This window comes from Phaenicophaeus curvirostris, chromosome 5 (genome assembly GCF_032191515.1).
Source record: "Phaenicophaeus curvirostris isolate KB17595 chromosome 5, BPBGC_Pcur_1.0, whole genome shotgun sequence".
Classification (NCBI taxonomy): domain Eukaryota; kingdom Metazoa; phylum Chordata; class Aves; order Cuculiformes; family Cuculidae; genus Phaenicophaeus; species Phaenicophaeus curvirostris.
Window position 1 is genome coordinate 52,661,937 of NC_091396.1, and position 144,179 is coordinate 52,806,115.

The following is a 144,179-nucleotide window of genomic DNA, read 5'->3' on the forward strand; positions in this document are numbered from 1 at the left end:
AGAACTCATAAACAATAAATTGCTTTCCATATACCTGAATTACATGCTGCACTATATAAGGTCTTCTTCAGTAAATGCAGGCATCACTGCAATTTTCAGGAATCGAAGAAGAAGAAATTTTACATTAGAAATGAAATTTGTATTTTCTCAGTGTATTCCTGCTTTATTGACCTGACTGTTTTTAGTAGGCTTACCACTGCAGTATGTGAACACTTGGTATATTTTAAAGGATATCTACAGGAACTCAGTTCCTCTCTGTCCTCTCCCTGTTGTTCTGTAACGAGCAACAGAGCAGTTCCGATTGATTTGTTGCATCCACAAACAGAAATTCCAAATAATGATGAGACCTGCCTTCAACAGCTAATTTCAGTGAGGTCTGAAAGCCATTTGTCTATATTTTCATCACTTATGTTCTGTGTTGTGAGTCCTAGGATTGGGGGTAGTAGGGCTTGAGCGCCCTGTGACCTCCTTGGGCACTTCATTAAATAAACAGAAAAACACTTGCCGATTTCAGTATGATTGGATATCACAGAATCCCTAGGCTGGAAAAGACCTTTGAGAACATCAAGTCCAACCATAAAACCATAAAAAAAACCCCTTAAATGTTTACTCTTAAAAGTTTAAATGTAACAGTGTAAACTTAAATATTCAGGTAAAAACCTATGGGATCTTGCAACACACCCTGCAAGAAGAAGGAGCAAACCACATATGGGAATGGGCCAGTGTTCTTTGCTTTTGGGAGGTGCTGCTCAAGGAAATGGAGACGATGCTCTCCTGGTTAACTCATGCCTTTCATTTGCTGATCAGTCCCACTACAGGCATTGCAGCTTGTTCATAGCAGCCACTGGTAGTGGTTTAAGTTGGCTCCTCTCTTTCTTTGGGGCTCGCAAGTAGCAGGGAGTGTGGAAAGAACTACGGCTTCAAGGGAAGGCAATGAGAGCTCTATTTTGGATTGAATTAGGTGGTGTTGAAAAAACATGGCACATGCAGTATTTTTCAAATGCAGTATTGTTCAAAGCCAGTGAATGGCACCTGCCCCTTCCCTGCAGTTCCTGGCACAGAATGTGCATCGTACCCAAATCAGGGCAGCAGTAATTTGGAGGCACTGCTTTGCACGATGAATAATAAAACAAACCTATTTTCCTCCAGCCCCACAGCACAGTTCTCCCTGGCTGCCGCAGCGCTGCTCACCTCCCAGTGTTTTGGAGGAGAGGATGCTGTGACTGGCTTTTTATCTCTACGCACCACGGCTCCCATGCCCTGGCTGATGAAATATTGCTGCTTCCACAGATCTTTCTCAGAGGTGTGAGGATCACAAAGACTGTTTTGGGAAGTTTCAGAGAAGGAAACCACAACTAGCTATTAATTTCTGAGGCCTAGGAAGGCCAAGTCAGGATGCTGGGGAAACTGACGTGACACACGCTCTTGAAATCATAGAATCATAGAATCACCAGGTTGGAAGAGACCCACCAGATCATCGAGTCCAACCATTCCTATCAAACACTAAACCATGCCCCTTAGCACCTCGCCCACCCGTGCCTTAAACACCTCCAGGGAAGGTGACTCAACCACCTCCCTGGGCAGCCTGTTCCGGTGCCCAATGACCCTTTCTGTGAAGAATTTTTTCCTAATGTCCAGCCTAAACCTCCCCTGGTGGAGCTTGAGGCCATTCCCTCTTGTCCTGTCCCCTGTCACTTGGGAGAAGAGGCCAGCACCCTCCTCTCTACACCCTCCTTTCAGGTAGTTGTAGAGAGCAATGAGGTCTCCCCTCAGCCAACTCTTCTCCAGGCTAAACAACCCCAGCTCTCTCAGCCGCTCCTCGTAAGACCTGCTCTCCAGCCCCCTCACCAGCTTCGTTGCTTTTCTCTGGACTCGCTCCAGAGCCTCAACATCCTTCTTGTGGTGAGGGGCCCAGAACTGAACACAGGATTCAAGGAGCGGTCTCACCAGTGCTGAGTGAGGCGCGCGGCCCCTTTAAGAAGCGCGCGGCCCCTTTAAGAAGCGCGCGGCCCCTTTAAGAGGCGCGCGGCCCGCCCCGCCCCGCGGCTCCGGCGGCCCGGGTAGCGCCATGTCCACCAAGGCGGAGCAGTGTGAGTGGGGCCGGGGGTGCGCGGGGGGCATCCCTGGGGATGGGGGGTAGGGAAAAGTCGGGAGGGGGAAGAGTTAGATGAGACGCACGGAAGGAATTTGTTGGCGCTGAGGGCGGGGAGGCGCTGGCAGAGGCGGCCCGGGGCGCTGTGGCTGCCCCCTCCCCGCGGTGCCCGGGGCCGGGCTGGATGGGGCTGTTACCCGCCTGCCCCGGCGGGAGGTGCCCCTGCCCGTCGCCGCGGGGTGGGAGCTCCATGGGTTTTAAGGCCCCTTCCAGCTCAAACCCTTCTGTGATGCTGTATGTGCTAGTGCTGTACTGATCTGAGGAAAAGAACGTTACTGGGTTTGCTGCTTATTAACCGTGATGAATGATGTTGCTGTTAAAATATTACGTGGATGCTAATTTATTGCTGCAGGGATGTGCTTCTGCACTCGCCAGTACAGACACAATGTTTTGACTGCACGACAGCCCTGAAGTGTGCAATGTTTGGATTTGTCCTCTTCTGTTACTTCTGCCTTCCCCACCTGAGCTGTGTAATCGTTTCTTCTTTCATGTGATACCTATACAATAATTATGGATCTTTCCCAGTGACGTATGGAAGAATTTCTGCCGCTTTTTGTCCCCACGCTACCTTTGGCATTTTTGTTCTTTTCTCTTCTGCCTTCTCTGTTCCTTCATTCCTAATGCTTTTGGTCTGCTCTGTTTGAGCTTCTCTTTCGTATTTTCTCCTTGGCTGTTTTTAGCTTTATATCCCCTTATACTGTTCAAGACACTGCAACTTGCCCTGCCGTCTCCTTGTTGCTGTCTATTTTAAGGTGTACTTGGGGTCCAGGTTTCAGATCTTTCTGCCTCCCATGTTCTTTCTCACGGTGCTCCAGGTAGAGTGTTTGCTTAATGGACGTATCGTCTGCATTCTAACCTGCTGAATGTATTTTATTTACCAAGGCTGCTTCCCCTACTAGTTCTTAGAGCATTACCAAATGTCTTTGTCTTTACGTAACAAGATTCTCTCACCTGCAATTTTTTACAAATGGAGATGGATTTCATCAAGGACTAAATTGATGTACATACATCACTATCAGGCAAACCTTCAGACCCGAGCTGTTGCTGTTGTTGCTGCTGCCCTCACTGACTGGCGGGCAGGAACCAGAATGTCTTGGTAAGGAGTCAAGTCGCAAGTTAGGATGAATCTCAGTTTACCAAGAACAGCAGCAAAACACTAAAAGCAAGGAAACAGACCAACCAGAACAGAAGAGGAGCTGCTCAAAACAAGAATCTGTGGCCACCTCACAGCTCTTTGACAGGTTGTATGAACAACAGGTAAAATGGCAACAATCTGGGAAATGGTCTTGAGAAGCCTCCCAAGCATGTGACTACATGCATCTCGGATCTTGTACCAGCAGTATTGACACAGATTTTCGTCACTTGACTCATCACGGCATGTATGAGGTGTTCATTCTATTGTATTCAAGGAAAATGTGTTCTTTTTCACTTGAAATAGCAGTAACTAGTGTTTAGTTGTGGTAAGTAATGCCCTGGAAATGCCTACTGCCCATTCTGTTCTTCTCCAGGGCACTGCAGAAACCAAGACCTTCTTTGAAGATTCCTAATGGTTTCATTTTTGATTCAGTCAATGCTTACAAGGGGGCTGTCGAGTTCAGTTATGTGTATGTAGGTCCTAGAGAGATACCCAGCAAAGTATACTGGAATAACTTTTTTCCCTTTAATTTTTTTTTTTTTTTTAATGTGATGACCCTATGACAATGGTTATGTACTTCCACAGAGTGGTGTTGCTTGTTGAAGAGTATCTCTGGGTATTCAGAAACCCGTGTCATTCACACACTTATATATGTCTTGAAAGCTGACAAAGGTTTGCTCTTGGCCTTCCCTTCAGAAGGTTCCTTGTGTTCTGGGAGGCTGTGCTGAAATTGCAGTGTTCTGGGAAACAGAACAGAGAGGTGATGTTAAAACCTTTAGCCTAAAGCTGATGTTAATATTTAGGCTTTATAAAGAAGTTTTCTGCTTTGGTATTTTGCCTGGTAAAGTTATGTAACAATGCTGATAAATAGAAATAAATAGATTTCCTTCTTTATTAAAAAGAAAATCAGAATAGTATTCTACATACCCTATACCCTTTGAATCTAAGTGGTCCCGGGGAAGCAGACAGTTCTCTGCAATACATCTAGACCTGAGTTCTGAAATCATCTGTGGCATTTTGTTAATCTGATTCACTTGCAGATATCTGACAGCAAACCATGGCAGCCACAGTAAAGCGTGCGTCTTGCTGTGAGTTGTTCTTTATTGGGCACAGTGAAATGTGGTTGATTTTCTTTGCAAATATGCCTGGCTTCATGCTCACTGTTTTTCCCAACTAGAGAAATTAGCATAGCAAAATACACGTATGAAATAATTCCTTTCTTCATCTAACCTAGTCTTGGTTGGTTTTTACAGGGGTCTTCACTTCAGCTAAAAAAAAAGATTAAAAAAGTGTCTATCTTTAAATAATCTGGTAAATTGACATGTGAATGTGGGAGTAAGACTGCGATACTGGGTAGAAAGAATGAGGCATGACCCAGGGAGGGGAAAACAGGTGTTGGACTGCTAAAATAAGTTTCTGTAACCTGGAGTGAATCGCATCATGCCCAAATGTTACTGCCTTGGTGGTTCAGAATGCTCCTGAAACAGCTGCAGTGAGAGGCACGGAGGCAGGAAGATAGTGGTCTTCGGTTCAGCAGGGGAATTAATTGTGTTTATTCTTTAATAAATGCCATTTGACAACAAGAATACAACAAAATACTGACTAGTTGTTCGTTTAGGAAGCATGGTTTATCTTACACGCTGAAGGAGCCCTGTAGGGGAACAAATATACCTTAGTGTAGTGAAAGACTGTCACAATCCATATGCTGAAGGACTGAAGTCATTCAGCAGCATCTCCACTTTTAACCGCTGCTTACACAGTCTTGGTGCACTTAAAACATGATTAAAGAGTTGTCAGCCAGCTCTGCTTTCATTGAGGCTGTTTCTGTGCAGAGTGATGCCGTGAACAACTGCTGAGCAGTGTAGCTGGAAGCGCAGTTGCGCTGATGCAGCCTTCTGCCACAGCCAGCGCACGCAGTTTCTCAGCAGAGTTGATTAGCCTGAGCAGAGCAAAAAAAGAGCTGAGTGTGCTCAGGTGTCTCTGCATGAGACTGCATTGTGCCATACAGGCACTGTAAGGCATTGCAGCTATGGTTGAGTAATAACCTTTTTTTCCAATACTGGACAAGGATCTCTGTTAGAAAATAAACCTGCTGTTTTTCTAAAACAACAACAAGAAAATGGTTTTAGAAAAGATCTAGTGCTCTTACTACTCCTTGAAATCCCCTCACCTCCTTGATCAGATTTCCTCAGACACTTAAATAAACAGCACAGGTCCTTTCATATCTGTAGTTCATTGAATAAAGTAAATGTATGGCCTAGAGTAAATCATATAAGCTCTCTCTGTCTTCGCTTATATCTCTGCTTTGGCTGTAGGAATATTTATCAGTCTCACATGAACCTCCTGTGATCCAATGACTCATTCATTTTAAATGAATCTTGAGACCCTTGCAGACATAGTAGTAGTGCAGGGTGGTTTGGGGTTGGTTTTTTTTTTTTGTTTGTTAATCGGTGTGTTGTTTTTACAATTTGCTAGCACTGAGTCAGTCTAGTAGAGATGCAGGCATTCACTTCTGTTCCTTCCCCTTGGCACTCTTGTACTGGTGTGAGATTTATTCACTTAAAATAGGAAGAACGTAGGGACTTCTATGATTTTTACAGTTTAGTTCTTAAATAAGAAAAAAAGTCAGAAGTGGTAGGAACAGATGTTATTCTGTCAAAGTCTCCAACAAAACCTAAATGAAAGTTTTTGTGTTTGTTTTTTGTCTTCTATGTAGTTGCTTCCAAAATCCGTTACCTTCAGGAATACCACAACCGGGTTCTCCACAACATTTACCCTGTGCCCTCTGGAACTGACATTGCCAATACTCTGAAATATTTTTCTCAGACGTTATTGAGGTAAGATTTAACTAATGCTCTTGAAGAAAAAAGAGCTAAAGAACTGTAAGGGGTATTGATTGACTTTGAATTGGTTACAATGTTTAATGGGTCAATGCTCAATCAAAAAGAGTCAGAGCATAATTTAAGAAAAGAATGGTATGAATTAATCTCTTCAGTGGCTGTTGCCCAATTTGCCCAGTTGAGCTGCTTATTAAGGAGCTGATTCTAAAATAAACTTGATTACACATTTGCTTGGCCCTCCTAAGACTTAGCTGACTGTGTAAATATGTTGAACTTGTGAAGAAAGGAGTTTGTGACCTGTAGGTATATGTATACATGACCTCTTTGACAGTCCTGGTGCCTCAGGATCCTAAAGTGATGAGCCAGACGACCAGAACTAGGTTCTCACTGTGCCATGGTTCAGCTGGTTCAGATGTCACATTTGGGTTCTGGTTCAGTCCCTTGTAACAATACAAGTAGACATGAAGTTTGTCTACAGATTTGGGTTTGGAAGGCAACAGTAGGTCAGGATTGTCATGACATGGGGGTTTGATTTAGTCCAATATTTAGTAATTATCACAGAATGATTGGGGTTAGAAGGGACCTCTGAAGATCTGCCAGTCCAACTGCTCTGCTAAAGCAGGTTCACCTACAGCAGGTTGCACAGGAATGCATGAGGTGGATTTTGAATGTCACCGGAGAAGGAGACTCCACAACCTCTTTGGGCAGCCTGTTCCAATGCTTCATTGCTCTCGCAGTAAGGGAGTTTTCCCTTATGTTCAAGTGGAACTTCCTGTGTTCCAGTTTGCCCGTTGCCCCTTGTCCTGTTGCTGTGCACCACTGAAAAGTGTCTGGCCCCATCCTCTTGATACCAGTCCTTTGGATAGCATTGATAAGATCCCCTCTCAGTCTTCTCTTATCCAGGCTAAACAGACCGAGCTCACTCAGCCTCTCCTCATAAAAAAGATGCTCCAGTCCCCTCATCATGCTTGTGGCATTCTGCTGGACTCTTACTAGTGGTTGCATGCATTTCTTGAACTGGGAAGCCTAGACCTGAACAGTACTCCAGATGGGGCCTCAGTAGGGCGGATTAGAGGGGGAGGAGAACCTCCCTTGACCTGCTAGCCACGCTGTTCTTCATGCACCCCAGGATACACTTGGCTTTCTTGGCCACGAGGGCTCATGGCTGGCTCATGGTTAACTTGTTGTCTACCAAGGCTCCTGGTTGCTTCTGCAGAGAGCAGCTTTCCATCAGGTTGGCCCCTAACCTGTACAGGTGCGTGGGGTTGCTCCTCCTGAGTTGCAGGGCTCTACACTTGCCTTTGCTGAACTCACCACCCAACTTTCCAGCCTGTCCACGTCTTGCCAAATGACAGCACAACCTTTCAGTGTATCAGCCGCTCCTCCCAGTTTTGTGTCATCAGCAAAGTTGCTGAGGATACACTCTGTCCCCTCATTCAGGTCATTGATGAATATGTTGAACAAGACTGGGCCCAGTACTGACCCCTGGGAAGTGCTGCTGGCTACAGGCTTCCAACTAGACTCTGCACCACCGATAACCCTCTGGGCTCTGCCAGCCAGTCCTCCATCCATCTCACTGCCTGCTCATTTAACCCACACTTCCTAAGCTGACCTATGAGGATGTTGTGGGAGACAGCATCTAAAGCCCTGCTGAAGTCAAGGTAGACAATATCCACCACTATAGTATAGTATATAGTACCTAAATACCATATCATTACAGAATACATTTTGAATAAGAAATAGTACCTCTTGTCCTGCTAAAACAATATGAAAAATTGTGAGGCTTGATTAGGAATGACATGCATTCCACAGTGCTACCTGGTGGATTAATATTTTCAAACACTTTTTAAAATGGCTTTCAACATTGAAAAGGTGGTTTTTGTCTACCTAGGTTTTGGCTAGTGCTAGTTTTCACATCCAGCAAAATGCAGTTAAAGGTTGCATTTCTATGGATAGCTTCCTGATTTATACTTGGAAAGACTCCCTGCTGTCAGAAGCTAGTTTGGAAATAGAGCTATTTTCCTTATTTGGTGAGGAAACATTTACAAAATATAATTAACACAAATATTTCTACTCATGCCCCTATGATGTGCACAAGTTGAGAAGCAAGAGTTTAAACCTTAAAGAATTCATGTTCATTCTAACATGAATTTAGAGCACATGGGATGTATCAAAAATCTGTTTATGAAGAAAGATATGTAGGCAGAAATAGTTATTAGTGGAACACTTGTTCACTGACAACTGGTTCACTCTTTTCACTGAAAAGCCTCCTTTCAACTTCTGAAAATTTCAAGAGTAGAATGGCTTAACCACTATGAAATTTCGGAATGTTAAACTTACGGCAACCAGTAGGGCTACCTATTTATTTATTTATTTATTATACAGCTGATGTGTCCTGTATGGCAAGTTCTTCGCACTCCATGAGCAGTGATGTTTCAAGGCTTACTAGTAAAGCTTCGTAATTAGGAACTTTGAGAGCAGATCAGAAATCAGGGCAGCAATTGAACAATTGAGCAACTCCATTTCCTTATTTCACCTTCAGAATGGGACTGAACCAAAATCCTGCTGTTGATAATCTTGAACCTCATGGGACAGAACTGATAGTCATATCTGATAAGCAGGTCTATGCAAATGGCTTTGTCCATCTGGGATGTGATCAGCCTCAGAGCTAAAAGGGCACCAGAAACTGAAGCCAGGGATTGGACCTAAATTTAGGTGAGCTTTTCATACTTGGCAAGGACAAATCCACATTCTAAATCCATATAAACGGGGAATTTGAAATGTGGGTCAAAGCCCAAGTGCTTTGGTTGAACCAATGTAAGTTTATATACTTGCTGATACTAAGAAAGAAGCTGGATAAAAAAGCAAAACAAAACACACTCTGTTTTTAGTGTGGCAGATGGGAAGAAGGAAACTCCCACCCACGGTGAGCTGATCTCTGCATGATTTACCCTGAAACTGAACAAACTGGTTAGGAACCTTTCTGAAGAGCATGTTCAGAAAATTCTTTGAATATTCTGCATGCTGAGCCTTTTTTCTGCCTCCTACACTGAGACTCCGTTGTGCAAGGTTTAAGCATCAATGGTAGCAGTACATGGTTAAGAATAATCTTTCTAGCTTGAGACAGAGCATATGCAATGAGTTTAGGCTGCTAAGAGAATACTTATCAAACGATAATAAAACTGCCCATTGATTTCTGGATATTTTGGGTCTGGTCTTCAGATTGTTTGTGATCATCCACTGTTTTAGAATAAATTTGAAAAATATTTCCCAGTTTGATGTGTACTCTCTTTGCAGCTGATTATTTTTTAGGACAAACATTTCTTGATGAAGATAGGAAGAAATAATGGAGGAATAGTTATTAGTCAGAGAAATTGGGTTTTACAGGTGTAACTTTTACTGCTTATTATACTTCTTATTGTCTATGTTACGGACACATTGTGTTCTTTTCAGTGAGGCATGCCCACTGGTTCGGATCACGTTCATATCTGGTGTCATTCTCCTAGCTATAGTTGGATTGCACAAGGGGTTAACTCGCTCCTTTACTCTGTACATACAAGTCCAGGGTTGGGGGGGAACAGACGTGGAATGGCTGAAAAAAATTAAATTCCTTATTTCTATGAACAAGCATCACATAAAATCACCATACACAATGCATAGCACATTGATTCATTTAGTTCTTCCTTAGTTTTCTCTTTGGGCAAAAGCATTTCTTTACATTACAGCATGAATTTGTTTCATGCCCTGCTCATTTTCAGTGTTTTCTCCCTCATTTGAGGAATGATCTAAGGCTTAATAAACATCTTACAGAACAGTTCATTCTTTTACATCTTCTTAGTGAAAATTCTCCCTATGTATTTCTAAGTGAAGTGTTTTATATAAGGAGTAGTTCTAAATGCCCAGTGGCTAATTAACAGCCAAGCTTGGTTTGCTGCCTTGGCAAGATGCCATCCTCTTGTAAGCATTTTAGGAAACCTTTCCTGGAAGGCTGTAATTTTGCAATAGATTTGCAACAAAGATGTACAAATCATGAAACGTGTCCCAGAAGCTTTGTCAGTTGTCATGGAACAAGTTCAGTATAGAGTTGTGATCTGCAGACACACCAAGTTCACAGAATATAAAGAGGAGCAAACTGCAATTGTATCTTAGTCTTAGGGGACTTCCTAGATTTTCAGTTTTGAGTCTTCTGTTTATTGCTTTTAAAACCTATGGGTCAGGCAAAAGTCTGGGTCTGAAAGTTTATTTTTTCCCTAAATTTGGCATAGTTGCAGCTGGAATTTAAACGCTGTTCTGTTGCTGTTCCTGAAGTGAATAGAAGGTATGCTTTGGCCTCTAATCGATAGATGGACCACAGCTACGTGTTAAAAGGAAGGGAAGTCTGTAGTATAAGCTCTCCATCACTACCTTACACTTTCTAAAGCAAGGATTGATTAATACAGTAATACACTTTCTGGAAATAAATGTGCTTGAGGTGATGTGTTGCAAGGAAAGGGATGGGTAATTGGTGTCATCCTTTTGTAGACAGGGAAGGAACATAATTTAGTACCTTCTTATCTGTAAACAGCTGCAAAGTTCAGCAAATGAACATCAAGCAAATTAAAAGGAATCAGCACTCTGATCATCTGTTTTTGAAGTCATACTTAGACCATAGGTGATTTTCTGATATTTCATAAACAGTGTCGTGACAGTCACCACGTTTCTTGTACTGGACATTGGGTAACAGAAGCCAAAATAATCTGCCAAATACGTAAGGCACAATAAAAATGGAAAAAAGAATATCTACTTTCTTAAAATATATAATGTGTCTGTCATCTCTGACTGCAAGTGTGGTGTGGTAGTAGCTACTTGGCATAGGAATATACTTGTAAAAGTGTTTTATGTATGTGAGAAATGAATGACACCTTCTCTTATAAGCACCTTAGCAAGAGTATAGCATCTGTAAATTGTTGAATTGCCTTGTGAGATAAGATACATCCTTGCTAAGGTGTTTATATGATAGGGGTCTTGGTACTGTTAAAGAGGACTGAGGTTTCCAGAAGTGTTCCCTCTTGATATAACTCTGCTTTTCATTAGTCAGTGGAAACTTTATTGCCACTGGCTTGTCTCTTTTATCACTGACCTTGGTAACAGAGTTAAACCAACAGCAACTGCTTTTGGAAATTCCAACCACTGAGAGGTGCAAAACGTGCTTTTTTTTTAAAAAAAAAAAAAGTAGGTTTTTTTTTAAAAAAAAAGCATTGTGTGTGGTTTACTGTATTTTAAAGTTGTATTACATTTTTATAGGCACATATGGAGATTATGAACCCTATAGTTGCTTGATAACTAAAACATTACGCTGTTTAAAGTGACAATTATTTTTATTTAAAATAGTGGGGTTTGTTTCTTTTTAAATAGAATTAGATTAGCATGTTTACAGTATTCTTAAAATGACATAAAAAGCTGGTTGACGTATAGCTTCTATTTTGACTCCCACTAAATCCTTTTCATTTTTTGAAATTATCTCTCCTTTAGTTTATAGTGAGTTTTGTTGAATAATAACGTAAGTAACGGCAGGAATGTATGGTAACATACTGTCTGATCTGCAGTTACATAATTGGTTTTGCTTGCTTAGCCCTTAGATTTTTTTAAGGTAACTATTTACCCAAGGAGTGTTTGTATTCATGAAGTAAAATGTTTCTTCCCTAAACATGGGCAAAATTAAAAACACACATAAACAACCATTATCATTAGCTCACAAACATATGCTAAAGACCATCTACTATATCTTATTTTATAACTTTTCCAGATGTAGTTTAGTTAACATTTTAGAAATATTATATTATTTCTAAATCCATGTGCCTGTTTAAACTTCATTATCTCAAATGATACTGAATGAGTGGTCATGAAACAGTATCATAAAATACATACAGACATTATTTTAATGCAATAAACATGTGATTTTTAAGACTATCTTAACAAACACACATGTTTATTCTTTGCTAAACATGTTTCTGCAAGTGCCACACCTATATTTTGCATGTTTTCAGTCAGTTGGTTGAAACGATAATGGAGAGGGGAGGGAATCTCTGAAAACCCTCAAAATCTTGGAGCAAAATGCCAGCCTATTTTGACACAGCTGTTTCTCCATAGCAAACATCTTTAATTCTCAGAATTTTTCTTAACTGTGAAACATGGGTAGGGCACTGAAACATGCATTTTTATATTTTTGCTCCTTATGAACCAGATAACACATGAGATGCAATGAAATTTTCCTAGATGTCAATTTTTAATTCTCCTGTCTTGAGGCATGACAGTGAATTGTTGCTAGATTTGTAGACACACTGATTTTGGTAGTGATTGCATCTTATGTGGGATGTATCTGGTGTTTTATTATTTGTTTTATAGTGTCATTTCAATGTAATGTGCTGTTCTTTGTGTCTTTGTTGTCTCTTTTTTTTCTTTGTCCCCCCCACAGCATTTTGTCCCGCACAGGGAAGAAGGAGAATCAAGATGCCTCCAATTTGACAGTGCCCATGACCATGTGTCTTTTTCCTGTGCCATTCCCACTCACCCCATCTCTAAGACCACAGGTCAGTTCCATCAACCCTACTGTTACTCGCTCCCTCCTTTACAGCGTCCTGCGAGATGCTCCATCTGAACGTGGCCAGCAAAGTCGTGATGCTCAGTTATCAGACTACCCATCTTTGGACTATCAAGGACTTTACGTGACACTGGTGACACTGCTGGATCTAGTTCCCTTACTGCAACATGGTCAACATGGTAAGCAGGCCCTTGAACCCTTCCAGTGCGCTTAACTTCAGTGCTGTGAATCCATGAGTGATGCATAAATGCAGTAGAAGAGATGGGCCTAAACTGACCTGGATCTGGATTTCAAATCTACTGCGATGTGTTGATATCAAGTGTTTGGTTTGACTTTCTTAAATAAAAGATTTTTTTCGCTAACTGTGGATTTGGGTTTCAATTATTAGGTTGTCTGATTTTTAGTTGATACACTGGTGATATGTAACTAAATACCATTATATGTAACAAAAGTAATGCAAGTGGGAGTAAAAAACCCCTGGATTTTGAATTTGAATCTGCTGAGGTATCTTCACACTGGTCTTTTTGAGGTGGCTCTCTTAAAAAGGCACAAATTACCTGCAAATGTATATCTGGCCTATAATGAATATGCAGATTGAGTGTTTTGGTGAAGGTCCATCTCTAAACAGAACTTTGTGTACATTTAATTGAAGAAAAATCATGGTAATGGTGATGTTTCTGGGTAAAAGACAGCAATATCTCTATCTGACTTATGGCAAAGCTCTATTTTCTTATGGTCTGAATTAGTTAATCATAAGTTAATCACAATAATTTTTTGTAACTATGTATGTATATTATTTTCCCTCTAGTTCTGCATGTCTGGCTTGTGTGTCTGTGGCTTTCCATACTGGGGTTCAGGAGCCCAGGATTCTCTCTATGTTACATAAGCTAAATATTAATTTTCACCATGGTATCAGTATGGGAAGAGTGTTGTCATTTCTGATATATTGCTGACTTTCTATAGGTGGAAAGTTACATCTGTTAAATACTGAATTCTTTTGAGTTGTCCACAGCATGTTTTGAATCAAAGACTACTGCACTAGGAGGGTGGTACAATCTTGCAAGAAGTGGGACTCCTGGCAAAGTGTAGACTTATCAGCTTAACTTCAGTTTCTAGAAAGTGTGCAGTTAATTATCAGAACAGTCTTTTTCCTAAACAGATGACATGGTGATAATTAATGACCAATGGAGACCTGTGAAAAATAAATAACATTGAGCAAACATAATTTCTGTTTATGGCAACACTATGGCTCTCCTGGTGGAGTTTTCCTGTCCTTAGTCAGGCTGTTGCTGTGTCACTTGACATCCTGATAGACAGTCTGGGACACATGATGCCCGTTTGAGTAGCATCACTTCAGGAGTAATTACTGGTGCCTTTTGTCAGCTGGAGGGGTATACCAAGGGGGAATCTTACAACAGTCTGTGCTGGGTCTCGTGTCGCTAGTGACTTGTCTGATAGAAATTTTTTTTATTTGTCTGATAGAAATGAGAGAGCGCTTTGGTTTGCAGGGGTTATCAAGATGGCAAATAGCATGTCCTTTGTGTGAAAAATATCCAAATCAAAACAATCTTGGCAAATGACCTTCTGTTTTGATGCATCTTCAAAGGAGAAATGTGAATACTATATTTAAAAAGGAGAAATCAAAGGCGGAAATGAAATGGAGGAAATACTAGCTTGAAAGACATACTGAAGAGCTCCGAGTGTTATAGTAGATCAGAGGCAGACCACAGCTCACCAATATATTAATAATATTCTAGCAATATTTAAATAGGTATGAAACACCCAAAGCCTCTTGTTTATCATTCTAACATCTCTAGCAATGCCTTAACTACGGTAAAATTTTCAGATTTGTCCATCTGACTTCAAAGAAGACATAGACCATTTGGGAGGAGAAACAAAAATGATTTGAGGTCTAGAAAATGTGAACAGTGAGGAAAAATTGAAAGAACTTGCTTTGTCTAGCTTAGAAAAGTGGAAGGGAGACATAATTACAGTATACAAATAAGTAAAGGTTTCTGCAAGTAGGAATAAATTGAACCAAATTATTAGTGGTTAATGTTGATCAGGGTAACAGAATCAGGATCAGCTTAAGTTATAGGCTTAAACTGCAGCAATGGAAATATGTTTTAAAAAAGGCCTTTTTAATGATGAAGATGGTTAAGCACTAGGCTGACTTGCCAGGAGGAGTGAACTGTCCTACAGATTTTTAAGAACAGTTTAGATAAATATCTGCCAGGAATATTTTGGTTGACTCATGCTTGAAGCAAGGAGATGTCATTTGCTATTTTCTATGGTTTTATGTGTGGGAAATTAAATTTTGCAGTATGATTTGTTATTTATTTCTCTATCAGCTTAGCATTTGCCTTAAAGAAATATGTATTTTTTTTAAACAGAACAATCAGTGCTGTTTGGGTAAGTACAACTGGTGCACTAGGTAGTCCTGAACTTGAGTCCAGTCAAGTTATAAGGACTCTTAATGCTTAGATAGTAAATACGTATTGCAAGAGAGAAACTCTCTAGTATTAAGGGTCTCAGTAGACCCTTGCATAGAAGATTTGCCAGAACCGCTGAAATGGAGTGCTAATTTTAATTCTTACTATAACTCACAATGTTTACAGCTACAGGTCTCTGGGCACTTTACAGAGGTGTTTCAAATGATCCTAGTTGTACGGATGAGATTGAAGGCCTGTGTATGATATTTAAGGTTACAGAGTGAGTTACAAAAGGAATCACACATCAAAAGGCCTTATGATGTATTGAAATCATCATACAGGTTCGAACTTGGAGTTCATTGAGTTCTGTAACCTTTCTCTGACTGTTATTGTCCCCAGTTCAATTTCTCATTTGAGTGAGGGTTAAAGATGCCACAGTGCCCAGATGCATAATAACCTCTTCCTTCCCTTTGGATCTTGAAATGTTGCGCATTTCTTAAGTATCCCATTCAAAGAGACATAGTATAATTAATAAGAATAAATATGGAAATTCTTGATCAGTATTCCTTTCCTTTTAAGCCTTTGTCATTTTCGGCCTCAGTGCCTTCCCAAGAAACAAGATCCATAGTTTATTCACACGGTGTTTGAAAAATACAGTGATGCTTCCTGTAGTCTCTGTGAGGGGGTACTTTGCACCTCTCTTGAGGATCATTGTGATAGAGATCTTAATTTTCTATGGCTGATAAATACTAGAATGGTTTTTGCAAAAGAAGGCCTTTCAATTCCAAAGTACATATCAAATTTGGATTCTGATAACATCTCTGCTTAAATGCAGGCTATTGTATGTTTATCACTGTATGATCAAAATCAGCACTAATTTTAATCATGATTTTACTAGTTGTAGTATTCATATTCCCTCCAAACTCTAAATAACATTGAACTGCTATTTCTTTCAGCTTTATGAGGGGCTTAAAAATGGTGGTTAAAGACTCCTGTCTACAGCAATTTAACTTTCAAAATTACTTTGAGAGGAAAACCTCAATTTAAATCTAATTGTTTTGTGGTTTTGTAAACTAAAATGTATATAGTCATAATTATTTTTCCATTGTAATGATTCTGTATTTATTTCATTTTATTCAACAGATCTTGGGCAATCAATTTTTTACACTACTACATGCTTACTTCCTTTTCTCAATGATGATATTTTGAGTACTTTACCCTATACAATGATTTCAACACTAGCCACCTTTCCTCCATTTCTGCACAAGGATATTATAGAGTATCTCAGCACATCTTTTCTGCCTATGGCTATATGTAAGTAGAACTCATTCTAGTATTGTTATGTCTTGGAAAATATGCAGTGCTATAATAACATCAGACTGTAGGAGTCAAAGTTTGATCTATTGCAGAATTGTAATGGGACATAATCTACTGTATGTAATATAATTCATGTGGCTATTTTTTAAAACAAAATAATTCCATAATTTTTATTTATTTATTTTGCTCTGTTACTGTGTGAATTCTTCCTTCATTTAAAGGGTGAAATTTACCTTATTTAAGAAATATGTTGTTTTCAGAACTCTAGAACTTTCAGAGCCAGCAGTGGGAGTGCTCCTGAAATGTTAGATGCAATAACAACTTCTGTTAATATTTGCGTCTGGACTAAAGCTGGCAGTACAGGATGACTCTTACCAATGTAATGATGTTGTGATGAATTCTGGTTTTTCTTCCTCCCTCTCTTCTTGGCATTTTCTGTTCTAAGTTCTGTACTAAATGCTGTGCCTGTAATGTCTCCTATCCGTCAGTGTTAAGACTGAATCTGACAGTGTCTACCTTTTTTTCTTCTCTCTTTCTTTTGTTTTCTTCCCCTCCCTGAGGGTGTCATATCATCACATAATTTCATAATCCCTGCGGAGTGTGGATCCTGAGGTGTGCTCTGAATGCTTGTCTATGTACCTGATAAAACGCTTGACGTGATTTCAGTAGTAGTGAGAAATTTAATCAGGTACTGCAGGTGGAAGCATTAGGATCAATATTAAAAGTAATTTTTTACCAACAAGCCTTTTAATGTGTGGGTGAGCAAACAGTAGAATAGTTTGATTGAGAGGTTGCAGATTCTCAGTCCTAGCAGATGCTCGAAACACAACTGCACAAGCTCCTGAGTACCTGCTGTAGTTGGCCTTTCTTTGAGTAGGGCGGGTGGACAAAATGACCTCTAGAGGTCCCTTCTAACAGCAACCATCATGTAATTCTGTGAAACTATCTCCTTATCTGTATTCCAGACCTTTATGGAAAAACACAAACAACTTCTGTATGGAGATTAACACTAATGTCATTTAAGCATGTAGAAGATGCTGTTGGAGCACAGAAAAAAAGCATGGTCTAGTGTTTGGAGATTTTAAGATTTTATGGAAATTTATCACCTACATTTTCTGGCTCTACCACTCAGTGATGTTGGAGAAATCCCTTAACTCTTCTGTACCTCATTTTTTCCATGTAAAATAGCCTTTTGTAAGACATTGCGATTATGTTTTCTCTGTTGCCTTTGACAGGTCTAATAACAGTATTAAAATGAAAACTACTAAGATATATTTGGTACATATGTGCAATGGGTCCTCTTTAAGAACAGGATGTTGCATTAAACTCCCTTTTTCCCGCATTGCTGTTACCTGCTAAAGAATAGCTGATGTAGGTGACTTACTGTGTTCTGTATATCTTCAGATCTGTAAAACTATTTTACAGATCAACTGATTGAGCCAAATCCCTGATTTCCTTAACAGATACTCTTCACCAGCTGCGCTTGGCAGAGGTTGTATCCATTTAGATCAGGGAGCAACCTTTGTTGTACTGCCTTTTTCCTCAGTTTTGGTCAGATCTCTGGATGAAACCAGTCTGCTGCTTTTTAACTTCGGCTTATAGCACTGTGTCCTGCTTTTCTGCTGATGACCGTGTTTTAATTGTCAGGTTAGAGCTGAGTATTTTGCATGCAGATAGATGTTGCTGTAATCATTTGGGGCCTCTTATGTATCTGTGGATGAGATTCAAAAAAGTGTGAATCAAGTGCGCTAAGGAGAGCCGTAGTGATGTTGGGTCATGAGAAGTACCAGACAAAAGAGAGAAATTCTCAATTTTCCCTTCCCTTCTTTTCCGATTGAGTGCTCTTTCAGTGTGTCCTACTCTTTCCCCATTGGGAATGATCTGTCCCTTTACAAGGCAAATACAGAATCTTTCCTTCTGCTAGTGTTCAGATCTGAATTGAATCGGAAAGGAGAATGTGGGAGATTGGAGGGATGAAAGCATCTCACTGGACTGATAGATACAGTTCTGCCTTTCTGTCCCAGGTGCTTAGTTTTTGGGTCCTGGCAGCCAGGCTTGGGAAAGTCCTGTGAATAAGGATGGGGAAGATACATGCCGTATCTCTGTGTAGGACACAGCCTTCAAAGCCATATTGCCATGTTATAGTTTGGCAAATAAACACCTACACCCTGCAAGGTTTTTCCAAATATACTACTTAATAGTAACCACTTGTTAGGAGACCAGAAGGAACTCTAGCCACTTTGTGGGAGGTCAAAGTTACAACAACTTAGCTATACTTTAGTGCTGCTGTTTATCATTATCTTAGCACACAGTTCATGTAACAAGGGGAACTAATTTTTCTGGTGCGTAGTTATTACTTGAATTTATACCATGTGTTCCCTGAGAGGTAATCTGTGCCATGTGCCAACAGCCAGGAGCTGCTACCAGCTCCAGCCCTTCATTGGTATACCTCAAATGAAGACTTTCCATTTTTTTTTTTGCCCTTTACTTCATCCTTACATTTCCTACAATACCAGCCCTCAGTGCATTTGACTATGAAAGTGACATTGTTTTGACCAGTCTCTGGGTTCTGAAGGTAAAGGTCTGAGAATATCACTGCCTGGTTAATGCAGCTCTTAGAATGAGATCTTACCGATCTGGGAAACCTGGTGTGTGTGTTGTGAAGCAATATCATATTCTTAGTCGTCTTTCTTTTCCACTAAGAAAGGACTTTGACCTCCTCCAATATGGAATATTTCTAGTTTTTTAGTTTGTGGTTATTTTTTGTTAAGTTACATGGTACCTTAGGGATTTTATTTGCATCAATTGGAATCAGTTATATGCTTTTCTTATCTACTTTTCCTTGTTATACAATAGTATTTTTTTCCCCCTTTCTTTTAAGTGGGATCCTCAAAAAGAGAAGGTGTTCCAGCACATGTCAATCTGTCTGCATCATCAATGCTAATGATTGCAATGCAGTACACATCAAACCCGGGTATGTGTAAACATGCAACATGGTATCATTCTCTTTTAAACTATAAGTCATGAAATACTGTGTCAGATACAATCAGAAAAGTTCAGATGATGGGGAAAAAACATCTCACCATCCAATACAGGATGAAAAATATGTGGTTTTAGTCAATACTAGAATTTATAAGCATCATGCTTGAAATAATCGTGTAGATAAGGGGTCACATTGTGATGAAGAAATAGGATTTGGCCCGGGGTTGGCGACTCTGATCTACTCTTGTTTGACGTCAGCAAGTAACATCACCGTTGGAGAGAAATCACCACTAACTTTGACCGTAGAAATGCATACTAGTGGTTTGTCCCAACAAGTTCACAACTGATACTACTTTTTAAAGAAGACAAGTAATACTGCCTGCAGGCTCAAGAGAGCTATAGCGAGTTTAAATGTAATTAGAAGTATCTAAATACAAGGCCATTTTCTCTCACTGTGGCACGGTCCCAGTTAAATCTGTGGGATCGCATAACCAAATCAACCCAAAATTTAACCTGAGGCAGCTGTTTCATTTGATGATACTCATCTATCTCCTGTCTTATGTAGATGGGTGGATGGGGGTTGTGTGTAGGAGCCCCATGCTGCAGTATCTGCGTGAGAAGTGTTACATCATGCTGACACAGTTTGCAGTGGGAAATAAAAGCGGCACACTGTTTTTAAAAGCTACTCACACAAGTTTGGTTTTTTCATGAAATGTGCTATTATTTTTTTTTGTGAGTTCCATCTTCCAGCCATCTGCGGAACATGTTGCCCTGTGGTTTTTGGGAAGTCAAGCGTGTAAAGTAGTTCATACAGCACATTTGTTTGATGCAGAGTGGTTCCTATTGCCTTTGTTGATATACATGGGAATAGCGTATTGTTAGATGTGACTTCCAATACTGTCTCAAGATGAATGACAACATACCCACTTACAGCTTTACATTGTGCCAGAGGGACAAAATTTAAGTGAATTAGCAGGTATTCTTAAGCTAGATGGGTTTGAAAAAGATCTCCATTGCTGTGCAAAAAGCTATACTCATAGTAGTTCTTATCTTACTGCATTCCTTGACAGAAACAGGTTACTAATATTTAATTTCTAATCTTTTGTGATGACTCTCAGGGCAGTGATTCTTCAGCAAACCCTTTAAAATAAAAAGCAATTAAATGAGGTATAGAGTTTGGGATGGGCAAAGCAAAGCCAATAAGCTAATTACATCACTTCTGTAACTTGTGTTTCCATTTCAGTATTATGTATATACTTTCTTTTCTCTCTCAGTGTATCACTGCCAATTATTGGAATGCCTCATGAAATATAAGCAAGAAGTGTGGAAAGTAAGTTTATGATCATTTATACTTCATGGAAATGACTGTATGTAGATAGTAACGAGAATTGGCTTCAGAATTGAACTGACCGTGTGCCAAGAGCTTATAAATTATCTTTATATTCAATCTTCCCTCTGGATTATGGAGAGGAAGGTCCCTCTGATTTTTAGTTTACAGAAGCAGCCTTGTGTTTTGTAGAACAGAGCTCCATTTCCTAAATACTATATGGTTGTGGCTCTGATTGACAGGAATTGTAATAACCACTGATCTTCTTATTTCATGTGTTGAACTTTTACCAGGACTGTTTGTTACTGTTGTTTTAGCCTGAATCTGATCTGGATCCATTTTTTTATCTGTATCATGACTCTTCGCTCCATGGCTAGACAGAAGCTTCATTCACTCTGTATGGGGTGGAGTGGTAGCTGTTGGATGCTCTGATCAAACTCAGAAGCCAATTGTGAACATGTTGAAGTTAGTCATCTAATCTACTTGTAAGAGCATGCAAAGGATGTTTGATAGGACATGAAATGTGTATATTTTGTGCGTTCAGGTATCTTTGAACACAAGTGGTATGTATTGGATTGTGTTTTGTTACCTTGCAAAATAAACATTTTGTATGTGTCTTTCCTTAGGATTTGCTGTATGTGATAGCCTATGGACCATCTCAAGTTAAACCTCCAGCAGTACAAATGTTGTTTCACTACTGGCCAAATTTAAAACCCCCTGGGGCCATCAGTGAGTACAGAGGACTGCAGTACACAGGTTTGTGCAGCTGGTTTTGTCTAAGCCAAAATAACTATAAAGGAAATAATCAATAATGTGTTTATGTCACAATTTTACAGTTCTATGATGTATTGAGAATTCTTTTGTTTGATAAATTGGTACTTTCATCAGTATATACAACAACCGTTTCTCTCTATTTTTCAAAAACTATTATGAAAAATAAAAACTGTCATAGTGACTAGTAAATATATTGTGTTGCTCCCAATGCTAACTAATCTAGAACTGGAGAAGAAATAAATACAGTGTTGCAAATGGTCTGTGAAAGGGCCTTCTTAGCCTCACAAGTATTCTGATTTATGTTCCATTCAATTTTTGCTTTGGTTGCTTTTGTTGTGCCAGCTGCTATCACTGCTGCTGTTGCTAAGGCTCCTTATCTAGCTCTTACTGTCAAAAAAAGTCAGGTAATGTCAGGTTTAGTTGGGATAGTGGATAAGTTCTCAAGGTTGTCTGTAGGGTGATAATGAAGGACACAGTCAGCAGTGCAGCTGGAGTTGAGTAGGCGGGTGGTACAAAATGCTTTGTCCACTAAACTCCTCAATGATACTGATGGGATTGTGCTTCTATTGTGGGGGCTATCCAGCAGCAATTCATGACTTGCTTTTCCTGCCAGAATGATATGTTTTAAATAATAAAAACAAAGGATTGGAAGAGACCTTAGAAGAACTCTAAACCAGCACAAGTACATCCTAAATGTTCCTGAGATGTGTTTGTCTGTATTTCCCTTGAAGGCTGATAGATTTTCTTGACTTCTTAAAATATTGTCCTTGTACTGCTTTATTACTTCCTTCATGCAAGCAGGTCTGTAAACTAAGCATGGTATTCTATCTCGAACCATTACTAGCATTGAGTAACCTGGAACAATTTTCCTATATATGTATTTTTTCTGTTAATATGTCCCAGAATGGGATGAGTATTGTCTGCAGTTGCATAGCATTTTGACCTGGGGGACATCCCATATAGCATCCAAGTGATGCCAATTGAACATACCTTTGTTGTTTACTTCTCATCATTATAAACCTAAGGCTCCTTCTTTGGCTGGGTTATTTTTACTTTATCATAGCTGTGCTTTCATTTTGCCTGGAGGTGTTCCTGAATTTACTCAGCTACTCCTATGACCCTGCTTTTGGACTGGTAGGATAATTAATTAATTCATAGTATTGATGATATCAGGAGGGGTCTACAACAGGCATGTCAGCATCTTAGTTTTTCTTTGCTGAGTTCATGGTTCATTTCATAATTATATCCCAAACAGGTCTGTAGACATGTATATTCTAAGTTGTTTATTGTAGTTATTAGGCTTCCTGAGGAATGTTTAGTTCTTCCCTCATATTTGTTTACTACTTAGTACAAGAAAATCTTGTTCTCAGTTGATACCGCTAGGCACAAAGAATACAAATGTATTTTTTCCATTTATTAATCAGCTGCGTGTTTGATTTTGCAGCTTGGAATCCTATTCATTGCCAGCACATTGAATGCCATAATGCGATTAACAAACCAGCTGTGAAGGTACTGCTATTTCTTCAGTGGTCAAACCCAACTGTCATGGGATGGGAAGTTGCACTTTGACTCCAGTCTTATGCTCTAGTTGTGTGCAGGTGACCAAGGGCAGGAGCTAAGGGAACAGCAAAGCCTGCTGAGACGAAGCAGGCCAGAACTTTGTAAATGTTGAGGTATTTCCTCCAGCTACTGTGGGCCAAATTTTGATATTGAACATGAGGATGGTTGCAGAGCACATTATAAAACTCTAAGCAGGGTCCTGGCTAATCCATGTAAATATTTTCATGAGTGGTTATGAGTATAAATATGTGCATAAATATTACTGTATACTTGGGAAATATTATGTCAATTACATAGGTGCATGTTTACCTTGGTATCTTGACTGAGATTATACAATGCACCTACTCTGGTTGTGATCCTTTGCTTGGAGTGTGTCTCAAAGGAAATAGCAACAAAGCTTTATTTACCTCCCTTAAAATTGGGCTGTAGAAGAGGTAGGTATTAACTTTCCTGTTTGCAAGCAAGAAAACAAAAATTAGAATTGCTTGACCAGGATCATAGTGCAATTTGATGGCAGAGGCAAGAACAGCATCCCAAGTCCAGAGCATACTACAGTTAACGGTACTAATTAATTAATCTGTATCTAGTAAAACATGTACATCCAACCAATTTTCCTGGCATCATGTCATATACTAACAAAATTACATTAATTAAAAAGTTCTTCAGTGACCCTTTTCTACAGGCTACGATACTTATAGGGCATAATGGTGACACTTATCTCACTAGTTTTACGAGGGACTGCATTCACACCGACTCCAATTATTCTCTACAATCCTCCTTCATAGGAAAAAAAGCTGGAAGGTGTCACTTCATGTTCTTGTGATCACTGATTTCAGACTAATCACTGAACAGAGTGAAATAGCAATGCAATTTACACTTCCAATCTTTGCAGATGAAATACCTGAATATTTTTGAATGATCTCTTAGCTTAACTTTGACAGAACTAGTCTTGATCAGACATAATTCAGAAAAATGCAGCCTGCTGTCTCTCGGATAGATGAATGTAAATTAACAAAGATGAGAAACAGTTGAAAAGGCATTTGCCTTTATTAGTAAGATCTTGCTCTGGAATAAGAAACATTTTGATGCAAGTGCTTAGATGTTGTGTATACGTACTGCTGTTCAGCTTTTCCTGCAATAGTACAAAATGCTTGTACAAATTTGCATGTAACTGGCTAATGTGAAAGGATAAAAGATAATGCGAGACAAAGTTTGGATCAATGCTGCCAAGGGAACTGTGAGTTCCTAGTCTTCATTCAGTCACTGGAATTTTGTGCCGTATAGTTAGTAACTATGATGACTGAAAATGCAGTTTTGCTGAAAGAGGTGTTATTGAGAGAGGAAAAAGCTAGACTTCAACACTACCTTGACCTAAGCAATAGGTTATCTACATGACTGTCTCTTTGGAAAAAATACAGTCTGTGATGACTATGCGATGTAAATGTGTGACAAAAAATATACTTGTCTTTCCGAGAATAATACTGGTACTGAAATGTATCCTGTTCTCTTCCCACAGGCTCTCATTTTCAGTTGCACACCTCTCTTTGTCAGAAATAATTTGACATCCTATACTGCCAGCTGCTCTGTACCTTCTTTCAGAATACTAAATGCTCTAAACACATACCAAAGCTGTGTTGTACGCTATGTCCTAGCATTGATGTGTTGAACTTTCTGGGTGAACTTCAGTGAAAAGATGTGTTAATTCTTTTCCTTCTTTGTGTTTCAGATGTGCATTGACCCATCCTTGTCTGTGGCTTTGGGTGATAAGCCACCTCCTCTATATCTTTGTGAAGAATGCAGCCAAAGAATTGCAGGGTAGGTAAACTAAGAGCTGGAAAATTACCTAGTATAGTCAGACTCCAGAGTTCAGAACTCTGAAATTATGCTTGATTTCAATATGATTAGCATATAATTTATATAGATAACCCTATTGAAATATATGGAGCACACTGACACTCAGTATGAATAGGGATTACAGAATCTTGCCCCACACGATCAGCATTTGCATCTAGCTTCAACAGTAGTGAGTTTTAAAGTTAAAATCTCTGAATACACACATAGGGATGTTTTGACTTTTGATAGGGGAACCTTTGTTAATGTACAAACTTTTGCTTATGAACCATTTTCTCCTCATCCTCTAGTTGTCAATAAAAGCAGGAAATTACAATGAAGATCTTTTACAGAGACTTCCTTACTTTTATGTAACAAGTATTTCAGATTATTCTCTAGGTCATACTGTGAAACAGCAGAGTAAGGAATTGATATTGAACCAGGCTTATCCCAGTACCTGGAAGAAATACAGCCTGAGATGAACTAACCTTATTTGTTCTTTTTATGATGATGGTAATGTGAGGGTTTTTTTAAGTTGCTAATTTGGTTTGCGTTTCTTTACAAGATCTAGTAATGATTTATGGGGAGTTCCAATCATAAGTTCAAATGAGCAAGGTTACAGGTTGTTCAGAAGCTATGTGGTCTTTTTTGTCCCCTGTTCAAGACACCTTTATATCACGCCAGTTGTAGGAAAAGCAATTACATCTTGCCTTAGGTTTTTAGTCATCATTGATTTAAAGCTGCAGGAAGAGGTAATTGAATTTGGTAGAAGCATAGCTCCCAAGGAGACGATAAAAAAACAGATACAAGTACCTTTTTGTTTCCTGTGTTTGTCCATTGTACTCCACGATCTTTTCTTAAGCCCTTAGACTTTCAGAGCACACAGTGCTTTAATTTGATAAATTTTATGCCTTAAAAGTAATTTTTTGAAAGCCATGAAACCTGGTGGATCAACATTGGCAAAGTGGTAATTTGCAATAAAATAGGAACAACAAAGAGAGGTAGTACAAAGCAGCCTGAAATTTATAGAACTACATCTGTAAAAAATAAATTAAAAGTAAATGCGTGTATAAAAAAATGAAAAGCTAATCAGATATGCAATTTTTATAGGGATCACAGTGAATGGTTGATTGATGTTCTTCTACCACAAGGTAAGAGATATTTTATGGGTAGGTACAAATTAATCGTAGTTGAAAAACACTGTGCTTGCTGATATTTCTGCATATTATGTTGCTTCAAATGATGTATTCTATTCTAAAGGATTTTTTTAGAATTTTTAAGTAGCTTGTACATAATACTGTTTCATGTCTTTAAAATACTATGAAAAAATTAGTAATCCTCTACCTGAGATAGAATGCAACTCTTCACGTGTGAGGAAATAGAGACAATTGGACAGATTTTCAAATCTTGAAGGATCTACAATTGGGGCCAAATTTTTTAAAAGTTCTTCTGGTAACTAGGGTCTTTATTTGAAAGCTTGTAAAGCTTCTGAAAATCTCTTCTGGGAACAGATGACTGTGCAGGATATTAGAAAAAACAAAATATTTTTCAGCGATCTGGTCATTGATCCGGTCATTGCCCTTTGGCCAGTGAGAGAGCCTGATATTCTACTATCTATCAGAATGCAGACAAAGCTTGTTGACACGATAATCAGGCTTTCCTGTATTTACAAGAGCAGTCATATGTTCTCTAAAGTAACCCTTTCAAGGATAGAACACACTTCCTCTCTCTTTGTTCTACAAACTGAAAATTCTGAAGCAGTGGAGATCTTTTTTTCTGTCTCCTCCTAAAAATCTAACTCAGATTAAGAATATTTTGTTTACTTAGGAGAAGTACTTCTTTTTACTTAGCCACCTGAATCAGATGTTGCCAGTGCAACAGACAGAAAAGCTACTGCTTACAGGTTGAGTCTGCAAGCATTTTGCTATGAGGTTGTGGGTCAAACACGGTGGCTGCTTCTACACTGTTCATCCATATTCAGTCATCTTTCATCCTGTGAGCTTTCACGGGCAGTGCAGGCCCATCGTGTGCCACAGTAGCGTGCCAGCAGGTGCACTGTTACAAGCCTGTCTGTGAGGCAGAAGCACAGAGAGAAGGATGGAGTGCAGAGCACACCACACAATGCACCAAGGCTCTTTTTCGTTTCAGTACAGAAGTAGCCCTTGAGCCTAAGTGTACAGTGTCCTACCTCATGCAATCCAACAGGGCTTAGAGGTTTCAATAATATCTGGAAACACAAGTTTAGCCTCAGAGACTTCCTTGCAGCGAGTCCATTTTCCCGTGGCTTCCATAGTAAATCAGAAGGATCGTCATTCTGTGTTGATGTTTTGTATGCCTTCCCCTTACAGCTGAAATTTCTGCTATATGCCAGAAGAAGGTAAGATTCAGTCATTTGTGTGATGGGGCATGATTTGATGTTGTGTGTAACATCATTCCATTACTATGTGGCGTGTTCTTTTTTGTATCATCCCAAATTTTCACAATTTGTCCATAAATGCATTTGTTGGTGGCTGTGAATGATTCAACAGTGAGATTTCTTTTTGTTAAAACTGCTGATGCTTCATTCCAGTAGTAGGGTTTTCTTAAGTGGCAATTAGTAAAGCAATTCAATTATGCAGTTGAGCTCAGTTTTTATTCTATAACTCTGCTTATGAAGAGAATAGAGCAAGAGATTAATTTTAAATCTAAGTGTCTTATATTTTCACATCTCCTTGAAGTCTTGGATTAATTCTAAATTGGACAAAAATCCTACTAAAAATCGTATTTTTTTAAAAATCTATGAACTGAAAGTCTTCAGTGCTTGGCTCCAAAAAGATTGCTGACAAAAAGAATCTGCTTGCAACACATAGCGTATTTTAAGAACAAGGAATATAATCCATTGCATATTTTAGATCTTATATGGTAAAGAAAGCTTTAAAATTGGATCAGATGGCAAAAATAAAGGGAGTGCATATTTGAGAATGCTTTCATGGTTACTTGTGGTACAGTAGATCCTTACATAGCATAAACTGATGTGGCATCATTGATTACATTCCTAGGGATCTGCCTGTTGCTACATGTAACTTAAAAAGATGTTCTGAAGTGTAAGCAAGGATTAAGAGAACTGCTGTAAATTCTAGAGATGTCTCTAAGCCAGAAAATTGAGGTTGATGATTTAAAATTTTGGTTTGGCTGTGACAAGAGCAACCATGCCATTTAAATCCAAGCCCAGCATTTAGAGCTGAGCTCATCTTCTGGAAGTTCAGTGACAGTTGGCATCTGGAGTTTGCACACAGCTGTGCTTATAGTGATTTTGGAAATGACCAACACTGGAACCAGTTCCCCAGTGCTGACTCTCATTCCTGCTTGCAGTTCCACTTCCTGATACTTGGGGCCTAATAAAATCTTTTTTCTTTTCCAGAACTGTAGTTCACATGTCAGAAGAGCTGTTGTTACATGCTTCTCAGCAGGCTGCTGTGGACGCCATGGCAACAGGCCGGTTCGCTACTGCAAAAGGTGCCATTCGAATCATCACAGCAGTGAGGTTGGGGCAGCTGCAGAAACCCATCTTTATCAGACCTCACCACCTCCTATCAATACGCGGGAGTGTGGGGCAGAGGAACTTGTGTGTACTGTGGAAGCTGTCATCAGGTAACATAACAGTTTATAAGCATCAGGATGTAAAGCTTGATCAGACTTTCATGTAAATATTGCCTGCAAATCTTGTGCAAGCTGATTTTAGTTTTACCAGGATAAATTCAGAGCGGGGGCACTGAACTCCTGCTGCTTTAGCAGAGTACGAATCAGCTGTGAGTGTTGTTCTTATGGCAGAAATCAGCCTTGAGACTTAGAATTTGGTGTGGTGTTGCTGTTCTCAGGAAAATAATGCCTTAACTTATTCTTGATAAGATACCTGTATTCAGTGCAGAAAAGCTGCATTCGCTGACCACAAATTTGTCTTACAGCTTGCTGAAGGAAGCAGAGTTTCATGCAGAGCAGAGGGAGCATGAACTCAACCGCAGGAGGCAGATGGGCCTCTCCTCTTCCCATCACTCTCTGGACAACACAGACTTTGATAATAAAGATGATGACAAGCATGACCAGCGCCTCCTGAGCCAGTTCGGAATCTGGTTCTTGGTAAGAAGTTCCTTCTGTCTTCTCTCACTCCTCTTGCTTCCCTGTCCTGTATTTTCTGAAGCCTCAATTTTATCTCTTCCTGCCCCCACCCTTACTGGCTTCTTGGCTTTAGTTGGTGCTCTTCTGATTTGTAAGCAAAAAGGAGTTCTGTAAGGCTGTTAGATTTGGAGATTTCAGAACTAGTTTGAGTGGAGCTGCTCACTGCCTTCCAATGCTGTATGGTGTGTAACAGGTTTATTCACCCTCTCAGTGTTTTTTTATTGACTTTTTGTGGGCTGTCATCTTCTGCTCACAAATTCCCTCTGTAGAGTGCCGTTATTTTAATCTTAAAAGGCCACCCCTTAAGGATCTATCTTTCACCTTACAACTTTCAACATTTCTCTTTGGAAGGCCAGCTTTCTCTTTTACCTCTGAATAGGCTGGAAGACACTCAGTGGGCTGCTTTTCCTTCTTGGCTTCAGATTGGTCTAGCTGGATCTGTCACACTTGTACTCCAGCTAATTCACTTGGTGTGAGCTGACAGAGTGAAGCCCTGCTTGTTCTGCCCCTTATAGTAGCTAGCAGAGATTATTCCAGAACAGAAGGGCTGTTGCTGGCTTGTTTATGATAGGCCAGGCTGGGGCCTGATAGATACTCAGAAACTGGTTTCTGCAGTTCTTAAGGACAGTTCTTTTCCTCAGTCTCTTTCCAATTCACCTTGAGCTCTCAGACTCTCTCCTTGGTCACCCAGTGGCAAGTGGGGAACAGTTGGACCCCTCATCCATCATCTAAACAAAGATAGGACCGGCAGGGCGGCATGTCTAGAATCTCATAATGCCAACAATGCTGCTCTGCTGTTTTGAGTGACTACAGGAGTAAACTTGTATTCTAGTGGTGTCTTGTAAGTTTTGTTGTTTGATGTAATTTTAGCCTTAAAGCCTTTTCTTTTTTTTCTAATTGTTCCATATTTATCTATTCTGTCTAACCCTTTTGAAATAAAAAGTAATTTTAAAGTTCAAGCCAAAATGTTTCAGTTTGTCGAAGCATTCTGTATTGATATTTTCAGTGTTTAAACTAAAAAAGAAAAAATTAAGTGCTTGTTTTTTTCCCCTCTGATTATTTTCTATTTGGAAGTGTTTTGTCAGTTGTTCTGTGCCAAACTCTACTTAAAACAGATCAGCCTATTTGTCTTCTAGGTAATCTGCATCCTCATATCTTGTAAGACTATGCAAACTAAGGTAGACAAACAATTTGCCACCTTTAATTCTAGAAATGACACTTGATTTGTGTTTCTGTCTTCCAGGTGAGCCTTTGCACTCCTAGTGAGAATACGCCCACAGAGAGTTTAGCAAGACTTGTTAGCATGGTGTTCCAGTGGTTTCACTCTACAGCTTACATGATGGATGATGAAGTCGGTAGCCTGGTTGAAAAGCTCAAACCCCAGTTTGTTACTAAGTGGCTGAAGACTGTTTGTGATGTCCGATTTGACGTCATGGTTATGTGCCTACTTCCTAAACCAATGGAGTTTGCCAGGGTAAGAATAATTTACCTGAAGATTAAAGTCTTTATAAAGGACATTTCTCCCCCAGCTCTGTCATGGCAAAAGAAATCTCAGTGGTTGAGGGAGCAGTGAAGTCCAGGAATATTTCCCCTTCATAACGATTCTTAGTTTTACTGTGTTAGAGAGTGGGGATTATTTACAGTGATATGAAGACAGGTTGGAAGAATTTTATACTTATTGAAAGATACTGTACATTTTTCATAGCTGCACATTTCCATTGTGCTTCTGAAGCACACAAACTTATCTTTAGTAAAAGGTATCATTTGTCTACTCCCAGATACAAGCCTGTCCTTCACTTGTCTGCTTTACTAATGTTTCTCTGTTCTTTGCATACTTTATCTCTGCAGCTGTTAATTAGGGTTCATGAAATCACACAGCTGTAACTGAGGAGCTCTGGGCATACTGATACCCTGTAGCTTTCGATGCCTAATTGGAATGACTCCATTAAGGCAGTAGTCTGCCGTGGTTTGCTTTGTTGTTGGAGAGATAGAGACTTATCTGAGGGTGCCCAAGTGAGACCATTGCTGGAATTGCTTCTAGAAAGAATCTTTCTTTCTGTCCGTTAATTATGAAGCAGAACTCTCCACTTAACCTAGATAGTGAAGACAGGCAACAAAGTCAGGTATATGAATATTCCTCTATAGGAAGTGAAATATCAGTATGAAAATAGGAACTTCATGTTTGTGAGTGGTTTAAGACTTTTTCTCCTCATTTATCACTGTCAACTACATCGCATGTCCTTTTGTCTTTAATTTTGTGACCCTCTTACATAAAATGTCCACAGGACATGTTCGTTTTCTTCCTAAAATTAAGTGGCTAAACTAGGAAGGGCCATAAAGACTTGATGTGATGTATTACTTCACCGGGGCTGAAGTGTGCATCCATGGATTTTTCATGGATGAATGTTAGAATGTTAGAAACATTGAATGTTGGAAATGGTGAAAAGAGATCAAGATTTGAGACTTAAAGGGGAAAGGAAGGACTGAACCTCATGCTGTACCTGTTATGGATCTTTTTCTTGTCTTGGATACAGCCCCTTTTGTTTTCAGTTTTAATACCCTTGCTGCAATACATAACGCTAGACTGACAACTAGCCAGGTTTGGAGGGTTCACTAGAACATGAAGACAAACGGCCATGAAATTAGTTGTGATGAATGGAGGAAAAATAGTTTGTTGGCTGAGATGAGTAGTAGTTGGTGCCAAAACAGCAGGCATCTCTTGAGCCATTAGTCGGGAGCAGCAGATGTGAGCTGAGGTCAGTTAGAATAATTAATCTCTATTGGCCAGTTACTTATTAAAGGTATATTTTTTGGCTTCCATCTCTTAGAACATTCCCTCAAAAAAACCCCAGAACAAACAGGCATAAAAGAACACCTGGTACAGACCAGTTTTTTCATAATAAAGACTCAGCACTGTAACAAGCGTCCCAGAACAAATAATTGAAGGTGCAAGTTTGACCAAACAAATCTGTCCCTTGTTGAGAACAGTGGACAATGAGAGGTTACTCTGCATCATGGCCTGGAAGTGAGTGAACTTAATCGAAATTGTGGACAGTGCTTTTGTGTACTGTGGATCCAAATGAGAGGGTGAAAAACAATGCAATCCCCGTGGCTGAATGCTCATGATCATCCCCTACAATTTCTTGGCTGCAGCACACTGAGCAAATTTATTGGTGCTGGGCATATTACAGGGACCAGACATATCATTCATCAGTATGATTCTTGGAAATATCCACAGGTTGGTGGATACTGGGACAAATCATGTAGTGCTGTGACCCAATTAAAAGAAGGGCTGAATCGAATCCTTTGCTTGATTCCGTACAATGTGATAAACCAGCCGGTGTGGGAATGTATCATGCCAGAGTGGTTGGAAGCCATAAGGATGGAAGTGCCTGATAATCAACTGAGAGAGTTCCGGGAAGTGCTGAGGTATGTGTATATATATCTAGGAGCCATTTTGTCATTGCATATGTTGATTGTTGAGGATTGTAGCACGTTAAGATGGTGACAACAAATAAAAATGGCTGTGCCGTAGACAGCAGTGTGTAGTTGCTAATATCTTCCCCTGTTGCACAAATAAAACTCCAGAATGAGAATAGTGGCTGAATGAGTCATAATTTCATGTCTGGTGTATGCCTTTGACCATGAAAATTCACATTGCCCTTTAACTGATGAAATTCCTCTGAAACTGCCCCGAAGCTTGTATTTGTAGGTACTGATGTAAACTTTTTCAGTGTAAACATGGAGTATTAGAGGAGTGGTGAGATGAGATTTTTTCCAATTTTTATGTCGGATGTTGAAAAAGTTATTGTGATCAAATGAATCTGGGCGTACTAGGAGATGTGATGTAAATTCTTAAGGTGCATCACCAAATTCAGTGATGACCTTGTACAGTCAGGACAGGTGCCATCAGCCGCCTAGCTCAACCCTTGTCAAGGGTGAGGATGCAAGTAAGATTACAGACCTGTCATCAGTGCTGGTTGTGAGATTGCCTTTCTACTGGTTTTCTGTTATATCTCACACAGTGTGTGCCATGGTAACTCAGTGATGCTATATTTTTGTTCTACTTTTCAGCAAAATGTTTGATGTTGAACTTTGCCCTCTCCCTTTCTCCATGGAGGAGATGTTTGGCTTCATTAGCTGTCGATTCACAGGGTATCCATCCTCTGTTCAAGAGCAAGCGTTGCTTTGGCTGCATGTAAGTGTCCTCTTTTGACAAGTTGTGCTGAAGCAGCTTGTGATTTTGGAAAAGACAAAAAAAGGAGTGGTGGGAAGAAACCACTTTTCCAAGGATCATGGAATTTTTCTGCCCTTTTTGTAGCCTCAGTATATGGATGGTTGGTGTACTGATCCCAGGAAGCTTTATGTTACTAGCTTGTAATGGAAGCCTGGAAATTCCTTTTACCTTTGAATGTCAGTTGTGTCTTTATGGCCGTTCAGCTGTCTGACTGTTTGCCAGCAGTAGCTTTCAGTCTCTGCAGAATTCTGTCTGTAGATTCCAGAATTAATTCCAGACTCCAGAAGCACCTGTAGTTGTTCCCACATATGAAAATCTGCATTAGACTAGCTCTGTGCCCATCAAGCTTTCTGCTGCTCTGGCCCTTTTGTGCTATATTTGCTCACAAAGCTGGCATTCACCCAGTATTAATATTCAAAAGCTACAGAGACAGTTATGTTAGCTGGGGACAGTGAATTCAGAAAAGCATAACATTTCTGCAGCACATTAGAATAATACCTATATTCTTCTGTATTGCTTCTTTTCTGCTGGGGGTTATTTTGGTTAAGCCTCAGCAAATACTATTTTGCCTGATGACAGCAGCAATTTTCATGTGTGTGGAGTTTTCAAATGGAGTCTGATTTCTTATATTTTTCTTTAACTAATAACAGTTAATGATAAATGCAATTGAGCTTATTTGTCTGAATGCTGGTGACAAAATAGATGATGAATGTTGTCTCAGTGAGGAGAACCATTTTGTCATTATATTGACGCCTGTAGACACCTATTCTGACTGTATTCTTAGAATAAATACAGAAATAGAGTTTTAAGTAATAATTAATACAGTAAATAGTTATTCATCCAAGTATTAGTATTGCTTTTTGTTTACAGAAACAACCTGTTTGTGGAACAACCACACACCCCTGTGTGTTCATGTGTAAAACTGATCTTAAGGCACACCAAAAGGTTGTCAAGAAATACTTTGTGAAAACCCTTTTATTTGCCAGTTCTCTTTTACCCCGATTCTAACAGAAATCTAAGCTTACAGCTCACCTCATCGAGTCTCCGTATTATATGCATGGAACTTGCTTAACTGATTATCATATGCTAAAGGTACTTATAAAGTGGCTAGCGTTTTTGATCAAACTGGGAACTCATACTTTATTTATTGTCTTTCCTCAGGTGCTATCTGAACTAGACATTGTTGTTCCTCTTCAGTTATTGATCAGCATGTTTTCTGATGGAGTTAATTCTGTGAAAGAATTAGCAAACCAAAGAAAATCGAGAGTCAGCGAACTGGCAGGCAATCTTGCAGCTCGGAGGGTAACTTATCCTGCCTATTTTTTTTCTTAGAACAGTTTTCTTGATAGAATGCACATGAAGAATTAAAATGTCATCTTTCAGTATGGCAGCATTGATTAGAAACACTAGAAATTTTGAGAATCGAAGGAAGTTGGGATTGTTTGTTCAATTAATATCACCCTATCTTATGGTCAGTGTAAAGATAACGCAGATAGAATCTGCAGAAATACGGTGCAGTTTTCCCTTATTGAACTGGTTTGTTTTGAGCGTTCTTGATATCTTTTCCAACCCTTTTCATTCTCTGCACCTTCTATTAATAGCCACCAACAGCAAATTATTGTGGGCGACTGGTCACCCAGAGTGAGCTTTTGTATTTTATACAAATTTGGAGGCCTAGGTATGTTTTGGGAGGGTGACAGAACAGAGTTTATTTCTGTTTCTCTGTGTTTTTTCTCCATCAAAGAGAATAAAAAAATTGATCTAAAGTTGTCTGTCAAAGACCTATGACCTGGAAGAAAGCACATACAAATCTGTAGGCAATACACAAACTTGAACTGATGTGACTAACTTCCAGGTAGTCTTGGATGAAGTGCTTTAAGGACAGCAGGAATAAGAGTGTTTGAAAGGTCAGATCTTTAGATTTGAGGAACTGCAGCATCTAGGCTGTTCATGATTCCTTACATGTAGTGTGCGTGTCTTCTGATGTAGATCAGCAGAGAGCGCTCCCATAGCTAGCCCGTGACTGCTTCTAAACTAAGCAGAAAAGACAGATGTAATGCCTGGTCTTTCAGACCACAGCTGTCCTAAAAATAGACCTCGTGTGCCATCTAACCATGTATCTCTGCAACACTTGGAGTTTCTCAGTGTGTTTTAGGTGCCCTACTCCGGTGCAGACATAAATCAGTGCAGACATGCACAACTTGTTGCTGTTGTGTATCATTCAATTCCATCCACCTGTATCCATGGTATAACCTTAGTTACATTGTTTTCTTGAGATAACCTCCTTTATTAGCCTCCTACTATTCACAGAATCACAGAATAACCAGGTTGGAAGAGACCCACCGGATCATCGAGTCCAACCATTCCTATCAAACACTAAACCATATCCCTCAGCATCCCGTCCACCCGTGCCTTAAACACCTCCAGGGAAGGTGACTCAACCACCTCCCTGGGCAGCCTGTTCCAGTTCCCAATGACCCTCTCTGTAAAGAATTTTTTCCTAATGTCCAGCCTAAACCTCCCCTGGTGGAGCTTGAGGCCATTCCCTCTTGTCCTGTCCCATGTCACTTGGAAGAAGAGGCCAGCACCTTCCTCTCTACAACCTCCTTTCAGGTAGTTGTAGAGAGCAATGAGGTCACCCCTCAGCCTCCTCTTCTCCAGGCTAAACAACCCCAGCTCTCTCAGCCGCTCCTCATAAGGCCTGTTCTCCAGCCCCCTCACCAGCTTTGTTGCTCTTCTCTGGACTTGCTCCAGAGCCTCAACATCCTTCTTGTGGTGAGGGGCCCAGAACTGAAGACAGTATTCGAGGAGCGGTCTCACCAGTGCCGAGTACAGTGGGAGGATAACCTCCCTGGACCTGCTGGTCATGCCGTTTCTGATACAAGCCAAGATGCCATTGGCCTTCTTTGGCCACCTGGGCACACTGCTGGCTCATATTCAGTCGGCTGTCAACCAACACCCCCAGGTCCCTCTCCTCCAGGCAGCTTTCTAGACAGACTTCTCCTAGTCTGTAGCACTGCACAGGGTTGTTGTGCCCCAAGTGCAGGACCCGGCATTTGGCCTTGTTAAACCTCATGCCATTGGACTCTGCCCAGCGGTCCAGCCTGTCCAGATCCCTTTGCAGAGCCTCCCTACCCTCCAGCAGATCAACACTTCCACCCAGCTTAGTGTCGTCCGCAAACTTGCTAAGGGTACACTCGATGCCTTCATCCAGGTCATTGATAAAGACATTGAACAGGGCTGGACCCAGCACTGAGCCCTGGGGAACCTCACTTGTCACTGGCCTCCAGCTGGATTTCACACCATTTCCCACCACTCTCTGGGCCCAGCCATCCAACCAGTTTTCCACCCAGGAGAGTGTGCACCTGTCCAGGCCAGAGGCTGACAGTTTCTCAAGCAGAATGCTGTGAGAAACTGTGTCAAAGGCTTTACTGAAGTCCAGGAAGACCACATCCACAGCCTTTCCCTCATCCAGCAGCCGAGTCCCTTTGTCATAGAAGGCGATCAGGTTAGTTTGGCAAGACCTGCCTTTTGTGAACCCGTGTTGACTGGGCCTGATCACCTGGTTCTCTTGCATGTGCTTCATGATAGCACTCATGATCACCTGCTCCATGACTTTCCCTGGCACTCAGGTCAGACTGACAGGCCTGTAGTTCCCTGGGTCCTCCCTGCGACCCTTCTTGTAGATGGGCACAACATCAGCCAGCCTCCAGTCCGGTGGGACTTCCCCAGTCTTCCAGGACTGTTGGAAGATGATGGAAAGGGGTTTGGCCAGCACATCCGCCAGCTCCTTCAGTACCCTAGGGTGAATCCCGTCCGGCCCCATAGACTTGTGGGTGTCTAGTTGGGCTAGCAAGGCTCTGACCACCTCCTCTTGGATCACGGGAGCCTCATTATGCTCCTCTAGCTCCTGGGTTTGTACACAGACGGAACGACCCTCCTTACAACTAAAGACTGAGGCAAAGAAGGCATTAAGTACCTCAGCCTTTTCCTCATCCCCTGTCACTGTTGTTCCTTCTGTGTCCAATAGGGACTGTATGGTCTCCCTAGTCCTCCTTTTATTATTTATATATTTGTAGAAAGATTTTTTGTTATCTTTCACAGACTTGGCCAATCCAATTTCTAGCTGAGCCTTAGCCCTTCTGATTTTTTCCCTGCACAATCTCACTTCTCTCCTGTAGTCCACCCAAGAGGCCTGTCCCTTCTTCCAGAGCCCATAAACATTTCTCTTCTTCTTGATATCCCTCAAGATCTCTCTATTCAACCAAGCTGGCTTTCTCCCCTGCCGGCTTTTTTTCCGGACCACGGGGATGGCTTTCTCCTGAGATGCTAGGACCACCCTTTTGAAGAGCTCCCCGCCCTCCTGGGCTCCCTTGCCCTTGAGTACTGTCTCCCATGAGACTTCGCCAACCAGCCTTCTGAAGAGATCAAAGTCTGCCCTCTGGAAATTTAATGCTACCGTCTTGCTAACCACCCTCTTCACTTCACCTAGAACAGAAAACCCTATCATCTCATGGTCGCTTAGTCCTAGGCGTCCACCTACTGCCACATACCCTACAAGGCCTTCTCTGTTCTCAAACAGCAGGTCCAGGAGGGCACCCTCCCTTGTTGGTTCATTCACCAACTGTGCAAGGATGTTTTCTCCCATGCACTCCAGGAACCTCCTAGACTGCTTCCTTTCTGCTGTATTGTACACCCAGCAGATACCAGGAAGATTGAAGTCTCCCACAAGAACAAGAGGCATTGATCTAGAGATTGACCGCAGCTGTTTATAGAAGAGCTCATCAGCTGCTTCTCCTTGGCTGGGTGGTCTGTAACAGACTCCCATCACAAAATCTACCTTCTGGTGGGCTCCTCTGATTTTAACCCACAGACACTCAATCTCCTCATCACCACAATCCATCTCAATGGAGTCCAAGTCCTCCCTTACAAAGAGGGCTACCCCGCCTCCTCTCCTACCCTTCCTGTCCCGCCTGAAAAGCTTATACCCCACCATAGCCGTACTCCAGTTATATGAGTCGTCCCACCACGTTTCCGTGATGGCAACGACATCATAGGCTCCTTGCCCTATGACGGCTTCCAGCTCTTCCTTCTTGTTCCCCATGCTGCGTGCATTGGTGTAAATGCACTTCAGCTGAGCTGCCGAGCCTTCAGCCCTCCTAGAGGGAACAAGGTTCGTTCCCAACTGCCTGGTAACTGGAGTAGCTAACACCAGAGTGCCTGCATCTCCCTTAGCACCCCGAGGTGTGTTCTCCCCCACTTTTTGTGTGGTGAGGTACTGGTGGTCCTCACCAGCACACCCTCTCCCAGTCACCAATTCCCCATGTCCAGGCTCGTTCCTGTTTAGCCTGGGCTCAACCCCCTCCCCCTTCACATCTAGTTTAAAGCTCGATTTATGAGCTTGGCTAGGTTTCTAGCAAGGGCTTTAGCCCCCCTAGGAGACCCATGTGTCCCGCCCTTAGCGAGAAAGCCTGGGGGTGCGTGAGCCACCCCATGGTCAAAAAAGCCAAAGCCCCTCTCCTCGCACCAGGCTCGGAGCCAGGTATTAATCGAATTCTTCATCCTGGCTTCCCGCTCCTCTCTATTTAGCATTGGGATGGAGTAGAATACTACTTGTGCCCCAAGTAGTAGTGCCTACTGTTGAATTTTGTGTCCCTGGATCCACATCATTGTAACCTGATGGCCACTTTACTGCCTGCACTGATTTTCTGTTTGGCTTGTGATGTTAAAATTCCTCCTTAGCAGAAATAACATAGTGAGTGCCAGCCTTAAGAGTGTGTGTGCATCTGTGCAGAATGATTCCTGTCTTTCTGTCATATTTTATCATTAAATGGCATTAAGGGTTGTGTAGATTTTGCAAAAGCGCTAGAAAGAATAGTTAGGCTGTCAAAGTTCTTGCCAGTTTCTGCATTTTCATCTAGAATAAGATTGCTTAAATGTTTAAAAGTAATTTGGTACATGATAATTCTTTATGTTTTCAGGTAAGCATTGCTTCTGACCCTGGGCGCAGAGTTCAGCACAACATGCTGAGTCCTTTCCCAAGCCCCTTCCAGAGCCCATTTCGGAGTCCAATACGTAGTCCTTTTCACAGCCCTTTCAAGAACTTTGGACACCCCAATGGAAAGACAATTGATTTTGACTGTGAAGACGATGAAATGAATCTCAATTGCTTCATTCTGATGTTTGATCTCATCTTGAAGCAGGTACTTACAGAAATAAACATATTGAGGAGCCACTGAAGTTCTGTAGTCACTTCAGTAACTTTTGGCTCTCCTTTAATCTTGTATGGAGTGTTTTTCTCCTCTGGAACTGAGGTGAAGTATAAGACATTTAAATATCTACAGCTGTCACCTGCCTTTACCCCTGTAGGAGTTACAGGTTCATGGTCAATGGACGTTCCATGTTCATGTTAAATAGCTCAGATGAGTGAAAGGAACTTCTCCTTGGAGATATGTTTATTTCTACAGACTAGAAGCAGAGGCTTCTTGATATGCTTAGATTAGATGCCTGAATTTTGGATAGCTAAATTTATACATTGTGACTCAAAGGCAATGTGTTTTGGGTAACTGTCTCCAGGTAAAATTTACAGATCCTGTGCTTGAAACTGTCAGCCTCAGTGTCTTACTCTAGCTACGTGAGCCTGGGTCTTAACACCACTGGCAGTTTAAATTTGTGAGTTCCATTTTTTTCTCAAACTCTTCCCAGTACTGTAATGTACACTGGCAGAAATGTAGGAATAGGCAGAATAGTTAGTGCTCTAACATTTAAATAAGTAATAAATCCTTACTGTTTTTGCTTTTTCAGATGGAACTCCAGGATGATGGTGTCACTTTGGGGTTAGAGAACAGCATTTCAAAAGATATAATATCTATCATAAACAATGTGTTCCAGGCGCCATGGGGTGGTTCTCACACCTGTCAGAAAGATGAAAAAGCAGTTGAATGTGGTCTGTGTCAGTCCAGCATTCTGTGTTACCAGCTGGGTTTTGAGCTGCTGGAACAGCTTGCTCCAAAAGAAGAAATAAGGCTTGTGGTAAGTATATCAAGAAAGGGCCTGTATTATTGGTGTGTTGAAACTCTTCTTCATTTTTCTCATTATGTTGTGCACAGGGGAGCAAAGCTGCGCTGACTTTTGGCAGGGTGGATTTGGCAGGTTAAAGCAAAATGCCATTGAATTTTAAAATTTTCCAAATTTGAATTGATTCAAAGAATCCAGGGAATATGACAGTATTCATCCAGTATGAACTCCTTCCCCATCAACACTGGAGTGTTGTTTCATTCTGGAAGGGCATTCCTATGATACTGTGTTTAAAATAAAATCTGAAATGTTAATACTTAGTGCTTTTCCTCTTCTTTTAAAAGCTAAGAGTGGATATTTTGAAATGATTAATGATTTTCATAGAATCATAGAATAACCAGGTTGGAAGAGACCCACCGGATCATCGAGTCCAACCATTCCTATCAAACGCTAAACCATGCCCCTTAGCACCTCGTCCACCCGTGCCTTAAACACCTCCAGGGAAGGTGAATCAACCACCTCCTTGGGTAAATTTTGAGTGAAACAGTTGTCAAGTGAGCAAGCCTTAGTTGGTGCTTGATTGTTGAAAATGCTGACCACTGTTGAGAAGCAGAATATACGTAAGGTTGAGTATTCAAATTGATCAGGCACAGATACGTACTCTTTAGTCGCTAGTCATCATTAAAGTTCTCTGTAGCTTTGCAGAAGAATTGAAGCATTACCTGTAGTGTGATGAATTTATTTTAAATTGTATGTCTATTATATGTTCCATCTGATAGTTCAGAAGACAGTGCTGTTCCACTTACTCTGAGTGCTCATTTGCTGTGATGTGGTAGTGGCAAGATGTTTCTTCGTAATTTTTTTTCAGTGCTTGCCACAGTGATGCCTTTTAATGTTTGAGAGTTTCAGAATTCCTTTTGGATATGTTTGCTAATAGATATTGTACATGTGGTATCAGTAACCTGTGCTAGAAAAATCATCTTGTGCCCTTTCAGTTCAGATTCTCACCTCAACCAAAAGGTGGCAAGTCTTGAGTGCTGGGGCTTGGTACCATTACTAGGATCCACCTTGTGATTTATAATGTGAAGGTCGCAATGGCAACCTGTAATCCTGAGATCCTGGCCACACGCAGAAGTAACTCCAGCCTGGCCCTTTTTTCAGTGTAGCTCCTGCTTCTAAGCCTCTAACTCTACAGTGGCACTGGAAACAGGCCCTACTCCTGTCTCTTACTCCTCTGAGGCAAGGATGAGAATTTGGGTGAAACCATGGCCCTGTGACTGGATCCACTTCAGCTTCAATATGGATATGCAGTTTCTGTTAAGTAGCATCACTTAAATCCGTGTTTCTAGATGTACAGGTGTACATGGAACTAGACAGTGCTTCATTTGAGCTCAGCTTATCACACTGAATGTAACTTAAAAAGCAGGATGTGGTCTTATTTAGATAATATCAAGAAGTGAATTTCACTTATTATACTCTTAAAGGAGCCTACAGATAACCTCGAGGATAGTCTTCTGTATACTAGACCGGAGTTTATTATAGGAACTGAAGGAGAAGAGGAAGACAAATCAGCACCAAAATATGGAGAAAACCCAGGAAATCACACAGAGACCACAGAAAATGCTGGTAGGTGTGGGGGTGAGAAGGTTCAGTATTTCAGTAAGGCACTATATGGAACACTTCCAATCATACAGAACCCAAGATTCTGAGGCAGTCTTCATATCCAAAAGTGCCCAGTCACTTTTTACTCACGCGTTTAATTCTTTCAACATAGTAATAAAATAGAAAGGCTGTGTTGATGTTGATGGCAAGTGTGACTGTCTCTCAAAAAAGTGTAAGAAGAAATCTTGGCTTTTTGAACATATAAAGTCACAAAAACATGACATGCCAAATTCAGTGCTGTTGTAATTTGTACTCACTGCAAGGTTACTGTGGCTAGAATTGATTTCTCTCTCATCATTGACATTCTTTAGTTTAATTTTAAATTCATAGATGAGAACTTTAACAACATTTTATGTAACTTACATTTTTAACAGCGATAAAGAATGACACAGAAAGAAAATTTTGTTATCAGCAACTTCCGGTTACCTTGAAGCTCATATACACTATATTGCAGGTAACATTGATTACTTGTTTTGAAGTTTTGGTTGAGTGGTGTCATTGTGCTGAGAGTAGTACATCTGCTTCCACAGGAAATGTCAAGGTTTGAAGAACCAGACATTCTTTTTAACATGCTGAACTGTCTGAAGATCCTATGTCTTCACGGGGAGTGCCTATATATAGCAAGAAAGGACCATCCACAGTTTCTCGCCTTCATTCAAGATCACATGCTGATTGCAAGGTAGGTTCTTATTGCACCTTTTGTGTTCATGCTTTGTTGATTCTTCAACTACACGTTTATTGTCAGCAACAAAGAATTTACAGGTTTAGTATGGAAAATTAACCAAAGATGTTAGGGAAGTGTAGAAATGTGCAGGCTAATTAAGAAGTTGCAAATGGAACCAAGGTACCCTGCATTGTTCATCAGACCTGCTCTGTGATGCACCATTTACTTTGTAGTGAGTCAGTTTCTTACATTGAATAATAGCATTTTCTGAGACAGAGGCTTCTTCTCTGACTCTACAAAATAAAATAAAGGTTAATGTTACAGGCAAGCATACAGTTTATAGATCTTTAACATTAAAACTGAGAGAACAAGAGCATTGCATCTTGTTTCTAAGAGGTAAAGGAAGTTTTTGTGTTTGGAATCAGAGGGAATTGGATTGAAATTGTGCATTTTTAGATACTTCAGAGAAAGGGACTTCAGCATACGATGTTTTGAAATAGTGTTCGTCAGTGCTTGCAGTGGCTCTATATCAATTTCATTGAGCATCACCTGAGATTGTAGGGTTTTAGAAGAGTAGAAGATCTGTTCTGAATCTAAGTACCAGCAAACTGTGAACACCTGACGTCTTAGTGATTCATAGGTGTGTGTGATTTGTGGTGTCAAGACAGTTCACGTGGCTTGTGCACTGAAGCTGGTAGTGCTGAAACTGCTAATTCATAGCATAGATTATGTTCCATGGCAGTTGTCTTGAATTAGGCAAACTGTCCTATCTCAAGTGTTTCAATGTAATGAATATTTAAACCTGGATTTTCAAGAAAAACTGCTGTATTTGAGGATTTACAGGTGGCTCTGCCTACCAACAACTCTGTAGTAATCACATAAATGCCCAGGATGGCTCAGAGATTTTAATGAGAAGTGCCTTCTCACCAATAATACAGTGTAGGCGTTTAGAAGAAGTTATATCAAGGGAATGTTTTTGTAAGTAGGCTTGCTCTTTTTGGTCTTTCTAGCTTGTGGGGAGTGGTGAAGTCTGAGTTCTCTCAGCTTTCTTCCCTGGCAGTCCCTCTTCTTCTTCATGCACTTTCACTTCCCCATGGAGCTGACATTTTCTGGACAATCATAAACAACAATTTCAACAGCAAGGATTGGAAGATAAGATTTGAAGCAGGTAAGCCTGAGAAATGTACAGTATTTGCTCTTTGTTGCTTCACTGAAGAGGTGGAGCTTTCTTTGCTGTAACTGAGGAGACCTGTAATAGGTGATTATCTTTTTCCTGCTTTTGTGAGTTTTGGAGATAGTCTGGTGCAAAGCTAACACGACAGTGCAGTAAAGTAGAGGAGAACATGAGACATTTTGGAATAAGCAAAGTGAAATTACAACGCTTGTTAGCCATTTTTTGTTGTTACTTTCTCAGATATGCATCTTTCCAGGAGAGATATATTAATCAGGAGGACATTGCCTAAATTAACATGCATGTTTTCTTTGTCTGGGGGAATGGCTGCTACAGTGGAGAAGGTGGCTGTGTTGTGCAGATTTTTGGATATTCACTCTGTGACAAAAAACCACCTACTGAAGTACTCTTTGGCTCATGCATTCTGCTGTTTCCTGACTGCTGTGGAAGATGTCAACCCAGCAGTAGCTACAAGAGCTGGGCTATTACTTGACACCATAAAGAGGCCTGCTTTACAGGTAGGTTCGTTATATGGGAAAAAGTAATTCAAACAGGAGTCTGGATTTTCACCAAAAAAAAAAAGTGGTTCAATGGTGTTCAGGTGTACAGCATCATGGCCACTGCTAATACCTCTTTAGGCAAGCCTTGTGGATCTTGTTAATTGACATGCACAAAATAGCTAAGGGAAATGGTACTGCCCTATTCCCCGCTTAGAATCATAGAAGCACAGAATCATTTAGGGCAAGTAAGACCTAAAAGATCATTGAGTCCAACTGTAAAAACTTTGACAGCAAAAGGTTACTATTGCATTTGAGCTGCTATTGTAGAAAGCTGTAAATGTTTTTTTAAATTATTTTAAATTTATTTACATTTTTCAGTTTAAGAAAAAATAAGTTTGTAAGTCTTTTGAAACCCTGCTGAGCAAAAAAATATCCAAGCAACACCAAACATGGTCTTGATATTTTCAAGATTTACTTGGGCATGTAATTTTAGCATGTGAGAGACTATGCCAGTCAGAATTCTCATGATGAAAATTAAACAGATATGGAGATTGATCAGAGCTTATGTATGTATACGAGCAAGATGAGAAAAAAAAAATCTCATAATAAACAATTCAGTTCCAGTTCTCTGGAGCATAAATTGAATATGTATTTAAAAAAGTTCAGTGTTACTGCCTATGAAAAGCTGTTAATACTTGCTGGTTTTATTCTATATAGTGCCTTTTCAAAATAGTTTCCAGAGAACTTGAATTCACTGGGTTCACTGCACTGTTTTACCAGTACTGCACTTTCATATTTAATGTGTGGATTTTCTTCTCAAACATAAATCTTGACACTACCCCCAAAATTCTAGTGCAAATAAAATACAAAAGCATTTTGAGGCAAAATGCTTCTGATACAATACACCACATCATCTTTATTGCTTTGTCTGGGCTTGGTTATTCATTTTTTTTGTAACTGAATTGCCTAAATCTAAGCTTTTTCTCAGGTGGGGTGTATGCAGAGAATATGTTGATATTGTGTTCCAAATGTACAGTGGGACAGAACTTTCCCTGTACCTTTGTATGCCTCAAAATAAGACTCTACATTCTAAATATGGTGTTCATTTATCTCCTTGCTTACCTTACTTTTCCATTGATATCAGTAGCATTAGTTCTGATTTAAAGGACTTTGTAGGAAAAATGAGATAAACCTTTATCCTGTACTAATTAACAGGAGAAGTTATGAGCTTTGACCTCCCTTTGCTTTAAAAAATGCTTAAAGTTTTCACATCTCAGTTCTCTGTTGGTTTTTTTTTTTATTTTTTTTTCTGCTCTATAGGGTCTCTGCCTCTGCCTTGATTTCCAGTTTGACACAGTTGTCAAGGACAGGCCCACAATTCTTAGTAAGCTTTTGCTACTTCATTTTCTGAAAGCAGATATTCCAGCTTTGAGCTGGGAGTTCTTTGTGAATCGCTTTGAGACCCTGTCTCTGGAAGCACAGCTTCATCTGGACTGCAACAAAGAATTCCCTTTCCCAACAAGTAAGCAGAGTCCAAATCAATCTGATCACCTTTTATCAGTTTCTGGAATTTCAGCTGCCTGCAAGGGTCTGAGAGGAACGTAGATCTCACTTGTATAAATTCTCTGTAATTAACTAATATTTTAGGCCAAAAGAGAATAACTAGAGGTGAATATTTTTGCCTGCCTGAATGCAGAATAGGCTATATTCTGTTGCATCTGTGGCACCATGTTTTACTTTCACTAGGATGTGATCACCAGCCTCTGGTTCTGTGACCAGATGCAAGCTGTATTAACTCACCTGCCACTTTGTAGATGTTCTTATGCTATCAACATTGCTATTCTCAAAGGCCTAGGTCATGCCAGACCCTGTTTTGTAGTGGTCTGTACAAAGGCGATCATAGGAGCTGTATAAACCTTGAAAACCAAACAATTGTATGGGACGTACCACAAAAGATACATGGGATATAAGAGCTGGTGCTCAGTTAACAATTTCTGCAGTGACAAATGTTTGTATATGTTTGTCCTGTTCATACTAGGTTTGTTGAGATGTCTCCTTCCATTCACTGAGGGGGCTGAAAAATAATTTGTACTGAATAATTGAGAACTTCCTTACCCAAGTGGTGGTCTACAAGATAGATCTGTTTCTGTCTGGGGAGGTGGGGACAGCTGTTTGGACAGCATGTGCTCCCTCAGCAGCCTAATGCCTCCTCCTACACTTTCACGGAGCCCAGTGCCTGAGCCCTGGTGCTGCTGCTGGTGCATCCATGTAGGAGATGGGTGGAACTGCAAACATATTTTCTTCTCCTTATGTGAGTAGCTTGACCCAAAGCTGGGAGCCTCTGTTGTGGCCTGAGGAGAGAATCTCAGCACTAGCTTCTAGCAACTTTGGCTGCAAATGTAGGGTCATATCTTTAAATGTGAATATTTAAGAGCGATATAAAATTTAAAATAATGCAGAAGCTATTTTTCAAGTTTCTTTTTAAACTTTCTCCTTGCCTTTTCAAAGATATAAGCAATACAAAGCATGGGCTCACTGGCTTTAATCACTAGGATAATTAAACTCAAAGGGTTTGAATGCATTATAGAGTTGAATACAGAAAAGTATTGGTCACCCCATTAAGACTGCTAGTAATACCACTCAGAATTCATAATCATACTCACAGATTTTTGGAGGCGCTATTCAGATCAGGACAGTAGGTGTAGGTAGGAAAGAGATCAGTGGTTTGAATGCATTATAGAGTTGAATACAGAAAAGTATTGGTCACCCCATTAAGACTGCTGGTAATACCACTCGGTATTCATAATCATGCTCACAGATTTTTGGAGGCACTATTCAGATCGGAACAGTAGGTGTAGGTAGGAAAGAGATGAGTGAGGCAAAACTAGAGGCCACATTTGGGTACAAGGGCACTAAATATGAACCATACTTGTGAGATTTCTGTCATTTTAAGTAGAAGGCACTTCATATTCCCTTAGGCTGAAATTCAGGTTTTAGTTTCAAGAAATTGTTTTTGTCCATTCTCTAAAGAAAGAGGTAACAGCATAATTTTTTAACCATAGTTATGCCATTTGGGATTTTAGGGTTTTCAGAATGAGAGCATGCAAATGAGTACCTTGCAGATGGACTCCATGAGCCCATGTGAAGCTTTCTTGACTTGAATGGGACCTGGGGCCCAGCTGCATTTGGCACTTGGCAGCATTAGGGCCTCACCATGCTGTGGAATGAATCCTAACTTGGTCAATTGCATTTGCAAAGCTATCACTGCTGTCCGGACAAATGTCGCCAACCTCAGTGATGCAGCAATGTGGAAGATCAAGAGGGCTCGTTTCGCACGTAATCGTCAGAAGAGTGTGCGTTCCCTGAGGGACAGTGTGAAGGGACCAGTGGAGTCAAAGAGGGCGCTCTCCCTTCCAGAAACCTTAACCACCAAAATTCGTTGAGTATCTATTTATGTTTTTGTGACACGCCTGTATCTTCTCCCTTAGTATCGTGTCCTGTTGCTGGGTACATATCAGAATTGTCAATATTTATCCAACTGGGATAGCAAGTTTAGGTTTCTGACTGATTTGGGCATTATTCAGATAAGGACAAGTTATTGAGTTTGACAAAGAACATAGACAAACATTATGTCTATGCTGTGTTTGTTTAAAATGCCAGAACAAAATGCTCCAAGACTAGTTTATGGATAGGTCTTAATTTTTATTTGTGGCTAATACATAGTAGTGTTCTCTAAAATACATACAGTGTCTACAGAAAAATTCCTCCAATACTAATTTATGTATTAATTGTAATTATTGATCAGCATATATGACATATGCTAGACATCTTAAAAGCAACTGTTAACGTCTCAAGTGAGCTTTTGGTTATCTTCAGAATCCCTTTGTTAAGAAAACAATGTCCATGCAACACATCCTTCCTGCATGCTTCTCTAGGAGGACCTAGGTGCTGGAAATCCATTGGCCTGTATGGAGTGCCATACAGGTATCTTTCCAAGCAGAAACAAAGCTTAATTATTCTCATTTAGAGAATTGATAAACATAGATCAATCTTTATATTCAAATTGGACCTCTCATGTTGCTCCTAGCCATATAATAGTAACTGATAAAATGTTCAAACCTGGGTGCTGATGTACTGTTAAATGAAAAGATAATTTATTTTCTCCAAACCTCCCCCTGCCATATGTTGGGACTCTTAGGTAATCCTTCCTGATCAATTTCTAATCTTGTATAGGGGCCTCCTGTGTGCTGAATTTTGTACCAGCAAAACCAAATGATGGAGAAAACTGGAGTTATAGAGCACAGTGCACAAAATCTGTAGGGCATAGGAGTGGCATGTTTCAAAGGGTTTCACTCACTGCCTGACAACGGTGCATAAGTAAATAAAAAAAAATATGCTAGCACTAAATATATGCTGAAGTAGAACATGTCAGTACTGCCTTTTTAAACAGAGTTGTTCTTGTGTTTGCTTTTTTTTTTTTAAAGCTGTGAGCTTGACCAGACATGAGCAGTCTGCTCCAGCACTTGGAGGAACACCAGACCAAACGCCAGGTGGGTTTGACGAGATGAGTGTTTTGACAGAGCAGGAAAAGGAAGATATTACTGCTAGCTTTCTTGCTGGCTCATGAGATAAACTTATGGTAGAAAAGAACACAGTGAATCAGGTCTTAGCGTGGTTCCAAAAGGTGTAAATTGAAGTTCTGCTCTTGATCTGTACTGGAAACCATCCCCAGTTGTAAATAGTACAGGAGGAGGTTATCCAGAGGCAGTCAGCTTTTCCAGCAGTGCTTCACCCTCCTGTGTTTCATTGCCTGCAGGAAAATGTAAATCTCAGGTGACCCCTGGGGCCAGTCCACTAATGTCCAGCCTCATCTTTGACCTTCAGGCTATAGAGACAGGAGACAGAATGCTTTTGACTGAGTCTTGTAAATTGCACTTGTCTCCTCTGTGTGTTTATAAACCTCTTAAGTCCCTTATATTATTCTTACAGACATTTTGTGCAGATGTCACACTTCTTTCAGGCATTTGTAGAACTGCTATTTCAGTAGCATTCAAGTGATAGCTAAAGAATTGTAAATACTGACAGTTCTTTCTCTGTGTCCTGTGTAGATGTAGGCTGAGCATTCCGAAGTCAAAAATCTCAGATACAGATTTTTTCATATTCCTTCTTCTAGACTGCAGTATTTCCAACATTCACAAATTCAGAATTAGAACAGAACAGCTTACTGGATGATCAGCTGAAAGGAAAAAGCCTTGCCAGCTGATTAAGCTGTGAAATGGACTAGGAAAGTTTCTGAATTAGCAGTATATAGCCCTATCATACTAGACCAGTGAGAGCTGGAAATCAATTGGTTCCTTACAGAACATATATGCAGATTGTCACAGGCTCATAGAAGGAATGAGTGAAATAATGGTGCAGTGAACAGATGTGTCACTGGATGATTGTTCATTTCATGTCACTGGTCACCTACTATATACTGGGCTTTTTTTTTCCTTGTTGCATAAGAAGTGTCAGTCTCACAGTAGATATTGTTAGTCATTGTGATTTCATTAGATGTATTTTGATATTTCAAAGCTTCCCTTTCCAGGCTCAGGTGATTAATGACTCAAGCTGCAAATTCAGGTTCCACTAAAAAAAAATATATATATATATAATATGTATGTATATATATGTATAAAGTTACATGTAGCTAGTAACCACTGATATGAGAAGTCTGATAATGTGATTTAAAATTATTACAGGTGCTTTGGAAACTAGGAGACAAATGACTGTCCCTCTCCTGCACAGTATTTATTGCTTTCTAAAAATCTTAGTTTTCTGTAAAATAGATTTTTTTTTTTAAGGTTTGACTCATAGTTTCTAACACATTGCATTGGCAGTGCTGAGTCTGACTTGTCTAAGACACTGACTCCTAAACACAGGATGAACATCTGCTGTAGAAAAACATTTATTTTATATGTATGAAACTAATGAAACAGTCTTCATACTCCTCCATTCTTTCTAGATCTAGAACTGTAATGCTTGCACAGTTCAAATGCAAGCTGAATTCAATGTGTGTTCTGTGAGGATTAAACACCAGGGTCATGTATTTGTTCATCTATCCTCTACAATATTCTGGAGAGTTACTTAGTGAGTTTAATTGTTAGGCACAGGGATCACAGTTGGGATGAAACATGATCTGATATCTTATGTTATATTGTGATATACCTTAAAGTAATTTGAAAGTAAAGGAATGTGATAATAAGGGACACATGAATAAAGAGGTGAACCTGTGGGCAAAAGGCTAGAATGAACTCAGGAATGGTGGCTGTATATTAACTAGCAGGCTATGTGTGCCTGGTGATGTGAGAAGGTTTTTCCTGGGGGACCTCTATGTGTGAGTGGATGTATTTACCTCGTATGTAAGCACACACAAATGCACTTGCATTGTATATGTATGTGCACACATTTTTGAGGGGTAAAACCCACCATAGCCACTGTAAAGATAGGGCTGCCTTAGTTTTGTGTTCTTAGCTTGAATCTGACCAGCTTGATTTGGTATAAGATACCCTATATCATGTTAATAAAGTGAAAGTTTAGTGCAAGCTTAGTATAACGTAAGACCCATTTCTGGCAATAGAGGAAGGTTTTCTGGGCTCTGGAAGTCTAATGACTAAACAGGATCATAGGGTTTTTGTAGATTTAAACAAACAGTTTTCTGTGACTGGATCATCACAGGTTCCTGCATTAGAGGAAAACAGGGGGTGATTGACATTCCTTCGACTTCATCCTTAGGAGAGCTATAACAAACTACTCAGGGTGAAGCTCTGTTCACTGTGTCCTGCTGTAGTTTTCAGTGGTGGTAAAATACGAGAATCAATATTTTAATGCTCCAGAAAATGTAATAGTATTTCTGGAAAGTAAAACGGCAAGAGAAGTCCTGGGAAGTGTCTGTTAACTGGTGTGGGTATTAAAAACACATGGCAAAATTGACCATTTTATCACCAAGCTTATAAATTATGTTGTTCATCAAGTGAAAGTAGAATCATAGAATAGTTAGGATTGGAAGATCATCTAATTCCAACCCCTCTGCCATGGTCAGGGGCATCACACTAGATCAGGTTACCCCAGGCCCCATCCAACCTGGCCTTGAACACCTCCAGGGATGGGGCAGCCACAGCTGCCCTTGACAGCCTGTTCCAGTGTCTCACCACTCTTATGGTGAAGAAGTTCTTTCTAATGCCTAGTCTAAATCTATCCCTCTCCAGTTTATACCTGTTCCTCCTTGTCCTATCACCACAAGCCTTTATGAATAGTCCCTCTCCATCTTTCTTGTAGGCCCCTTTCAGGTACTGGCAGGTTGCTTTAAGATCTCCTCTGAGCCTTCTGTTCTCCGGGCTGAACAAGCCCAACTCTCTCAGCCTGGCCTCATATGGAAGGTGCTCCAGCCCTTGGATCATCTTTGTAGCCCTCCTCTGGACCTGTTCCAACAGCTCCATATGCTTTTTACACTGAGGATTCCAGAACTGGGCACAGTACTCCAGATGAGGTCTTACAAGAGAGGAATAGAGGGGCAGAATCACTTCCCTAGACCTACTGGCCACGCTGCTTTTGATGCAGCCCAGGAGATGGTTGGCCTTCTTTGCAAGGCTGCTCTCAATCATGTCATCCCCCATCCTGTACTAAAAATGGGGATTGCCCCAACCCAGGTGAAGGACCTTGCACTTGGCCTTGTTGAACCTCCTGAGGTTCTCGCAGCCCCACTTCTCCAGCCTGTTCAGATCCCTCTGAATGAAATCCCGTTCTTCCGATGAGGCAACTACACCTTTCCGCTTGACATCATCTGCAGACTTGCTGAGGGTGAGCTCCATCTTGCTGTCAATATCATTGATGAAGGTATTAAACAGCACTGGTCCCAGTATGGACCCCTGAGGGACATAATTTGTTATGGATCTCCATCTGGACTTCAAGCCATTGTTGACTACTCTTTGAATACGACCATCCAACCAGTTTCTTATCCACCGTACCATCCACCCATCAAATCCATATCTCTCCAATTTAGAGAGAAGGATGTTGTGGGGGACCGTGTCAAAGGCTTTACAGAAGTCTGGATATATCACATCCGTCAATTTACCTGTGTCGACTGCTGTGGTTACCCCATCATAGAAAGCCACTAAGTTGATCATACAGGATTTGCCCCTGGTGAAGCGGTGCTGGCTGCCATTAATCACCTCCTTGTCCTCCATGTGCTTTAGCATAGCTTCTAGGAGGATCTGTTCCATGATCTTCCCAGGCACAGAGGTGAGGCTGACAGATCAGTAGTTCTCCGAGTTGTCTTTTCTGCTCTTTTGAAAGATCAGCACAACATTATCCTCCTTCCAGTCACCAGGGACTTCTTCTGATCGCCATGACTTTTCAAATATCATGGAGTGTGACTTGGCAACCACATCAGCCGATTCCCTCAGGACTCTGGGATGCATCTCATAAGTAGAATGAGTTAATATTTTTTAATAATTACTCTTTGGCTTCTACTTAGAGCCCCACAATCCTTTGACTCATTCCATCTTCTTTCCTTCTTTGTTTCTTGGAAAGTCTAATAACATGTAACAGAGATAAAAATAAGTAGGGCTGAAGAAAACAGTCCAGTACCATCTTTATGAAAGTGGTGTATTTTTGATACATTTTAATGGAAAATTTTAACCTGAGTATAAAATGTGGAAAGGTTATTTCTCAGTTGATGTCCACAAGCTAACGTTAAATACTGTATACATTTTTAGTATTCCTCTGAAAATGAAACTTGCTGTATTTCTCATTCTAATTATTTCAGAACTTATTGTTTTCTTTTTTCATCTGGAAATCTTGGGGTCATTTTGAAGGAAGATTTCTGTGAATAAAAGATCCCAGTGAAAAATCTTTGGAATAAAATACATTCTAGAATATGGAGTTCTTTATTTCTTTTTATCAAAATGAGGCCAGTAAAGTTTTACTTTTAACAGAAGAAATTCTGATAGTTGTCTCTCCTAGTTTTCGTTTTCAGCTGTCATAGAAATAGTGGTCTTCTCCTATGCTCAGAAAAACAACCAATCAGACAAAACCCTTTGCTCACCCACCAATAAAACGTAAAATATTTGAAATACAGACACTGCAGTTTTGCTGGTGAAGAACTTAAAATAGATGCAGTTGTACCAGCAAAGGAGTCCCGTGCCAGAATAGCGTGTTACATTGAGAATATGGGTAAATTCAAATAGTTAAATAATGTTTAGTATTTGCTATAAATATATAGCTATGAATTTACATAAACCCCGAGACATGTGGGGAACATGTCGTCTGTTAGAGACTGAATGGATATTAGTTGCTGACAAGTAACCCTAACACAGGCATGCAGGAGCTATTATAAGATTATACTTTAAACTAATCTTGGTTGTAGGGTCTGTCCTGCAAACTTCAACTGTTCTTGGAATAGTAAGGACTGTTTCCAATAGTGGAAAGTATTTACCCTTGAAATGAAAACAAGTAGATGATTTCATAATTCTGCTTCATACCAGCTTTCTTTATCTCAGTTATTCACCGTTGTACAGATTTTTAACCATGGATCAGAAAATACATCAGAACAGTTTACTAACAATTAACTTTAATTGTTAACTGTTATACTGTTTAACGAACAAACTAAAATTAGTAGTTTAATAAAAACTTAATTTTCAAGTATCGCCTCCCCTTGATGCTGCCAAAAGAATATTTTTTGTTCCCTTTATTGACTATCCCGGTAAAAATTATTTTTGCATATATAGAAATTTATTTTGCCTGTAACACATATATAATGCATTTTTCTTATACAGAAGCATTTAATTTAAGTTGCTGTTTTAAAATAGAACACATTGGGATAATATATGTTACTGTGCTTTAGACATGAATTTGTTGAGAATTATTTAATTAGAAGAATCTGATATACTGATGTGTCAAATACCTGCTGCTTTCATAAATTCATTTTCTAATGAATTCTGGAAATGGTAAATGATCTTAGAAGTAACTGGAAAAATGGTATGTTAAACAAATATTAAAGTAGGAAAATGAAGATACTTGCCCAGTCTCCCAACATTATTTGCAGTGTGTCTATTTTGCTTTGGTAGTGATAGCCAGCACCCAAGCTTCCTTGTGCTTTTTAAGTAGCCTCTCATCTTTCACATGATCATATTCCCATGCAAATATTATTTTCATTCAGTGTTTATAAAATCAGGGCTTAGTGGCTTCTCTGGGAAAAAGTCATCAAAGTTTTGATGTAATACATAGTGTCCTAATAAATTATAGTGCCTACATTTTGGCCCAAGTTATTGGAGGGTAATGCGGACTAAGTGCTAAAAGGGGAAGTCTTCGTTCTTTGTTAATCGTTATTTGGTAGAATTTTCTCTGTCCCTACCTTTGCCGTTTTGTACATCCTCCACTGGGAAAGACTAATATTCGCTAACTGTTACTGAGGAAAGACTGAAAACTATGCCAGATGAGAATTTGGTGGCAGTGGGATTTGATTCTCCTTTAATACATAGATGTGAAGGAATACTAACTTTCAGTTTGGCAGAAATGCATTGATATGGGAAGCTGGTTAAACATGGGAAAGCTGAGGAATGGCGTTCAGTGTACGCAGTAGGTGTTAATGTGCTGCTGAGCCTGTGGCAACAGAGGAACAATGCCCTCAGAAATGCATGCGTCTCCTGTGGCTTCACTGTGTATAATTGGGCAGAAATGGAACAATGAACTCTGTAAAAAAAATTCTGTTGTATTCTATACCCTGTTTGCGGTCTTATCCAGTGTCTGATGCCAATGTCTGTCTTGTGCCAATAGGACAACCCTCCCCGGAGAATGATAATACAATAAAAGACCTGCTGCCAGAGGATGCTGGGATTGATCACCAGACTGTCCACCAGCTGATTACCGTGCTAATGAAGTTCATGGCAAAGGATGAGAGTAGCGCTGAGTCAGACATCAGCAGCGCTAAAGCTTTCAACACAGTCAAGCGCCATCTGTATGTCCTACTTGGTTATGATCAGCAGGAAGGATGCTTCATGATTGCACCACAAAAAATGCGTGTTTCGACCTGTTTTAATGCCTTTATAGCTGGAATAGCACAAGTAGGTGATGGCACTTACTGCTTTTTACAGCTATTTCTCGTTGCCTGTTGTTGAAATGGTGGTAGCACAGCCACCTTTGTTACCAAAATAATGACTGAGTACAGTAATCCTTCTTAAACCTTAATACCTCTTCAGTTGGTGAAGGAATTTGGGAACAGGGATGTCTGCTTGTTCCTTACTCTTAGAAGGCTCCAGGTAGCTGAATCAAGTGCCTTCTGAAGGTTTTTCCTTTGTAGTTAAAAAGTACATAGCTAAATAGAAATATGCTAATTTATAATTAATTATAATTTCCAACTAGTACTCTAAACTTGTTGCATCATTGGCACATAGGTAACAGTTTCATGTGTGCGCAGGCTTGCAAATACTACCACTGTATGAAGAAATGGAGAATGCTCCAAACCTCTTTGCCTAACCTTTCACTGTCTTACTTTCCTTATGTGTCATTTATTCCTTTCCTGTTCAGGAAGACCTGGAACGCATGTGCTCTTGCTTGTTGCCCTGCGTGAATGATCTATGAACAATTTGATGTTCTTCACTTTGCAGGAGACTCTTTCTCCTTCTTTCTTGGAGTGCACCAGGACTTTGTTCTCCCTTTCTTAGGGAGTCCTGCTGCCATGGTGAACTGCCTGTAACTGAGCACATCCTTGCCTTGTGCTTTCTTTTCTCTGTCTTGTAAGGCAGACCATAATTTCGTACCTCACAGGGCTCTTCTAAGGCTCAGTTAATTCTTCCTGATAGAGTAGTTGGTGATGCTAGACTGAAAAACATTTCACGCTTGCAAAGTATTCTTATTATTTGCAATGAAGTATCATCATCGTTTCCACACTTTTTCCTTATCACAGTCTTTCATAAAGGATTACCTTAGGTGAGAGAGGACTGATTTCAGATCTTCCCCTGCCCCAGCACAACTGGCCACTGTAACCTTCAAACATTGCTGTCCTGGCCTTTTCTGTGTCCACAACTGTTATCAGAATTTTCTGATTTGTACATTGGAATCAGTGATTTTTCAAAGTCATTGATTTTCAGAAGTCCTGCTTACTGCAGCTCTGTGTATCAGCCCTGCCTTTCCTCTTCTGCCTTTAAAATGTCTCAGGATAGCCCAGTTCACCATTTCTATTTGAAAAGCTTACTGGTTGAATGCTGACTCCCATGATGTCAAATGGAGTTTGAGAACTTCAATAAGCGAGGATTTTTCTCGGTGTATCAGACATCAAAACTTTAATTTATATTTGCAAGGGATTTTTCTTTTCTTTGCTGTAGGGCTGCTTTGCTGCAAGATAAATGCTGTTTGCAATCTGAAGATGTGTTTATGGAGTGAAAACTCAGCATGGAGCTCTTAAGAGATCTATTTCAGATACGCTTCCTCCTCTGGTCATAAATATTTGCTTTCCCCAATCAACTCTACAAGGATTGGAATTAGTCTGACTTGCTATTTCATTGGTTTTGATTATAGGCTTGAGGTTGGCTCAAAAAAAAAAAAAAGAATAATCGAATGTCTTAGTATTTTGCAGCATAAAATCTGAGTATTTCGAGTTCTTGAAAGCATAAAATGCCTTTTTGTCTCCTTAGCAGTGGAAGTGGGGAAGTTTTGGTGCTTGCGGTCAGTGTGGTATTGCCCCGCATGGTGGCAATGTTGTACAAGCCTGTGGGAGCTGGGAAGCCAGCAGCGCTGGGCTCTGCTCAGCACCGCAGCCTGAGCTCTGCTTAACATTTACAGCATCATTTATTCCAGATCTTCTCGTGACAGCTTAAAAAATGGGTCTGCTCAGTTTAAGACAGTATGTGCTGTTATAACACAGGGCTCTGTCTTCCTTGTATGGATGAGTTCTTTTCTAACCATGCTACGTAACTGTGTCTCATTGTGAGGGGACAACGCATTGCAGGGTAGGACCATATTTGGTGATTACTTATCATCTGTTCAACCGCCTAACCCTAGATGGATAGACATGGGATTCATCTATTCAGCTCTATGCATGTAGCACAAAAATTTGAAACAACAGCACATCAAAGTAGAGAATTTTACAGGGAGAAACCTCCAGTCAATTTGTTCAGGAGGGAACCCGACAGAGGAGTTCTGTTCTTGTAAATTAGGCTTATCCCCTTGTTCTAATAAGAACAAAACCAAAAAAATGGAATACAGACCTGAAAGAAATGGGTGATTGGGATGAAACTGGTATTTGTATCTGCTTAGATTATTTGTGTCTGCTAGCATTCCTGATAAAGCACTAAATTTGCTGAAACTGCAGAATATGTTAGATCTTGAGTGATGTGTTGGAGCTTGCTTGACCTACTGTTCTACCTTCCTGGGTGTCAACCCAGTATAGGTCCGTGTCAGAGACAGAGGCTTTGTGGATCCTTGTTATGGTTGAGTTTAGCTGCTGATTTAAGGATATTAGCTATTTTTATTTATAGCCATATGCTGTAAGACTGGTGAGGAGATAATGAAAAATACCAGTGCAGTTTGAATTGAAAACATGGTTGTGTCAGGGCAGTGAGAACATACACCAACCTAGCACGTTTAATTAGGTTTATTCTTGAATCCTTTAGGATTTGCATGTGTCTGACCTTTGCCATAGTGAAGAGTGGAATTCTTTTCTCATTACCTGATTCCAGAACTTGGGGCTTAAAAAGCCCGCAGCAGTTAATGTTGCAAGCCTGATGAGAAGATAATGAAAACTGACAATGCAGTGTTAATACAAAACCCCCAAATAATGAAAATGCTCCCCCCGCTCCCAAACCCCACAATTACATCTTATCTGTTAAACATGGGATATACCTAATATGGTTTTATCTGTTGAAGCATGGTCAACTTATGCTGTAATACAAGGCTATCCCAGCATGATATAGTTTATGAACTTGCCAATGTATGTTAAAATTTAGACTGGAGAATGAAAGGCTTTGAGAACACATGTTCTTTTGTTTCATTTTACCTATCTAGCTAAAATGAGAACCTGGCAAGCTGGCAGAAAGTTTCTAACTGATAATGAGACTTCCTTAAAAATGTCTAGGTTTTTTTCCACTTAATACAGTTGAGGCATTAGTAATTTTACTTTTCGACAGTGATGAATTTGATTTTGGTGGCTAATGCCTGTGTGGATATTCTTTTCAGGTGATGGACTATAACATCAACCTGGGAAAACACCTTCTTCCCTTGGTGGTGCAGGTGCTGAAATATTGCACTTGCCCTCAGCTAAGACATTACTTTCAGCAGCCTCCTCGTTGCTCCCTCTGGTCCCTCAAACCTCACATTCGACAGATGTGGTTAAAGGCTTTGCTTGTCATTCTCTATAAGGTGAGTGGCCTTACAAAGGTACTGTCCACCTTAATTTCAAGTTACAGTATAATTTTTTTATTACAGGGAGCAAACTGTACTGCAAGTGAAAGGAACACTGTTCTTTGACTTGATTACTCACTGTATTTAGTTTCAGTGTCTGAAGGACTTAAACTTTCATCTGTGCTACGGACCTGTTACTTCTGCTTTTTATATTGTCTTACACATGGTTACCTGAAAGAGAAAAATATGGTTTTGAGAATAGGAAAATGATATATAGGGTTCCAGTGAATAGTATTTTGAGTAACAGAGTTAATTTTTAAAAAATGGGGTATGTTTAAAAATTTTGAGGGTCAGCTTAACAGCTTGTATTCTTTAGTTAAGTGGTGTTTTTTAGGGAGTGTTGTTAAAATATAATATGTTTTTATGCACTAAATTGGAGCTGCGAATACTTTTGATAGGCTTAACAAAGGTCTGTGGTATACAAGGAAGTGGTCACATGCTGATTGAAATTGAGTATTTGGAGAACAGTTATGATGAGACACCTTTTGCATTATTATTAGTAGTTGATTTTGTTACATAAAAATAAAGAAAAAAATGTATTAAATCTTTTTTTTAAAAAAATAATTCTGTGTACATTGCTGAGAACAGTCCTGCTTCTTATGATGTATTTAGAAATGTATGGTCAAAGGAAGGCAATATTCTTGCGATTTTACTGCCTAAACATGTATCCAAGGAGAAAAGTTAGGTTTTAAGCTGAAGTTCTTTTCTTTCACTGAACAGTACCCCTACAGAGACTGTGAAATCAGCAAGATTGTGCTTCACCTAATCCACATCACAGTCAATACCCTCAATGCTCAATATCACAGCTGCAAGCCCCATGCAACTGCTGGTCCTTTGTATAGTGACAACAGTAACATAAGCCGATACAGCGAAAAGGAAAAAGGTACTTTTAAAATTTTTATGATAGGAATTCATTTAATTCATTAAGTCTTGCAGATGTTGTAGAAATAGGTAAATATGTTCTAAATAAATACTCAGAATCAAGTCCAAGGTGTAACCTATCTGAGCGGTAATAGCCATCTCCAGTAAAAGAAATTCTGCTGTAGTCAAAGCATAGCAAAGCAGTCTTAACTTGTCTTGAAAAGAGTGTGCCTTAGTACACCAGGAATTAATAGTTCAGTTACTGTGCCTGCATAGTCTTTGGCCCTTCTATGATAATATTAACTGATCAGGCCTATGCACAAGTTATGCAACCAGCCTGACACTGTGTTCTGATTATGCTTTATAATAATGTGGCAGAATAGCAAATAGTTGATGTTGAAAAGAGAAAATGGTTAATTAAGTCTATAGATTGCTTTTCTCTATAAAAGGAGCTGAAGTTGACTAGATTGCATGGATATATGTATGATGTTGATTGCTAAAGGCAGAAGAGAATGGTTTAATCCTCAGAGTCTGCTTTCGACTCTTAAGTCTGTATGTGCTTGCTATCTGGCAGCAGAGGTACTGTGATGGTGTGAACTCATGTAAGGTTGGGGCTTGAAATAACATCGTGTTGCCAAGTGTGGTTCCTTACAGTTGTGAGGTTTACTATGTGGTAAGTATTTATGATCAAAGTTAAACAGGTTCTTTAGATTTCAGTCTGTAGCTGCTTTTCAACTACTTTGCCTTATAGCTGCTTTTTTGCTTTTTACATTCTCCTTCTCAGTCTGTGTGCAGCACACAGACTTCTTGATGAAGGAGCACTTTTTATGCATGTCAGTCCCTCTTCCTCTTTTGCTGCTTGTTGCTCGTAAAAAGATACCCAGTAGAACAAGGACACAAAACTTGAAGTAAACACCCTATTACACAGTCTAGCAAGTTAAAGCAATCTGAAAATGGATTTAAATGATGTATTGCATATTCTCATCCGGATGGACATTTTGTATTGCCAGAGGAAGGCTAAGAGGGTTCAGATAACTGAACTTAATATGAATTTTTCTTTTTTTGAATGGAATTAATGAGTTAATTCACAATTATTTAAGAATGCTGAGAGTAGTAACAATACAATTATGAAATGCGTTCAACTTCAGTATTGATTCAGAGATGTTCCTAAGACGAAGTGAGGTACATTAATACCCAGCTTGCTGTTCACAACAAGTGCCGAGCCAGGTTTTGAAAACGTGGTGTTCCAGTCCTGTGTCCAACACTAGTTCTGTGGGTGGCCTCGTATCTCACTTTGTGTCTTTTCCCTATGTTTAAAGTAAGGAGAATAATATTTACTTGCTTTCCAGAGCTGTTGTGAAGGGCTTTGGGCTGCTCAGAGGTAGAGGACCATAAGTGGGCAAATTTTACTATGTAAATGCTCTCTTAATCATAGGGCTGATTCTCCTGCTTTGCTGAAGCACTGCAGAAAAAAGAGGATGTAGAAAAGTTTTCTTCCACCTGCAAGAAGCAGCCAGTATAATTTCCATAAAAACTTGAAAAGCTGAAGCCTTTCCCACTGTTTCTAAGGAGGCTTGTTTAGTCTCTGGTCAGGTAGCATATGTGCTGCTGTCGTCATCAAAGGTGGTGTTTAGATGAGCAATGGATGAGGATTTCATTTTCAGGCAGAATGAATCCCTATGCTAAAGGTGGATATTCCCAATGTTGAACCTTCTTCCTAATTTTTCTGGCAAACTTTTTTGTGGGGAATGTGACTGTTGTAGAGCTGATGATAAAACTTGTGAGAAGATGCATTTGTTGCCAAGGGGAAGAAAGAGTTAGACACATATGACACATTGTTAAAAGTGATCTCCTAACTATACTAAACCCAGTCCCTGTAGAAATTCTTACTATCAACTTTGAATTTTCTGGATTCATCTTATCAACTAGGTATTTTATCCCTGGTGCTTTCATACTGCAGTTCATCGCTTCTAGTACATGTAGTAGAAACGCCTCAAATTTCAGAGCTGAATATATTAATGGTTTTGGCCATTCTAACACTTTGGCTTACTTGTCTTTTCATTCCCAGACACCAAATGCATTTTCTTTCCATGTTTGCTTACTAGAATAAACAAGGCAGACTTTTTTATTTCTTCTCTTGAGTGCTCTATTTTCTGTTTTTTTACAGTAGTGTTTCTTATTTCCTTGGAGGTCAATCACTAGACACAGTAGATATGAGTTTTTCCTTTTTCTTATTTCCTTTTCTTAATAGACATTTCATACAGGTGATGTGGTTATTTTTTGATGAATAGATTTGAATCTTTCTTACTCTGCCATTTTCAACCAGCAGGTCTCTAATTAAAGCATAATGTTTTACTATTACTACTCAGATCAATAATTTCGTAATTCATGCAATTAGGTCTTATTTAATTACTATTACCAGCCTCCCAAGATTATCCATTTCTTCTTTTTGTCACCTTCCTGGTTTATTATAGACCTTGCAGTTTCTTGTAGTAATTTTGATCTTCGGTTTGCCATTTCTCAGTGAGCGGTATAGAAGTTATTTACTCAACTCAGTATCCAGATATATTCTATTTCTTCCATCTAAAGTATCTGTACTATTAGCAGAAAGGATCAGTTTAGAATGGTAAAAATTTTTATATACTTTGTTGCATTGTTACCCATTTTTCTTTCATCTCTGTCCTTTCTGACCTTAATTGGATATGTAACAAGAATAGCAAAGTTATACCTGGGCTATACATTTTCTCACAATAGTTGGATGATTTTTCATTTTCAAATTCAAGTTTAATTGTTTTGTTACACAGACAGCTTTTCATTCAAGGAATTGCACTCTCTTAAGAGTAATAAATTTTTTCTTTCTCCAGCAGAGGAAGACAGTGTTTTTGATGAATCTGATATTCATGATACACCAACTGGACCTTGCAATAAAGAATCTCAAACTTTCTTTGCAAGACTGAAAAGAATTGGTGGCAGCAAAATGGTGAAATATCAACCAGTTGAGATGAATGCTCAGAGAAGTATGAATTGTTCTTTTGCTATAAACTCATGTGGAAATACAATTTCCTAATCTTAGTTTCAAACTACCACCTTTCTCTGTAGTTTGTTGCACTGCCTAATTTGAATACAAGGACTCTGTCTGACTTTTGAGAGTAGGTACTCCTCATTTCCCTGAATAAATTCTCCTACAGAAGTCTTAGAGAAGACACTCCAAATAAAAGTATACAAAATCAGCAATCGTTTCCTGAAACTTTAAGATCTTTTGAGTGTAAAAATGTTTAAAAGGATTTGTTGCAATTATCTTCTACCATTGGGCCGAAAGTTTTTAGTTCTTTTTATTTTACCCAGAAATTATTTTTTTGATAGGCTAAGCAAATTTGCTGCTGCAAATAGTAAAGTTTTCCATTGGTAAAAAGAGTCATTTTGTGGTTTCAAAAATAGGAAGCATTTTGTTTTCAAATTTAGGTTTCTGAAATGAATACCCCCAAAATTGAAAAGATTTATACCACCACCTGCCCGCCTTTATTTTTTTTTTTTTTCAAATGTTTGCCTGCGGAGGGAATGATTCTGACTAGAGCAAACGTCTATTTTTACTTTTCTCACTGCTTTTTTTTGCATAGTGATTCATATGTGGAGCCTTTTGAAACATGGGGTATGGTAATCATAGAATCATAGAATAACCAGGTTGGAAGAGACCCACCAGATCATCGAGTCCAACCATTCCTATCAAACACTAAACCATTCTCCTTAGCACCTCATCCACCCATGACTTAAACAACTCCAGGGAAGGTGACTCAACCACCTCCCTGGGCAGCCTGTTCCAGTTCCCAATGACCCCTTCTGTGAAGAATTTTTTCCTAATGTCCAGCCTAAAACTCCCCTGGTGGAGCTTGAGGCCATTCCCTCTTGTCCTGTCCCCTGTCACTTGGGAGAAGAGGCCAGCACCCTCCTCTCTACAACCTCCCTTCAGGTAGTTGTAGAGAGCAATGAGGTCTCCCCTCAGCCTCCTCTTCTCCAGGCTAAACAACCCCAGCTCTCTCAGCCGCTCCTCGTAAGACCTGCTCTCCAGCCCCCTCACCAGCTTTGTTGCTCTTCTCTGGACTCGCTCCAGAGCCTCAACATCCTTCTTGTGGTGAGGGGCCCAGAACTCAACACAGGATTCGAGGAGCAGTCTCACCAGTGCCGAGTACAGTGGGAGAATAACCTCCCTGGACCTGCTGGTCACGCCATTTCTGATACAAGCCAAGATGCCATTGGCCTTTTTGGCCACCTGGGCACACTGCTGGCTCATGTTCAGTTGCTGTCAACCAACACCCCCAGGTCCCTCTCCTCCAGGCAGCTTTCTAGCCAGACTTCTCCTAGTCTGTAGCACTGCACAGGGTTGTTGTGCCCCAAGTGCAGGACCCGGCATTTGGCTTTGTTAAACCTCATGCCATTGGACTCTTCCCAGCGGTCCAGCCTGTCCAGATCCCTTTGCAGAGCCTCCCTACCCTCCAGCAGATCAACACTTCCACCCAGCTTAGTGTCGTCCGCAAACTTGCTAAGGGTGCACTCAATGCCTTCATCCAGGTCATTGATAAAGACATTGAACAGGGCTGGACCCAGCACTGAGCCCTGGGGAGCCCCACTTGTCACTGGCCTCCAGCTGGATTTCACACCATTTCCCACCACTCTCTGGGCCCGGCCATCCAGCCAATTTTCCACCCAGGAGAGTGTGCGCCTGTCCAGGCCAGAGGCTGACAGTTTCTCAAGCAGAATGCTGTGAGAAACTGTGTCAAAGGCTTTACTGAAGTCCAGGAAGACCACATCCACAGCCTTTCCCTCATCCAGCAGCCGAGTCCCTTTGTCATAGAAGGCGATCAGGTTAGTTTGGCAAGACCTGCCTTTTGTGAACCCGTGTTGACTGGGCCTGATCACCCGGTTCTCTTGCATGTGCTTCATGGTAGCACTCAAGATCACCTGCTCCATGACTTTCCCTGGCACTGAGGTCAGACTGACAGGCCTGTAGTTCCCTGGGTCCTCCCTGCGACCCTTCTTGCAGATGGGCACAACATCAGCCAGCCTCCAGTCCGGTGGGACTTCCCCAGTCTTCCAGGACTGTTGGAAGATGATGGAAAGGGGTTTGGCCAGCACAGCCGCCAGCTCCTTCAATACCCTAGGGTGAATCCCGTCCGGCCCCATAGACTTGTGGGTGTCTAGTCGGGCTAGCAAGGCTCTGACCACCTCCTCTTGGATCACGGGAGCCTCATTATGCTCCTCTAGCTCCTGGGTTTGTACACAGACGGAACGACCCTCCTTACAACTAAAGACTGAGGCAAAGAAGGCATTAAGTACCTCAGCCTTTTCCTCATCCCCTGTCACTGTTGTTCCTTCTGTGTCCAATAGGGACTGTATGGTCTCCCTAGTCCTCCTTTTATTATTTATTATTTATGATCAGTGATATTCTGTTTTGTGTGAAAATGTTTCTTCCATAACAGCAACAGTGATAACCTAAATTGCTTTCAATGAATGTATTCATATAGTAAAATGTCAACACAGTGGTAGTACCAGCAAGTATAACCGTGCTTACTTGTGACTGCGTGGTGTGATAGTTGGTAGACTGCTGGGGTCTAGGATCACTGGGAGAAAAATTCTCTGAACACCTGCCTGATCTCAGGCTCATTCTGCCACATCCTCACTGCTATTGCTACCTTTGCTTCTTAAATTAAAAGCATTCATTTTAAGCCCACTTTGCTCCAGTAAATAACATGTAGATGTCCTCTAATATACACTGATGTCTAAATTATGTCCACAATGCTGTAGTCCAAATTTATTTTGAAACCTCTTTAGAGTGGTCTCTGTAGCTTATGTCTTCTTCCAGCTCTCATGCCTGATGTAGCCATCCCAAGTATCTGTGGAAATTACTTGCCTGTGCTATCTTCTATTCCATGCATAAGTTTAAGCAGTCTGTCTTCAGGGTATGTCTGTCCAGGACAAGTGTAATTTGGAGAGAATTTAGATAAACCCTGTTATCCAAATAGTTGGTTATTTTGTCGTTCACAGTAAAAATCCGGAATGTGGCTCAGAGGTTAAAGCAAAATTAAGACAGTTTTGACTAATACTGTGTTTATATTTGAAATGCCAGTCATGTTGAATTGTGAGATAAAGATATCTGCTAGAAGTTTCCAGCTGAGGTAATATTAGCTCTTTCTGTTTTTATCAGGTGAAATAGAACTGGCTGAATATAGAGAGACAGGGGCCTTGCAAGACAGTATTCTACGCTGTGTGAGAGAAGAAAGCATTCAGAAGAAAAAACTGCGGTCTCTAAAACAAAAGTCTCTTGATATAGGGAATGCAGACTCCCTGTTGTTTTCATTAGATGAACATCGCAGGAAGTCCTGCATAGACCGGTGCGACTTAGAAAAACCACCTGTCACTGCTGCTTATGCCATACACCGGCAGAGTGATTATGGACGATCTCGGCAGAATTCTTCTACTAAAGCTGAAAATACAGAAGCACAAGAAAATCTTCCTCCTACAGAGAGTTTCCAGGAAACACGAAGACCTGTCATACCAGAGGTTAGGTTAAACTGCATGGAAGCCTACGAAGTGAAAGTTGACTCTCCAGTTAAACCTACTAGTCCTAAGGAAGATTTAGATCTGATAGATTTGTCCTCTGACTCAACGTCAGGTCCCGAAAAGCATTCAGTACTCTCCACTTCAGACAGTGACTCTTTAGTCTTTGAACCGCTTCCTCCACTTAGAATAGTGGAGAGTGATGAAGAAGAAGAAACAACAAACCAGCTGAATGATGAGGCCTCTGGCAAAACTGCTGCATCATCGCCCTCAACTCCTATCCATGTCTCTGCGCTCAGTCTCAGCACAACTCCTCTGGTCCAGTTCAGCACTGAAGATTGCTCCAAAGACTTTAGCTCTAAGGATACAAGCAACAATGCCTCAGCAGAAATAAAAGAGGTCCTTTCTACGTCTCCAAAAGATCAAAAGGACTCTTCAGAATTAGTCAAGCCAGAAGAACATCAGGATGTGTCCTGTGGGAATCCACTAACGCTGAAACAGAAAAGGGACCTGCTGCAGAAGTCATTTGCCCTTCCAGAAATTTCCCTTGATGATAACTCTGAGCTCAATGTGGAGGAAATTAAACCGATTGGAGCAATTCCAAGCCCAAATGTAAAAACAGTCCATATTAAAGTTCCTGAAGATTCTGAAAATCAAACAGAAAATGATAAACCTGATATCAACACAGAGTCTGATACTGAACAAAATGTGGAGCAGAAACAAGAAGAGGAGGCTGAGGAGTCGGAATTTAAGATTCAGATTGTGCCTCGCCAAAGGAAGCAGAGGAAGATTGCTGTGAGTGCTATTCAGAGAGAATACCTGGACATTTCCTTTAACATCCTTGACAAGCTGGGAGAGCAGAAGGAGGCAGGTGAGTTCAATCACTGACTCAATCAAAAATGCTTATTGTTGTGTGAAGGTTTTAGTAACACACCAGCGCAGGGAGAAATGTAGATGTGTTGTGTATATATAGCACCCGATGTGATCTGAGCTAGCTGAATGTTTTCAGGTGTTTATTTCTCGCAAGAAATGTAGTAACCATAAAGGTATTGTGCATGTGTGAGGGCCCATTTGAAAGGAAGCAGAGTTCTGTGACAAAAATATTGGTTCTGATGTCCGAGGTAGCAAGTGGCTTTTTAATGCAGGAAGTCAGAAAAATTATTGTATTTCTGTGCCTTTTTATCTGGCTAATCTAGTCCATGGTAAAATGATTCTCTTGTATGTCGTGATTTTTGGTCTTTATTTCTTCTGCAAGCATAATGCAGCAGAAAGCAGAGTGGATCACAAAGTGAGAATCTGAACAGGCCATAGACGTCAGAACTAAGAGCACCTGGAATTAACTGCAGTCTGTTTTTAGGATCAGACATACACATTTATTTAGGTTTTATACACTAAAAATTTTTGTAGACTTCTTTGTTTTGAGTATCCACAAAGTTTACAGGCTTATGTTTGTTAAAGGTTTAAAGTTCAAGCATGGCGAAAGCCATACAGTATTTCTGTGTATCACAAGTGTTTTCAGGTAATTTCAATACAGGATTTTGTTACTAATTTTTTCAGGTGGAGAGAAAGTATTTTAGTTGTTTCTTCAGCAGTTTTCCAACTGGATGTGTCAAATATTTTTTAAAGCTCTATGCTGCTGCCTCTTCATTTCTGTGGCTTTTTTTCTTCCACAGGATTGTTCCGTTATTGGAGTTCCACCAATCTTTTATAACATACTAATTAAAAAAAGGAAAGAATTCTTCAGGCCTCAGTTCTTTGTTGTCAGTGAATTGAGGGGGAATATTAATGCATTTCTGACCTCACTTCTTCTTTCTTAATTGCTTCACAGGGAACGATAGCGTAATTTCGTATTATGATATTCCACTTCTATAAGGAGAAATAATTCAATGTGGTCATAGTTATGCTGTTCCCTTTATGTTTCAGGCCCATTGTCCTATTTATGTTTCCAGTAAGCTGAAGAATTGCTGGAGCTTTGTAAAAACAAAAGAAAGCTGAGTGCTTCTGAACTTTACACGTAGGTTCTTAGAGAAGAATGGCCATGGAAGAACTGTGCAATTAGACTGAAATGCTTTCTTTGACCGTTAGTAAGGGCCAACTTTCATGCAGTAACTAGCGCTGTCATCCTTGAGGCTGCTTCGAAGGGCTGTCCCAGTTCCGAAATACCATGTGGAACTTAGGGTTATAGCATATATGATAGGCATTTGGCTGCAAGCATCTAAGTGTGTCATCGGAGGGGAGCATAAAGCATTCACTGTGACTCAAAGTGCTCACATTAGAGATTGATACAAGCAATTTAGATAACTAGGTAATTCAGTGACTTGGGTGGTTTAATCTATCACTTAAGTTCTGTTTTGCTTTGTTTAGAGTTAACAATAGTTTATTTGAGAACATGTGTTGTAATTCATTTAAGTAGGCTTAATATTGCCATTATAATGGACTGATTATAAATTTAAAGTCTTATTCAAGCTTTGTCAGGCTATTATACTTCCATGTGTTTTAGAAAGGCTTCTGATGTAACTCAGGCCTGACTTAAATATTCAGATGGGTTGTTTCTTCACATGGATGATGCTGTGTTACGGAGTTTCCTGCTGTGTTACGGAGACTTTTTACAACACAGATACATAATCATTTTTATAGGATATGCCGAAATCAGCCATCAACACTTGACAGTTTCTTTGCTTTATTCTTCTCATATTGACAGTATCAGTTATCATAAAATAAAAACATTAGGTTTAATGGCTTATTTTTCTTTTTAGTGATAGAATCGTAAACTTTTTGAATGTTTATGATCAACTGCTAGGTCAGCAGCCTTTTGAATGAAAAATGATAACAGGTTGGAGGTGAAGCTTTTAATAGATGCTAAGATGCCACTTAAACTAGCTTTACTTCAGTGGTACCTCTCTTATTTCCATGTTGATGGTTCTGATAATCAGTCTGTGAGCGGGATCAAAATCAAATTCTATGTGCATTTATTAGTTCTAAGCTCTAAAGAGCATAGGTAAAAATCTCCTTTAAAAAGTGATTGTAAGCAGTAGATCACTGTGCCTCTATAAAAATTCTTATGAATCACACACTCTGAATCCTTTTAAAACTGCTGGGAATGCCAGATGGTGAATGGATGACTGAAAAGATGTGAAAAAAAGGCATCCAGGGAGAATGTGGATGGAAAATATTTATTGATTCTAAATACTGAGAGTTTAACAATTTTCATATGCAGATCCTGCTGCCAAGGGGCTTTCAACACTGGAAATGCCAAGAGAGTCATCATCTGCACCAACCCTTGAAGCAGGTGTCCCGGAGACAAGTAGTCACTCTTCCGTGACAAGTAAGTTTACCTCAGGTTTGAGTATTAAATCTAAGTTGCTGTATTTGTGCCTCAGTTGCATATCGTGTATGGTAAATGCCTTCCCTTGAGTTTCATTGAATCTTGGAAGTACAACTGTGTTGGATATCATCAGATCTGTTAAATTGCTGATGGTCAGCAGGATTTTAGCAGTTAGTGGCTACAAGATTTGTCAAATGTGATTTTCCTTAATTAGAGTAAGTAGCAGCTAAGAGCAATATTTCACTATAGCTTAACATTTGTTTTTCAGTGAGAGAAAGCATTGTCAACTGTCAGTGCACAGAAGCAGAGGATAAGTGCTCCACAGGGCTGTTGTTATGGTCTTCAGTACATTTCTTGTTGGAAGGGGGAGGCATCTTAGGACACTAACAAAATCCAGAATGGCATGTGCATCTATTTAATGTTAAGTAGCATATCCAAAGATTGGTAGGGCAGGAGTCTGAGTAATAGAAAAGTGAGGGGAAATGATGACCTGCTTTGATACCAGTGAGCTGCTAGATCAGCTCAACTGTCTTGCTGAACTGCAATTTCAGTAGATTGCTGTAGAAAAGTTAAATTTAAATTTCAGAAATTCAGCGTCTGCTGATTTGATTTGAAGGGATGGCCGGCCTAATGAAGGAAGATGTTATTTTAGACATGCTAGATGATTACTCCAAATTAGAGGTTTCTTCTCCGGTTTTACCACAACCATCTTATGTCATGTGCATCTCATAGTCAGAGTACGTTTGCTGGCTACCTAATAGTATGGATATCACTTACTAAAGTAGTTAAAGAGGTGCCAGTTAAGACTTCCTCTGGTTTCACAGAGTGCTAGGTCTTCCAGTAAACTCCAATATAGGAAATCAGGAATAGTATCTAGATGATATTAAGTCTACATTCCTTTTCTCTTCGCCTCAGTTTCCAATGGCAAAAAGGGAGAGAAATACTTCCACATGTCTCTTGTCCATTTAGACTGAAATGTTTTTGACTTTCTACTGTGTGTCTTTCCAGTGCTTTGGATAATAAGCCCTGATCAGGACTGTGAGCACAAGGCACTTGCACTACACAAATAGATAACATTACTTGTATGGACAGTGCCTGGCCACAGAAAGCGTGCATCATTAACTTTTATAGCAGATTTTGCCTTTGGACTTCTAATCTTGAAGAGCGAATTCCACAACAACGGAGATTAACTAGATCACCAGCTAACACATGAAAGGCTCACCATCTACTATATCAAAGTTAATAATCTTCTCACGATTTTTAAGTTTCTTGTAGAAAATCTGATAAAGGAAAACTTTCCTTCCACGCCACTAATCAGTCATAGGCATGAAAATCATGTGCTGGTCCACAGCAACCTTTTCAAGCTACCAGCTCTCCAGGCTTTCTATTTCTTAGATTTTTTTTTTCTTAACTTATCAAGATTTGAAATCATGACTGGCCTTGAGAAATCAGGTAAATAAACCTGAAAATCCAAACCTGCTCAGCGGTAGCCTGGTTACGTGAGATATGCATGATTTTTTTTTTTTAATTACAATCACAAAAGCTGTTACGAAAATTCAAAGAGATAATTTTCTATATTTTCACAGTCATCTGCACTCCAAGCAATCTTGTCAGTTCTAACATTAATTGCTGTTCTTTCATCAGGAAATTCTACGCTTTATGAAGTGATAAAGCAGCTATTTAAAATCCTTGCCTTGGAAATGAGGGAAATTCTATTTTTCTCCTAATTTACTGTGAAAGGCAGCTGCATTATAACTTTTGAAAGTGAAACTGATCTCTTGGTCTGGTTCAGTTCCAGAAGTTCAGTTATACAAGGACTGCTTTGCAGCAACGCTGGAGAGGTTTGTACTTGGACAAAAACCAGAATTTAAGTGCACTCTGATGCATGGAAAGGTTATAATGAAGGAAAACTTAAAATACTGCAACCTAATAAAATAATTTCAGTGTTCAGGTTCCCACTGGAGTTAACAAAGCCTTTATTTGTTTTGTTAGGGAAGTACTCTGCTTTCTCTGAATTTGGAACTCTCAGAAATTGAGTAGAACAAGGTTTAGGAGAAGGCACTCAACCCCTCAGAGCTTTCTGAAAGTTGTAGTTTATCCCTTGTCTGTACTTCTGCATCATAGTTAATAACGTGAAATGCTGTGTTTATTTTCAGAGCTTAACTGAATAATGTTGGGAATTTTAGAACAGAACTACCTGATACTATGTTAATACTATTTTTAATGATGTTGAATTTATATGCAGATGAAAATAATTGTTACGAGAAGATTTTGCTTTGCTGCCCTTGCTTTGAGGCTCTTTTGAGAAAAGGACTTAAATAAATACTTAAGGCAACATTTTAAAAGCTTTCCTGCATGGAGAAGCATGTCAGCAGTCTCTTCATAGTGTAGGCAATGATTGTGGTTTCAGCAGTGGAAATACATTGCTCAAACCCAACTGCGAAAACAAATGTATTATATTAATTCAATTTAATTTTCTTAGGAATGGAGGGAAAAAAATAAGAAAGTCAGGAGTTGTATATGATCTGTTTCTTCCTCTATTTAAGCACTGAGAAAATACATGACAAAAAAAGTCTTAAATTTTAAATCCACAGTTGTTTTTTTTTTTGTGTATGTGTTTGTGCATTATCCAGTGAGACATATCTCTGAAAACAAACAATAATATCCATTTTAAGAAGTTCTGTACCTAGTTGGATGGGGAAAAATCAAATACACGTTGCTTGATAGCTCCATGTAAGAAGAATGGCACTGAAGTTACAAAAGGGACCCATCTTCAAAGACACGCTGACTTCACACTTAAGGATAATGTGCAGGTCATATTTCTGAGTGGTGGGTGTTTAGGAGGCCTGTTCAGGTTGTGTCACCCATGAAGGTGGGCTAGGATAGAACATGTCCCCCATACACTGCTGGGAGGAGATCAGATTTCCTTCCTTGGTACTTGGTATATGAGATTCAAGTATACATTTATCACCTGTCAGCATGGGAATTCTGGGGACATATCTTACACTTCACAGATACACAGTTATGAAGAGCTTTCATGATATTTGGAGACAAAAAAGCACTGACAGTTGACACAGCAGATGAGATCCTGAATCCAAGTCACTTATGACTGGTGTCATTTGGGCCAGAATAGTACCCTGTGTAGTTGTGTGAAAAGTGCATATTTACTAGAGCAAGATCCTTAGAGTTAAGCAGTCATGGTCTTTTCAGTATTTAACTCATGCTGGCTTGTAAGATCAGGGAGAAAGAGTAGTTCTACATGTTGTCTGAGCCCCTGAAATCCTTTTGCATTTCTGACTTGCAGCTCAGTTCAGACAAATGAAAAGAGGCTCTTTGGGAGCTCTGACAATGAACCAGCTAATGAAGAGGCAGCTGGAACACCAGTCTAGTGCTCCCCACAATATCAGCACTTGGGATACTGGTGAGCTGCATTTATTGTTCTTTATTTCTATTTCCTAAACCAATTACCTTCTGTATCAATCCATTGAAAAAAGTGAGTATTTCTATTCTGCCATTGCAGATAAGTAATCGATCTCAAGTCTAAAGTGAAACTCTACAGTGAGTACCAGATTCTTACCTGGTATGAATTGGAATAGTTATGTTTTTGGAAGGTAGTCTCTCTGCTACAGTGGTGCCCCCACAGTTTTATATTACTTGGAAGTATCACTGTTGATTTCATTAGGTATAGAATTTCATCCCTCGTACATGGAATCATTTCTTTGCATGTATGTTTACAATGGTGTTGGTACACCGAGGAATTGTGCCTTATACCAACCAGTTTTATTTCTCTTTAGAGAAGTTTCTGCCAGCTCATGCGGAAAACCGGAAGTTTCTGTTCACTCACTGACCTGTTTTTTCTGTTTTTAAGATGAAGGCAAAACAATGAAAACTGAATTAAGCACATCATTTTGTCATTGCTGAAGTGTTTTATTTGGGTTTTTTTTCTATGAAAGGTTTTCTGTTATGACCAAACTCATAGCAGATGTCACTGAACAATTAATTCAGTTTGTTATAAATGCTAGATATTTTAGTGCCCATCTTGATGTAAGTGACGTTACAGAATTGTGCTTCTTAGGAATTTATCAGCAGATCCAGATGCATCCAGAGAAAGAAATGCTTAAAACATTATATGGAACTTTGCATGTTGAATGAATGTCTCACCACCAGTTCTGGACAGCCAAATTAAAATTTTGCTTAATTCAGTCTTCAGTGTCAACTTCCTTTGAAGTAAATCATAGAGCTGAAGAATGGCTAATGGCATGGTATTTAGTTCAGGATTATGCTTTCTTCTCCAGTCTGCTGAGTAGCATATTCAGCATGAGATCCTAAAATTATAAAGGTGAGAATTTGTCAATGATAAAAATGGGGTTTTTTTGTGGTATCAGCAGGTAAGTTTATTGAGGGGTCTGAGGTGGTATCACCTCGTTTCTCAGGCAGGGGTATAGAGATGAAAAAGTTATTGCTTTTGTTCTACAAGAAGCAGTTAGCCTGTATTCAAGAAGAACTTGTCAGTACTCAAACCACTTAGGTCTTGTTAATCTTGTTCCAAGTCAACCAGCTTTCTTCGCAACATCTATGACTTTTCCCTCCAGCACTCATTCCCTCTAAAGGCCTCCAAGCAAAACAAAATGTTATTTTCAGGAAAACTTTGCATATCTTGGTCTCTCTTTCAACCACTAGCTTCAAAGTAAAATTATTATTTGGGCAGAAAGCAGGTTGTTGGGGTTTTTTTCAGGACAAGCGTTCAGAATGACTATTTGTCATTTCAATGTCAAACCACAATTTTAAGGTTTATTATACTCTCATCCTACATAAGTATATGATGTGTGCTTGATTCATGCATGATTTTTTTTTGCTTTTACATTGGTAGGTATCACGTATCTTTTTCATTTCCTCTTTCAAACCATTCTTTTCCCAAGCTCACTATCTGTAATATAAAGTAATTATGTGTCTAGCTTCTGTCAGCACAAACTATACTTGATTTCAAGTCTCTTGGTATTTCTAACCACTGTCTTTCTCTTTTTGTGACTCATATTCCTTATCTTGTTGCATCTTTACAGCTAGCACTTCTTTTTTTGTTTAATGATGCTTTTCTCAATGCTTTTTTTTGGTATTAGGTTATCTGTGTCCTTTTTCCTTTGTGGACTTCTTTCATCTTTCTCTCCTCCTGTTCTATGTTGAAAAAATTAACTCTCTTCTTTGTTTTTTTCAATAGCTGTTGTATTTGTCTTTCTGTTGTTTTAACTGTGTAAGACTTGTGGTGCCAGTAGCAGATGCTGGATTTGTAGTTCTGGAGACTGAAGTTCTGTATTTATTCACAGAGCAGATACAGCATGGGAAGCGGCTGTGCAATGTTCCTGTTTGCCTAAACCCTGACTTGGAGGGGCCACCACTCAGAATCAGAGGTTAGTTAAGTGTCCATTTGACCCGCTGTCTCTGCTAAGACTGCCAGAAAGGTTTTTTGGTTAGTACCGCATGGAGCTGAATTTTATGTTCCATTCAGCTGTATTCAAGTTCTTAACTGTCTTGCACAATGTAGGTTATTGAAAAATTATTAGAGAAGACATTTCATTCAAGACAGATACAACTGATAAGTAGTACTGGGTTACTGCTAGTACTTATTTTGGCTGTCAACCTGGAAATAAAAGACCATCTGCAGAGTGTGGTGGAATCTAATTTCTTATAAACTCTCTTCCCCTGCAGCTGAAATGCATCCAGACTTTCTTACAGCCCTGCAGTGGGATAGTGACCTGCCCTCTTTACCTAAATCATGTTTTTTTTCTGCTAGTCAATGTATGAGAGAGGACATTTTTATTTTGATACTTATTTAGATAAGTCCTATTCGAGCACTGTAGTCTGCATTATAACAGCATTTGTGTGCTGACATGGGACTTAACATCTGGAGAACATGACAGTGAAACTTCCAAAGTCATGGTAGAGGGATCTTGATAATTTGTGAGAGGGAAAAAAACCCTGGGTAGAAATATATGAAAATCTACTGCTACTCCTTGTGTTCTGGATCTTGTCATAAATTACTGAAGAATGTTCTGGACTTCCTAGAGCATCTACTCATGTGCAATAAAGTCTCAGGGAACAATTATGAAGGACTGAACTCTGTATGTAGAAGGTATTTCCTTCCATGCTTAGTAAAATGACTGTTTAAAATCCATCTTACTCTTGTGAAACAAGCCCTCATCACTCCATGTATTTAGAGTTCAGAAATTGTGGGAGCTTTTTAGATTTTTTTTGCCAGAGAGCTGTTACTACATTTGCTTTCCCTGTAGTAAATAGGATTATCTTATCAGAAATTCCATCTGAACCTAGGTTAAGTGGGGAAGCTTCCTCCTGTTTCCATAGATAAATATTATCAGAACAGGCTAATGTTAACATCAACTCTGAATCTGTAGATTGAATCAACCATCAAGAAAGTTGATAATGGATTATTTAATCTGCGATTGAATTGACATTGAAAGGGCATTGGTACTCTTTTCAAAATTGGATCACAAAATGAACTTTTCATAGATTGATCTTTAGAATAAGATACTCTTGGGGACAGCTTATATATGTATTGATGGTGTCTACCAGCTGAGCTCTCTGAATTTATAATTGGAGCTGGACAATATGGGGACAGGAGTAATGTCTCTATTGTGTCAGCTGCATGTGGCAATCAAAAGAGATATTTTTCTTTAAGAACTGAATCTCTCTTTCTGTCTTAGTGACCTGGAGAACAAAACTGCTAGCAGTCTTTAAATCATCATCACAAGGAATCTTGGATAAATGTCATAGCTTGCATATCACAAGAGCTTTGATCCAAGTTCCTGATGGCTCATGAGTCTGATTATTCTTCTTGAGTTTTTTTTGCAAGCAGACTAGCTGAAGAGTTACGCTTCTGGATGATTTTTTATGTAATCACTATTGTCTGCTTAATGAAAACAAAGGGGCCAAGGTGGGAAAATCACAATACTGGAGAGATGTTGGACTGTTAGACTACCCTGTATTGCTGTAATTCTGGAAAGCAGAATCTGAGGAAGCAAAGAGTTTGAATCTTCCATTGTGCATAACTTCTCCTCTTAAAACAAGCATCCATCAGAAATTAGGTGCACAAAAAGTGCCAGCAGAAAAGGGAACCCTGTATGTTGGCATGATTACAGTGGCAATATCCCCAGCTAAACAACTTGCCTTCAAAGAATTAAAATGCTTGTGAATACTTTCAATGGAAACCATCTCTAATCATTCGCCCTCCAATATTCTCAATGTTTCTCAACTCCTTATGAGTTATTTCTTCTACCTGTCTTTTCTTGATTTCTCTCCAGTGCCTCTGTTAGGGGTGGTATGCATAGATTGATGACTTACCATTGAGACATATGAGGTCATTCCCTTCTTCGTGTCGCTGAGAACTGTGAAAAGGCAGTTCCTTAGAAGTATGTGGGAAGACTGCTCATCTACTGCTGTCCAGTCTCATAGTAACTGGAGAATTGTCCTCTCTCCCTAAAAAATTAGTAGATACAGTTACGTCTACCTTCCTGGAGTTTTTCTTCTTTGTTATCTTTTTTATTTCTAAACACAGTATAAAACCTTTATGTCTCTTCTTTAGAAGTCTGATCTTTAAGTACTTTGGATTTATGTTTAGTGATTTTCTTTTCATTTATTTCCTTTTTTTTTTTCCTTCATTTTTCCCCCTAATTGCTTTAAGGTGCCACAAAATCCAGCTTGCTGTCAGCACCCAGTATAGTCAGTATGTTTGTACCTGCACCAGAAGAATTTGCTGATGACCAACCCACTGTGATGACTGACAAGTAAGTTCTCTTTCTGTTTCTTTCAAAGAACTAGTTCAGTTTTGAATCAGTTAAGTGAAGTATGCATGTACTTTATGGAAATATAAAGTCCATGCTATAATTTATCTCTATGCTAATCTTTTTTTTTTTCTTTTACCCCAAGAAAAACATTTTCTAAACATTGCCAGCAAGATGTGCTTTTCATTCATTAGGATCTCCGCAAGTTTGCATGGGTGAAATGATGACTCAGGCTATTGTGTGTTTTTGGAGGGCAGAGAAAGCACTTTCCATCCTACTTTATATCAAGGGTTTGTTGTGATCCATCAGAAACCACTTGTGCCTCAAAAATAAAACACTCTTTTTTAAAATTCCTTTGGGTTTCTGTTGAAACATTGATATTTGCCAACATAGCATTTTTAATGTTCATACTCATCTCAAAAGCCTTTCAAACTTTTGATTGTTGGTTAAAATGCCTCTAAAGGAAGTGTTAAACATAAGTGTACTCATTTAATGGAGAAGTAAAGTAGCCAGCGGGGATCTATGCGTTGATTTGTTCAAAAACTGGGCAGAGAAACTGTAAGTTCTTTCTTGTGCTTCTGCGCTCAGTCCAGTAGACAGACATGCCAGGATGATCACTGGAGAAAGAGAGGGTCATTGTGCAGGCTCTGAGTGGAACTGGACCTTATTGTGTGACAGTGTGAAGCATCCCAAAAGTTAGGCTTATCTTGGGCACTTCCTTTGGCTGTTTCACAAAAGCTTTAGCACCATATATTAACTTACAGACCAGTTGAGCTTGACTTGCCTGACATCGTTGGCATATTTTGTTTCTGTTCTGTAACAGAGGCAAGAAAATTGCCTTACAGTTCCATTAAGTTTAAAATATCACAATCTGTTGGAGTCATTAGCAACTGATTGATCACATTAAGCCAGCTTTCCTTCTGGGTTGAGATAAGCCAATTTCCCACACTGATTTCCCTTTTTCATAAGTTTTTAAAACCTGTCTCATCTCTCCTAAATCTGACATCGCCTTTATAATTAGACATTATGGAGCCCTTTCAGAACTTCATCAGTTGTCTTTGAGCATTTCAGGGAGGATAAGTGACTCAGCAGCAGTTTTGCCCTGGGAACGGAGACTTCTCTGAAATCTGAGGTTCTGTGCCCCTGAGAGGTCTTTTCATTTCTTTCTTAATAGCTGTAACTGCTGTGGGAACCAATCGGATCATTGTTTCCTAATTGTATAATTTGTTATTCGTAAGTCATGACTGACAGGAAGGACAATGTGAAATTGTTTCATCTGTCTAAGATCATCTGTGAGTGTCATCGTTTGTGTCCATTCTGCTAAGTAGAAGAGTGCCAGGGACTTAAGCCCTTGCCTGAGCCCAAGTCTCACGAGGCTGGAGCTCACATTGCTGAGGGCTAGTCCTCACTGCTGCAGATTTCTCTTGGGTAATGCAAACTGAAGCAGTCTGACATGGGCTAAGGGAATTAGCTAACAATTACCAATGAAGGACCCAAAACAAGGCCTGGCCCTCTTTCATTTGTCAGTGAAGAAGCAGCCAGTGCAGCTAGTGAGAAGCTTTATTAGCATTTGAAAGCCATAGTCTGTTATTAATTATGGAAGGATCAAAATGAGATTATTTTTCTAAATACATTTTGAATAGAATGTACTACGTAATAATACCTTAAAAAGACAAAATTATGCACAAGTATGCATATAGTAATACTTTGTTTTATATTTGTTAATGTCTGTTTTTAAAACTGTTATTTGCAGGTGCCATGACTGTGGGGCTATTCTTGAAGAATATGATGAAGAAACACTAGGCCTGGCCATAGTTGTGCTCTCAACCTTCATTCACCTTAGTCCAGACTTGGCTGCTCCTCTGCTTTTGGACATCATGCAGTCTGTAGGAAGGTAAATCTGGGACTTCCCTCTCTCCCATACAAATGTGAGAATTTTGTGCCTATAATTTGGTTTACATAAACGTCACTATGTGAAGTTACATGTTTTAGAACTCCTAAGTGAATAAGGTCTGGTTCTGTCTGCTTCTTTATTACACAAAATGTTACAAATTTCTAATGTAACTTCCTCCTCTGTCACTTTAATTTTGGGCAACTCCTTTGATGTCCTCTCGTTTTACTCTGCAAAGGGAGGATCTGGCTCAGGAATCTTCCTAGCTTGTCCCTCCTTAAGCAGTGATGTAAAGAATTAATTCGTTTTTCTGCAGTACCCTTATCTTCCTTGAATGCCATATTTATTACTTGAAGAGCAATTGATGCAGCATTCTCTCTGGTGAGCTTCTTGATCCTGTTTTATTTCAGCCCAAATTTACTGTTGTTTCTTATTCTTTGTGCTGGTTGCTTCTTGAACCATTTCCTGGCCTGCCACCTTGTGGTTATTACATTGGATTTGTCAGAATTTATGCTATTTTCTGCTTTAATTTGAGATATGACTTCAGCTTTTTGAAACAAGCCTTCTTTTCTCTTACAACCTCCCTCACCTTTCCTTTGTTCTGCTCTGTAGAAGTCTAGCTTAACAAGTGAGGTACCTTGGCCCTGTGCTTCCAATGTAATGTTAAGTTCTTTGCCTCTCGTAAAGACTGAGTTCTCTTGGCTCCCCTCTTTTTTTGTTGCTTTGTCAGAATTTCTCACTTTTATATAGTTCCTGCTTTCAAAGTTAGGCACAGATGTGGTCAGCTTCTGAATTTTGTTGCTCATGGAGGACTGTTGACTCCTAGGTGTGATTGTTCATTAGCATACCTGAGCTCTTCAGGCTTTTCAACTATATTTTGTATACTAGATAAAGAGTTGCATCTCCTTGTGAGGGCTTCCTAACCAGCTGCTGCATGAGATTGTCTCTGATAAAATCTCAAGCATCTGGTGGCTATTATTTTTCTCTTGTGACTTTTACTAAGGTGCATGGGATAATTGAAGTGCACCATTACTGTTGCATTACTTGTCGTTCCAGACTAAGAGGTGGGAGGAATGTGTTGGGGATGTTTCAGAATAAACTTCTGAGCAGCAGTGAAAATGCAGAAATGTTGTACAGCTCTCCTTTTCCATGTTCTTTTCAGTGACTGAAATAAAAATTGCTTGACTGTGACTTGTGCAGGGGCACAACTCTTTGGAGTCTTGGCTCTCCACTACCTCCCCATTCCATGTAAACACAGCAGCTGTTCAAGTCCTGCATTCCATTAATTGCAAGGAAGCAGTTCCCTGCTGTCACTGCTAATGAACTCTGATGGAAGCAAAGTTTCTAATCTAGACAGACACTATCAATTCTATGTGATACTTGTAAATACAACAGTGCTACAACCAGAGAGAACAAATAATTTGGAAGATAAATTATCAAGGAACGAGGGCTGAGCGGGCTACCTTTTTCTGTGCTTTGTGGAAGAAATGCTACATCTTAGGGGTGAGACACATGATTGTTTAAGAGCAGTGGATGGCATGAAACACGAGGTATTGGTAAATGTAGTGTGTTATTCCAACTGGCAGTGATTTCTGTTAAATTCTAATCCCACTAGGAGGCTCCCCACAGAGGAATTATTTTGAGTACATGCAAAAGAAGTAGCATATACACGCAGAGACACGTTCAGGTGCCTCATGTATATACGTCACTGTCTTTCATCAAGCAGTGCCATATAATTACCTCCAAATACCCATCTAGTGACAGAGATGAGAATGAGTTAGGCTTCTTGCATTTTTATTCTTAGAAAAAAACCTACTATTACGATATTCAGAAGAAGAAACAAGGAGTTACTAAATCCAGGGTCTTTCAGAATACCTAAAAATGACACAGAGTTCTTGAAAATTTTTTATGTTCCCATGGGTACAGATAGGCATCTAATGGGATTTTCAGAAGAGAAAAAGCTCTGGGTTCAAGTTACTGACAATGAGAGATTGACACGTTTATAAGACTCTGACATGCACTTAACTTTACACTCTAGTTCCTGAATTAAGATTTTTGAGTTGTTGATTCTTATTTCATTGATTTCCAGTGAAATTTAGGTTTCTAAGCATCAAAGCTTGAAAATGGCATTTAGGCTCTTGAGTCGTTGAGGAGCTGTGAAAAGCTTAACTTCTGTATAAATTTGAACACATCCATTCACTGTCTATTGTCCATTTGCTGTTTTGCTTTGTGGTCTGCAAAGTGGAAGTAAGGATGTGGGTTCATGGCCTTCGTGCAGAAAAACGTTTAGAGCAGTAATGATAAATACATAGAAGCTGTAAATTTTTAAAAAAGTTTCATTTGTTCCCAAGAGTTCAGTGTAGTTCATGTCTCGTGAAGTTTTACCAAAGTTAGAAACCAAATGTTTTGTTTATCATAAAAATCCACACTTGCATTATTGGATTCAAAAGGAGAGAGAAACTTTATATAGGGCTTTGATTTCTTTTAGAAGAAATATCTTATGCTGTTGTATTTCTGTGCTTTAGTAGATTTTTGAAAATAAGTGCAGTGTCCCTTGGGTGTGTGATCAGTCTCATTACATTCTGCAGAAATCCTCATGTGCTTTAATGAAAACAGATGGTACAGTTATTCCAGAATCAAGATCTTAATTACTTGAATGTTGCTTCAGACCTGTTTAACTTTGCACAGAATTAATATGTTATATTTTAATGTGGACTGCTTGTAACAACAGTGGAGTCAGAGACTCTAATGAGTTATTCTGTTTTATGCTGGGAGAATTGAAGAGAATATAATATTCAATCCTCTGCATCATCCAGGCTGAGATTATTGCACTGTTGAAAGTATGCTTTGTTCCCAGCTTGTCAAGCATTATAAATGGAAATTGCCATTCATTTTGTTTAACAGTGATGCATTCAACTGAGCGGCCTTATGGTCCTTTTTCGATTTTGCAGTGGTGACTAGAGAGGAAACAGTCTTCAGAACAGAGGCTGACAGAGGATTGAGCAACAGCTAAGTCCAGCCTAAAAGGATCACAAACCAAAAATAAACATTGAAAGCCAGATGTAAATTGGTGTAGCTCTATAAAATATCTGTTTAGACATGTCAACCTATACCAGCTGTAACACGCTCAGCACATCAAAGAATCATAGAATAGTTAGGGTTGAAAGGGACCTTAAAGATCTGCTAGTTCCAAACCCCTGCCATGGGCAGGGACATCACACTTCATCAGGTTACCCCAGGCCCCATACAACCTGGCCTTGAACACCTCCAGGGATGGAACATCCACAGCTTCCCTCGACAACCTGTTCCAGTGTGTCACCACTCTCATGGTGAAGAAACTCTTCCTAATGTCTAGTCTAAGTCTGCCCCTCTGCCTCCCAGTTTATACCTGCTCCCCCTCGTCATGTCACCACAAGCCCTTTTGAATAGTCCCTCTCCATCTTTCTTGTAGGCCCCTTTCAGGTGCTGGCAGTTTGCTATATGATCTCCTCTGAGCCTTCTCTCCAGGCTGAACAAGCCAAACTCTCTCAGCCTCACATGCTACCTCATAGCAGAGGTGCTGCAGGCCTTGGATCATCTTTGTAGCCCTTCCCTGGACCTGTTCCAACAGCTCCATATTCTTCTTACGTTGAGGATTCCAGAACTGGGCACAGTACTCCAGATGAGGTCTCACAAGAGAGGAATAGAGGGGCAGAATCCCCTCCCTGGCCCTGCTGGCCACACTTCTGATGCAGCCCAGTATACAGTTGGCCTTCTGGGCTGCGAGCGCACATTGCCAGCTCATGTTGTGCTTCTCATCGACCAGCACCCCCAAGTCCTTCTCTGCAGGGCTGGCCTCAATCATGTCATCCCCCGTTGTGTACTGAAAATGGGGATTGCTCCAACCTAGATGCAGGACCTTGCACTTGGCCTTGTTGAACCTCCTGAGGTTCTTGCAGCCCCACTTCTCCAGCCTGTTCAGATCCCTCTGAATGAAATCCCGTCCTTCTGATGTGGCAACTACACAGGCTGGTGTCACCTGCAGACTTGCTGAGGGTGCACTTAATCTCACTGTCAATATAATGGAAGAAGATACTAAACAGCACTGGTACCAGTACAGACCCCTGAGGGACACCACTAGTCATGGATCTCCACCTGGACTTTGAGCCGTTGACCACTACTCTCTGAATATGGCCATCCAACCAGTTTCTTATCCACTGTACCATTCACCCATCAAATCCATATCTCTCCAATTTAGAGAGAAGGATGTTGTAGGGGACCGTGTCAAAGGCTTTACAGAAGTCTAGATATATCACATCTGTCAATTTACCTGTGTCCACTGCTATGGTTACCCCATCATAGAAAGCCACTAAGTTGATCATACAGGATTTGCCCCTGGTGAAGCAGTGCTGGGTGCTGGCTGCCATTAATCACCTCCTTGTCCTCCATTTGCTGAACATAGCTTCTAGGAGGATCTGTTCCATGATCTTCCCAGGCAGAGAGGTGAGGCTGATAGGTCAGTAGGTCTCAGAGTCGTCTTTTCTGCCCTTTTTCAAATTGGGCACAATGTTACCCTCCTTCCAGTCACCAGGGACTTCTCCTGATTGCCATGACTTTTGAAATATTATGGAGCATGTCTTGGCAACCCCATCTGCCAATTCCCTCAGGACTCCGGGGTGCATCTCATCAGGTCCCATAGATTTAGATATGTTCAGGTTCCTCAGCTGGTCACGAACCTGATACACCTCTGCAGTGGGAGGGGGTTTACCCTTCTGGTCCCCATCTTGTTGTCAATTGACCTAGGAGGGGTGAGGAGAGCAGTTATCAGAGAAATACCTCAGCCTTCTCCTCGTCTGTTGGTACGTGATCACCATTCCCAGTCATCAGTGGGGGTACATTCTCTTTGACCTTCCTCTTTTGATTGATGTAGCTGTAGAAGCCCTTCTTGTTAATCTTTACTTCCCTTGCCAAGTTCAGCTCCAGCTGCGCCTTGGCCTTCCTGACTTCCTCCCTACGCAGCCAGGCACTGTCCCAATACACGTCCCAGGTTACCTATCCCTGCTTGCACTGCCTGTGCAGTTCCCTCTTCTTTAGTTTAACCAGCAGGTCTCAACTTAAAATGAAAGTAAAAACTGCATGATATTTTGTGTGCAAGAGATGCTTCCAGTGTAGTTCCTTATAATTGCTTTTAAGTGGCTTTTAGTATTAAAGGTATGTTTTTTATATATTCTAAGCCATGATTCTGTTTGTTTATATGTCCCAGATATTGAAGTGTAGGATTTTGCTTTGAGATTTTGTTCAGAGTTTTTATCATTGAGTGCCCGCATTTGGCTCCAAAGTCTATATTTAGATACTAAAGTAAATGACCTGATTTTTTGAGAACCTGATATTTTTCATCTGACTTTGTAAGAGCTTGTAGGTGCTTAGTGTTTCCAAAATTAGGACAGCTATTTAGATGCCAAAATCTGGAACAAGGAACCTTACTTCAGATGGCCAAGAAGAGAATTTTGGCTTTGCCTATGTTACTTTGTTAATCAGAAACAATTCAGTCAGTCGGCAGCTGCTGGCAAACTCTTTTTCTCCAGATCTCTCTAGGTTAGTAATTATACATGATGTGCATGTAAGGCAGTACCTTTACTTCATTATCCTCATGCTAGTATAGGAAGGCAAGTAGAATTGTTGTTAGAACTGTTAAGTATTTGTGAGTCTGCAAGCCTAAGTAGAGTTTATATGTGGTGTAAACATGATTCAACTGAGTTTAAGTGCTCTTCAGATGATCTTTCTGGTGGTATTTTAAATGTTATCTAAAATTCTTGTTTATTATTTTAAAAAAAAAATACTTCATTGGCTTACTTAAAAATGAAACACAAAAAAAGCATATGAGCTTCACTTATTTTTGTTTTTATTCCAGGTTGGCATCAAGTACCAGTTTCTCTAATCAAGCAGAAAGGTATGGTAGCAATGGATACCTTGTTCAAAATTAAACAATTAATCTAAGGCATTGTCCACTCTGGCCCTGAAACCAACTAAATTTAACTTGTTAAAAATTTATTTAAGGTTTCTGAGTAAGAGAAAAATCTGTCCTTTCCCACTTGTTTCAAATATCTCATATGGTCTGAAGAACAGGAACTCATATACATAAGTATTGAACTTGAAAAAAAAAATAGATTCAGGGATAATTTAAAGAATCCTTCTGGTTTCCACAATTTCAGTGCAGCTTTTTCTGTCTTGTTCTGTGTTCAGTATTTGTCTTGATAAACCATCTCCATACATTCAGTCAAATGAATCATCCTTGGCCATGGAGAACCCCTGGCAATGATGTTTCGTTATGTTAATCAGATGCTGAATAGAATAAATTAGTTTTGAGAAGCTGTAAAAAATGTTAAGATGGTGCAGTATGAGTAGATAATACTTCAGTTTTTTAACCATTCATTTTATGAGTAATTAGGGAGTACTTCTTCTCTTGAAGGAAATTGCAAAAGGCAAATTAATATTATAATGTGTGTATTTAACCTGATTTATGGTAAAGCCAAGAACCTCATCCTGTATCAAAGGCGAGAGCAGGATTAGATTACAAACTCAGATGACTCACAAATTCAGGAATGTGGAGTATCAGGAAAAATGCAAGTATTTATTGAGACTTAAATACTTCAGTTATGTGTACGTACGTTTTCAAGCTCTGCATAGTCCAGCTGAAGTCATAAAATCAACATGATGAACTGTTTTTTGGGACCAGGACAGTTCTGCTTTTGACTGTCTCACTCATAACTGAACACTTGCATAATTAAAAAGAATAACTTCATCTTTATTTTCCCCATGTAGTCAGCTTTGAGGAGTGTTTCATCTGCAACGCAATTTCTTCTTCCTTTTCCTTCCCTTCATTTCAGCATGATGATCCCTGGAAATGCTGCAGGTGTGGCCAAACAGTTCCTCCGTTGTGTGTTCCATCAGTTGGCTCCCAATGGCATCTTCCCCCAGCTCTTCCAGAGCAATATTAAAGGTAACATGTGGTACCTGAGTGTATTTCTGACCTTTTTGATTACCTCTATGTGGACAGTCAGTGTAAAAATATAATTTGAATTTCAGATGGAAGTTTTTTACGAACCTTGGCCACGTCTCTTATGGACTTCAGTGAGCTGAGTTCTATTGCTGCTCTGAGCCAGCTGTTAGAGGTACGTTTGCAGTCAGCTGTGTTAATGGTGCTAGTTTTGTTAGCATTAAGAGGCATATTGGATCATTTCTCCTCACTCATTAAGAATTCAAACTTGCATCACCAAAAGCGATGTGAATTTTTGTTTTGTCCTCCTCAGAAAGTGGATTAGGGTGTCCTCACCATTTTCCTTATGGGTTTTGCTCTCACTGACAGCTTTTGTTATTTTTCCTCAAACCAGCTCCTGGAATTGTTCTAAGTGTTGATAATGTCGTCCATCCCTTCCCCCAGTACTGTTTCTGGTTTTCAGGAACATTTCTGCTCATACATCTCAGCTCTCCCTTTCCCCTAAATCTGCTGGATTACTACTCTACGTAGTCCAAGGATTTATTGCCTGCCTTTCACTGTCTGCCTTCTGTGCACTAGGCTTGTGTCTAGTGTAACTTATTCTTCCTCTAGCACTAGTCACTTGCACGTATCCTGCTTCTCCAAGTACGTGGCAGTTGCTTCATACAAAGATTTTGACATCACTTTAAAACTGCTTATGTGTTTCCAGGCCTGACCCTGGTACACATTAAAAAAAAATGTACATGGTCTACTGATCATTAATGAACGTATCTCTTTTTAAATTATCCAAAGGAAAACATGGGCAATCCGCTGCTGAATACTGCGTTTTTTTACTGCCATACTAATCTAAGAAAGTTATGAGTTAGAACTCTGCTTTACAGTGTTTTTCCTCAAAAGTTTTTATCAATACTTTAGGACCTGAACTAGACTTAACTGTCATATACAGTTCAAATCCCCTGCACAACGTTTTATCATTAGCATTATAGCAGAGGTAAGTAGTATTTGGTTGAACAAATCAACATTAGTGTTTCCAAATACTGCTTAAGGGACTATTTCTGCATGTGTACATTTGTTTACTGTTCTTGTTTTTTGTTTTTTTTTTCCCCAGGGTTTAAACAACAAAAAGAATTTGCCGGCAGGGGGTGCAATGCTACGTTGTTTGGAAAATATTGCTACCTTTATGGAAGCCTTGCCTATGGATTCGCCCAGCAACCTCTGGACCACAATTAGTAATCAGTTTCAGACGTTCCTTACTAAACTCCCTTGTGTTTTGCCACTTAAGGTATGGTGCATGAACATCTGAAATGAGTTCTGCTGCTATTGGTGTATTGTGAAATGGAACATGATCCAATTGTATGTTTTTCATGTAGTGCTGAACTGTGTTCCTTTCCAGAGCATGAAATTGTTTGGAGAGGTTCTTCCTAACACAGGGTAGATGATACCTTGCTATCTTGTTTAACATACCTCCTGCTAATGTACTCTATTTTTATTTCCCCGCCCTCAGTCCATTTTTATTACAGTGGAAATGTATCTCTAGGATTTTTTTGTTGTAAAAGAGGTAAAGTTAACTTTTCTAAACTAGCCCTTTAGTGACATTTTCTCCTCTCAGGGCCCATGCTGTGGTATGTTACCACTGAAGAGGTATAATTACATGTTCAGGAATAAGCCAGTAAATAAAGATCAGTCATCAGGGTTCATTTTTCAGACTTCACCTATAATTTATTCATAGCTGCTACCACTAAAAGCAAGGCATGTGCACAGACAGATACTAACTGCTTTTCTTTTTTTTTTCCTTTTTGCTTTCCTGCCTTCACTTGTGTTCACAGTGTTCTTTAGATTCTAGTTTAAGAATCATGATTTGCTTGTTGAAGATACCTACTACTAGTGCTACCAGGGTAAGTTCCAAGACGACAAAACTCTGTGGCCTCAGATTTAGCCAGCCTGTGCTATTCTGTGAATGTGTTCTTATCCCCTAGCTAGGTATTATATATAAGCATAAAATTGTGCAGTCTGATACTCTTCGGAGAATGATAAGAGCTTTGGAATCTAGGTTACAGTAAAGTGTGGGTGGGATTACATTCCTGTGTGGGTGTGAATGTATAAATGTATATCTTCTTATAGATTTGATGTTCTCTTTTTCTTTTCCCCCCTCTTTTTTTTTAAAACAAAAAAAAGGCAGTAATGAACTTCCTTAGAAGTTCTGCAGTATAATTCCACTGAAGTCAGTGAGGTTTTCCTGCATAAACACTACAGAATCTCTTATGTCTTGTAAGCACTATGTCAGAGGCGAAACTATTTTCTGGGTTTTTTTTGCTTCCAGTGTCTCATACAAGCATAAAGGCAAATGCTAGACAGAACAGCCATTTGAGGAGAACAGTGTAAATCCCAGCAAGACAGTCTCTGAACTAAAAATAATGCTGTTCCATTCTGGCATTTTGGATTTGGAATGCTTTTTGTTTTGCCGAGCAACCAGTTATTGATTTCTCTAAATCATGTCATTGCAGAGTCTTCTGGAGCCTTTTTCAAAATTACTGAGCTTTGTAATTCAGAATGCCGTCTTCACTCTGGCCTACCTGGTGGAACTGTGTGGTTTGTGCTACCGAGCCTTCACTAAGGTGAATATAATAAGACTATATCTTCCTTTAGGGACAACTGAAAATAAGACAAAGTCCTACTCCTCTCAAGTAGTATGTTTGTAAGTAAAGATGGAATCATTGTGAAGTTCCAGATGTGTCAACAATTTTACTGTAGTTTTCTGGTCAAGTAGTGATCATGACTGAGTACCTTCTACTGAGTTTCACGTTCCCGGTATAGACACAGATGAAGGGAACCTACTGAAAATATTGCTCAGAAAAGTATTTTGGTGTGTTTTCATGACTTGGAAATTTTTTTCTCTTGTAGAGATGATACCTGGTATTCATCTATGACTTAAAGTTGATTGTGTCTTTCCTAATGCACACGTTTGGCGACATGGCTTGTGTAGTATAAACATAGATATTCCTGATACTACCTTTTGAGAGCACAGCTGTGAGGGGAGGCAACAGACAGCTAAGTAAAGTAGAAGATTCCAAGTTAGAAGTTTAGATCCTGTTACATTCTGTATTTGGTGTCTCTGTGTGTGTGGCTGTAAGCTGTGTAGAAGAGCCAACTATTTACACCTTGAAAAAATTTTTAAGATTCCTCGATGAAAGCCATAGTGCACAAGTAATGCTCAGTTATTACTTAAGTTTGGTTTTGTAGCTGTTGATGAGAAGCTAAATAACAACAAAATCCACAAAACCCAATCAGACATTTTAATAAAGCCCCATATACTCCATTATGTAGATTGTTAAGGCACTGAGCAAAAATGTTGCTTCAGCCACTAAGTGCACAGTTTTCTTTTCTCAATATGTTTGTCAAAACAGTAAATAATCCTCAGGAAATGTTCTCTCATAAGTAGCTACTTGTTTTTCTATAGTGATAGTGTACAACTGAAATGTGTTGTGTCAGCCTTGATAAGACTTAAAATATCATTGGACAAAGGGTGAAGAAAATATGAAAAGTAATGACACTTCCATAGAGAACCTGCACAGCAAGAAAACAAGAAAAACTATTACCAGATGTAATGGTTGAAGCACTAAGTAGAAACTTAACAATATGTTTAATTAAAGCAAGTAAATACTACCTTTTTGTTTGATTTGAAAGACACGAATTCATGAAAGAAAAAAAATCCTGAATACAGCAGACACTGTCCAGCTTTGGAAGTAGAGTTCGATCTATAACTGAGGCTTTAGGCAAGGCAAAGTGAGAAAATTTCACTTCAAGTCTGGCAGTAGGATTTGTTTCATTGAAACAAAAAAAATCCCTTTTTAAAAATGAAGCAAAGACATTCCACTTGCATTTGAGGTCTGATAAGAATATTTCATTTAGGTATGCTATCGCAATTGTGAACTACAGGAAATGTTTCACTCTCTTGGTCTGCAGTTCTGATTATTTCAAGAAAATTTTATTACAACCAGGGTATTACAAACTCTTATTTTCTTGTGTGCTTCCTGGTTTGATGTTCTATTAATATATTGAGGACTTACTTGCACACAGGAGGCTTAGATTATAACGCTTAGTAAAATCTCCTTCTTGATTTACTTTAATGCAACCCGGTGACCTAGAAATGGAATAATTAGTGAATGGTCTCCTGCAATTTATAGCCATAAAATGCTTAATTTAGCGGAACTCCACACTACTTTATCTTTGTTATTTCTGAAAGTTTACCATGGCTTTGCATTGGAAATATCAGATTAATGACTTAAAAGCAAATCAGCTGTGATGCCTGTGTTTCTCTACAGTGGAAATAATTTTAACCAAGTAAGTCTGTTATTTGTGATAGAATGCCATATAGAAGTGAATTCCAGAAGAAATATGATATGTGAACATTGAAACTATTCAGATTTCATCTAGAATAATTACTTGTTTTACAACTTTGAGTGTGCCGGCTGGAAGAAGACACCAACTTTCACCTTAGCTCTGGAGGATTCTTGTCTTTTTGAATACCAAGCCACTCTGAAAGGCACTTTGTAGAGGTCATTGCTGTGCAACCACTCCACATATTTTTTTTATTTCCAACATCTTCCTAGTACCCTGTGGCAGGAGTGTCTCAGTGTCTTATGTCTTGGAGCCTGAAGACTCACGTCAATCTGATATTTAATTTTCTGAGTTGCTGTTCCAAGTCAGCAATTTGATTTTTTTCAGTGCCTTTGGAGCTCTCAGTTAAGAGTAGCATCTCTTCTGTGGATTGTAATTGTCTTATCTTCAGTTTTCCTTTCAAGTATCTTAAGGTCCTAAATGGACGCTTTTCTGCTTTCTTATCTTTTACAGCTGCAGAAGCTTGCACCTAAACTTAGCCTTTTGTTAGGATTCTGTTGACCCTTATTAAGTAAATGCAGAATGCCACTAGATTGGACATTACATGATTTTGCTACTGAATTTTTTTAAAGAATACTGAAGTGGCCACTCTTCAGTATTTGTTAATTACTGTAGTAGTAACAGAGATAAAGTAAAGAATTTTGCTTTATAGTGGCTTACTTGGAGGATAGCATACCACTCCATAAAAGAACCAAATTTACTATTCTTATTACTAAGATTGGACATTGAAATACTGCTAGAAAAAGAAAATGCAGTAATTTCACATTCTACACATAGACCTCTGGCAAGTCACAGTTTGAAGGCTGCAAGGCATATTTAGTGGGGCTGCATAGACATTTGAAAGCTTTAATTTGGCTAAAAAGGAGTTGGTACCAAGTTTACAGGTGACTCCGCTGGGCATTATTCTCATGGAACTAATACCCTTTCACAGCTCTGTGGCAGAAGATAAAATTCTCATTTATCACCAGCAGAGTGATAGGAATAAGTAGGCTTTGATAGGGAGGGTACTCTGGGCTAGTGACTTCAGTATCATCACTCTTGATTTACAGTGCAGAAAACAAGAAGTCAGATGTCAAAAAACATTTTGCTAGATTTTGCTTCACCTCTCTGCACTGCATGACTGCATGTGCTTAGCAAACATTTGGATTTTAAACTATGAGATAGGAGACTTATTTGAGAAAGAGGTTACTCACTGTTGTATTATCCTTAGAACCAAGGAAAGCTGGGATTCGTGAAGCCTGTGCTTCCTTCCCAGTGTTCTGACAAAGCAATTTATTATGGCCCAATTATATCCTGTGTAGCATAGGTGTTAGTCTGCAAAATAGCTGATTGCTTTTGAAAGAGTTTTACCTCTCTTCTTTTCCAGTATATTGAGGCTACCATACTGGGCTGCTGTAAGCTTTGTTTGGCAGTGTGCTACAAAGATACAGAATTACAGGATCGCAGAATTGTTTAGGTTGGAAAAGACCTTTAAGATCGTCAAGTTCAACCATAAACCTAAAGCTGCCAGGTTCACCACTAAACCATGTCCTTAAACACCACAGTGTGGTGACATCAGCTTTCTGAGGAGGAACACTGGTGACTGGCTTCTTGGTCTGCTGCAACTGAAGCTCACTCTCACTTCCAGCTGTTTATCCCCTCCAACTCCTTCTTTTTTAGCTGTACTTGATACTGTGTGCACCTGGAGGTAGCCTTCAAACTGACCCTCACTAACTAAGCCTCACAAGACTGCTCTGAGGAAGAGGCAAATGTTGTTACCCCATTTTACAGATGTCACTGAGGAACTGAGGCCCTAACAGTAAAAAATTACACACATTTAACTTAAGTAAGCAGGCAAGTGCATGAGAGTTACAAGATGGAACATACTAGGCTTTTAATCTTAAGCACACTTTATAGAATCATAGAATAACCAGGTTGGAAGAGACCCACCGGATCATCGAGTCCAACCATTCCTATCAAACACTTTAGATATGCTTTCCTTCTAAGACAACATGATTTCATCTCTAATGGTCATTTGAAAGACCAGCTCAGTGTTAAGCTTCCTGCTGATCTAAATTCTTGAGTTTGTGTGGTCAGTAGCAGGTTATACAATTGTTCCACATTTTTATCTTACTGCCTAAAGTCAGAGAATGTCAAAGTATGATGTGTAACAGGCTTGTCTCTTGTACATCCTTGCTCTACAACTCTGTTCTTAGGCTTCTGTGTTCTGATCTCCACCGGCTGATTTCCCTGTGTTTTAAGGTGTTTCTGTTGTAGCAGCTATAGCCAAGACAGTTTTTATTGTCTAAATGGAAAAGTACTGCAAGTCTAATGAATGAAAATAGATGTCCAAGCTCTTCTTAGTGCAAGCCTCTTGTTTTAAGGGGAGTGAAAGCAGGAGAAAATGTATGGTAAAACACAGACCATTTCTGGCAGGTTTAAAGAAATAATAATGCTAAATCCTATTGCCAGTTTTGTTCTCCTGTATCAATCCTTAATATTTAATCCTTAATATTTTTCACTTTATATGGAACTACTTAGTGAAAGCCACACTGCATGCCTGGTCTTTATAAATGTTTTATAAAATCTATCCGTATTTCACATATGAAATATTAACATTTTGGATATGGTACCTGATAGAACATCAGAGGAGAATCACCCTCATTAATGTCTCTTCAATCAATTCTGTAGAATTATATAAATGATGGTGTCTGCTTTTTTGTAAAACAGGTAAAATAGTACCATTTGTAACTTTTCTATTCTCAAACGTAGATAAAATGTATTTTTATAGTTTACTAGTAGGTGTCAGTGGATTTCAGGACATTCATAATTCTGTGTTTTTCTGTTGTAGGAAAGGGACAAATTCTACTTGACACGCAGCGTCATATTGGAGTTACTGCAGGCACTCAAGTTAAAGTCACCCTTACCGGACATGAATCTGCTGCTGTTGGTGCAGGTACAGGAGATCCCCATGGAATTCTCATAGTGATTGTGTCTTGGAACAAATTCAAGAATGGGGAGCAAGTCCAACATAGTTGCAGAAAGTACAAGAACTGTCAGAGGAAGCAAGAATTTTTTAAATCAAAATCCAGTTATGTTTGTAACCATAGGTACATACATTTAGACTCCCACACTAAAATTTAAGAAACTTAATAGGGAATCCATATTTCCAGGATGATAATGACCTGTGTGTCATTGTTGATGTACTGAGGATCATAGAATATATCTTGAGTCGTAAGGGACCCATAAGGATCGAGTCCACTGTGCTTCATTCCATGTCTCAATGGGGGAGCTGCCCCAGCTGCTGTCTTGTCTTCAAGTCTTAGCCCCAGAGTGAACAGTTTGTGTGGGAAGAGGTGCTTGTAGTTGATCACGAGCTACAACTAAGTTTCTGTCTACTCAAGCAGGCAGTAACTGTCTCCAGTCCCTGAAGGCTGTTCTCTTTTAACATGGAATTTTCCAGCAAAGAATACACAGGCAATATTTCTGTTCCTTTCATTGTGTGGATTGCTGAGTTAGAGGTTAAGCTTGCTTTTTCATAGAAGTATCTGAGGAAATGAGATGCAAACTCATGAAACATCTTTCTGCCTCCAAAATGCCAAGTGTGGCACTGTTTGGCACCACAAGCCTGTCTTGCAAAAAAATAATCACTGAAGTTCGTGAATTTTAAACACAGGTAGCAGGCTCTCATTGTTTACAATGAGCTAACTATTATATTCATTTAGTAACTTCAAATGGGATCAGCATAGCAGCACTCTGTCAGGTTCAAGTATAGTGTTTGTTATGTAGATCATTCATAATGCTCCCAGCATCACAGCTCCATTCATTCTTTCCCCTCCTGTTATGGGATCAGAGCTTCAGGTAGCTTACTATGGGCTCATTTTCTTTTGAGTACTGGTTTGTTACTCATAGTAAATAGGTGGTTGCCAGTTAACAGAGAAGTAATACTGACAAGTGAAATTATATAGCAGTTAGGATAACTATGAAAATGATTATTATGCCATCACTCCTAGGGGGAGAAGTTGAGGTGGGGAAGAATAACACTTGGGTTTTTTTTTTTTCTTTTGATGCTGAAGGATTATTTTTTTAAATCCATTTTAATTTAAAAAACAGAAATTTGCTGCCTTTTGTTGGGGTTTTTTTTGGTTTGTTTGTTTTTTGGATCAGTCAAGACCATCAACGTAACATAACAAGCACCAACCTCTTTCTGTCTTACGGGTGCAGTGATGCAGCTCAATACCACGTGCACGGCGTTTGTTGACTTCAACTGACTTTTCCTGTGTCACAGAACAAAGCCGTTTTTCTGCATTGCTCCATTGTGTAACTCAATCTTATGGCTACCCCAAAGTATGGTTATCCCACAGTCTAGTCAATCCTGAGTTCCTCATCTGGGATTGCAAACATGCCACATCAGTTTTAGCAGTGAGATTTAAATGGTAAACACTTGTCCTTCACATTGAGTCAATGGCTTAATAAATGCAGTAAGCAGAACTGTCTTTTACATTATCTTTACCTCATAAAGAAAGAATGATAGTTGCCTGGATTTTCTTTCTAGCACTGTTCCCATATGTTGTATTTACTTTGAGATGTATTCATACCTTACACAAATGCACCTAATGTGGATATAAATGTCTTTTATGATGTCTCTCTTTCAGAGGCTGATGAAGTGATTCATATTTCCTGCTATGCAAAGCAGCCAGCTTCTGTTTTTATGCAGTCAGTGGTAAAGAATAGGGGTTGTATTCAGACCATCTGCCATAGATGCCTACTGGAGGCATGATGACTACTTCTCCCATTGACTGTGCAAATTGGCAGCCGTCAGTAGTATGTGGTCTGAATCATTCAACAGCCTCTTGAATTTAAATACCATAGTAACTGCTAAGCCCATCTCAAGTACTGTTGTAATTTAAGAAACCTACTAGTAAAAACACATATGTATCTGATTGTTTTAATTTTCTTTGCTCTCATTAATAGAACAAAGGGATTGCTTCACCTCTTTACCATACAAAGCCACCACAGGATTAATTCAAATTGTATGGTTTTGAATCCATAAAACTGTAGCAGGGTTAACACAGCATCAAACAGAAATGGTTTTAATTTCCAAGGCAGTCATGTCCCCACGGACATATTAGCCTGTGTGCAAGTTTCTATACAGACGGTGCACACAGAATCCAGAGATTCAGTCAGAATGTTCCAGATCACCAAGGGTCTAGGAGCACTTTGATTTAATGATAGATCAGTTGTGGGCTGCCTAGCAAAGGAATTCCTAGGAATGAACATTTAACACCCACATTTATCAAGATTACGTGGTGCCATCGGTGTCACTGGTGATATCAGTGCTAAGATGAGGGTTAACTTCATCCCACTTTACAAAGAATAAGAATTTTAACCAAGTCACCCCAGTCATTGCATAGATTGTCCTGATGATAACAGGTACAGAAAGCCTGTCTCCTTGATTTGTCCTAGCAAATGAAAACCGTCATGAACATGCTGCTGTTACATGGGTTTCCATAGGAACTGTTTCTTCACCCAGCATTTTGTTTCACAGCACTTTTCTCCCACTCGCATTTCACCAGCACGCATCTTTAGGATTTCCAGTGACTGCAGACTATGTTAGTAACTCATTAAGATTTACTTGTTCAGTCAGGTTCTAAGGTTCAGTGAACCTAGTCTGTTTTGTTTAGGTGATTCCTGTTTTGGGCCGGACCTTCAGCTAATGTAAATCAGTGTATATCCAGTGTTCCAGTCTGTTTCTGTGAAGATCTGGTCTGCTGATAACTGAATGGAAGCATTTAAAGTTACATATAAATATGCTTATAAGAACATATATATTAAGAACTATGATTATGAATGGCATAAAATAGATAGATTATGGTATATAGATAATTCACTACATTCAGCAGACATTCCCATTGAGATGTTATTCTGCAGATGTATCTCAGCAGATAATGCTAGTAAGAGGCATGGCAATTTTTTGCCTGTTTCTCATCTTTTTGCAGTGAGGGTGTATTGTCTTCCCTTTTTTCTTTACATGTGGCTGGCATTAAATCTCTTGCCAGTGAGGTTTTGATGTCTCCTAGTGTTTGTAGAGGAGGCAACGTAAATGATAGTGAATTGGACTTGAGATGTGAGAAATTTTTCGTTTTGACTTTGATTTCCCCATCCTCTTCTGACTGCATTGCAACTTTGGGAAGGATCCTTGGAACTGGCAGTGTGATGAAAAGACAGATAGGTGAAACAAGGACTAGTTGTTCGTTAGAAATGGAGTGGAGTTTGTCAGCTGTTTTTCACATATAAATTAATATGTTATTTAACCCAAACTCCTCTGTGCAAAATATGTAGAAATCTTACAGAAGGCAAGTAATGATTGCTTTGGCTGCTGCTTATTATTATTGTTTTTAAAAGAAAATGTTTTCTGAAGTAAATTATATTTGTCTTCGGCGAGGGTACTTTGTTGACTTAAATAGTGAGTACTGTACATGTCTGTAGCAGTGCAGTGAACTCACTGGTGGATGCTTGATGGAAGAAAACATGGGACAACACGCAGTGATCAGTATGATCCAAGTGAAGCCATTTAATCGAAGTTCACAACACATTTTATACCTTACTTGCTAAAGCAAGCCATTGTTTTACAAGCCGATTTGATGATTCTTCATTAGTAACAAGTAATCATTAGTTACAATACATTATTCTATTTTCTCATGAGAAACAGCTATGTGAGCATCTCAGTCTACAAATTGATAGACTACAAAGTAACAAGTCAAGGACTACCGAGGAAAGCTTCCCGTGAGAAATGAGAGGAGTATAAGGCAGAACAACTCTCTATTGTTGCGAAGAGAAACCTTGAAGACAGTGTTAGTTACAGCAGCTGCTTCTTCTGCAAAGTTAGCTTTAATTCTGGTGCAAAAGCTGTGTGAGGCCTTATGCTAAGGTGCCTTTATTTCATTTAGCATAAGCTGCTCAGTGCTTGAGGTGCTCATTAAATGTCCTCTGGTTCGTAACCACCCATCAGATGCTAAGTATACTCAGACAGATTCTTAATAGAATTATAGTCCTCTTTTGCAGCTGATATAGTACAAGGGAACCCTAATCTACATGCAAGTGGTTGACTGAGAAATCCTTCAAACAGGACAACTATGTATCTGTTGTCCAGCAGACCCAGCATCAGCATTGCTTCTTCTGAGATGGGGTGCATTAGGAAAAAAAATCTGTCCTCTATTTGCTTAAGTTCATTAATGACCCTTCTTTTAAAAGAGAAATGGAGAGTGATGGTTGCTGTTTGAAGTAAGACTCAACTGTCTTTACTGGGTTGATAGAGACCATAACCCAAAGGCTTTCTTTTGCTTCCCTTGTAATAATTAGAGCTGTGGTACAAAAGAGCACCAGGCTATCTCTCAACTGAAATGTGAGTTAGATTCTTACTTTATTTCCATTTGGCTTATGCTGGTCTGAAATAAATTCTAATGAGAAGGAGAGTCAACTGGAGCCAGGCCTATGTCTGAGGATACCTTATTAGATTATTCATCTAAACTCAGGTATGTCTTTCTGTCCCAAAGAACAGACTCTTGGTCAAGACATAGGTTGAGTAGTTTCCAAGTCTTGGTAGGCAGTCTGAGTTCAGGTTAAATTTGTCATTGAAAGGTAAAGCTCATGGAAGTGCAAGAGTAAATTTTAGGTCTGTGAAGGATATTTGGTAATGTTTTCAAGAGCGGTCAGTCATTGAGAGTATTGCTAACACGCATGCATCAGACAATTATGGAATATATTGTGTAGTCAATAGCTGGCTCTGTCTGTGAAGGTACTGTGGGATTTATTATCAAGAAAGAAAATCAAGGCTTAGACCTTAGTTTGACAGTTCTTTTCTGTTTGCTTTTTCTTAGGAAGTTACATTGCATCACTATAGACAGAAATTAGTTTTAGGAAAAAGCAAATCATCTGCAGGGTGCCAAATGCATTATTGAAGCTTATAATGATTAAATAACAGTATTAGGTCTAATGCATGAATGATGTGGACATTAGAGAGTTTGGGTCAAGGGATCTGGAAATAAGAAGAAAAAAAACAGAGAAAGCAAGGAAAAAAATAAGATAAGAAAATCAATTAGAGATATTCTATAGTATCAGAATGATACTGACCTCCTTTCAGAAACAGCTTGTATTTTTGTAGTGTTGTAGCCTATATTATGCAGGTTAGACCATGCCATACCATACCAGGATGCCCTCGATCTCGAAATTGTTCATATAACTCATAATTGTAGAATTTCAGTGTAAGTGTTGTAATATGACAGTGAAGAACATGGCATGCTGCCTTATTAACCTCTATTATTATTTACTCTGTAATGAAAGAGGAACGTTTGATGTATGCAATGAATAGATATATATTGCTGCTCATAAGGAGAGTCTGATTTATTATATAATATTCTTCAAATTGCTCCACAGCATGTATGTGTTAATTAAGCACATTAAAGTCAGATTTTTTTTCATTAAAATGAGCTCATTTATAATGGTGAGTTAACTAGGTTGTTTATAAAGAAAGTGTGCTCTAAAGGCAAACTACCATGAATAAAAGCAAGACAAGATCTGAACGGATTTTAATAGTCATGAATAACGTATTAGTGTCTTCAGGTTACTCCAAAAATAAGAAATAACATGTCTTTAATTTCTTCTTAGTTTGTTTGTGCAGATGCTGGAACAAAACTAGCTGAGTCAACAATTCTGCATAAACAGATGATTGCCTCTATGCCTGGAGTAAGTACTGAATCAAATCCTATATCTTAGTTTTGGCTTGTAAAAATCTGTGTCTTATTCAGCTCATTTTACATCTTTTGAATATTCTTACCTTTTCATTTCACTTCTGGATGGCAAAGGGTGTTGCAGGCAGAGGTTGAGATGCTTCTTCCTTTTTAAAAATGTTGGAAAAGTTCTGAACTTGATATTGCTTTCCTCAGTCTCACTGATACACTTGAGTCAGGTGACTGACTTTAGCTGGAGCCTGCACTCAAGAAGTCAACATGTGGGGAACAGACCATCTGAATGCCTCAAAAAATGGCAGCAGGGAGGAAGACTACAAGCCACTGTCTCCATTCTGACAAAAGATAATCTGGCTAAAGAAAGGATTTAATGATATTTTTCTGGTAACGTGTAATTCACGAATATCCTGCTGATGATTGTGGCTAAATTAGAAGTACTTGTAACTGCCTAGGTGCTGAATATGCACCTGGTAAATATGCAAGGAATTAGCATGACTGGAGATCTTCAGTCATTCTGTGATATATGTCACTGAGTACCCAGTAGCCTGCCTGAGAGTTAGCTCGAGTCTACTTGGCAAGCTAAGGAAAGCTTCTTTCCCTACATGTATGTGTCTGTCAGGTTTAGTGTGTGAGATTTTTTTTAACGCAAATCTTTAACATGCCTTTCCTCCCAACAGAATATTTTAATTTATACTTTGTGTAAATAGGTAGGCTGACCGTGGTATTACAAGGTGTGGTAGGAAAAGTATCACTTCAGAAGAAGTCTTAGGGAATGTAGTTTCTTGCAGCTGGAATGAAACAGAATAGATGGTTGGGGTGAAGCCATTTGCAACAGAGCATTATTATTCAGAGGTCTGAGTATATTATCTTTTATAATTCTATTATTCAGTATTTTAGAACCCATGTGGAATCCTTTGTCCACATAAACCAGATAGAAGATATGCTGACAGGGCTGACAGTGACCTTATTTTACTGTTTGTTATTCTGTCAAGGGAACTGACAGGCGTAGCATTTAAAAAGCCAGAAGGTGATAAGTTCAGCGTCATGTAGACTGATATCAACAAAATTAATGAGAAATTCCCAGGTCAGTTGGTTAAAAATAGAATGGTAGCAGTTTTTCATGTTCAGCCACAAAAACTCAATTATGGCTTAATAATTTTGTGGTTAAAACTAAATCTTGTTAATTTGTATACTCAGATATGGTAGTCAGCTTCTGTGCTTCAGAGTGTCAGTAGTTGAATAGAGGTCAAAGAAGAGTACCTTTCCCCTGTAAACTTTACTGGGATGTTTTGCCCTGAGCCTGTGACTCTGGGTACAGTAATTCTTGGCAACTTCAAAAAAGATACCTAATTTGATAATTTCATCATACAGACTCTGAAGTTAAGCATTGCTTTTACTTTGCCCCGAAGAATCAGGCATTCACTGTTCCCCTTGAATTCAGCTAGCAGTATCTCCACCTCAGATTATTAATATGTAGACAGTTCACCTTATACCTAGTGGGTCAGTCATATCGCCTTCTGAAAGCTTCTCTCCGGGGTTCTCTGGTCTGTTTGAAGCCTTTATTTAATCTGGCACCTTTGTTCTGTTGATGGCTTTGTGCACCTTGGGCACATCTTGTACTAGCCAAAGGCCAGATTTGCATTTGTCACTGTGTTCCAGGAAAAGGATTATGAAAATTTGTACTGTGGGATTACAACAAGCACCACATTGACTCCTTCTGTTTTCCTTTCGGAGTTGCTCTGGCACGGGTAATATCTCAGTGCTTACACCTTTATGGTCAAACTGGAACAGTTAAGGAAGGATTTCATTTATCCCTTATAGTCCTTGCCTCCCCTTTTGAAAATTGTAAATATCTTAAGCGCCATTAGAATGCTGCATTTTGAATTATTTTGCTACGGGAATATTTCAGAAACATCTGTTAAAAAAAAGTAACAGTTAAACTTCAGTGATGTTCATCTTAGGGATGCTTACACATAAAATAACTGAAGCTAGTCATTTAAACTGTTTTTTCATTATGATTAATATGAACATAATGGTATCTGTGTCTGTAACTGAATTCTGTTTTCTGGGATTGTAGCTGTTCGGTTCCACTTGCAGAAATGCTCAGCTGCTTAAAGAACTGAATTGTTAAGCTCTCATCAGCTTTTTAAGACACTGATTCTGAACCACTGTAAATTTCAGGATGATGTGACAAGAATATTCTTGAATGTTTCATCAGTTAATCTTTTTTTGCTGTCACAGATAAGAATATTTTATGATGTAGGAAGACACTACAGTGCCTGGGCTGTCTTTTTATACTGTCATCAGATAAGAGGGAATATTAGAGTGAAAAGAAAAACATCAAAGAATACCTCCTACTTAAAGTAATCTAACTAAAGAGTAAAATAAAGAACTTGAGACAGACAAATTGTGTTCTGATGGACAGGATACAAAGATAAAAACACAAACACATTCAAAATCTGGTATTTAAACATAGTTCTTTTATGTTCTAGTGTGGAACAGCAGCAATGGAATGCATGAGGCAGTATGTTGGGGAAGTGCTGGATTTCATTGCGGATATGCATACCTTAACCAAATTAAAGGTTGGTTCTTGGTATATATTGATCTCAAGTTTATGTACTTTTTTGACAAGAAAATGTTTTCTGTAATGAACCTGCCTGGGAGAAATGATTGGAAGTCTTTGAGTGTGACCAACAGATTTTTTTTTTTCTTTTTAAAAAAATATTACTGCTATGGATTAGACACCTCGGGGAATCAGTAAAAAGTACCTTATGCAATGTGGAAATGGAGGCTGATTCAAAAGATAGCAAGCACATAATAGAAATGCAGGCTTGATCTTTCTGAAGTGTTGATAATAAGTTAATGTCATACCAAAATCACTGTGAGAAGTGGACATGTTTAATATAACGCACAGAAACATAAAACTCCTTGCTTGTACAGCTGATTACTCACTTCTAGAACAATCCTATGTCTCTTATATGCACAAACAGACCCTTAAGTTAAATGGAAGTTCAGAGATTATTAAAATGTAGTAATTGACCTAAAAAAAAGGAGGGGGAAAAGCAGGAGGAGAGTCCTTTTCCTTATGGATGCTGTTGTTTTCATTGTCAGGTTATAGTCAGTTGAGGTGGGGAAAATGAAGTAGTTCTTACCTCTGTAGTCCAAACTGCTCTTTGGTTTCTCTCCATTAGTTTGATGCCTAATTGTAAAAGAAGTGATAGGAAAGTACTTCTGTCAACGTTAAATATTTTATTTAGGAGTTAATTTCATGAAAACATCCCAGTAATAACTAGCTAAGCTAATCAAAATCCGGAATTTCTGTTTTATAGCGGAAGCCAGTGTCTATTAAATTTCCTACAAATTGAAAATTATTTTAGATATCTTAGAAAAGAACTAGGCTAAGTAACATTGCTGTAGTATAATAAGGAATTAATAGAAGTGTAGCTGTTTCATTTGTTAGCAGCGCAGCATCTATTGTTAATAGCTCAAATAAAGAATTAATGTACTATTTCAGCTAATATATCACTGGAATCCATAATGTTGTGGTGGGTGCAATATTTAACATAACACTATCCCATTAGGTAGTTTTATTGTTCCATCTGAAGCTGAGTACTGTGTGACCCATGAGCTGGAGGTGAAACTTTGGTGGTTAAAATCATCCTTTTTGTAGAGGGAAAACACCCTCTACCCATAGGTGGAACCATCTATCACTTCTCAATGCCTGGCAAAGTTAGAGCGCAGTTTTTTAGGCTACACACCAGTGCCTTGCACAAGGGTGGATTTCCTTCACATGAAACGAAGGCAGAGGTGTGACTAGGCCTTGGTGCTTTTAACTTCTGCAAAGCTGGCAAGACAAAAGAATGATGTGGCAGTGCAGTAGAGGGACTATTACAGATATGGAGGAGAGCCTGTGCTGTGAAAGATGCAGCCAGTTCTGAAATCTGGCAGCAGAGTTTTAGTCCTTGTATATCAGCAACGTGGTGATCCAAGGGGAAATTCGTCAGCTGAAACAGGTCATGTCTAGCTGCTGTTATGTTACCTAAAGCTCACCTGACAAATAGAGAAAAATAGTGCATCTGATAATAAAAAGTGTTGATGGTCTGTTTTCCTGATAAATCGTCACAGCGTTTCCCTGAAAAGGACCCAGTCTACTGCACCAGTCCTCTGCTTTAGGTTGGTTTTAGTGGTTCATGCCACAAGTTCATTTGAGTGTTCTGTGGCAGGCAAGACAGAGTACATGATAACCCATAGTGAATTTTGATACTGGAGTTTATTTATGAAGCAATGAGATGAGAACTTAACACCCTACTAGTTTTTTGCACGCTGATTTTCTCATTGTCCGCCTGTCCTCTCTGCTGCCTCATGCCCCAGAGGGGACACTACTACAAGTTAATAATGCTTACCACAAAGTAAGAAGAGTCCCAACTAAACTGAAACTCGTGTCTCTTGAAACTCACAGTAACTTTGTTTTATTGCACCAAATATCCCTTCTGTTAAGTTCTTACCTTGTTGGTCATATGCCTTGAATCCCACTGAGTTTAAAAAAATTACTCTAATAAGGGAAGCAGCCTTTTGTGCTGCAGTCAAAATGTACTTCAAAGCACAAACTTAATTAATCTTTTTCAGCTGAATTGGATTGCCTTCCCACTCTATCTTTTATTCACCCATTCCTCTTACATTTCAGACCTGCTTTCAGAATAGGTAGGCAAATGAATCATAAATGAGGGAGAGATACATCTGGTTTGCCAGTTCCACAGAAAACCATGAACTTATCTGAAAGCAGGAAAATTTATTTATAAATACTTGCAGGTATCCTTTCTCCTGTGTAAATGTTTCTGTAGAAAGCTGTCTGTCATTTCACTTTTTCCTTCTGCCCCTTCTCCCTTGTAGTCTGATTTTTAGGAATGTTCTTAACAATGCTGCTGTCTTGTAAGATGATGATTTCTTATGGTCAGTAGGACTATTTATTTATTTATTTTTAATACAAAGATATCAGTAGAATGTGAAATAAAACCCAGTTCTTCACTTTTGTGTTTTGAAATTAGATAACAAGCTTCCCAAATTTGTAGTGTGGCCATTTAAAACTAAATCAGAACATAATGGGCTAAAATTTCACGATGATTTTATTTAGCCATGTAGTACAAGAATCTGACAACAGGATTAATGTCATAGAATAGTTAAATATGACCATAATTTTATGTATTATAAGAACTAAGCTTTGGTTGCCTTTGGAAAATGAAAAGGCAGCTCTTATTTAAGCAGACCAGATAAACTTATCCTGTGGTTCTAACATAGCTAGAAAATATTTGTAAGCATTTCTAAGTTTACAAGTAGTCAGAACTTTAAACAAATTCATGGCATCTAGATTCAAATTCTTGTGAGCTGATTTAATATACTTACATAGCTTGTATTTTATTAACAGATGTTCCTAGGAAGTGAATCTTAAGGTTATCCAGTTTCTTACCACGAGTATGTATTGTCCACAGCATCTGGACTACCAAACTAACACAATGAATACTATGATTTATATGACCAACAGCAAAAGTTACTCTTGGTTTTCAAATTTTGAAATTTCTACTCACAGTAGAAATTCAGTGAACAGGAATAGTTCAAGCTGTTTATTCATTTCCAGTGTCCTATTTTGCGTGTCTCAGAACAGGTTCTTTGAAAGAGGTTAATTATTTTTAGTCCTGCGTATTATAAATTATTGCATTATAAAATTGGTATAAATGTTAATTCTCAACATAATCACATTCAAATTTATGGTTTCTGTTGAGTTTATTATCTTTTTTCCCCTTGGGATAGCAATGTAATTGGTAAAGCTAAGTAAGGTTTTATTTAGAAAATGCCACCATTTTTGAGGAGGTATGATCTATCTGCCTGCATACCTGTCTATCCTTATTACCTGGCTCTTTAACAAAGTCAGTAGATATTCATGCTGGTACTCTTTTTCCCTTGGAAGAGACTTCAAGTAAGCGATTTTCTATGTTACTGGGATCAGATACTCATCTGTTATAAAATATTATTGGTCCACCGATTTTTATCTTATTATAATAATTTAATAACTAATGACCTAGATTTTCTTGTCCAAAGCATATGGCTCTCCTTAAAGCAAGGAAATGCAGTCATATTCTGTTAGTGTAGTAGCAGAAGGCAATGAAAAGTTAGCTTAATTAGAAATACACAAGTATCTCAAGAAGCACCAACGAAACATTACATAGAGCTGACCAATCAATAATGAGTTATCTTTTCAGGCATAAATATTTGCATGTTTCTTGATTAAAGGTAGAGTAGTGCAACAGAATCGTGTTGCCAGTGAGTGAATGACTGACAGCTTGTTCCTGTACATGTAAAGAGTATTGCACAAGGAAGGCCTTTCCTGCCCAGGAGCTATCTTGTTAAGTGGTTAGATTCTTTCATCTCCACTTAAGTTGTCTGGATATGCAACCATTAGTTTATATTCATCAGCTTTTGAGTTTGCTGATACAAAAGATGCCCATACATTTTGCACAATTCCTATTTTGTGCAGGCTCTTGAAAATGTGGCCCTTCTTGGAAAGATCTGCTTTGTAAAGCAGAAAATATAGAGACTGGAGAATTTTAAAAAAGCTGTTTCTTGAGTTTTGTTCTTTAGTTTTGCAGAGACAGCTAGAGATCCTGAGAAGGGAAATGAAATGGAATGTGCTATTGCTCAGAAGAACTTAGCTTCAGATAGGAAATCAGATCTTTGCCTTACAGAGTCACATGAAGACTTGTTCTCAGCCACTGCATGAAGACACATTTGGTGGACATCTGAAAGTTGGTTTAGCTCAGATTGCTGCTATGGAAATCACACGGGGAAACCACAGAGACAATAAAGCTGTGATCCGATATTTGCCTTGGCTTTACCATCCTCCTTCGGCAATGCAACAAGGGTGAGAATGCTTTTCCAGAAAAAGGAATATCAAAATGAGTTATAAATCTTCACAAAATTCTGTGTTTATGGCTAGATTCTATAGACCTGTGGTGGGGAATGGTGGCTATGGTACATTGAAATGAATGGTCAGCAGCTCCCTGATCCTTAGCTGAGGAGTTCATCGATGCAATATTTAGGTTATGTGCCAAAGGAAGAGTGGAGGTAACTCCATTGGCTTAACTGAAGTTACCCTGGAAATTAACTTGATTCTTGATCTAGGTACAGATAGTGAAAAGTACTTGATCAGTCCTAGAATTATAGAAAATGTGTTGGGAGTTACAGAATACAATAGGAATTGTCCTTTGAAACTATGGAGTACAAATTAATGAGAACTGTAAGTGTAAGCATATTGATATGATGATAAAAAGACTAACTTCGTCTGGTTAAAGTCAGATGAGAGAAATCTGGCTCATCAAGATGTGCTTTATCCTTTTTCACTTTGAGAAATCCTGATCTACATTGTTTTGTCTTCGAAAAGAAAGGAGATATTGTCCTTTGTCTTACAGTGACAAAAATCAAGATGTTTTGAGTGTAGATTATTGGACTGTGTTTCAACAAACCTGTATTCTTGGTCCAGCTTTGTCCCAGACTACCTGCCCCAGGATTCTGGGGACTGAGCTGCTTAGGCTCCAATCCTGTAGATACATCTGCACGTACCTTTATGTAGAGAATATGAGTTTTGGAAATACGGGGTTATCTCCTTGCACTTTAGTTGCTTGCATGTAAAAAAAAAAGACTACGTGTTCTGAGTTGAAGGTAGTGAATTCCTTTAAGACCCCATAGGTGCTTGAGGAAGAGCATCATATCAGAGTCTGATAAAGAGAAAATAAATAAATGGAACTCCTCTTTGGTGCTATGAGTCCTTGACAATGACATCAAATTAGAAATAAAAAAAAATTACTAGAGTGACCCAGTAAGTAGTTGATTGAAAAACAATTAAACAATTATTTTTTATCTCTGTTTATGAATTCAGATGAGTATGTAATTTGAACTTGGTGGCAGCAGGAGGGAAGATAAGATGACACCATAAAATTGTTACTCCTTTTTAGATTATATATGCACATTGCTTTACAATTAAACATTGTACTAGATAGTGGGTGAATAATTAAATGTAACAAAAAGCATAGTCCCTGCCCTCAAAAGTGTGCAGTCCAAATGTCCATGGAGAGGCTAAGCAAAAGAGAAATTAACTCCATTTTACCAAAGGAGAAGTGGAACACAGGGGAAGTAAGGAATGGTGCTTGGGAGCTCGCTGTGGAATGCAGTATTTCCTTGTCAGCTGGGTGCTGTCCAGAAGAGCTGGGAAAAGCACTTCTCCTGGGGCAACTCTGCTTATCTGATGATTTCTGTGTAAGGCATCACTGTGTGGAACCAGGGAACCGGGAAATGTGTGAATGTGTTAGCCTTTTATAGAGATAATTTCTTAGACCCAACAAATATGTTGTTTGGCTTGTTAGTGGTACATCAAGTCCAGTAAGTTCTTTGTGGTTCTTGTCCGTCCATAAGCTGTACCAATGATCTGTGCCTCCAGCACACTAAGATGGCATTTGCAAAGTATGGTTAAGGAGACCCCCTGGTTTTGGGGGAAACATAAAAATTAACAGCATTGTGAAATCTACTCTTTCTTGACAGGCCCAAAGAGTTCATAGAATGTGTCTCACACATTCGTTTGCTGTCGTGGCTACTCCTGGGGTCTCTGACACACAATGTTGTTTGTCCAAATTCTCCATCATCTTGCATGCCTATTCCACTGGATGCAGGTTCACAAATTGCTGACCACCTTATTGTTATTCTGATTGGGTTTCCAGAGCAGTCAAAGGTAAGGGATTCTGTGTTTTAAGTGGAGATGTTTATAATATTTGCCTTATTGTTGTAAACAATTACTTGTTTCTTTCTAAGAAAATAAGGAGGAGTAAAACCTTACTGAAACTGGAGATCTAGGGAAATATATCTCTGTAGTTTTTCTTGTATAGATGCTTCTTCACGCTTAAAAACTGGTGATGAAATCACTACAACTAAGGTCTGATTTCAAAATGCCTCAGCACAGAACTCGGAAAGGAAAAACTGAATTCCAGATTGAATCTTTAACAATGGCCATCTCTATAGCAAATCTCTAGAAAATTATTTGTTCTATAGTAGAACTGGGTAACCTATAAATAATGTGATCAAATTTAATTACAAACGGGGATTTTTCAAGCACAACTTGTGCAGAGCACCTTCAGAAAGAAAGAAGAGTTATTGCACATCATAAGCCATTTGTGACATTAGTTTAATGCAGATATAACAGCACTCTTTGACACCGATTGGGTTTTTATTAGCAACAGAAGAATGATCACACATCTACCTTGTATGCAAAATCCCTCTTTCTTGCCCCTCACCTGGCCAAGACACTTGGTGCTTCCCATTCATTTCTTTGGACTTTTTTTGCTCTTTCAAATACCTCTTTCCAGTTACTAAGCAACCATTGCAATATTTGGTGCAGTCATACTGCCACAAACCATGAATAACTGTTGCATTTCCAAATTGAGGAAACATCCCTGAACAGAAGCGTCTTTCTTGTAATGAAATAGTTAATGTCTGGCACTGCTGGAGGCTCAGATACTATATTATACAACATGTATTAGCAAAGAGCCATCCTTGACTATGCAAAATGAATTCTTTTGTTAGCTTTCCAAAACTTACTTTCCTTGACTGTGGGCAGTTCTATCCCAGAGAGGTGGAAATGGACCACAAATTAACAGAGCAGATGTAAGATGATGTATTTTGCATTATGGCCTTCCGTTCAGGTGATCAGAATCTGAATGATTCACCCCAGCTGCATCTTTGAAATGGGGATTTGTACGTGCTGGAGCCTCTATGCCTTCTGCAGATTCCAATGGAGTTTTCCATCAAGAAAGTCTCAGCTAGTCCTGAATAGCTGTTCTGCAAAACTAACCTTTCCTTTAAAGGGACTGACTTCAATGCCATGCACTAAGATTGCATGGAAATGTGTGTTTGCAAATGCGTTTTTTAGTTTGTAAATGTAAGAACAGCTTTTAAACATGGAGAAGATCTTATCAAGTGTGTTTGACTTAGTAGTCAGAGGGATACGTGGGAAAGAGGGGCAAGAGTGCACAGTGAGATGTGTGACCAAGGAGGGCTTTGATGAAAGCCCCTGCACTATATCCCAATACACTTACTTAAATAAGTATTTTCCTCTATTTCCCATTTCTACAGACGTCTGTTCTGCATATGTGTTCCCTCTTCCATGCATTCATATTTGCCCAGCTCTGGACAGTGTATTGTGAACAAACAGCCGTAGCTCCGACAGTCCAGAATCAGAATGAATTTAGCTTTACAGCAATCCTTACAGCCCTGGAGTTCTGGAGCCGAGTGACACCTAGCATCCTTCAGCTAATGGCACATAACAAAGTGGTGAGTCATGTGCTGTGTACGGATTTAGTACAGATTAAACTAGGAGAGCTTGGCTTTGTTCCAGCGTTTCAGTGGAATGCATCGAACTGTGAATAGTGTCATAAAGCAACTTTGATGCTTTTGAGAAATTAAAGGGAAAGCTAATTTGTAGTGGTTTAACCCCACAGTGGGCTTGAAACAGGATCTAGCTAGGATCTGTCTGGAATGGAATCAAGAGCTAGAGTTGCTGGTCGTTGGATTAAGGACTCCCTGCATCGTGTCTCATTTTATATATCTTCTCGCTTTTTGTAGCGGTCCTATTGTTTCTTTTGATTCTGTCTTACTGGAGCAACTCAATGTTTTAGAATAATCCTGTGAATATCCATTTGAATATATTTTATCATGCAGTGGTTAAAAAAAAAAATACACAAATGCTGGTACTTGACTCCTCATAACTCATTGGTTACTCATCGAAGCAACCTACATAAATATCTCTGGAAACATTTTTGAGTAATGAATGACTTCAAGGAGGTATCTCTGGAGATAAGATTTTAAATGGAAATGTTTGGTGCAGAAGTCATCTAGAGCATTTTTTTGAAATAGCTTTTAAGCATTTATTTATTTCAGCTGCTCACTGCTGTTTGAGCAACTTCATACAATGAGAACCCAAAGGGGTTCCAGCAGCCTTCTCATAGGTCCTAGCTTCACTTCCCATTGACTGATGATTCTCTGTGCCTGCAGGCTTAGGGTTGAGAGTTTGTTTCTAATGGGTGAGATGCATTGCATTTCCCACTTCCCAGAAAGTAATGAAAAGTCCATCATGACTCGTAAAAACTTCTTAACTTCATTTGAGATGGTTACTAGTAGCTCTGGCTCTCCAGAACCTGAGCTTTCCAAGAACCAAGCTTTTTGAGTAAGAAAGAATGTATATGGCCCACTCCTTCTTAAGTCAGTTTTTTCCCCCCCTTTTTTTTAAACAGAGACCTTCAATCTACATGGAAATTATTTTATGTAATTCCCTTTTCCCCATATGAAACATCCTTCACCCCAGGTAGATCTTGAATATCTTTGAACCACTTACTCTTCCCTTATGTCTTGTTGGGCAAGGACCACCTAAAGCTATTTTAAAAATATGTTTTAGCCTCTGACATCTAGTGAGGTCTCTGTGGTTGACAAACTACTGTTGGGATCAGTAGTTCATGAAGATTTATTTGAATGAATGGGAAATGTGCTTAATGCTTCTACCTAGCCAGTTGTTTAGTCAGACGTAAAGGCTTCTTGTCAAGCCTTAGGACAAGAATATGACCTGGAAGTCTGAAGTTCCAGTCCTTATTCTGAAAGTATCTCATTATGTTATTAAACTCTCTGCCTCAGCTATTGCTCTGTGAAATGTAGATAATAATACTTGCCTGTCTCACAGGGGTGTTGTGAGGTTAATTAGTTAGTGTTTGTAAAGCGCTTTGAAGATGAAAAGCAATACATAAAAAGCTAAGTTTATTATTATCGAGGGGAATTTACACCAAGTTCAGACAGGCATTGTAAATACTTAACTCTGGCTTAGAGTATTTGTCTTGTACCTATGAATTTACACAATATAAGCCAAAACAAGCTGTCTACTACCAAATAATTGATATTTGCATCTGTCATACTTCATGGTACAAAATGAAAGAATTATGGACTAGCTGCCAGTTCTGAACAATAAATTGTCTTTTGATGGGGTAAAAAAAAAGATGGTTTTGTGAGGATGTTAATTTTCAAAGATTCAGTAAATAAAAATATCAATTTCTGACACACTGATTGATGAGAACTACACAGCAAAGGCATGTAGAAGGATTTATGATGATGTTTTGATGTGCGATATGAATTAAAATGCCTCAGACACTTTGAAATATTTAGCAGATAGGTGTTGCTGCATCAGGGGAAAACTAAACAAAGAAAAAAGCGTTTTGTGTGCTCATGTAATATTTAATCTTATATGTCAGTAGTTAATAAATATATATGTAGTGATTCAGTATCATTGCCAAGCAAATACAGGAAGATTTTGAGAGTCTGTTAGCTTGGTTTACAGCACTGTTATGCTGGACGCTAACTTGTTTTTATGCTTGATTTTGTTTTTTCAAGATGGTGGAAATGGTGTGTCTGCATGTGATTAGTTTAATGGAGGCTTTACAGGAATGCAACTCTACTATCTTTGTTAAGGTAGGTGTACCACACCGTGAATATTCAGTTAATGACATTGCCTGCCTGTTGTGATTTCTATATTGTCCTCTGCTTCTCCTTCCACTCAAAAACTAAAAGTGAAAGAAGCTGAGAATGAATACTAATGCAAAAATAAAACTTAGTAGAGCATAATGAAAAATGAAATCTCTTAAGAAGTAAGACCAGACCATAATTACAAGGGCATGTAGTGATAGGACAAGGGGGAATGGGTTTAAATTGATGGGAAGAAGATTCAGACTAGGCATTAGGAAGAAATTCTTGACCCTGAGGGTGGCGAGGCACTGGCACAGGTTGCCCAGGGAAACTGTGGCTGCCCCATCCCTGGAGGTGTTCAAGGCCAGATTGGATGGGGCCTTGGACAGCCTGGGCTGGTGGGAGGTGTGCCTGCCAGTGGCAGCGGGGGGTTGGAACTGGATGATCTTTAAGGTCCCTTCCAACCCAAACCATTTTATGATTCTATGATAATCTGGAATCCAAGTTCTCCTGATTTTTTTGAAATGAACTCCTGCTTTCCATTGTTGTGGTGGTGTTATTCCTCTAATAGACTTGACTGGTGTCATTGACTTGGCGAACCTCTAGGTATTGTCTGAATTTTCAGCCATTCTGTAAATTTTAATCATTATAGGTCCTTTGCAGATAACCTAACTGTGAAAATCACAATGGTTTTCTCATTATTATGTGTCTACATACTAGAGAGTCAAATATTATTTGATAGCACATCTTCTTCCCGTAGGATGTGTAACAGGGTGTTCTTCGGTTAGAGAAACAAATCCTGCATGCTCCATTCATGTAAAATTCTTTTTTTTGGAAATCAGTGGCCAGTCTCCTATAGGTCACCAGTGTTTTTAGAACAGAGTCCCAAAGGATTAGGGTAACCTTATAAGCATAAATTGATTTTACTTGCCTTTTTCACATGTTTTCCCATTGCATTGTTCTAAAGGGAGTTTTCACTTAAAATATCAACAAATCAAGTAGTGCACTCTGAATGTAACCAAAATATGTTAGTTTATATAATTCTTCTGTTGCCTTAGAAGAAATTGTTAACTGTTGCTTTACTCTAGTCTTCTATGGTCAAGCAAGAATTGAAAATCACATGGCTAAAATACAAGGTGTTGATGTCAACTGGCATGAGAATATTCACATTCACGGTGAAAACAGATTCGTAGTCAGTAATGATTTGATTCAGTACAGATACTCTTTTACTATAGGGTGTTAAAGTGGTTATGGCTGTCTCGGAAGATGTATGGACTTGTCTTTCAGAAAGTCCAGGATGTCCAGAATTTGAAAAGGATGAAGAACGGCTGTGCAGAGAGAGGCATTTAGGCCTAAATTCTTGTCACATTCCAGATGAATGCTTTCAGAAGGTTATATTTGAGAATATATATCAATAATATGCTAAATCCGTTTAAAGGGACTTTGTTGTTACTACAAAATCAAGCCTATAAACCTATGAGATTCAGAGTTAAGGTGCTCAGGTTTTTTTTCATGGTGAGTGGATGGGAGATGGAAGAGGTAAATCTGGGCGATAAATCTCTTTTACTTAGCCCTAAATTGAAATCCTGCAGGAACCGTATACATAATAATATTACAGGATATGTAGTCCTGGGTTACTAATATTTTTTTCAAAACTGACTAATTATAAAAGTATTGTAGATCTGAAATGTAAGTGCCATGAACTGGGGAAAGACTCACTGTATGTGTAAAGTCCTTCGAAGAGGTAGAAGTGTAAAGCTTATTCACACAGGAACCAGTATGAGGGTGGTATGTGTATAACTAGAAAAAAGACCAACTTTGAGACTGTTTCTGCTTCAGTGGCTGTGAAGAAGCTCTTAACTTTGTTACTCCTACTTCAGAAGTCTGCAAGGATGACAATTCTTTGAATATTAGTTGACTGGGCAGATTTTTTGTAGCTTGCTCTATTCTAGACAATGTTTTATTGCCCTGCCTTTGATAATGAAACAAATTTATCTTGTGCTTTGAAGCTTTTTTTATTATTACTTTAGATATAAGACTTTCAAACAAGGTTAAGTTTTCACTGAAGAAAAGGACATGGTGTAGTGAGAGAGATGTTTTAATATAGAACATTCTTAACACTCTTTTGGAGATTCATTCAGCAAAATTAATAATTCCCAATGGCTTCCTCTTGTAACTGATGAGAGTAGCACTGGTAAATCCTGACCATTTATCATTCTTATAATCATATTTAATGCAATGTCTTCTGTTCCACCAAAGGAATCAGGTGCTGCAAAAACTTCATTTCTTAATGAACTCATTGCATGATTCAACACACACACACACATGTATTTTTTAATGCACCACAGCAGAAGATAGAGCATGTCACATGATGCCAGGCGATTTATGGGATAGCTGTCCTAGGTGGCCGTTTTCTGTATGAAAAGTGGGGGGGAAATATGTTCTAAAACAAGTGAGAAAAGAAGATGTAAACAATTCAATTATCCTTCACTGAAAGAAGGGCTTTCTTTAAGGTGGTGATAAGCACTTCTTCATCTCCTCCTTGTGTGGTGCTGTGAGGTTTCCTCCTCCTAGTACTGTGTTGACTTTTGCTATTGAACTAAACTCACACTGATAGCATTGAGACATGTTTTGATTGCTTCCTGTAGTCTTTAAGCCATTTGCTATATTCTCAGAGGATATTTTTTGGATCTGATGTTAAACTATCCTTATCAATCTGGCAAGGAAAACAAAATTTCTTTCCTGTGAAAACATTTAAACTGTTATGTATTTATTTTTCTTTCTGAGTTGGAGTGAGAGATATATATTTATACACACGCGTATTTATGCAGTGAATACATACCATGCAGTGAATACATACCACTTATATATTTAATAAATTATATTTTCCTTTGAGGGGAAGTGTTCTGATTCAGGAGGGCTAAAATGAAAGTGTTCAGCTTTCCTTCTGTTTTTTTGTATGTCAAAAGAAGGGGAAACTAGCCATCCCAGGACAGTCATTAATGATGGAGACTGGCTCCTTGGTATGTCTGGGGAATTCGGGAGCCTACAATAGTGAAGGCAGCAGCTAAGCAAACCGCAACATCTTTTCTATAGACTCAGGGATTTTAGGCAGCCCCAGTAGCTGCTGGATAGACTTCTAAAGACCTGGGTAGGCAGCAGAGTTGGAAAGCCAGAAAAGCACAGTGACCAACCTATTCTCCAGCCTGGTTTCCATCAAAACTTGCACTGGAATTAACATAATTCTGTTGAAAATACAAACTCAAAAAAATGTCACTGTCTCACAGCAGTCTGTTCTTCCAGCTGCTCTTTCTAACTAGCTTTTATGTATTTATTCTTTGTGAAGGAAAGGCTGGCTGGGGATTAGGTAATAAAACTCAAGTGCTTCAATAAAAATATCTTCTTGTCTCGTTTATCTAACTGGCAGCTGTTGGGTTTTCTTGCTTGTGCCTGCAGCAGAATGTTGTTTTTTTCCCTGAATGTGTCCAGACCTTGGAAGACATAAGTGATGCTGCAGGACAATGATCCATATCTAACCTTAGACCTGCACAGTGTAGATATCAGTATGAGCTAGTTTCCGTGAGTGCCCTTTATAGTCAGTGGAGATAAACAGATACTTTTGGATGTGATTCATCTTGCTTTGGGACAAGATGAACTGAATATGAGAATTGCTTGATTCTCTTCAGCTGACTCTAAAAGACATCCAGTGCATTGATTCAGATGTAGAGAGTACCTTGAGTTTTATGTCTAGCTTCCCCCCATACTTGACATACTTCTGACACCAGTCTTATCACCACTAGCTAGCTCCATAGGATGTTTGTTAATGCTGGATGAAGTTTTCAGTGACATTTTGTTGATGGCAGTGGGGCATAGAGCATGGCTTCTCAGTATGCTTACCTGTTCCCTTCTCTCCAAAAAATACATCGGGGCTTGCAGTCATGGGATGTTATTAAGCACTTCATTAGTGTGAGATCCCATGACAGGATGTACAGAACTCGCATGTCTGCTGCATCTGGCTGCATTCCGGCTGTTTTGGCATTCATCTGTCTGGAAATGCTGAGGTTTGAATATGGTCCTTCATGTGGTATACTAAGTAATCAGTCCTGACAGAGCTGCATATGATTCTCCAGCAAGCAGCACTGAAATTGGAACAATTATTATTCCTTGCACAAGGGAAACTGTGCTTTATCTGATGTTGTCAGTAGTGATTAGGTTTAACTTGCGGCTCTTCGTAGCATAATTGGCAAATAGCGAATTTTAATGCCATTTGGAGGAACATTTTAGAACAATCACCTCAGTGGTTAAATTAGTATTGGAGAACATAAATACTTCTGCTAGAAATGCCTCTCTGTCTTCCATAAGCTTGTTATGTCATGCCTGCTTGGAAATAAGCATTCTCTGAAGAGCAAGAGACTTGAAATACATATAAATCCATTCATGGGTGACAGATTTACAGGCCTCCTCAAATTGTCATTCTGGATAGTTAGGATTTCCACCTGTGCTCCCAGGCCCAGAAGTCACATTCTACAATGAAATGCTTGTGTGATTAATGGCTTATAAAATGCTGGTTCCCATTTAAATATCTGTCCTATCATTAGGATTTTCTGCTGTGTGTTTTTTCAGTTCTCAATGTGTAACTCACCATGCAGAAAGTTTGCTGTACTTGTTCCAGTATTGCTCACCTGCACATACAGAAACACCCTGACAAGGAAAATAAGAAGTGATTTCCTTTAAAAAGATTTTATTCTGTAATCTCATCATTGTTTTAAATAAAATATCAGTAATCAATGCTGGTGATTCATCAAACTACAAACAAGGGAAGCTGGCTACTTTACCTCCAAGAGTTACCTGCCCCCCAAAATATGCACATTTTCAGATTGTGGTTTAGGCTGTGTCCATTTGGGCAGCTAAATGCGTTAGATATACCCTTCTCTGTCTCACAGTAACTGGATCATGTTTACAGTCACTTCTATAATAACATAACATACCTCTCTTCTTACAGCTCATACCAATGTGGTTGCCAATGATACAGTCAAATCTAAAGGTAAGTTGTTTCTTATCTTTTTATTCTTAGTGTTTTACATTTCTGTACATTCTGAAAATAGAGGTGTGGTCTCCAAATTCTCTGAAAATAGATCACTGTAATATATCCAGAAGCACTGGATGGCTTAGCACTGAAGGTCTTGTGTGTGAGTGTAAACAGAGCATAATCAGTTGAGATACTTGCCCTGTAATCTGTACTGCTCTCCATTTCCCTTCTGAAACACTTTCCTCTAACCAGGTTCTGCAGCAGGGCCTTTCCTGCCTGTTTACTGTGATTAGTTGTTCCCTGGGCTACTGTTTTCTTCATGTTTTAGGCTTGAGAGTCTGCACACAAATCAGGACTGGGCCTCTTGACTCAGGAGGTGGATTTGGGTTCTATAGCAGATATTGTGGGCCTACTTGCATGGGTAGAACTATGCCAGCTGACCCTGCTTGTAAAAGAGAGCAAGGTGGATGAGTATGGTTTGCCAAGGCAGGAGAGTTTTGGTGTTGGAGTTGGTATCAATATGGGGATGCTTCTGTAAGCACGTTTGCCTTTTATGGCAGCACTACAGTGTAATACGTGGAAGAAAGTAATGTGACACTGGGGCAGTGGAGAAACTTTCCCTGGCCAATAACCAGTGCCTTTCACTGTGCTTTATTAATGTATGTATTAAAGGAAAGAAACTGAATGTTTTGCATTATTTCAACAGCATTTGTCTGCTGGGCTCCAGCTACGCCTCCAAGCCATCCAGAGCAATGTCAACCATCATAGCCTAAGGATGCTACAGGGGTCAGGACAAATGAACAATAGCTCATCTGTGCTCCGCAAATGGCTGCAGTGTACCCAGTTTAAAATGGCTCAAGTGGAAATTCAGTCGTCAGAAGCGGCATCTCAATTTTATCCTTTATGATTCATGTAATTTGTTCCAAATGTTCATTTTTAGCCTAGCAATAACAGGGTTAGAGCTGTAAAAGACCTTTTGTATAAGTCAGTATACAGAGTACTGTATCTATACTTTTTAGCCTAGGACAGACTATGGAAAAGCTTATAATGGGTGAAGCTCAGAGCCTGATCCTGCCAGTCTTTAATTACACTTACTCAGGATCAACAGGTTCTCAAGTCAGCATTCATGAACATGTGTTTGCAGGATTTGACTCAAATCTGTCACATTGTACATATCTCTCTGATCATTTAAATATCTTGTTCTTAAATGTTTCTTTACATATTTTTGAAGCTAAGACAAAAATCACTTTTCTTTAACTTATATTTTTTTTAAAAATAGAGTTGTGGGTATTCACAAACACATGGAAATGCTATGTTGCTATTTTTTGATGATAACAAAAGAAAACAGGGTTTTTAGGAATGTTTATAGGAGTTTGGGGGGGGTGTCTTCTTTTTTTTTTTTTTCCGATTCACAGCTGGCAATGCAATAAAACCTGTCACTATAAACCAGTGATGTTCTAATGAGGCTTTTTGTCATCTTCTGGAAAATTAGAAGCTTGTAAGGAGAGTTATTATAAAGTGCACTTAGAAATTAGGTTGTTAAACTGTGCCAATTCATTTGTCTTTTTCTTCAGTACTGTTTTTCAAAACTGCGAAGTCTGATTTATTATTTTTTGAAATACTGCTTTTACTTCATTGATTCTGTGCTGCTCTCCTTTGTAGGTTTCATAGAAGCCTCTTTAATTTTGTGACTACTGTATTGTATTCTTCTGTCAATACTTGTATACAGTGCAATTAAAAATGGATATCCCAGACCTATTCTTATTGATGCCTACAGGAACTCTGTTGCAGACTTCAAGAGGAGTATGATTGGATCTGAATTTTTGCATAATGGCATCTACAAATCACAGCATTTGCATACTTTTGTATTAAACATGATGTTTAGTAATGGATGGGTTTTAATATCACTAAGGGACTCAGCCAAAGCCCGTTGGAATGTAAGGAGACTCAATTAATTCAGTGGATTTTACATAAAATTTTGACAGCACCATGATTTACCTTGTAATTAATACATAAATCTGTGCAATCACAGTTGTGTTTTCTGTCCCTTATTCTCTAATCAGTGCATTACTGGAATACAAACACACATTTAAGATGTGTATTAGAACGCTATTAAATTCTTAGTCTTTTATTACTTCTCTCAGAATCAATGTTTTTCCTCCCTGATTGCATGGAATTGGAAAGGCATACCTGTGAAGAACTGCCTGAGTACATTTCTGCGGTTATGGAGGGTCAATCTTTCCTCAGTGTGTTTAGCAAGGAAAAAATGGAAGTGTTTGCAGATGCCATTAAAAGTACTGTTAGCATGTGCTACCATGCTTAAAAGATGCCTCACTCTGTGTTTTCAGTGGAGAGAAACTGATTTGACTTTCCTTCCTTCTCAGATTCACTTATCAGTATACTCTAAGCTTAAAATGGAACAGTCCATCTAAAAGAAAATCTAAGATTGATTACAAGCTATTTGACTGTAACTGGTTTTGCTTGAGGTCAGCAGAGTTTTTGAGTTGCAGGAAAACATTTTTGTCTTGATGTGAAGATTTATTAAGAGATCCACCAGATGATAATTTCTCAGTGTTTCAGGCATTGTTTTTTGTCATGCTGAATTGAAATTGCATAGACTGGTATGCATTGGTAAGGGAGGGCTTTTTTCCCAAATTTTCATATGGGTGAGAGTGAAACAGAATTTTCCTTTCCCAGCTTTTTACTGGGCTGTGGGAAAGAAAGAACAAAATGATACAGAAATTATTTTGCATGTTCCGATACTTTCTCTTTTCCCTTGTCACTTGCTAATTAGCTAATAATCATTACAGAATCACGGAAGGAGACCTCTGGAGTTCATCTGATCCAAGTCCCCTGCTCAAGCAGGGTCACCTAGAGCCAGTTGTCCAAGACCGTGTCCAGATGGCTTTTGAATATCTCCACAACCTCTCTGGGCATCCTGTGTCAGTGCTTGATCACCCTCAAAATAAAAAAGAGTTTCCTGATGTTCAGGCAGATTCCTGAAGCTGTTCTGGTCAGTAAAGACTAAGGCAAAGGTGGCGTTCAATTTTTCATCCTTTTCCTTGTCTTGTGTAGCCAGGTCCCTTGTCTTACTCTGCATTAGGCCCAAATTCTCCACAGTCTTTCTCTTCTTTTGTCACCTATGCACAGAAACCCTTCTTGTCCTTGACATCTTTTGCAGGGTTCAGATCCTGCTGGGCTTCATCTTTCCTAACTTCGTCACTGGATGATTGAACAGTGTCTCTGTATTCCTCCCAGGATACCCATTCTTGCTTCCACTCTTTGTAGGCTTCCTTTTTTTGTGTTTGAGTTTGGCCAGAAGCTCCTTGTTCATCCACACAGGTCTCCTGGCTTTTTTTTGCCTGACTTCCAACTCACTGGGATGCATCACTCTTGAGCCTGGAAGAGGTTATTTTGAATATTAACCAGCTTTCTTGGGTCCTCCTTTCTTCCAGGGCCTTATTCCATGGGACTCTTCTGAGCAGATTTTTGAAGATGCTGAAGTCAGTTCTACTGAAGTCAAAGTTTGTGAGCTTGCTTTTTACCCTGCTCCCTTCCCCTCTGGATCCTGAACTCCATGATCTCATGGTCACTGCATCCAAGGCTGCCTTCAGCCTTTATATTCCCAACAAGCCCCTTGTTGGTGAATATGAGGTCCAGCAGAGCACCAGTCCTTATTGGCTCTAATCACTTGGGTGAGGAAGTTATCTTTGATGTACTTGGAGACCTTCTGGATTGCTTATGCCGTGCTTTGTTGTCCAATATCAGGGTGGTTGACGTCTTCCATGAGGGCCAGGGCCTGCAAATATGAGGGTGCTTCTAACTGTAGAGAGTCTCGTCTGCTTATTCTTCTGTGTTAAGTGGCCTATAGCAAATATCCACTATGATATCACCCCCTGTCTTTTCTTTAATCCTTACCCATAAGCTCTAAGTTGGCTCCTCATCAATGCCCAGGCAGAGCTCCATGCACTCCAGTAACTCTCACAGAAAGGACAATCCCCCCTCCTTGTCTTCATACCCAGGCCTTGCTAGAGTCTATATCCCTCAGTTGCAACGCTGCAGTCACGGGAACCATCCCACCATGTCTCCGTGATTGCTTTGAGACAGTAGCCCTTCACGTGCACACAGATCCGTAACTTGCTGAGTTTATTCCCCATGCTGTGTGCATTAATGTATAGGCACCTAAAGAGGCCCCCCAGCATTTTGATTTCCCATAAATGGTTTTGGGGCTTTCTCTGTAGTGGTGTTCTGTAGCCTTGTTCCCGTGAAAAATGCTGATGGTGATCCCAGTGGAGCCCCTTTTTGTTGATTTTGTGATCTCTTCCTGTCACATCACCTCGGGGCTGTCTGTCTGTCACAGGGCTGCAGTTCTAAACTGACTGCATGTTAGGCAGTTGTAACTTTGGCCTTCAGGCAGAAGGGAGCTGTGGACTCTGTTTGCAATGAGACTGACTCCTTCCCTTCCTGGGCTGCGTTTTCTTTGTGCTTGTGTCTGCAGTACAGAAGAGAACTTCGCTGGGTAACCACATGAATTGGGCCCAGATTCACTTATTGTAGGGTCTGGGGTCACCCTAGTGACAAGGGAGTGATATTGGGCAGGTATATTTCTGTATTTTGACTTGCTGCTGTGGCGTGGTGAAAGACAACTGAAGGGCAGTGAGAGGGAGGGAATATGAGGCCGATTGGTGTGAGGTGGGTGAGCTCAGATGGGTGCAGTGGGGATCACGGAAGCTTGATGAAGACAGATCATTTCCAGGAAAGGGCAGAGCCTGAGAATTTTGTCTTTAAAAGTAACTTCTAGAAAGTAGGAACCACAATCAAGCGTCTCACTCTGTGGATAATGAATATAGGCAACATAGAATCATAGAATCACCGGGTTGGAAAAGACCCATCGGATCATTGAGTCCAACCATTCCTATCAAACACTAAACCACGCCCCTCAGCACCTTGTCCACCCGTCCCTTAAACACCTCCAGGGAAGATGAATCAACCACCTCCCTGGGCAGCCTGTGCCAGTGCCCAATGATTCTTTCTGTGAAAAATTTTTTCCTAATGTCAAGCCTGAACCTCCCCTGGCGGAGCTTGAGGCCATTCCCTCTCGCCCTGTCCCCTGTCACTTGGGAGAAGAGGCCAGCACCCTCCTCTCCACAATCTCCTTCTAGGTAGTTGTAGAGAGCAACGAGGTCTCCCCTCAGCCTCCTCTTCTCCAGGCTAAACAACGTCAGTTCCCAAGTGCTTTCCCTGCCTAGCAAAATCTCTGCCTGAAAGCATCTAGCATTCTGACTGGCAAAACGTAAAAAGAATGCAAATATAGTGGTGGGTAGTTATTAAATTTGAACACAAACAGAAACCAGACCTACTGAATCCAGGCCCACAATTAAATGCTTTCAGACTTTGTGGGAAGTCAGATCTGGTTTCAGCTCAGGGTTTAGAGATAAGAGCTGGTCACAGAACCTATATCCATACCTGAACATTGTGTTCGGTATGGATCTATCACCCATGATAATTAATAAGGTTCTTGTATAGTTGTTACATGTAGTCAATTGAAGACTGTAAATGTGGACTGAAAAGCTTCTTTAGCATAGAAAATACAACCTGGAAGATGGTACGACTGATGATTAGGGATGTGTTGACTAATAACAAATAACTTGGGGATTTGCCAGACATGTGTGGTTTAACACCTCGTGAAAATCTCTAAGTGCACTCTAGACATCTTCAGAAATACAGAAATCTGTATTATTGTTTTTAAAAGCATTGTAAAGTATATCTTTACAGTGCCTGAGGTCAATATACAACTCAAGTGAGTCACTCACATTATCTCTTGGAGATAGCCCAGAGCAGCAATTCTTTATGTTCTGTAGGAAGATTAGGAAGTAAACACCATTTGGTGTTCCCTGAAAATGCTACCAAACAGCAGAGGCCGATCTCCTGCTCTGCCACGCTCCCAGCACGGCTGCGTCTTTGGGGATGTGTCACACGAAGCAGAATCCATCCTCTGACTGATCACAGAGAGCTGCCAGTTAGGAACCATGTTTAGCCATCTGTTGTGATAAACTGCTTAAATCAGTGCCGACTGCCAGGCCTGACAGAGTTAAAGAATGAATTTACTGTGCACTGAACTGTGACATTTTCAGCAAGATGGGTGCTTTGGATGAAATGATGGTTGAAACTCCGCACCAGCCGTGGTGCGTCGCACCACCACATTGTGTAACTCAGTGTCCTGAGATCAAGGTTAACATCTGGGGACCTCAGAGCGCTTCCCTGCAGAATGTTGAGAAAGCTACACGCAGGACCACACAAACAAAAGGCTTTTGCAGCACGTCAGTTTCTATCTGCATACATGCCTTATCTTATACGTAGCATTTCTGTGACATCTCATTAGAGCCGTGGCAGATCAAAGGCCCTAAAAAACATGCGCTTGGTCTTCTGGCACTGTCTCCCATGCTGTGACAGGACTCGGTGTGCTCTAGGACTGACAAATGTGCTGGGCCCAAAGATTTCTCTGAACTCTGACCTGCACAGCCTCCTTTCAAGCTGGATGAAGATTAACAGAGCCCAGAGCTGTTTACTCTTGGCTGGTGTGTCCCTGTAAAGAGCTTAGGAGCAAAGGTTCTTGTGCCGTTCTCTCAGCTGCCCAGTGCTCCGGGAGAGTTTCATCTACTGTTTTTTCTTGTTGCATCCTCATGTGACTCTTCTGCAGGGCCGAAGTCTGTACCCTTTCAGTCAGATCTGAATCTTGATTGCATGAGGGCTTTTTAATCAACGATGTGGGTCTTAGCAATCTGCCTGAAATCACGCAGAGGCAACAGCATTATATTTGACTTATAGTTGGCATGCTGTTTGTTTGGCTTGATGCAAATTTGAAAGGAAGGGCTCTGCATTTGTCTGTTGATTTATAACTCTGAATTACTCTGTTCGCTTCTGCATCTCCCTGCTGAGCACAATTTCAGCTGGAGGCTGAGCATCGAGGGACGGCAGTGAGAATAGCAATTGAAGGGGAAGATGCCCTGATGTTTCTCCAGCTGCAAAGGAGTCAGGCAGAGAACCTGAATCCACATCAGCCCCCGCTGTGCTGGCTGCTGGGCAGTCAGGGGCCACTGCTGGAAATGGTTTGTGTCAGATAACGGAAGGCCACGTGAAGGTGAGGTGTGGCCTGCCTGGTGAGATGCTGTGGTGCCCACCCCCTGTAGCTGGGAACTGAAGGGCTTTTACCTATTGCTGTGTGTGGTTTGTGTATCGTAACTTGTGTGTGTGAGGAGCAGGCAGTGCATGGGAAGGGTGGCAGGTTTCTCATTCATAGTTACGAAGCATTAACATGGAAAAGCAGAACCCACGACTCAGTCACTGGAAGTCTACATCACTGATTACTTTCCAACGTTTTGCTGCATTACCACAGGGCTGCCAGCGGACTGGCGAGCAGCCCTGTGTGTGCCGCCCCAGGTAACCTGCTCTGACGTTGTGTTTAACCAGTTCCCCATCAAACCTGACAAGCTGTGACTGTGAGCCAGGAGGTTCTGAGATTGATAGACAACACATAATGTTAGGTCAATTTTCTTGATGTATATTTCAGCAGCCACGCAAGATAACTGTTTTACTATTTTAAATCCTTTCAGAAAGGTACATTAGCACGCCTGTGAAGTCTTACATGCAGAATAAAAATTTTATGGGTAATCCTTTCTTCAGGCAGGTGAGCTTTTCTGGCAGCTCCGTGACTTTCATGTGAAGTCAAATTGATTGCAGAGAAGTTCTTTACAAAATCTTTTCTAAACCTGTGAATCCTCAGCATGCAGGAAAGTGTCAGTAAAGCAGAATATAAAAGATCATCATTAAAAGATATAAATAATCCATTGAAATGGTTGTTTTATACTGCTAAGGAAATCCTGCGTATACGGTGTTGCTTAGTGAGAACCAAAGTAAGTACAAACTGCCAGACGTACTGAAATCTGCAGTTTACACCTGTTAAGGATCAACCCTCCTATACTGTGAAGCAACTAAGCATCGCAGCAATATGCCTTTCTGGTGCTAGCTGATTCCAGGGAGCTGTCAGATTAAACCGCTGAACTGATGCAGCCATCATTTGATCTTCTTCCCACAGATATGTTTATTTAACAACAATTTTTTCTGTCATTGAACAATCAAGTCAACAATGGATGTTTTCTACTTTGTAATGAGGAGTGGCACAGTTGTTGTTTTGTATTGACCCTGCCTCTGATCACACATACCTCAGAGCTCAGCATCTTCCTAGATGATCTCAGTGCTCTTTCCAGTAGCTGCAGCTCTACTTTTGCTCAGGAGAACCTATTAACTGTACTTGACTAAAGCATTTTTCAGACTTCCATAACATCTAAAATGCTATCAGTGTTTCCTTCCCAGTGATCGCCACGCTGAAGACATAGACATTGTTCAAATATCAGATGCTCATCTGCTGTGAGTGTGTGCCACTTACACTTAATAACAATAGCCCAGACATGTTTCCAGGGAAGCATGTGCATGTGAGGGGTAGATTATTTTACCGATTTAAATTCTTAAGCCAGCTTTCAAATTTAAAGCTTTTTCTTTCCTTCTCCTTGCACCAGGCACCTGTATCTCAGTCCCAGCTACACCTATGCCTCAATCCCAATCAGAACTTTCTCAGCCTGATTATTTCAATTATTATTTTAGAGCCATTGAGAGTCAGCAGGATGATGAAAGCCATACGAGACAGGGAGAACACATGATTCCCACCCCAAGGTTTTAATGAAACTTACATCTATGCATCCTCAGCTTTTGCAAACAAAAACTTCTACTTTGCAATTGCCTTTTTTGGAACGTTTCCAGCAGCAATATTTATCTGTTTCATTGTAGCTACTTTAATATTTTTAACATTTCTGTCAAAAATGTATTGCAGCTGATTCACCTAATGTGTACTAATTTGCAAATTAATTCTATTAACTGAATTAGGGTTAACTGATCTGCATTGTCCAATTATTCATCTGACTCACCCATTCACATACAGGAGAAGTAGCCTCAGTGGGTTATTGTTCTGTTTCTTTTGAATTACAAAACAGCTGCTAGTTTTCCCCAGCTATGAGGCTGACATCAAACATTAGGGCTGCTGAAGATGCTTTGTTTCTAATTCGGGTATTAGAAGTAGGGAGTTTAATACTGTTGCCTTGTGTCACAAATCAGAGCAGAATAACATGGCTGGGAAGTTAAAACCAGAGCAGCGTTTCAAGGGTACTTTGGTAGAGTTTTCTTATGTACCCTTGCATCTCTCCTGGGTGTGTGCTGGTTAGGACATGTGAAGGACAGGGGAGGCAAATAACTGGTCCCCCTTGTGACCTCCATTTCTGGATCAGCCTCAACCGTGACAATGCTGCTCCCTGATTACTCAGAAAGGCAAGAGGGGGGTTGGTGAGCCTTTGCTCTCTCTTACCTCTTCATGAATGCACAGAGAGTGTTCCAGGTGTGAGTGGGAGAGCCCACAATGGGATGTGTGGGTTGGTGTGTGTCGAAGGCTTTCCTGAGCAACTTCTCCAGCTGCTGTTTTGCTGAGGAAACTGAATCTTAAGTTTTAGCTGGAGGTTATTTTTCAGGGAAGTGAGAGCAGCTGGGGCTATTTAAAAGCACACACATTCTAGGGTTCATTTGAGGTGTTACAAGAGGGTTAGAAGGCAAAAGCTAGAGATTAGCAACATAAATAACGTAATCAGCACGGGGTCAGATTCTCCTAGGTCAACAAACTGACTACGGGACTTGAGAGCAATGTACATCTTAGGCACAGCCTCTACTGTACTTCTAGGCAGCCTGAACCAAGTCAGAGAATCATAGAATCATAGAATCTTTTCCAGGTTGGAAAAGACCCACCAGATCATCGAGTCCAACCATTCCTATCAAACACTAAGCCACGCCCCTTAGCACCTCGTCCACCCGTGCCTTAAACACCTCCAGGGAAGGTGAATCAACCACCTCCCTGGGCAGCCTGTTCCAGTGCCCAATGACCCTTTCTGTGAAGAATTTTTTCCTAATGTCCAGCCTAAACCTCCCCTTGTGGAGCTTGAGGCCATTTCCTCTTGTCCTGTCCCCTATCACTTGGGAGAAGAGGCCAGCACCCTCCTCTCTACAACCTCCTTTCAGGTAGTTGTAGAGAGCAATGAGGTCACCCCTCAGCCTCCTCCAGGCTAAACACCCCCAGCTCTCTCAGCCGCTCCTCATAAGGCCTGTTCTCCAGCCCCCTCAACCAGCTTCGTTGCTCAAGTCCTTATAGCCTCTGTGGCGTCTGATGCTCTGACCTTTCAAGGGATGACCCCAGGCTGTCCCTTTTACCCAGCGTTAGTGTCCACCAATATCCCTGCAAAGGCAGAAGGGAGAGCGGGAGGTGTTGCTGGGTACTAGGGAGCAAACTCGCCTGAGAGAATGGGACTGGTCAGCATCCCTCTAAAAGATACTGGCTGGATTGCTTGACAGCCAGGCTGGCCCCTCTTCAGTAACGAGGATACAGCAAGCTCTGAAATTTGAAGTCCTCTTCGGAAGACAGTAGCTGCTTTTTTTCAAGGAAGACCTGCATATACTGCATGTAGGTTTTTGCTCACCCTAAGGGCATAAATTTACAGAGTCATTACCTCCCTCATAGGTAATTATCTTTGAGTAAGTGAAGTAGCTTCAATTGTACTCTTTTCTCAGGTGCCATCTGCAGGCAGAAGGACAGACTCTAACATTCCCCTCACCTTTTTGTTTAAGATGGACGAGAGGATCCCAGTGGAAGAACTGAGTGAGACTGAACTTTTTCCTTCCCTGTTCAGCAGGCAAAAGCTGCAGGCTTGGACAAATCTGATCTGTAGCAAAAGATTTGTTGACAACAAATTTAACCTGCAACTCACTTTTCTAGTAGTGAATAGTTCCAGAGATTAAGAACCAAACCTTGAATGATGGGAACATTAACATCCCTTGTTAACCCTTGCAGCTAACTTTATTGTTTGCAATGAGAGAGACATTTATGCTGGCACTTATAACAGAGGAAAATATAGCAGGCACCTCAAATACATCTGCTTAGTCTGGGCTGAGCTTAGATCTAAAGCTAGGAGGGGCTTTGTTATGGTTCCAGCAAAAGGAACAGTTGATCTTGCAGTCACAGACAATGTGAAGGATCCTGGCATTATCCAATAAAAATCCTAGATGTGACTTACTTTAAAATCTCTAAGCCAACAGCACCTTACCAAAGCTCTCCTGTGAGTCTAAAGCAGATCCAGATCTTACATGCCACCTTAGTCACTGTTGTTAATCTCATTAAAATATTAAATCTCAATGCTGTTGACATATAAAAAGCTGAAAGTACCAGTGAAACATATTGATTTTTTTAAAAGTCAAAATTGATTCCCAAGGGAGTCTGCCTAGCTTGGAGGATTGCATAATACACTGATTAATACATCAGCCATTGCCGTCTCCAGAAAAGAATAGTGGTTATGGTTGTACAGTGATGCTCACTTTTGGCTCACTCTCAGGGAATAAAAACCTTGACCTTTAGAGGTTTATGGGCATTCATCTCGAAGGGAGCAGGCACTTGAAAAATCATTGCAGTTGTGAGCTAAAGGCCTTAAACTACTGCTTGATACTTAAGTCTTCTTTTTTTTCTTTTAGAGGGTGCTCTGTTGCTGAAAATCTCCCTTTAGAAGCCTTGCTAGAGATGGATAACGCTTTAAAACTGCATAAAGGAAAATACGTTTCCATTATTAAGAGGATTTTTTTCAAGATAAAAAGAATATTTCAAATTTGATGACTGATTCTCTGCCTTGTTCTTAAGCAAGTGCATCAACAGAGCTCAGAAAAATTGCAAGGGTGATCCCCAAAGTGCTTCTGTAAATACCATCCAGTGCTCCAAACACTGCAGAAGCAGTTGTGCTTCTCAGAACAACCTTTTAATGACAACAAAAAAACATTCCACTCATCACAGAACTGAAGTGACCTCCCCTTTGCCTTCTAAGTAGGAATTATGATTTCAGCTTCTTTATCGCCACTTCTACTAAGCAAGCATCAAAAAGCAATCAAGTCTGAAGAACCATAGGAGTCTCATATTAATACAATCAGCCTGGCAGTAGAGAGACTTTCTTTTTTTGGTATAAAAATAGCAAATAACAATGCCAAGTAGGTCCCATATTTTTTTGAATTGCCAGTTGTTTCACGCCACTTAGTGCTTTGGAAGAAAGGTACAGTAACTGCAGCTATTATAGGTAAACTTTAGATGAATGTACCTGTCAGAACATAAACGAAATCCTATATCACTTTGCTCATTTTGTTTTGTTTTCCTCATCCTAAATGAAATTACAGAGAATTAAATTTTTGAAGCATGACCATTACACAGAGAATTATTCAGCTAAGAGCTGGCCACCTGCAAGAGGTTCTCTTCTCCCTCCCTGTAAGCTTGTTATTCATTGTCTCTGTTACTAATTAGGTTTTCTGACTTAAACTTAGTTTGCAGATGATGGATTTTAAAGAATATTGTAAGGGACAAGACATCAAGGTCAATATTTGAAATTGGCAGAGAAGTATCCTTCAGAGGGTTTGTGCTCTGCTGTAGCCCAGGAAAAGGAGACGCTCTGTGCTGAGCAGACACTCTTGTTCAGGTTTTGTTGTTGTTGTTGTTTTGGGTTTTGTTGGATTTTACCCTCAAACAACAGCATGCAGCAAATAGCACTGCTGGTAGCGGACACCATAGTTAGAAAAGTTAAAAGCCTTACTCATTAAAAAAGCAGCACCTGCTATATGTCAAGGTCTTCTCTATATGTCTGGAATATGCTTCCAGGGTGGATAAACAATATATTTTCATGCAATTTAAGGGCAAATTGGCAAGAAGCACAAGGGAGGGAGAAGCATTATAAGCATTTTAGATGAATATCCACCACTTTATTGCTGACTATTGATTCAGAAAGGGAGATTTACAAGGCTGAGGGGAGAAGAGTCATAATTGAATTCATGGCTAATTCTGCAGCAGCATGGCACAGTCACAGCCTCATCTTTCATACGTATCAAATGGAAAATTCCACTTCAGTCCAGTTCTGGTGCTCCATCTACTTTAAATAGCTCTTTTCTCCTCCAGTAGGCCTAATGACTTCATTAAAGTCTTTTGTTATCTAAGGCACTGCTTGAAGCAAATAGGGTGAGGAGTGTGGTCCTCCACTTTTTTTTTCATGGTTCAGGAAACTCTCTCAGGAGCAAAGTTTGACAATCTGGCCTATGGCAGCTAGAAACCCTAAGGAGGGGTATTCTCTAACAATGAATCCATGGAGTAAAAGCAAGGCAAGGTTTTAAAAAAAGAAAACAAGCACCTGATTAACATACACAGTATTTTCAGAGGACTTGGCTTTTGTAAACAGCACCGTCCCTGTGGGTATCAGGGCACTGGCTGGGGCCATAATCTCAAACCCTTTGGATATGTGCAGGCTTGCCTGTCTGCAACATTGAGCTAGGTCCTAGCTGTGCGGTTGCGGGCTCATTTACAATGGGTGTTCATCCTGTTTAGGAAGAGAAATAAGCTTTATTTATAGTGTCAGACTTGTTCTGAACACCAACGGTCTTCCTTGACTTCTACAGTACTTTTCTTTTTTGCCATGGTGAACACCTGCTTTAACTTGTGATCAGCCCTGAAGTGGTCAGGCAGTTGGTTTGGTTTAGGTCCCTTTCAACTCGTTATTCTATTCTATTCTATTCTATTCTATTCTATTCTATTCTATTCTATTCTATTCTATTCTGTTCGCTTCGCTTTGCTTCCTGATCCAGGGTGCCATGTCCAAGGCTGGGAATCTGTGATGTCTTTGTCCCAGAACACTTTTCTTTCAGCATCAACTGTGGTCAAAAAGATCTGCAAAGGCTTAAAACTTCTTCCTATGAGGTGTGGATGGCTAGGGCTAGAGCCCTGACATCTTCCCTAAGAACTCTCATAAGCTATAATTATTATGACTCATTCATATACAAACTATACCCAGTATGACTATCTGAAACAAACTTGGTATCAGCATTCAACGGGTTTACCAAATTTTCCAATAATTTATTTAGTATTGACAGAAAAATGCAGGTATTTCAAGTTGTTATTACTCCATTCTTGCCTGAGATAATTTGGTACTTATATGTGCAAATTCTCATTTTCTCACACTGAGATTAAGTGGAGAGAATCACTAATTTCAATCAGTCTTACATCGGTAGTAATTCAGCTCTCCCCAGCAGGTTGATTAGGTTCGCTGGATAAGACAGCTGCAGGATATCCTGTGGCAGAAGAGAATGACTGTCTGCTGAAACTCTGCTGTCGTGGAGGGGGTTCACGTGGGAAATGTCAGCAGTGGATGAGATAGAAAGAATGTGCCTGAAAGTCTAAAAGGTAATGGTGGGATAGGCTTCTTGCCACAAGGGAAAGCAGAGGACTTGGAGTAATTGTTGCTGTTTTTATTCCAAGTCATTGCTCTTTATTGGATTAGCCAAGCTAAAATCCCCTCTAAATTAATGCCTAGGAACAAAACATTTGGAATAAAAGAAATAACATTCATGTAATTAAATTTGTTTGTCCTCAAATTATCTGATCTCCTCTGCCATCATGGAGAATCATATTTTCAAATGTATACACTTTGATATTACATTTAATTCCAGCACATACAAGTTTAGATTATCCTTGAAGCACAGAAAAAACTGTTTCATGCATTTGTGAGACAAACTAGATCTGGGATTTGTATAGATCCTCTATGTAACATAGATACAGGAAAATAAACTTTGTTTAATCTGTGGTGTTCATTAAGTGAGATACAGTGATTACACAGACTCCAGTGATTGTCAGCAACCAAATGACCCTGCACAGAAATGTCCTGGGACTGGTTGTGGAGAAGAGTGATCTGGCTTCCATCCTTTTGGTCTCAGATTGGGACCAGTCTTAGACAAAGCATCTATGCCTCTGTTCCTTCATCATACTGCAAGGGAAGTAAAACTCATCCCTAAGTAAAACTCAGAGCAGTTTTATGAAAATTGTGTTTATATTTGTGGAGCCTTCTGAGAAGTGTAAAAGCAACACGCCTACTCCCAGTGTGTCTGTGTAAAGATCTTCTGTGCAAAAAAGATAATTGGCAAGTTCAAAAGGAAGTTGAAGGGCCCAAGAGATGGAGATCTGAGGTAGCTATGGGGTCTCAACAGGCCAGTGGAGAAAATTCAGCACAGACCAGTAAGCAAAACAAATAAAGCCAAACCAAAAGTTTACTTGACAATTCTTACTAGGTTTCAGTACTCGTAGAGGGGAAATTACCCAGTCAACAAACATTTCAGTTGCAACTTTTTTTCTGGATGTACTATCTTACTTGGAGGGCATATCAAGATTAAATGAAAAAGTAGATTAGCTCACATCATAGCAGATGGAGTAGAAGGAGAGTTTAATTTATTGAACTTTTACAGATTGCATCATGTTTTGAAATTTAGAAGTGAACTTAGAGCCCAGATTGAACCTGACTGTGCTTCATGCCAGAAAGACTGATTATAGCCTAAGAAGGGCAACTTGATCTATTTTCATAACAATATTTTGTTAGTGTTAATAGGCAGGCAAATGTCAACTGGAAGATTAATTGAAGCAATAGACAGGAAAGAGTCGAAGTTTGGCTGGGAAGTCATTGATGAGCAAAACACAAGTCATGCATCATTGTCAATGACCCATAAACATTTCTAGGATGAAATATTTCTCCCTGTTAAGAGGCAAAGAGTTAGTCTTAAACATAAACAAAGGGGAAAATTGGGAAAGAAAAATCTTAGCAATAGAAAGTCAGAAGGAAGAAGAGATGAACAATAGCCTGACAGTCTGTTGGAATAGCTTGTATTTCCTCTAGAGAGTTGGCTTTTAATTTTCTGAATCCCTTCAGTTCTGATCCCTTCAGTTCATTGCATCACTAAAGTTCTCGACTCCGAGCTACTAGTGAACATACATGACACTGTGAACGTCTGATCTGTTTAGGGGAATTCATAGCCCTGAAGTAGCTCCTCGGTATGTGTAAGACATCTATCTGTGATGCAAGAAGGATAGGTTGAACTGTTGCTTCTGTGCAAGGGAGCTGTAGCCCATCTTCCCCTAGAGGAGGAATGTGTGTGGTCCCGCTCATGGAGGAGGATTTGCTGTTGAGGGGATCTTCTTCTAGAAGTCCAAACTTTTCACTCCTTCAAAGGTTTGAAATGTAGTCATCAAACACCCCGAATGACTGAAAGGACACAAGTTTCCAAACACCAGACCAAAATCCAGTGCTGCCCTTTCACAATTATCAGTAACAAAATCTCAGCATTGGGTTGGCTCTAGAGTGGGTTCAGTGTAGGAGGGATGGCAGAATCCGGCTCCTATTGGCAAAACAGCCTGTGTTTTTTTCTCCAGACATGTAAGGAAAATAAATTTTTTTTTGGGGGGTGTGGGTGAGTTGGGAGGTTAGGGAAGGGAAATATTGCTGCTTGCAAAAATAAAGGATGTTTTCATTTTTGTAGTTTTAATGAAATATTTTAGTAAGATATAGTCAAGGGTTAAGGCTTATATCAAATTCTGATCCTGCAGGAAACTTTTGCTCCTCAAATTCAATTTCTACACTTCTTTTCCTCAGCAGAACAACCTCAGGCCTTGCACGGCAGAGGAGTAACATTTAATAAGCTTCAGCGGCAGGAACAGATTAGCTTAGCAAAAATGTCACAGCGTGCCTCACGGCAGTCACATATAGAGAGTAACAATTCAGAGACAATCACTTAAGATCCAAACCAGGCAACTTCTTGATCAATGCCAAAACATACTCAGAAAATTAAATCGTTAAAAGTCAAGCCAGGTCATTCACTTTATGGAGAGCATGATGGAATAGGAAAAGCATGAGAATACAAGCTGTTTGGATCTGGTCTCTGATGTGCTCCTGTTTTCCTGCTCAGTCCCTTCTGTCCTGGTCCCAGGAGGTGTGTAAGTCTATGCTGGAACAATTTAATTTCACATCCTAGAACCTTAGCTGGTGATGCTATGTGCTTCCTATAGGGGAAGCTTGGGAATGGATGTGAGCAGTCTCCTCTCCTCTGATCCTGAAGCAGAGAGGCTGAAAGGACCCCATAAAATGCATCCATTTTCCCTGCCATAACTAGCAGGCTTTTAAAGTTTTTAATCTCAGAAACTTCCCTGGTGGAGGGATGGAGCAGAATTGTGCTGAAAAGGTAGGAAGGCCTTTTGAGGTATGACACTGTGATGTCTCTGCTCATTGCAGCATTAGTTGGACTAGATGACCTTTAAAGGTCCCTTCCAACCCAAACCATTCTATGATTCTATGTTACGGTGCCACCCTGCTGCGTTCTGTTGGCCTGTCCTGCTTCTCATTTTTCTTCTCCATCTTTATGGAATGAAGATGTTCGTGTCTGGTGCTTGGAGCAGGCCAGCCTCACTTGTCTGCTTGCTGCATGAGTGCAGTGTGGAAGAGACTTCCAAAAGGACAGCTATTTGTTTCCTCGGTGTCTTATAAAGTGAGGGAGTATCCATTGGCTGCAGTGGCAGCTTTTTGTATGGGATAGAGGAAAGGGAAAATGGATGTGCTGTTGCAAGATATGAGTATTCATACAAAATACAAAAGCACAGATAAGTTATTGCAAGGGAACGGAGTCAAGACATGTAAGCTCCTCTGTGTGCCCCCTCATACTCTGTCATGAAAATGGAAGTGTTTCCTTCCGACGATGATTCACTCAGTGTTAGCTAAGATACCTCCATGTACTGCTGCAGTCTGGACACAGACACATCTCCATCTCTGGCTTAATGATTTGGCAATGCACCAGGTCCCTATGGACTCCTTTTTGAGAAGCTGTGGAAGCTGATAAGGACAAGCAAGCTTGTGTATACAGGCAGCAATCTTTGCATGTGCTTTTTCTGGAGGAGGGTCTTCACTGGAGACCACAAAATAGAGGTGACTGGCCACGGCTGGTCTAGGTCATGGGCTTCCGTGCCTAAATGATTCCTGGAGGCATCTGCCTGCCTTGATGTAGAGTTGGCATTTTTTGAAAACCATATTTAAACACCTAACTCATCTCAGTTCTACTTGCACAAAGTACAGCCACTGAGGTGTGGCATGGGGAGAGGCAGTGTTTCCAACTTGTCTGGCAGATGAACAGCTGCTTTGCTGATTTGATTCATACCAGGATTTGAATCTGGCTCTTAACTCCAGTTTGTGATACAAAATGATGAGTTTGTGATACCTGATGAGGTTTAGCACTCAGTGCTGGTTGGATGGATGGAGTCATGTGCATGCCTAGAACACAGCTACTTCACTGGGGGCTCCCAGCAGCCTGCAATTTTAAGCCCCTCTCCAGGCAGGCAGCAGCTGAAGAAGCACTCCAAAGCCATGACTTTTGGATTTCTCTGTCAGATATCTGCTGGGCATCTGGTTTGGTTTGTCATGTCCCTGTCTTACAAGAAGAACATGACAGAACAAGGATTTACATTTGGGTCCAGTTCTGTTCAATATCAATGACCTAGATGAAGAGATTGAGGGGACTGGAGAACAAGTCTTAGGAGCATCTAGGGGAACTGGGGTCCCTTAGCCTAGAGAAATGGAGGCTGACAGGAGACCTTATTGCTCTCTACAACTACCTGAGAGGAGGTTGTAGGATGGTGGGTGCTGGCCTCTTCTCCCAAGTGACAGGATGAGAGGGAATAGCCACAAGCTGTGCCAGGAGAGGTTCAGGTTGGACATTAGGGAAAACACAGAAGGGGTTCTGAAGCACTGGAACAGGCTGCCCAGGAAGGTGGTTGAGTCACCATCCCTGGAGATGTTTAAAAACCAGGTAGATTAAGTGCTTAGGGATATGATTTAGTAGTAGACAGGTATGGTTAGGCTTGATGATCTTGGAGGTCTTTTCCAATCTAGTGATTCTATGATTCAAGTTTCCTGTCATCAATCTCCTGGTTTTGTTTTATTTTTTTAATTAAAAACCTTAAAAATAAACTTATTTAGGAGTGAAACTAATTGTGGAGGGAGGTATAAAGGAAATTGTTATAAAGTTCAGGTCATTGGCTCACAAGAGAAAAGAAAGACAGAACTTATGTAATAGGTCACATTGTTCAAGCTTCCATTTGTGACTGTTCAGAGGAAAAATTTCTCAGCAAATCATTTGTGGAAGAATGCCTATATGTTGAGCTTTGTTTAAATAAGAAATAATGAGACGTCTTCTTGCAAGAAGAATGAATGATCCTAAACGAAGAAAAAAATGCCAGGTCAGAACATCAGTTGCTTAACTGATTATCTTAATGGATTTGTCTCTCTCTGTAACAGAAGCGGTTCTGCATAGTTTTTCCTGGTGGGTTTTTTTTGTCATTGTTTTGATTTGTCATTTTTTTTCCTTTTTTTTTTCCCATTCCATGCTTGTGGACTGTTAATTTTAATCTGATTTTTTCTGACCTTGTGTTGCCTCAATACCTTGTACCTTCTACAGAACATTTTAATATAAAACAAAAAGCCAACGACTAGTTGAAGCCTACAAGGCTTTGATGATTTTGTGGGTTAAATTCACATTTTGACCTTCTCTGCTATGAAAATGATAAATATAGCAAAATTTGTCTTCAGTTCTTCAGGGTAGATAGTTTTCTGTTTGAAATGCTTTTCTGAGGCATGTTCCTTTTCTTTTATGAACTTTCTCCCCAGCTAGAAAGAAAAATAGAAACCTTCCAGTCCTAACAGATTTGGCCAAGCAAACCATGAGGGTCTACAGATGTTTGAAGTGGTTACAAGCAAATGTCAGCATCTATGACCTCCTATTCCTCTCTAAGAAAGTTAGGGAAAGATACCGTGCCTTTGAAATGCTTTCTCCACTGAAAGAAAATAAATTTCTTCCAATGATAAAGATGCCAAGGAAAAAGCAGCATTAAAAGGCAGTAATTTGTACCACAGACAGTGACAGAATACGGATTGTTGTGGCTCAGAATGTAGCTGTCTCCAAAGGTGGTTCCTGGGGGGTTTAGGGCCATGCTGACATGGTTAGATTTCAAACACAGAGGCAGCTTCCCAGACTTTTGCAGAGACTTCCCTGATGCTATGGGCATCCCTAGAAGTGTGGACTTCTGGGTTATTCCTTGTGAGCGTCCTTTTTTTTTGTGCAGGTCACTGTCCTACAAACTCTCAGTTTTCCAAAAGGAGTAATATTTCTCCTAGCTTTTGCTATCTCTTCAGTTCTTTGGAGACAGAATATCTCTCGTGATATGTACACACAGTGCCAGAATAACTGAACTTATCCTATCAATTCCTAACTATCCTTCTGCAGCTTCTTCTTTCCTTCTGAAACTTCTTTTCCAATAGATGAATCATAAAACTTGGACAGACTTTTACAGCTCCTTTTTCCTGTGTTTTGCTCAAAAAGAAGCCACCTTCCATCTTATTTTCACTGACGTATTAGATAATATATCTTATCTTTCAGGTGAACATGGTGACCTGCCACATTTTTTAAAGACAATGTCCTTTTCTACTTCTTGCCAAGATTTGCAGGTAGTATAAAAAGTATATTGTCCTAAGCAGCACAGCTAGAACTGCTAGAAGAAGGCATTTGAAATGCTGTTTGCACATAAGGCCACATTTATAGGATTATGTTTCTGAGAAGCCCTCTATAATTTGTAAAATTATTGGAAGCCAGAGCATAAGGAAAATATACAGCTTTGTCATAAGGAAAATACACAGCTTTTTTCATAATCTAACATTTAAAAGAAATAAACGATCCTCAGAGCCCTATGTGAGATGTTAACCAAAAAGTTCTGTGTTGATTCTCTGGTTTGCTGTACTATAGCTTCATATAAATCCCAGCATAAAATAAATACTATGGGCACCCTCTTTTCAAGTAATGACGTGATATCATACTTGGCCCTGGGGTATTCTGACTATGGCAAGATTTCATGGGCAGCACAGACAAAGATAACATTTATTATTAAAAATAAAATAATAATAAAAAATAAAATAATATAAATATATAATAAATATAAAATAATAAAAAAAATAAAATAATAATAAAAATAAAATAAAATAAAAGGAAAAGTTTGCTACCCTTTGCCCCTGACAAACAAGGTAAAAGTATTAAGGCTAAACTTCTTTGAATGTGTGACACTGGTCACATTAAACAGATCATGATTGTTCTTCAAACTGGTACAACTTATTTAACAAAAAACATTAAGATGGCAAGTGATCAGGTGACATCAGAAAAGCAAAACAAGAAGCAAAGTAGAGAAACAGAGCTGAGCCAGATCAAATAAGAAGGGCAGTACATCTAGTACTGTGGCATGGAGATCCCCCTATTTACAGAACATTAATCAGGCAGTGAGTGACTTTATATGAGAAGCTGGATATTGTGGATGAAGGCTTATTATTATATTTATGCAGATAAACTGGCGCCCCACAACCTGTCTGGAGAAGTGTTCTGCATTTGTTTAAATAATGGAGATAAGCTAATGAAAATATCTTGAGCTTCAGGCAGAGGGCATACTGCTGTGCAGGAGCATTCACAGTAAAAACGAATGGAGGAGGGAATAAGGCAGATACTGGCACACAGTAAGACTGCTTTTTTTTTTTTCTCCTAACGTCTTGGTGAAGGGAGCAAAGGGCTTAGATCTTTGCTTTTGATAAAACTGAATTTCCTTGACTCCAATGGGACTACACAATTATTTACCAAGTGAATCATAGAATCATAGAATGGTTTGGGTTGGAAGAGACTTTAAAGATCATCTGATTTCAGCCTGGCCTTGAACACCTCCAGGGATAGGGCATCTACGACTTCTCTAAGTAATTCGTTCCAATGTTTCCCCACTCTCACAGTAAAAAATTTTTTCCTGATATCTAATCTAAATCTCCCCTCTACCAGCTTAAGCCTGTTACCCCTTGTCCTATCCCTGCACTCCCCGATAAAGAGCCCCTCCCCATCTTTCCTGCAGGCCCCCTTTAATTACTGGAAGATCTCAGCCTATTTCTATGAATGGAGCAGGTTTATGGCAGCTGCTCTAGTTTGCACAAAACAGTGTAATTCTATGGGAAGGACAAATTGCAGCATGCAGTCATTAGTGGGGCGAAACTATGTATTATTTCTGTTCTTGGGTGACTTATTATCAGAACTTGATGTGACCTGTAAGACAGTTCTTTCTTTTAGTACCTTGTTTTTTTTGTGAGGGAAAAAAATGTAATGGGAGAAAAGAAAAGCCACTTATAGAAACAAGATCAACCACAAAATAATTAAGATATTGAACAAAAGAGAGAAAAGGTAAAAGACAAAACAAAAGAGAACAAAATTTTGAAGAATGGTGTCAGTTCTGTTACCTCCATCATTTGAGATTAGTGACTGGGAAATGGGATCAGATAAATGACCTTTTCCCCTAGTTTATCTTTTTCTACGGCATCCGCTGCTGGTAAACATAGGGCATACGTCCTCTCGGGGAACTGAAGGGGCTCTGTCTGAGGAGTCACAATTGCCTTCAGGGAGCTGATGGGTGCATATGGAAATAATTACCCCTGGGTCCACAGGGAACTGGAAACACAATTCTCCCTGCTTCAGCTAAGGTTTTTGCAGGCCCTGATTTTGTGTTTCCAAATTAGTTGCCTCAGTTTACCTCAGCTTTGAGGCTGTATTCACTGATGCTGGCTAAGAGTGAGGCCAATTGTGCTCTTTGTGAACCAGGAAGGCTAATGCAAATGTGACATGAGGGCATTTCCCTGTTTGCTCTTATGCTTTCACCATCCAGAAAACAAGGCTTTGATTCTTCCTTTGTCCAAAGCTTTAAAGTACAAGCTAAATCCAGAAAGCATTTATCCTTAAAACAAACAAACAAACCAGCTCTCAATGAAATGAGATCCAGGTAGGCAACTAGCAAAGAATAAACAAATGCTTATATGAGCTGCAGTGCTGTATCTGGAGATGGTTGTCTATGTGCCTGCATCAAAGCATCTGACATCATCCAGAGGTTCTTGTACCATAAGGCGAGTACAAGACAGTGCATCTCTACAGCCTTGCACAGTGTCTACCAGCCTGCCAGAGGTCATGGGGAAAAAAATTCCTGCCATGTTACCTAATTTTGTAAATTTGCTTTCCATACAGCTGGCAATTCTCCTTGAGCTGCTGGGCAGTCTCCACAGCTGGCTTGTGGATGCAAGTTGGGTATAGTGGGGCATAGTTGTATTTATGAAAGCATATGGAGGAGTGGCTCTTCACTAAAAATCTTTTTGTTGAATTATTTTGAATCACGAAGATGAAGATCCAGGAAAAAACCAACACCTTTCTTTTCCAGAATAGTTCCAGATTGTGTTTTCAAGGACCCAGTAGCCTGTGTCATTTATCATACTGATTCCTAAAACTTGTATCAAGAACTCACAGGCAGTCTTGTGACTGTCATTTGACATCAGTCTGGAGAGGAGGACATGATCTGCACTGTAAGCCTCATCAAAATGTGACAGCTCTTCCCTTCAGTGAATTTCCAGAGCTGTGGCTTTTTCCGAGGACGGCTGCATGCGGTGCACGGGGCTGTAAGGCAGAGCCAGAGCGCCAACTTGGTTAGCAGGATGGGGTGTCCATTGCTCAGCTCTGCTGAGTCAAATATTTGAATGAAAAAATAAAGGCATCTGCTGAGAAAATCACATTTAATTAGAAGAGAGTAAAATGAACATGCTGAATAAAAGGAAACCGGAGTTGTTGCAGAAAGGAAGTAGAATTAGTCCATCTGGGAATTCTCTGATAATGATTATTATTAATACCACTGAGCACTTCTGTAGCATTTTTTGGGTCAAGTTCATTGCTGTGAATCATCACAACAAATGCAAAATGTAGGTTATTCTTTAGCATACAATTGTCATGTCTAATTTATTGTAGGTTGGTTATAACTATCATATGATACGTGGGTGTATTCTGTCTTCATTTCTGAAGGTGTCCCCCCGAAGCAGACAAGAATCTCACCACTTGTGCATCTCATTAGTTTGGCTCCTAGCATAGTAAGTATGGAATAAAATTTGCAGAATGTAATACGGAATAATTGTTTGAATCTCCAGTATAATTTTAAACTGTGCCCTTTATGCAAAAGGATATTTCAGACAAACCTTTCTTACTTTAGTTTCAACAAACACTCTAATTTACTTAAACCCCCAAACTTTGCGTGATATGTACCAGCACTCTCTTTCGATTCAGAAGCCTGAACACGAACTCAGCAGCAGCCAGCTCCTACACCAGCCAAGTCCATGGGAGCCCAGCCACTGAAATGAGTCCATGTAGTGAACCACCCTATAAAAAACATTACCCATACAACTCTGCCTTCACTCCTCAGTTCTTTAAATCTTGCAGCACCAGCAGATCCTTAATCATTGTCAGTCTGGATCATCTGCTCGACACTGTACACCCTGCACTGCCTTTCATAGCTGGGATCCCCTTCTGCAATCTTCTCCAGTCCATCAAGGGTTTACAGCCTCAGCTGATGATATGTCTTGTTCATACACATTATTTACAGGCTTAATTCAGGTACAGTTCAAAGTTAATACAGATCAAAACAAGAAAACAATTACGATTGTTTTCCAGGCAAACTGTAAAGGTACTGATGCACAACCTGACTGAGAGAAATTGTTCTGAAGCACATCTCCCCTTGTACAGACAAGTTGTTTGAGTAAACAGCAGGGCAGTGAGCAGGTTTGAAAAACAATTGTGAGAAAGTTTTTTAAAAAATTCTGTTCATACTACAAATAATATAAATAGGGACTTTCCTGGAATAAAGGTTTATTTTCCTGGAGTAAATGGGGCTTGAGAGCTGGAAATGTTTGGGAAACGTGGGCTGGTGGCTTATGCATTTTAGATTTTCTTTTTTAGATTATTTCGTTCTCGTTTCTGCTTTAGATGTAAGTCAAGGCAGAAAATCCTTCAAAACCCATAGACGCAAACTCAGTGCTGATTGCTTTTAAGCTTTCCTAAGCTGATGGAGTGTCATGTTGCTTTCAGCTGCTTGGTTCCCTTGGAGAAAGGTCACATCTGTGCAGTGCATGCTGAATTCAGGTGACGGTGATGGACTGCAGCCATCATATAGGATAAGCTGGCTTTTTGGGCACCTCCAGTCATTCTTGTAGATGGGGTGTGACCAGCCAGCTTGGACAGAATGGGCCCCTTGCCCTAGAGGCGAGTCAGTTCAAAGACATTTTCATCCTCATTTACATGTCTGAGTAGTTTTCCTTTATGTGAGAAACTGCTCAAAAAAAACCCAAGATAAAAAACAGTCTTGAAGGAGTTGTCTTAAGGCTGCTGCAATTTTTCTTAACCTAAAAAAGAGAATGGGTTGTGGGGAGGGGTTGCTTCATGTTTTGATATTTGTAACTTGCATTTCCATGTTTGCTTCCATACTGGAGAGATGGCCTTGCCAGAAAGCTGGGCTGGGACTCTGGAATCCTCTCCCATGTGTTCTCTAGACACTCGTGAGGTCCTAGTCTGGGTTTCTACCTCCAGGGAGGGAAGATGGACTCGATGATCCAGTGGGTCTCTTCCAACCTGGTTATTCTATGATTCTATGATTCTAAGATGAGCCATTGAGTAGCTGTGACCCCACAGTCACTGTGGAAGCCTGCACTAGCTAGTGCCAACTGGGAATGAGTAGGATGTGCTGCAGGCTTTTCAGTTGTCAGGCTCAGTGCACGCCTGTCCAGATTGTGCAAGCCACCTCAGCGTATTGTTTGCCCGAGGATTTTTATTTACAAAACAACACTCCTCTACTCAGGCTGGACTAATCTGCACACACACACGGTGCTTTTCTTCAAATTTTCTAAACTCTTGTTCTGTATGAATTAATCTACTAAGTTTTCCAGAATGAGGTTGAATTTTCAGTAGAAGTTTGTATGAAGATGTACAGTTTTGGATTGACTATTCCTACTCTGCACTCTCCACTAGGATGGGTGTCTGACATTATCAGTCTGGATGATAAACCTCTGCTAAAATGCCTGCATGCCGCAGCATCTGCCCTCTCACCATCAACAAATTCAGACCCTGGGAGCCACATCCCGTGTTACAGCAGTTGTCCCTGTGCAACCAAACAGGCTGAGGCTGTTCAGCCCCCCGAGGCATAGATACTTATTTCAGCGTAAGAGGAGTTGCCATCTGGAGGTGCTGTATTTCTCCTCTGATGACAAGATTCTTGATAATTTATAGATAATGAACACCAAATTTTTAGTTTGGTTAAAATTAGTTGAGAGGAATCCTGCCTCAGGTATTCAGAGGCGTAGCTTCACAATCACAGGTGTTGAGAATAACCCTCTTATCCCAATATAACAAATGAAACTCCAGTATTATCAATATCCCTCAAGGCACTGACAGCAAAAGTTGAGCCTGTTCAGGATACACTGTGCTGGAAAGAGAATGTCTCTCACTGTGTTTATACAGCAGCTAACACAATGTTAATTTCACCACAAGACTTGTTTTCATTATTTAAAAATTTCTTAAAGGGAATGTTGAATTGAGATTGTCCCTCAAACTTACCATGGATCAGGCTCCTGTTTTTACTGTAAACAGCATTTTAAAGAAGACTTCTTTTTGCTTAGAAATGGTAAATTTTAATTCTACAAAGTGCTTGGCTAAATATTCTGTGGTTATCTTAAGAACACAATTCCTACATTAAACTATAATTACTAAAATAAACTTCTGGTGCTTTTTCCCATGTGTATTGCTATGGAGTATTTCTACTGCTTTTAGCAGGGCCAGTGAAGCTGGCAGTGACCCTGTTGGTGCCATACAGTCTGTTGCCTCAGCTGGGGAACTGCTTAATAAATTTGAAATTTTGTCTTCCTCGACAACTTTCCTAAATACAGCTGTGAGTCAGAAAGATCATAATCTCAAAATGATGAGTTGCTTAAATGCCACTGAAACCCCAATTTGGAGACCTGAGTTCATATTTCAGGTGATGAGGCACAAGTTAAAAAATAACATAGCTGCTGAATCTGTACTTTTTTTCAATTATCAGATGCATTCCTCCATCCCCATAAAGCCAGAATAATTCAGACGTGCATCATCAGTACCTAAAAAAGTTAGGAAAAGGATAAACCCAGAGATAACTCCCACTCCATTTTCCTACTGACATTTTTCAAAGGAGGATCAGATTATAACATTTTTGTCTCAATGACTGGGGCAGGGAGAAAAGCTTGCTTAAATAGATGACTTGAAACAGTTGTTGCTGCATTGTCACGGAAAATGGCATATAGTTGCTGCTGTCTTCTGGACAGGCACTGTGTATGCATATATCTGCATGTGTGTGTTGGTGTGCCTACACACCGCCGGCATGTTTGAATAGCTGTTGAATTGTGGCTTTTTTTGAGCACTGCCCAGGGTACCAGGAAAGAAGA

The 144,179-nt window shown here is 39.7% G+C and overlaps 1 protein-coding gene across 16 annotated transcripts; it reads left to right on the forward strand.

Moving 5' to 3' along the window:
- The first annotated feature begins 2,046 nt into the window (after positions 1–2,046).
- Positions 2,047–119,019, forward strand: UNC79 (unc-79 homolog, NALCN channel complex subunit). 16 transcript variants are annotated; one of them, XM_069858674.1, is made up of 52 exons: positions 2,047–2,090; positions 6,004–6,124; positions 12,582–12,886; positions 16,283–16,453; positions 19,338–19,430; positions 20,713–20,768; positions 21,392–21,521; positions 22,984–23,048; positions 24,826–24,914; positions 26,040–26,080; positions 27,278–27,306; positions 28,330–28,559; positions 28,874–29,045; positions 30,328–30,558; positions 32,323–32,513; positions 33,159–33,282; positions 34,483–34,623; positions 39,303–39,524; positions 40,126–40,353; positions 41,823–41,964; positions 42,375–42,454; positions 42,531–42,679; positions 43,675–43,832; positions 44,172–44,353; positions 45,656–45,857; positions 47,594–47,773; positions 48,820–48,885; positions 55,151–55,437; positions 58,547–58,729; positions 59,492–59,654; positions 62,497–62,649; positions 65,958–67,055; positions 69,402–69,509; positions 72,814–72,930; positions 74,831–74,914; positions 77,203–77,305; positions 79,056–79,196; positions 85,084–85,122; positions 86,060–86,172; positions 86,259–86,344; positions 87,278–87,451; positions 87,996–88,064; positions 88,674–88,784; positions 93,398–93,502; positions 99,214–99,291; positions 101,786–101,875; positions 106,031–106,206; positions 107,880–108,066; positions 109,464–109,661; positions 111,762–111,839; positions 116,836–116,877; positions 117,569–119,014. In XM_069858674.1, the coding sequence occupies exons 1-52, from the start codon at positions 2,069–2,071 to the stop codon at positions 117,767–117,769; spliced, it is 8,004 nt and encodes a 2,667-aa protein (XP_069714775.1). In that variant the 5' UTR covers positions 2,047–2,068; the 3' UTR covers positions 117,770–119,014. The 16 variants fall into 16 exon arrangements, with proteins under 16 accessions (XP_069714775.1, XP_069714769.1, XP_069714773.1 ...); XM_069858668.1 differs by having other exon boundaries at positions 62,500–62,649; positions 65,832–67,055; XM_069858672.1 differs by having other exon boundaries at positions 40,213–40,353; positions 65,832–67,055.
- Positions 119,020–144,179: the final 25,160 nt, after the last annotated feature.

Coding starts and splice junctions, on each gene's coding strand:
- UNC79 (XM_069858667.1), top strand. CDS start 2,069: ATGTCCACCAAGGCGGAGCAGT. Junction 42,455..42,530: donor TCATATACACTATATTGCAG/GTAACATTGATT, acceptor CTGCTTCCACAG/GAAATGTCAAGGTTTGAAGA. Junction 74,915..77,202: donor GCCACCACTCAGAATCAGAG/GTTAGTTAAGTG, acceptor AATTGCTTTAAG/GTGCCACAAAATCCAGCTTG.